At 41.3% G+C, this 105,888-nt stretch overlaps 2 protein-coding genes and 1 long non-coding RNA gene across 16 annotated transcripts; 2 read left to right on the top strand and 1 right to left on the bottom strand.

The window, feature by feature from the left end:
- The first annotated feature begins 6,866 nt into the window (after positions 1–6,866).
- On the top strand, positions 6,867–27,505 carry EBAG9 (estrogen receptor binding site associated antigen 9). 8 transcript variants are annotated; one of them, XM_072852019.1, is made up of 9 exons: positions 6,916–7,053; positions 8,570–8,642; positions 9,998–10,193; positions 14,383–14,480; positions 17,894–17,972; positions 18,179–18,337; positions 20,422–20,529; positions 21,557–21,648; positions 26,949–27,502. In XM_072852019.1, the coding sequence occupies exons 3-9, from the start codon at positions 10,107–10,109 to the stop codon at positions 27,067–27,069; spliced, it is 744 nt and encodes a 247-aa protein (XP_072708120.1). In that variant the 5' UTR covers positions 6,916–7,053; positions 8,570–8,642; positions 9,998–10,106; the 3' UTR covers positions 27,070–27,502. The 8 variants fall into 8 exon arrangements, with proteins under 8 accessions (XP_072708121.1, XP_072708118.1, XP_072708122.1 ...); XM_072852017.1 differs by lacking the exons at positions 8,570–8,642; positions 9,998–10,193 and adding an exon at positions 12,403–12,527 and having other exon boundaries at positions 6,868–7,053; XM_072852022.1 differs by lacking the exons at positions 8,570–8,642; positions 9,998–10,193 and adding an exon at positions 13,282–13,457 and having other exon boundaries at positions 6,915–7,053; positions 26,949–27,501.
- A 5,458-nt stretch (positions 27,506–32,963) lies between these two features.
- On the bottom strand, positions 32,964–73,621 carry SYBU (syntabulin). Of its 7 annotated transcripts, XM_072852015.1 has the most exons (8): positions 73,480–73,621; positions 73,091–73,277; positions 58,672–58,869; positions 48,129–48,248; positions 40,004–40,106; positions 37,377–37,577; positions 36,262–36,411; positions 32,964–35,037 (listed from the first exon to the last, which is right to left on the bottom strand). In XM_072852015.1, exons 1-8 carry the CDS (start codon positions 73,504–73,506, stop codon positions 33,942–33,944), a joined length of 2,082 nt encoding a protein of 693 aa, XP_072708116.1. In that variant the 5' UTR covers positions 73,507–73,621; the 3' UTR covers positions 32,964–33,941. The 7 variants fall into 7 exon arrangements, with proteins under 7 accessions (XP_072708116.1, XP_072708110.1, XP_072708113.1 ...); XM_072852009.1 differs by lacking the exon at positions 48,129–48,248 and having other exon boundaries at positions 32,965–35,037; XM_072852012.1 differs by lacking the exons at positions 58,672–58,869; positions 73,091–73,277; positions 73,480–73,621 and adding exons at positions 48,685–48,784; positions 49,442–49,494 and having other exon boundaries at positions 32,965–35,037.
- Positions 73,622–73,708: 87 nt separating this feature from the next.
- On the top strand, positions 73,709–89,210 carry LOC140646844 (uncharacterized). The gene is made up of 3 exons (XR_012040584.1): positions 73,709–73,975; positions 74,589–74,661; positions 88,980–89,210. It is a non-coding gene; the product is annotated as an uncharacterized lncRNA (long non-coding RNA).
- Positions 89,211–105,888: the final 16,678 nt, after the last annotated feature.

The raw sequence follows: 105,888 nt of genomic DNA, 5'->3' as shown, positions 1-105,888 counted from the left end.
GATAAAATCTACGGCTGGCAGCCTGTGGGTGAATACCGACAAGGGCAGAGCAACCTGAACTCTTCTGTTGGCTGGCTCGCTTCAACCGTCTGGGTACAAAGTCAGCGCAGTGTTGAGTTCTGACATCTAGTGCAGAGGGCAAAAGCAACGCTTAATTCCCTGGAAAGCAATGACACTGGAAATCATAGTGAAAAACTCATCATCTGCTTCCATGGGATCTTTGAATACATACCAACAGAGATGAGCATAACACTGATCTTAGCTTTGTATACTGCATTGGTGAGACTGACACTCATGATGTATGACTCGCAATTTTGAAAGGAAGAAGGAAAAAATGGAGTACTGAAAGAGAAAAAGGAATTATTGAGAGCTAGCACTGCTAGTTAAGCTTTAAAAATCTCCCAGTGTTACTTAATTGAAAAGAAAGCTGACAGAAAATATGGCTGTGATGTGTCAGAACCTCCTCAGGGAGAAAAGAGGAAACAAAGGGCAATTTAGTCTAACAGAGAAAGGCATAAAGAGTAGATGGAAATAGAAGACAGACAAATTCAAATTTAAAAGAAGATGGCATTTGTAAAAGTACAGCTGCTTAATCACTGGAACAAACTATGAAGAAATATGGTGGTTCCTTCATTTTTCAATGCTTTCCTGAGTACAAGATGCCTTTCTGGAAAAGCTGCTTTAGTTCAGAGTTACTCAAACTTTCTGGAAATGCAGTACTCACCTATGAATGTTCCCCAGAGCTGGCAGCAGCAGCTCAGTTTCTTCCAGCTGAGAAAGGAAAACCAGAATTAATACTCTCGTGTTTATACTTCTGCTCCCTTGCAAAAGAAACGGACATCCCCAAAAACATAAGGTCCAGAGGAGTTCACTGATTTGTATAAATGTCCTCTGCTTTTTAACTCCTCTGTTGTGGAAAAGCTGAGTGGCATCTTAAATACTATTTTCTAACACTTTCCAAGGTGAACCTTTTAATGAAGTTTACATAAAGAGAAATGCTGCTTTAGTTGAACACAAGCAGAAGTTGTTAGCCCCAGTACAGGTGTAACTGGGTGGAATGCAATGCCCTCGGAATCTACGATGGAAATGGCAGCAGCAGTTAAGCATTACAAAATGTTTTTTTGTAACTTGGATTGAAAAATGCCCCTATCTAGCTAATCTGTTTGTTAACTTTTTCATGCGCATTTAATTCTAAGATAAGTTTCTGCCGAAATCCTAGATCACTTTGCTAATATTTGAGTAGTTCAGACTACCTTTCAAAATACCTGTTGACATATTGTTTGCAAGGAGGTGTTTCATCAAATAGTCAATGGATGGAAGAGGACTGTTCTTCCTCTGTTGAATAAAGATCAGAAAGAATATTATCTATGCCTGGTTTCGGCCTACTGACTGCTGCAATGATAAAGATGACTTAAAATGCTTCCTCACTATCATAAGGTAAACAGGAAAACTTGATAAAGAATGAAAAAATGTCTTTATTTCACTTCCTCATTTCCCTTCTTTGATTGCTGTCTCCTCTAGACTATGAGGTTACGCAGTTATATTCAAAACCAGCTATTGTTTTTTTCCCCCCATCAAAACTGGGATCTAGATGTCCCAATCCAAATTTTACTGAGACAGTAAAGTTTGTCTGAAGCTGGCATTGATTTTAATCAGATTTTGGGAGCTCAACACTTCCAACAGCCACTTGGGCTTGGCACACAGGTCCTCAGGTAAGAACTTGAGTTTTGAAGTTTTTGAGCTATAACTTAGGTCTTTTTTGCTGAATAGATTTTACAATGGGAAAAGGGAGGATTCATGATTAATTTAAGGTTTTTTTTCTTTTCCCAACTTTAGAATAATTCTTCTTGAAATGAGACGATTAGATCTGGCAAAGGGCATGATAAAAAGAAAAGACACTCACATTTTACCAATAGGTAGAAATTCTTCTAACAAATGCTGAAGTATGAAGAAACAAAGAACAGTTTCACAATTCTCCCCCCCTCAAAAAAAACCAACCCTAGAAAGAAAATCCTTTGCTTTCCTAAATGCTTTCCCCAACAAAACTTCATGACCTTATCTTTCCATACTATGCACTCTCTCTATTCATTTGCATTTCCCTAAATGCAAATCATACACATGCAGACATGCACACACAAGCATATCCATGTAGATAACTATTTTTATAAAGCAACATGCTAGATACTCAAGTATTTAGAGGATTTGAATTCAAATGCTAATACTATGCCTAGGATCCATCTTCTAACAACTTGAACTTAGTGCATATAATTCTTTTTTCCTTAATAAGAAACAAAAGAAAGGCTGTGCATGTAAATCAAGGAAGATTACTTAATGGCTACATACTACAGGATGGAAAGGAAGATTTTCTGTTTAGTAATGAAGTGATAAATTAGTTGTATAAAGAATAGGTCCCGTTATCCTCTCCCTAATTTGCAGTTGAGGAATATGAGGATTATAAGGAATACAAAGCATAAGCTTTCTTCCCACACGAAAAAGCTAGGGAATTAAATTTTTTTCTGTCAATTCTAAAACTATTTTCTAGTTTGGTCTACGCACCTGTTTTAGCTGTTAAAATCAGTAACGACTGAGAGCCAATATGGATCATAATCACCTATAATACATTTCAAGTGGAGTTTAAGCACCAATATCCACACTTGCTGTCTAAAAGCTGCTCAACTGCAACCAAATGGCAGTTACAGAAGTTCTTAAGTATTGTAACTGTAGATACATTTAATGATGCAAAAAGTTAAGTCTATTACAGTCCTGCCTCTGTACATGCTGGAGTTGCCCTGTTGTCTGCAGCTAAAGGTATGCAGAGGCATCCAGCTGGCACCTAAAGGAAACTGGAGCTGGAACAGAATGCTTTAATCCCGCTCAGGTCCGAACCCCAAGCACAACTTGTGCTTATTCAGGGGCTTTACTTCCTGGCAAAGTGCAGGAGCAGGCACTGCTTTCTTTAGGATGTGGCTGAATGAAGAGGAAATAATTGGGATAACTTGTATATAGAGCGCAACAGTTAAATCACACAGTCAAGATCTAAATAGCTGCCAGATTCTTTATTTGGGAAAGAGAAGAGGTGGGTTGGTCACCTCCTTCCTGACCTTCCGAAATGTAAGTAATCCCTCACTTTAAATCTTCTGCCTCCTGGGAGATGGCCTTATTGACAAGCTAGTCTTTTCTGTCACGAGTCACAGGGGGAAGCAGAACTCAGGACTTCTGTTCACTTGTGCTACTGTGAAAAAAGTAATAATTGAGAGAGGAAAAGGAAGCCTGGAAAATAATTGAGAGAGGAAAAGTTAGCTCACTCGCCTGGCAGGGACAGAGAAGACTGGGTTCTGGTACCTACTCCCAGCATTGATGGGTATATTAACCCATCATCAAATACAGAAACACCGTAGGAAGGAGGAGCTGATGCCATCAGCAGAGAGAAGAACCCAGGATCGTCTCTCCAGGAAATTTCTCAGCATCAAGCTGAAGTCACACATTCTTTATCACCTCTAAGTTCTTTACAGCACTGAACAAACCAACCGGCCTGTTTCAACCTGAGGTGGGTATTCCTCTAGGCTGACTGGGGGTTCTGCCCCCCAGAAGGTCCCGTCAGCTGGCCAGGCTCCAGTGTGAAGGTCAGTGCCTTGCAGAAAGATGCTAAAGGAGACAGAACCCCTGGATCATTCTCAGGGGAGCAATGAAAACTGCCCAGTCCAGCAGAAGGACAAACCTCCACGATCTGCTCTGAGCTCAGGGAGACCTAGGCAGTCACTGCTGCTCTTTGGCCTCTCTTGGCCACTGCTTCCAAAAAAATTACTTTGGGTGTGCGCCTTTTCACAGTTTCAAATATGATTTTTTAAATATATTATATGCTTGTTAAAAGTCAGTTTGTTGGCTTTTCCTACAAAGGCCTCTCATCAAGATCACTGGTCTGGATATTTCCTCTATAAGGCATATCAAGCCTTAATGTGCACGAGGGAAGGTATTTAAGGTATGCTGGCAGAGGCAGTGGAGAGTAGAGTTTCAGCCTGGAAGACCTTGAGAGAAAAGAGGCTTTCATGACTACTTGCCTACTTACTTGGGGAAGGGGACAGATTTTCATACAAGCTAGGATACACATTTGCCTAAACTTAGGCAAACTCTTTGGACAATACTTAGATTTTACCAAAAACAGGTGCTCAGGAATAGCACAAAGGAATGGAAAATGTATCTAGCAATGGAACTGTCCCTCCTCATCTAGAGTTTCAAAACAGTTAATGATGAAATTTCAAAGAGGAGAATATGAATTTGTAGCAGCAGTATAGAAATTTACTTCTGAATTTTATACTAAAACCCTGCAATTTTTCTGTGGTTGAAACTATAAAAACTCTACTTTGACCAGAATCAAACACTTGCCAAGGGTAAAATCTTTTCTGCAAATGTAAAACTCGAGTTACTGCACAATTCAACAGGACTGTAACTGAGGAAAGGTACCCTTAGATAAAAAAGCTAGTTATAGCTTTAACAAATGACTGAACAGTGAGAGAGCACACAGTAGAGAGCACACAAGTAAATGAAGCACATATACTGTAGGAAGGAGAATTCATATTGAGACACTGCATCCCCTTTATAGACAGAATGACGTTATTAAATAGAAACATGAATGCATCAGGATGGCATCTACCCAGTGGCTGCGGAACGATCAACCATGAAGTGATGAACAGTGCTTTAGATGTAACAAAGTGACAGTAGCAAACCTGCAAATTGTCAGGTGATGCGATTGATATGTTTAATCCTTAATATTTGTAAAAGAAAAGCATTAATTAAAAAAAAAGTAGTTCCCTAACAAACTTTATTAGTTTACTGTAGCAGTACTACATTTGCTGTGGCAATGAAATATCTAAGATTTAAGAAGATCTCTTTTGGAAAAATAACTGATCCAAAGGAATCCAAGTTAAAAATTAAAGAGCTACGGGTTAATGACATTTTTGAACAGAGAAGTATTTATCCCTGCAAACGTTTCTTTTAGAAATTAAGTCATATTATTCCTAAATTTGAAGTTGCATAATTATGTTTTTATAAAGACAGTTATTCTTCATGAGCGGTCTGCCAGTTTCTGGGATTTTTTCCCATTAATGCAACAGCCACACACAGGTCTGTTGTGCATTTAGGGGGATAGTGTGGGTGAGCCACTCTGGCAGTTTTTATACTAAGAGTGGGTGTTTATATACATATTTTAAAATGTTTCATTCTCACTGTGGCATAATCCCCTATCAAGTATATAGCCTGTAATGCCAAAAACTGAATGTGCTCTCAAAGGAAATGTCACTGAGTATCTTCATAACCTCACCTCTCCCAGCGTGCCATGCTCACAGTTTTGCTTTTATGTGTGAATGCAGCCAAAGATTATTTTCCAGTTTCTGCTTTAGACAGAAAGGACCTGTACTGAAAGGTGTAACTCTTTGCTACACAAATGGTTTTGAAATGGTGCTTAAAATTAAAACCAGCATTGCATATATTGAGTTTCTCTTATTGAATGCAGGTTCTGCAGGCGTCAGGGTGTCAGTCCCCACCTGAGCAACACCATAGGAGTGCTGCCCTTCAGCTTGGCTACAGCTGTGCCCTGACTCGCTATGGACTCTTTTGATCCTGGACCAGTAGACTGACTCCCTGGCTTGTCCTCGGATCTGCCTCATCACCAGAAACCTGCCTGACAGCCTGGACTCTGAGCTGCCCCCAGCCTGCCCTGCTCGGGTCCTGGCTGGCGAGGCCCCTGCCCTGCTGCCAGCCATATGATGCTTGGCTCCTTGTGCTGTTGGGGCTTCGTGATGAAGAGTTGGGGAAATGCAGTTACAGTGTCTGTCATGACATGGGAAGAGGGAAATGAAGGACCCCTATAGGATACTAGTGCTTCCCCACAAAAGCCATCCTCCTAGCATCCATCTCCTCACTGCCTGAACCAACAGCAGAGAAAACAGCAGCTAGCATGTTAGCTCTGCTGTCAGAACAGAAGTCTTTAAGGGACTTCCTTAGAGAGCAGAGAGAACTGGGTGGTATGGTTTGGAATTGAAGGGATTTTGTACCAGTGCCTTCTCAGAAGTTGGCTAGGCCTCCCCGTGAGAAGGGTACAAAGCCTCCCTTTACCTCATCTACCGAGTCTGTCGAATGTAATGCAACTGGAGACATACACAGAGCTCTGGAAAATCTTAGATTACTTGGCATCTTCCTCCCTCCCTTTTCTCCACATCAGCAGTGAATGAATACACTGTACCCGCAGGCCAGCCAGTTAACATGCACAAGCACTTTTTGAAGCATCTGGGTGAACAGAGACGCTGGCAAGACCTGCTGCCAGCTGAGGCTACACCCTGTCAGAAGCTACTTGAGCGAATTTTTTAGTAGCTTCCAAATGTACAGCTCAGCGCCTAGCCAACCACACACGAATACCCTTGCAACCACATATGCAGCATCCCGGTTAACATTACAGCCCAACGCTTTTTTCACAGTTCCCGAGGCGACAAAGACCTGGCTCAAACCCCCCTGGGGCCAGGCGGCCGCCGTGGCGAGGCGCAGGGCTCAGCCGCAGCGAGCGGGGAGCAGCCCGCCGCGCAGGGCAGCCTTCGCCAGCCGCGGTGCGGGCCGCGGAAGGGACGGAGGGCGGGAGAGAGCGAAGGCTGCTGGCGGGGGCGGGCCACGGTGCAGCCCGGCACGCCTGTGCTGGGTGCCGAGCGCTGTCCCCACAGAAAGGCCACGTCGGCCCAGCCCGGCCCGGCCCGGCCCGGCCCAGCCGCCTCGGCAGCCATTGGCTCCGCCGCCGTTAGCCCAACGGCCCAAGGCGGGAGCCGCGAGCACAGGCGCGAGCGCCGGTTGGCGGCGCGAGGGGAAGAGGCGCGGCCGGAAGGGGCGGGCCCGTCTCCTGGGTGACGGGAGGTCGAGATGGCGGCGCGGGAGGCGGCGGCGGAGCGGCGCGCGCCCGGCTTTGAATGAGGGGCGGCGGGCGAGGGCGGAGGCTGCGGGAGTGGCCGCGGGAGTGGCCGCCGCGGCCCCTGGCGCCCCGCGCCCCCCGGGGAGCCCTCCCCTTCGGGGCAGGTGAGCGGGGGGGAGCGCTTCCTTCGCCGCCGGCTGCCCGCTTCCGCCTCGGCGCGGCTGGGCAGGGGGCCCGGCCTCGGCGCCTTCCCGCCGCGGGGCCGGCCCTCGCGTTTCGCCCTCAGTAAAGCCCCTGCCACGTACCCCTCCGTGTGCTCGGGGCGCCCTGGCCCGGGGCGGTGTGGCCGCCGCCGCACCTGCGCCCCGCCGGCCCTCGCCCGCGGCCGCCCCGTGCCCCTGCCCGGCTGGTCCGGGCGCCTTCTGGGGTGGAGAGGGGGGGAAGTCTCACGGGCTGGGAAAAATATGCAGTGACTGACGAGTAGGTAGGCAGCGTTTGGGGTATGGGAGGCTTGGCACCCTGTGGAAAAGGGAGGGGCGGGGGGGGAGCACGTCCTGTCAGAGCTGGGGGGGAGGGGGGGGCGTCAGCTTTTTTTGGTGTTTCTAGGGACTCTGTGGGACTGCACTGCGTGGGGTTACCTAGTCTGAAATTTTTCTTTGTTCTTGCTGACTGACAACTTGCATAAAAATTAACGTGAAAGTTGCTTAGTACACCCTTAAAGACTTAAGAATCTCTTTAACAGGTCACAGAAAACTTAAGTGCTACCATCTGGCTTAGGTGCTGTCTCTAATAACATGCGAACCTGGGCTGTTCTGTAGAATAGTGGGGCCATGAATTTGCAATGTAAGTGCCTCAGTTGCACATCTAATGAAAAATATAGCTTGCTACTTTATAGTCTTTCTGAATACTCTAGAAATATGGACGTGCCCTGTAGAGACTTCTTTAAGCCATCTTGCATAGCATGTCTTGTATCTTGATTGTAAATAGCTGGTGCTTGTCACGACAGCAGATATTGCAAGATGATTTTCTAGTAGTGGCAGTCAGAGTGTGTTAATTTGTTGTCTCTGGCTTTCCCTGTAGATGCAAATAACTTAAGTCCAGGATGACTAATAAGGACCAAAACAGAACTGGGGTCTCTTAAACTCTGGTTCTGTGTCTGAGAACTTCTCCGGTGTTGCGAAGTCAGTTACATGAATTAGTACATTATGTCAAAGACTTCCTGCAAATGTGAACAAAGTTGTAGTGTAGTATCATAGGATTGCATGACTTCAGTCTTCATTCTGTATGCTGGTTTTCAGAAGGCAGTAGCATATATAGATAAGGAATTGTCAAAAAATGACTGTGATTAGTCAGCGGATGTAAACTTTCTATTTTAACTAACGTTGCCTTGAAAAATAGAACTTATTCTAATTCGGAACAGAAAGCTTCAACAGTTCACGTTAACAAGATTGGAACTATATTCAGTTTATTGGAGAGGAAGGGGTGAGATGAGGTAGTATTACTGCAGAAGTTTTATGGCTCTAGGAGTAGCACATTTTTAAAAAAAAGTTGAAACTCCGTATGTTTTATAAGAGTGTTGGGTGTCTAGGAATAACTTAGGAATTGCCAGCATGCACCAATTTTTACTGCCTTTAGTTAGAGAGACAAACATTCCTTCTTGAATTTTGATATCTTCTGCAGCTCCTGATAGTTGTGAAATCTCTTCCTGGATTTGAGCACCTTGGATGACTTGGCTCACTCCCATAAATCATAGGTAGAGTAGTTTTCTCTCCCAGCTACCTCACAACTGCCTAATTAGGGTGCCTGCATTGAAAGTTGGAGCATTAGTATTGAAACTACAGTGCCTATTATGGACATTCCCTGACCACCTACCTATAGTTTGATAGAGGAGATGCCTCCGAATCTTCCCTTTGTATTCCGCTCCTCTCTCTAATGCCATAGTAGCACGGCTTGAAGGTTCAGTCATTCTGACATTTAATCTATCCATTTATCAAACTCAGTGGTAAAGACATTGGCCTGGTAAGATTTTTCCTCCTCCTCCAGTGTTCCCAATATTATGTTTCTATATAAACTGATTAAAAAAACTCAGCCAAACAAAAAACAATCACAGAAATGAACCAGGAAGAGGAGAGTGGAACCTCCTCATTAGGCTACAGAATCATGGTTCCTCTCCGAAATGGAGGAGATGCTGGTTATGCCTTCCAGTACCTGACAGAATGCTGTTCTTGATCATTGTGTTGCCCTTTTTAAAATACAGAATGTCTTTGTACATCTTGTAATGTACATGATTTGGAGGAGGAGTTGCGTGCTTGAAAATAAACAGGTTTTTTAACTCTATCTACTAATTTTCATAAGATTCCATCTCCCTGTAAACCTACTTGGGAATCTTCAGACTGATGTGGCCACTCTACTGCTGTAAAATTTCATACAAAATGAACTTTTAAGAAATCCTATCCTTGCCACTGAAACTGGACTAATATGGTACTTGCTAGGTTTTTATCAGCTATTCTAGTGAAAACATACTGGTTCAGTGGTGCGTTTGTGGAGTTTTGGTGCTGACACTTGTAAGCACTCAAGGCCACGTTAGTCTTTTGTACTAGGAAATGGACTTCTTATTTTGCTTTAGGAGGGTGAGGCTTTTTTTATGGCTACTCATGTAAATATGTAGTTGGCAGGGAACCTTTCAGTTTCAGACAAGTTATTTTTAGTCTTGATTTAGATGCCATCCTTTGGCTATTTAGCTAGCTGTGTTTAATATAAGTTAAAGTCACTGTTTCCAAGATGTCTTCATGTATTCATTCTAGAGTCACAGATGAGCTGATGTGAAAGAAAATGTAATCAATTCACAAAGCACTGGTAATTCAAGGCAGAAATTCCATTCCGAAGATGGTGATATCTAAAGAAAGCAATACAGTACAAATCAGTCTGCATTGTAGAGGAACAAAGGAGAGCAGGATAGGTGCTCTATAATATGAGTGTTTTGACATCACTGATGACATCACATCAAACAAGTCTCTGAAGCAATTTTAGTGCCACAAAGAGACTTTGTTTTAGAATTGGTTCTGTCTCTTGAAATGTTGTTTAAGTGGTGTTTGTATGTACAATTAGGTATGAAAGAGGAAGTGCTTCTCCAGATGACAACGTGCTCATTGTACTGTGATGGCCAGCGAGAGCCTTGCTTATTGCACCATAGTTGACTAACTCAGCTGGACTGTGTATGCCACGGACGATTTGCTGGCTAGTGTCAGTGAAGTCGGAGGTGCCAGGAGTTCCTACGCAGCCATGGCTGCAAGCTGAAAGCAATGTAAAAATGTTTCACTTCAATAAACTTCTGAACTTTGCCTCCCTTCACTATATTTCCTTTATGGATCCATAAAATGTTTTTGAGGATAAGTTGCCTTATTCTTCTGACTTGGCTCTAATGTGGTTAACATCTTGCTGCTGCTGTGCTTTAATCCTTTCTGTGCTCATCTTCCACGTGAGCAACTGCTTCGGCTTTTTACCAATAGAAAGCAGTATGAGCTATGCAAGTCAAACTCCACCTAAATTTGGTGTCTGTTACAAAATCGTTGCATTGACTGCTAGAATTAAATTAATTAGGATTCATGTCCTGATTTATTTTCTTATTTATATCTGTTGTAATGGAACTTAAAAGTTCAGTTGACAGTAAGTCTGATAAATGTAATACATCAGAAGCAATCTCAATAATGGGAGAAGGAAAGCTCTATCCCATTTTACAAATGGGAAGCTGAGGCATGAGGCGTGATATGCACAAGGGTGTATCAGGCTGACAGACAACTCCATCAGATTTTCTGAATTCTAGTCCAGTGTTTCACCTTTGCCTCCATCTGTTAAGAAATGTTCTAGGATTCTTGCTGGAGTACTGCCACTTTGTATTATGTCTCTGCGCCGTATCACAGTCGGCTGCTGATACAATTGTAGTTCGTTTTGGGATTGATTGTCAGGGAAAGGCTTAAGAGAAGAAAATGAAGAAAGAAGGTGGTGGCCCTGCCATTTAGCATTACGCTGTTCAGTATTTGTTCGCATTCATGAGATAAGGAAGATTTATGGCTGTGCTTCTTTCCAGCATTTGAGAAAGATGGACAACAAGAAAAGAATGAACAAAGTTGTTTAATTTAACAAGTTTAGTGTAATGGTATCAGGTGAATTAAGTTTTCAGTGAACTCAGGAAATATTAAGGTTCCATGTACATTTGTATTCATACAACTGTTTCAGAATATAAAATTATTTACCTTTGAGAAAATTAATTAACTTTAAAAAACAAAACAAAACCTAAACCTAAACACAAAAAACCCCCCGCAAACCCAAAAGGCACCAAAGAAAACTCAAAACCTTTAGCATACATTTGACTTTTCTTTTTGGGTCGTGCTGTCCTTAGAGCAACAATGCAGATGCTTCAAGTGCTGTTTCAGAGACTGGGGAGAATGCTTCACTTGTCCTAATATTGAGCCAATAATTGGTTCAAGATTCTATTTTAAACAGGTTTAGGATATTGCTAAAATTAATGCATATATACTGCTTCGTATCTTCATCAGCAGTATAAAAACTAGATACACTGATGAAAGTACTTTTTAAAGGTGGAGGTTTGCTAGTATTACTATGGCTAGCTGATAGCATATTGTTGCCAAAACTCTGGTTGTGCATCTGACAATTTGTAGTGTACAGAGCTTAACTTAACTGGGAAGACTACAGTCAAAGTTCAGAGAAGAGGCAGGCAAAACAGTACTTACTGTCTTGAAGGGCCTAGTGCTGCCACAGGTGAAGTGAAATGCAGTTCTAACACAAATACGTTATGTGATTGTGTGTGTGCCTCTCATCATAACTTTGAAGTTTTTGAATGACATATAGAAAGTGGAGAGGGACAAGTTATCTGGTTGTTACGGGTAATGATGATAGCTATTGAACCCTGCCAAACAGGCATACTGGTGATATTGGAAATGTAGTCACTCATGTATAGGAATGACCTGGGAAAAATGGATTAACTTCTGGTGGCTAATTCTTGTCAGCAGTGGACCTCACAAGCTTGCAAGCCAGAATTCTTGTGGATTCTGGTTTTTTAGTTGTATAACTTTATATTGGGAAGTCAGTACAGTATAGAATTTGATAGATTAAAAAAATTATTAGTTGAGAAACTGGTGTTATGTATATACATATATTTATGTACACATATATATACATATATATTTATGTACACATACATATATGCGTGTATATATGTGACACACTTGAACATTGTTTTGGTTTTAGTTTTGCACTTAGCTAATAAACTTCTCAGTCCTTTGAACTTAGGCACAAATAATATCAAGTCTGCAGAAGTTTTTGAGTAATGGTTGCTTCCTGAAACAACCTTTTCAGTCAATAATTTGTTTTTTAATTTAGGATTTGTCTTGGCTGTCTACTGTGGCAGTTAGGTAGGCTAAACAGTGGGGAAAATGGCTTTACCTTTTCTAACGTTGAGTACTTTTCTACTCCTTCCCTCCTGCCCCCCCAAGCCAATAGAAGAGTGAATTCTGGTAGAGAAGAGTGGAGTGAGCTTCTAAACAAGCTTCCTTTCAGAAAAGACGTACCTTTATTCTCATTTCAGCAGTTCACCTGCTCTTCATACCTCAAATCCCAGGTAGATGGTTTCTAGCTGCCTCTTTTAAAAGTAACAATTTCTTTCACCAATTCAGTGTTAGTTTGCAATAATTTCTACCTTTAGAATAGAGAACTGTCCATCTAGTTGCTATCCACTGTTTTTTCACTAACTTCCACTATTTCTGAATCCTTCAAATTCTTGACTGATGCATTCTCCTGTCACCTAGATATTGTCAAAATTTCTTACTCCAGAAGGTAAGGAAGTGCTTGAGCACAATACAAAATGATAGTCCTGTCTTTAAAACTAAAAGCTAAATGTGTTGGACGGTGTCTGCTGTTCTTGCTTCTTTGTGGGAAGTTTGACTGTTCCCTCTTCCTGTTAGATGAAAAGCTCATTTAATACCCACTCTTGTATAAGGTTCTCTACATTTTTAAGTCTCCCATGAAATGAGATTAAGACAACGCTAGTGTTGAAGTAGAGGTGAAATGTGTCCTGTGAGGCCTCTCTCCTGAGCTACAGCTTGGTAGTGTGGTCTGTAATTTGGCGGTTACTTACTGACTTAAGCCTTCCATTTTACAGTAAAAGGGCCTGTTTGTTTAATAGCCACCCTGTATGATTTTTCAGTAGCAGAAATTCCTTATCTGGACTGTATGTGAAGCAATATTTCCAGTACTATATTACTACAGTGTTTAATACTAGTTACATTATCTACCAAATGAGCACCAATAAAAAATAGATCTAAGCTCCATGAAGCTCACAAATCCCATTATGTACTTTTTAATAAAATCCTCAGGGCAGTATTGGAGCAGCCTACCTAATGATCCACCTTCCTGACTCTTCCTAACTTAAAGCCTGGAATATAAAAAGTGATTTAAATGCCATAGCATATTTGAAATCAAGCTGTCCTTCCATGGAATACTCATGGCCTGAGGAAAATGTCACAGGGCTGCCTTCTCTTCTCACCAGGAGGTATGTTAAACTTATAACAGAAAACATTGTTACAAGTGTAGATGTATATAATGAAAAGATATTTGTGAAGTTTAACCTCTTCTTTACTCCAAAATCTTCACCTGTAGAAGAGAGAAAAGGGATCCTTGAATTACAGCACATAGGTACAGACTAAGTCTATGCTAATTTGAGGGGATCTGTTGGAATAATGTGGTATACTGAGTATAAATTCTCTAGATTATCAAATTGACACTGAAAAATAGCTGCCAACATAAGTGGCTTCAGCCAAAGATCAATTTTTTCTTGGCTGGGTTTGCTAGCATGATCCAGTCTGGCATAGGAATATTGATAGATCTAGGGGTTAACTGGTGCTATAGTGCACACAGGATGAACAGAGTCTTTCTTTGCTGATGATTTTTCAGTGACACTGGTTCTAAAATAAACAGTGTTTGTTCTTATAATACATTTCTATCAAAATGGAAACTAAATTTAAACGGCCAGTTTTGGGTTTTGACTTAATGACTGTATTTGTAATTTGTATATGCAAGACTTGCTCAAGCAAGTGTGAGCTTCTTACTGATGATTATTCTGTTCTCCTTGCATTTCTGCTCTTCAGTGCCATTGTTAGTGTCTAAAACAGATCAGCCGTACAGTCACTGCAATTGATTGCCCGCACTTCCCCTTTAAAAGTATCTTTAACTGTGACTTTACCTATGATCATGTGCTGTTTCTTTAAAGGCCATATACATTAGGTACTTGTATCATTCACATCAGTTAAATGTCCTGATAGTAGGCAGGTAGCATCTTCACTCCAGGTACCTCCTCTCTTTTCTTGCATTAATACAGTTTCACAGAATGCTCCTTGCTTATGAGCAACTAAGGAAATTGGCTTTAAGAACTATGTAAAGATGTATAATCCTCTACATCTAACTTTTTTCTTTTGCAGGAAAGGTTTCTCACCATGGCCATAACACAGTTTCGACTCTTTAAAATCTGTACTTGCCTGGCAGCAGTGCTTTCTTTCATTAAAAAGTTAATATGCAGGTAAACATGTCTTATTTAATTTGGTTACCTTTTCTTTTTTGATTACAAGTTCTTGCACTTCTTTCCTTCTCCCAACACCCACTCACCACTTTTCGCAGTTCTGATTTTACTAATTGCAAAACAGTCAAGACAGATAAAAACTAAGTTTAATTCATTCTTTAATCTGCGTATTCCTTCAGAGTTCAAAAGTCTATGTAGTGCAGTAGTGAGTTTATTTTGTGGTATGATAGCTCTAATGAGGAGTGTTTTCTAAACAGCTATGACAGGGTTTTAAAATTGCCTTTTAAAACTATCTGGTGTCAAACTTGAAGAAAAATTGTTCTCTGCATTTTCTAGAAGTACTTGGCAAGTGATATTTTGCTTTTTAAGAGGTTCAATTAATGGCAGCATCCACCCAGTCATCATTCAGTAGGATTTCATTATAAATGTAAGTGATTCTCATCCTGCTTTGTCAAGAAACAGTTGCCTGAAACTTCAGATTGTTCTGGCTATTGAAGATTCTTTCAGAAGTTTGGAGGACAGTGATTAAAGTTCAAGGGAACTGTTTTGTTGTTTTTTTTTTTTAATGAACATGACTTATTTTTGCTTACTCTTGTAAGTCATACTTAGTGTTCTTTTGAGTTGTAGACCCATGAATGCAACAGTGTAGTACCTAGAAGCATTCAAAAAACCCTCAAGAGTTATGGTTATATGATAGTAGAGTTCAATAGTACAGTAGCAGAGTACCTGAGGTAGACCTCAGCACTGTACTGTCATCTGAACTACAGTTGCTTCTTGCCACTCTTGCAGAATGTTGTTTTACATAAACAAATAGCAATCTAGAGAAATGTATTCTCCTTTTGTGTATGATGACTACTACTTTGCCAGTGAGGTTAAAGCATATGCAGAACGTGGTAGAAAAAAAATAACTGTTTATTTCCTGTTCACCTTTACTTATTCCAAGAATAAGAGGAAGCTCTCAACTGGTTGGTAAATTCACTACAGATCTAGTGAAGCTTTAAAAAGATACGTTTTAATGCTGCATACAACTATATAGATGTCAGCCTTAGTTCTGTGATTTGAATTCCAAATTAAATTAAGAATTCTTGCTGTTCAAGTTCTAAAAGAAGTCAAAACACTGAGTTGATGATAGCGTCTATATTATGTGGACCCTTCATCTCTTGTGTTAAGATAGCTTTTATAAGCAGGTAATTGTTTAGTAGGTGTAATGACAGTATTTTCCTCCGTTTTTCAACTTCTGAATGAACTAAATCCTTGAAATGAACAGCTGAGGAACTCTTGGGAGTAAAAAGTAGGAGAACTTTTCTGTGAATAAAAATTTGTTGAAAGAATGAAAATTTAAAATCTTTCACATAAGCAAGTCAGTGGATCAAATTAGTTCAGTCTGTTAACTACAGATGTTTCTCCTGTTTAATGTCAGCTTGAAAGCATAGCCTGATAAATTTTGTTTTTCCTGTAATGCACCCCTGCATATAAGTACGCCTGATAACCAGCAAATGTGATGTAATTAAATGTGCATTTTAATTCAATGGATATGAGCTAGTACTTATTTAGATTATATAGTTTATATTAGTTTTTAATTTAAGCAAATGTCTGTAGATATCATGCATCTTTCTAGTCAGTGTAAAGCCTATGTATAGTACTAGTCATCTCTTTAGTTAAAACTTTTTTTGATAAACAACAGCCTGCCTGAATTCACTGTTTCCAGGAAATAAAAGGTATAAGTATAAAAAGAGATGAAACTTCATTCTGTTTAAAATCTGTAGTTATCTTCTCCAGGTGAGAAGTCTGGATGCTGCTAATTAGTAAGGAGAAACAAAACCAAGAATTCTTGAGGCATTTGGCATCCAGAGCAGTGATCAGTATGTCTAGTGATGGTTGTGAAGCAACTGTTCCTATAAGCATCTTGTTCCCTATCTAGAAAAAGAAGTGGAGATATGTGGCCTTCTCAGTGCTGCCCTGTATAGCATATTCTTTCCCATGTTGTATGACAGAAGCTGTTTCCTCCCATCTTTGCTCTTGTCAATGTAATCATTTTGGCTAGATGAATGTTTGTTATAAGCCACTTGCTGGAGTTTTCTAGATCATATAAATAGAGAAATATATATAATTGCAGAAGTGATGGCTTAGAATAGCATTAAAGGTATGTATGTTGTACAGGTCTGAAGGAGGATGTTTTCAAGCTTGGGTTTCCTTTAGAGACATCAACTAAATCTAGTCAGGCAGAACTAGAAGTCTCTAATGTGTTTGAGGGAACAGTGTTTTCACCTTCCTTTACCCCTAAATTGTGTTGCTTTTCAGCTTAAAGGAACAGTTTCTAAAGGGGCTAATTATATAAAGCTTGAAAATTTGATGATAGCACCTGATCTTTCCTAAGGAAGAATCTATTGGGCTTAAAGTAGGAAAAATGTATCTAATCACTCACCAGGATGCAGCGGAGGTGGTATTGCAAGCAATTCAATTCAGCTATTCTGAGTTGATGGTAGAACGTTCTATAATAGTAAAACTAATGGATACAAATTCCAAATTGTAGTTTCCCAGTTGTAGTCTCATCAGTAGTAATAAATGAAACTTAACTTTTCCAAGCTGCAGAAGTTCAATTACATGACTATCTTGCTATAGGAGCTTACACTCCTTGGGAAAAACATGAGTGTGAGCCTGAATTTCATTCTTGTGTTGTAAGGTTTTAAAATACAGTGAATGTCAGCTAAGAATATTTTAATTATTATTGTGATCTTTGAATGCTGTCATTAAGTAAATATCTAGGTGGCTTATTTGCAGTGCATTAGTGTTTGTCTTCAATGAAAATTATTTGATGTAGTTGCTGAAATGCTTTCATTGAAACAGTATTCTTTAAGTAGAAGGATGTATTGAACAGAAGCTGTTGACTTGCATAATCTTGTACTAACTCTGTTTAGACTTTGAAGGAAAAAGTGCTTTAGAGGGGATTTCAAATCAGGCAGCTCAGAAAGCTATTTTTTAGACACAGCTTAACATGTAAGACAAGTAGAAAGATTTCTCAGCTTACAGTAGAATTGGTTATCTTTGAACGAATGTAGGTCGATAGTGCTTGCTTCATAAGCACTGCCATCTAAAACTTGTAACTGTATGCAAATAACTGAGTTAACTTGTCAATTTTCATATTTCTTAGAGTTGTTTCTCCTCTATTTCCATTGCAGTTTGAAAAGTAAATTGCACTTTGAAATTCTTATGAGCACTGCTTTAAATTCATGATTAAATTCCTTTGTTTAGCAGACTTTTACTGGCAGTAGTTAATATTAAGGTAGTTTAAGCACTTAATGTTTTAGCCATGACCATTTTGAGTAGTGCTGTTCTCAGACTTCCTTTTTGTTTTTTTTAAACTTAGTGCTCATGTTTTCAGAGCTTGGAGGAATCCTACATTTTTCTTTCAGGTCTGGAAGAGGGCGAAAGTTAAGTGGAGACCAAATAACTTTGCCAACCACAGTGGATTATTCATCTGTTCCTAAACAGGTAATTGCTTAAGTGGTAGGTGACTTAATCACTCTGTTAAATGATTATTTATTATACCAGTCCTACAGCAGGATTTGTATATATCTTAGAAAGATATAATATTATTATATATGCTATATGATATTAAGTATATATCTTAGCAAGATATAAGAAGACAAGTTTTTAGTTGCATATAATATTAACTTGTACCATGTACTTCTGTTCAGCCAGAAGTAGAAGACTGGTCTTCATGGGATGAAGATGCACCTACCAGTGTGAAGATTGAAGGTGGCAATGGTAATATGGCTGCTCAGCAAAATCCTTTGGAACAAATGGAACCTGATTATTTCAAAGATATGACGCCAACTATAAGAAAAACTCAAAAAGTAGGTATTGTGCTTTCAACTATACTTATGGAGGGTTTTCCTTGCTTTGAAATAGGCTATAAGTAAATTGGCAACTTATAGAAGGTGCTTCTGGTAAAATTAAGCTGTCCTATTGAATTGAGAATAGGTGCTTATGTCTAGTCTAACATGTCCAATTAAAAATACTGACTCTTTGAGATCTTACTAGATGTGATGCTATTTAATGTTTACATCTTTAGTCTTAATGTCATTGGAAGCTTATGAAGAATTTCGTAGTCTGAAGGCTCGGGGAAGTATAATGTGAGAACCCTCAAGTCACTTTAATTCTGAAAATGGAACCACTCTGTTACCATACTTGTGCTCATACCTTTCAATTATTTAACAGAGACATTCCATGTTCTGCTTTGCTGAAGTTTGAGGTAGCAGCACTGCTGTTTCAGAAAACGATGGTTACTTGTTTCACCAAGTTATATTGGGGAGGCTGGAATTAGGGAGCTGATGTTTCAAATTAGCTTGCTCTTCAAATATCTATTTTTATTATGGAGACAAGACAGAAGGGCATACCCACAAGAGCATTGAGACTGTAAATAAATGCTGATTAAACTTCTGGTACATTGCAAGTTTTGTTTCTACGTGGAAATCTTCCAGCTGGGTACTTACAGGGCTTTGAGTCAATTGGGAAACCTTTTTCACAACGAAGGCAGTCAAGCACTGGAACAGATTACTAGAGAGGTTGTGCAGGCTCCATCTCTGGAAGTTCTCAAGACCCAAGTGGATAAGCCCTGAGTACCTTCATCAGCCTCAGACTTGGCAGTGCTTTGAGGAGGAGGTTGGATTACAGACCTCCTGAGGCCTCTTCCAACTTGAATCTTCTTGTGGTCCTATGAACTGGAGATGATACTGGGGTCAGTTTTCTGTACATTCAGGATCTGCAGTATTCTGTGGACTAAATTCTAAGGATTTTGATCTCCCAAAATCTGGGGGCAGAGGAGAGCTAGGAGAGAGGTAGATTTCTCCTTTGTATCTAATGACATTTTTCACCTAATAAGTTGAGCTTCAGGTACAGAACAAAACTCGAGAAGAGTCCATGCTGTTTGAATACTGTATACTGGATTTAGTTTAAACATATCTCTAGGGATGACTGCAGGCACCGTAAAGAACATTCCTGCTAACTTGGCCTTGTTACCACCCTTAAATATGAATTTGCATTTGTATTTCCACCAAATCTGGGCTCAATATGAACACCAAGATCTGAGGTGGAATCTACTTGTGTTACCACTCATATCTACAATGTCTGGAAATGGAACTTCAGTGAAATAACAGAGTCTGTCATTGCTAAGTAAGATGGTCTAGTCATGTTTCCTTTCTTGCATTGGTACTAGCATTTGTACAGTCAGTGGAACTGTGAATCTACCTCTTTTGGAAGCAGCAAAGACTTGAAGTAGGCTAAATAAAGTGAGTAAGTTTGTATCTCGAGGTCAAGACAAGTAAGGGATATGTGATCTTAGCAACCATGTTAAGTTTGCTATAAGCCTTTTAGGAGAAGCATTAGTGCATGTCTTTCAGCCAAATCAGTATGGAGCTTTACCAGCTGATGTGGTAGTGAATTACATTTCAACTATTGAAACTTAAATTGTCTGCACAGATACGCTATTGAAGTAGCTAAGAGAGGTCATGTTCCAAAGCAGTATAGCTGTGCAAGCAGTGCTATCCTCAAGAGTGGTATCTTACAGTTACCTATCATGGAAGCGGGATTTCTCCAAGGAATATGTCATGTAATTGGTAGCTTATATGAGTACTGGGAGATGTGGCTATTTGATCTGTAATTCTTTGTGCCCTTTCTCTGTCTTAATACAGCCATAGGGTTTCCATGTGACTTTAGAAAAAGCTAGTGGGGGGAGGAGGGAGTTCATGTGTCTTTTGCATTTAGCTTCTCTCACTTACCAGTTCATTTGGCTGTACAGCTTCCAGAACCTGAGCAGGTTTGAGAGACAGTGCAGTGTTGTGTAGCTGTACCTTCACAGGCACAGAGTTATGTGATCACCAAGGAATCTGTGCAGTGCTTTGACTTATCACTTGTCATTCCTTTTTTTGAATACTTTCAGATAGTTATTAAAAAACGAGAGCCTTTAAATTTTGGGATTCCAGAGGGAAACACAGGATTCTCTAGCAGATTAGCAGCTACACAAGATATTCCTTTTATTCACCAGTCTGTAAGTATGCTCTAAATATTGGTCTTGTATTTGACAGTTAAATGACTGTTCTGTAGGAGAAGGAATAGTCTCCCTAAGGTCTGCATTGTGGGGAGCAAGAGGAATAGTTGTGGAATGATGTAAATTGTTTTAAAATTGAGTATTTGGTTCAAAGCAATGAAGTAGTTAATCCAATTTTAACTAATTTATTCTACTGAGAAACTTAACAGATCAGTGATAAAAAGGTAAGAAGCTTCCAAGCACTTGTGTACTTGCAAATCTTCCAAAGCAATGGGCTATACTTTTTTTTTTTTTGGATTCTACACAGTAAGTTCCTAGCAAAAGAGTAGAAGGTGCTTCCCCCCAACCCCTGAAAGCCTCTGTGTTACCTTTGCTTTATTATCTTGGACCCATTTTTACCTTTCTGCTTCTCCCTTCCTTTCTGTAGGGATTGTATTCTAACAGTCTCCTAATTTCTGCTCTTTAGCCTTTGAAAAAATAGTCTAGTTACCTAACAGCCTGACTATTTAGAGGGACATGCTCTCTCTCTTCCCCTTTGTCTTCTTTAACAGTGCTTCTGCTTTGATTAACATAGTGCACTAGGCAGAAAGCAGTACAGAATGGTCATACCACTTCCTCAGACTGTCCATAATGAAAATAATTCAGGAAAGGACTTCTAGTGAGTAAAAGCAGCACTCAAGTGATATTGGACACACAAACATGTAGATGTACATGTTGGTTTGTCCATGCAACTTCCAGAAGTCTTTTACACTATCTGCTCAATTCATCTCCTCAACTTATCTTCTCCTTCCTAAAAATGCACTCCAGTACTTCCTTCCTTCCTTTGTTACCCACTAATAGAATCCAAAAAACCCTCCAACAATTAACTGGAAAAAGTCAGTATTAGAGCAGGGGAAAATGCATAGACAATAAGCTGAGAAGTACTGTGATATCTCAAATATTTCTTAAAGTCTGACGCATCAAGGTTAAAAATAACTGTTTTATCTAATTTTTCCATGTGCTTAGAGCTTCTCTTCTTTTGTTTCAGCCTGAACTGGGAGACTTGGATACTTGGCAGGAAAATACTAATGCCTGGGAAGAAGAGGAAGATGCTGCTTGGCAGGCAGAAGAAGTTCTTAGGTAACTGAAAATAATGTAACACCATGTAAACTTTTACATGTAAAAGATTCAAATACAGGTTTGTTTGTTTGTAACATCTTTCTGGTAAGTGCTAAGAATTGTTAAACAATTCTTAAGACAAATTATTTTTATGCATCTAATCTCTATGTAAGTGGTACTTGGCAGAATACATTTTGGATGTAATCAATGTAGTAGATGAGATAGCGGGGGAAATCTGAGAATCACTGGGACATTAGAACACGATATTAACACACACACCCCCCCCCCCACACACACACCCCCAAAAAACCCCCAAAACAAACCAACAGTGCCCCCCCCAACTCAGCAATTTATTGTGTACAATTAACATGTTTCAACTTGATTAAGTAAACTACCACTGGATGTCCTTATAAAAAGGATCATAACCATGTTCTGTAAAGTAAAAATAGTTCAGGATAGAAGGTGAAGTGATAAGCCTGTTCTTGGAATCCCCGTGGGACCCATGCTTTTCTAGCTAACTTAACTAAACTAGCTGATAAGGCTCAAATGTAAAATCGGTGTCTTGCACAAAATTAGCGTGAATACTTCATTTGTTCCATTTGTGTTCTTTTCTTTCATCTTAAGAACACATGGAAGGAGTATGAAGGGTAAAGAGATGCAGATTGAGTTTAAGCTAATCACATGCAATGCTTTGAATTGGCAGTGACTTATGTTAACCTGTTTCATTTCAAGGTTTTGTTAAACTTTGATTGCTACATCATCAGATAACCTGCCTCAGATGGCTCCAGCTTCCTAAACTGCTCTCGTTCTGCTCACAAAATCACAGATACGTGGCTTCAGTGGGACAATAGTGATAATATGAAATAAGGACATGATATATTCAAAAATCATTGTAGAACTGTGAATCTTTAAAGGGAAAAAAGGTATTTTTGCAAAAAAAGGATTCTGGTCAACTGTTTATTGTAATATATGGGAAAATTTACTTTTTTCAACCAGTAGAATAAGACAAGAGGGGAGTCACCAGAACACTTCTGATGCATTAATGATAGATAATAAATTCAACCAATTCTAATTTTGTCAGTCTTGCTCTGCAGCAGCTTAACATGTGAGAATAAGGCTGTAATGTAAATATTTTTGTGAACTTAATCAGATACCTCTATGTGTACATTCTGGTCAATATCTTGGGGTTTTTTTAACATCAGTACCGAAACTGTTTCAGGTCCTGTCTTTCACTAATGTGTCACAGAACTACAAGCATTGTGATATGAATGATGTGCCTTTGGGCTGTTTTTGTTCCAAGGATAGTACCTTTTCCCGTAAAAGAATATCAATAGGCTCAGTAAGATCTTTAATCTCTAGAGTGCAATCTACTGAGGCTGAATCTGTGATGCGCCAGACAAAGAAAATGAAAGACGATGAAAAATGCTGCTTTTTTTTGAACTGAGAAGTGAAACAACTGCTTTTGCTAACTGCAGAGGCTGCATTGTACTTTAATTAACCCTTACCACATTCCATTACAGATGTTTTTAGGACTATGGAAAGAAGTACTCAAACTTTCCGAACCAGGGAATTGTCTTACACAAATTAGCTACTACAAATAATCTGGTGTGTGCATATGCCAGCTCATTTCTGGAGTGTAAAATTTGTGTAGTGGATATTCCCAGGATGGTCAAAGATATACTGTCTGCCAGTTGTCGGGTGCATGCTCTAGAATGCTACTAAGAGCGAGCTCTTATGTGGTGGTAGTAGCGGGGTTTTCCCACAAACTCCATTTTTCAAAGTGTCATCTTATTTGATTGAAGCTGTTCTAAAGATTTCAGCCTGGCATGTTTACTATTGAAAGGCTTCAGCTCAAGTGGTTATTTTTCATAGAATTCCTCCCTGCCCCTACTAAAAATTATCAAACTTTACTTCTAAAAGAAGGGATGCATATGTGTCCAAATATTTCCAGTAAATGGAAAGAACATGATTAGAACTGTAACTGTCTGTATTACATGCTGCTTGGCCAGCTATGAATGGCTACCTCGGTACAACTGATCATTGTGTAAGCTGTATCCCAGCTGTGTGAAGTAAAACCTTTGTTTTATTCATGACACATCAAATTACAATGTTTTTCGGTAATTGAGGAAAGTGCTGACTGATTTTTAGCAAGATTGATAGGAAATACCTTCTGCATTTACAGTTTCTCCTGCAGTAGACATCTGTGATGTAATTAACATCTGACATTTAACATAAAACTTAAGTATAGTACTTGACAGGCCTGGTTCTGTTTTCAACAGACTGTAGTAAGGAAGTGATCTGGAGTCTCCTCTTAATGCTAGAAGAGTGCATCTTGGTCTACAAAATGATCTGAAGATTTCAGACTGCTAAATGGGGGGCAAAGTCACCATAACCCTCCAGAGTGTTAACGCTGACTGTACTCCAGCAGTGCTTACTGAGAATAAGTGTGCAGAAAAAGTAAGGCTCTCCCTTCTCTAGCTGTGGCTGGGTACCTGTTGGTGCTCGGTTAGTATTCAGAACTGTCTTAGACTGGAATAATTTTTGTGTAGTAATGGAGTGCTGATCAGTCACGCAAGAATGGGCTGTGGCCTGCTAAATAGCAGAGAAGACTGTATCCTGTAGCCTTCTCTGGTGACTTAATGCATATGCATAACAGTTGAAATAAGCATGTATAGTAAGCCAAATGCTTCCTGGAATCAAAGCATGCTGAAAGGCAGTGCTGAGGAGTAGGCTACTAGTGCCTGAGAAGTTCCTGTAGTCTGTTTGTTTTTGTTTTTTTTTCCTGCTCCCCAGCAGGTTCTGGACTGGGATGCACTGAAACTTTCCAGTCAGTGATGAATCAGCATAGTGGACAATAAACTGGATTTTCAGTTAATTGAAGTTAGTTAGAACTTGGTTTCTTCTGCAAATTGTTGATACCTATTTGCACCTTTAGACTTTCTAATACCAATGAAGTTTTTTTCCCAGTGGGAACAGTTAAGCTAAATGCTGGTGCATTTTTAATTGTGTTGAAGTAAAAGACCAAATGGTATGAAATAATTCTTATTACAGTTATTCAGTGTATATATATATATATACTACATAAAAACATGCTGGAAGAAGAATGTCTGCTATCAGTGCTCTGATTATAATTAAGTGCTCTGCTAACCAATGAGAGAGGTTTAGGTTTTTTTGAACATGTGTTAGGAATGCAAAGCAAGGTTTACATCAGGAATGAATATTTTCCTGGTTTAAACAGCTTACATCATTCCATCCAAACTGCTGAACTCCTTGCTTTGGAACCCAGAAAAAGTGAGTCAGATATGGCTGCAGTTTGTCATAGGCTCTTCCTTTTTATTGAGAAATTAAACCTTTCTGAGCCTGAAAGGTAGTAACTTTATGTTGAAAACATGCAGGAAGTTTGGAATAGAGATCAATGTTTTGAATAATGACCAAGTAAAAGAGCAGTGGAAAGGTAATCACTTGTGGTAAGCTACTTGTTTATATTTTTTGGTGACTTCAGTTCCTCTATCTGAGGTGATGCGAAGGTCTTTTCTCATGAGGGTGTAACTGAAGTCCAATAACTCAGCCAGTAGAGGGCACGGAAACCACTTTTCTGTGCAGAGTTCTGTGTTGTGCGGTTTGTAAGGGGGATAAGAAACATGATCTGCTCTGACTTTCTTCACTTCAGAATTGCAAATGAATAGCAGCATTGCTTAACACCTTGTGGCTTTTTGGATCTCTGTCTCTACGTGCTGGCTGATGTACATATAGCTTCTTCCCTTCTGCATCAGTTCAGAGGTGTGGGGAATATAAGAAAATCTGCTACTGTAAAGTGGCAAATGTTATTACTCTGCATATGCTAGACTGACACCACTGTCAACTATCTGGCTTTCTGGGGGAATGTAGAATAAGGGGTCATCATCTCAAAAAAAAGTTTGGGCTTCCATTAACTTGGGAGGTAGATCCTGATATGAGTGACTAATTTCATTCTTCCGTGACAGACAGCAGAGCAGCTTAATATAGGAAAACTTCTAGCCATTAAAAATCAATCAAGGGAAACCATGAAGATATTTAGTAAGTGCAGTCCCTCTCCTGTCCAATACAAAGATATGTAGTCTTTGTACCTCACATACTTCTAAGTTTTGTGTGCCCAGTTTGTCTACCAGAATCTACCAGAGAAGGTTGCTTCAGGTGATGATAGTTTTTAATTCTGTATGTTTTACACATTTAAGTGGATGTGCACAGGTAATTTAGATACATTGAAAGTTCTCACTGCCTCACTGCCTTGTTAGTTAGAATTCTTTATTCTCTTTTAATGAGCAATTCTTTATTCTTACTGAATCTGTGTTAAATTTCACCTTTTCAAGTTAATGAAGTTTCATTTTTATTTTTAAAGTCCTCTTGCAAGCAACTTAGCAAATTTTTCATATCTAATAAACTCAGTCCAAAGCAGGAGTGACTTCCTTGCACCATTCTATTACTGCTTATGCAATACAGGAGAAAGCTGCAATGGGCCCCTTGGAGTATGGATCCTTGTTGCCCCTGCACCACTCGGTGATGTGTTCTAGCTGAAGTGGGGGAATAAAATGAGTGGATTTTTGTGTTGGTTTTTTCCTTTGCTCTAGTCAGCGATGTATTTGTTGAAATTGGAAACCTATTTCTGTAGACAGATTCTTTGAGCTAGCAGATAGTGATGTCTGGGGTTTTATGGCAGTGATAAGAAATAATGCTAAAAGATACACAACTGAAGACTTTTTTTAATTATTTTATTTCCTTAAAGGCTATTGTTTATATTTGTACTGAACAATAGAGTACAACACGGATCCTGAACACATGAAAGGGAATATGAGAAGTTATCCTCTCATCTCATCATGAGGAAAATGTTTGTAGTACTTGCATGACAAAGAGGATAGCTACTGATGCCTCTGCTGAGGGAAAGGGGGGATACAAGTCAGTGTTCTAGACAAGTTGAACTGTTTTGGTCTGAATTTGAAAAGATGGATAATCTCGCTACTCAAAGCATTAGATTATTTTTTTTCTTCTAAATAGCTCTAGGCCTTATAACTGTCGTACATTCACTGATTCACTCTGAATCTTTGAGAATTGAGTGGCTTTTAGATTGTAAAATATTTCAACAAATATTACTGTGTAAGCCTAGATTAATCTGAAAAAAGGACTTCAGCACAATAAAAGAATAACTGTTCTGAGCCTAACTATAGTAGACTGAAGCTCTGTTTTTATTAGTTACAATAATCTATTTATTGACAGAAACTTAAGGTACAACTATGCTGAAAATTGGATTCCTGTTATTTAGCAATTCACATTTTCTTTAATTACAGACAACAGAAGATAGCAGAAAGGGAAAAAAGAGCAGCAGAACAACAACGAAAGAAAATGGAGAAAGAGGCCCAAAGGCTAATGAAAAAGGAACAAAACAAAATTGGTGTAAAACTGTCCTAACAGAAACCAGGCATCAATGGAAGTGCCAGTGAAAAAGAGAATTTCAGCTCTACAACATACATATTGGTATTGATTTAAGTATTTCTAGGACTTCAACACACTGCTTGGTTTCAATGCATTCTTCAGGTCATATTGGAAGCCAGGATTCTCCCAAAGTATCTTGAACTACTAGTAGGTGGTTCTTAAAGGAGAAAAAAGCCCACAGCAAATCATGCCTTGATGGAATGATGTTTCCTGCAATAGTTCTGTTCCAGCACCCTTCTTTGCAGCAAAAGTGATTGAGCAAGGATGTTGATTGAAAGACACTCTTAATGAACAGCTCAAGCCTAGAGAAAATAATGTAAATATTCAGTGGTGGGAAATCTACTGTATTGTCTGTGCTTACCTGAAACATGTAATTAAACAGTTTTAAAGAACCCTTTGCTTCCTGCCTGATAAAGAATGTCTGCTTTTGCCTTTTTGTAAAAGTATTTACAAATGCTTCACAGTTTTCCATGGGAGATCATATTGACCTGTGCAGAAGAAAGTGACTTGTTACGGGTGACCTGCAACTCTAAATGTTCCCCGGGTAGAGTATGCCATGGTAGAGCACAAGTTACAGCTGAACACTAAAGTGGTTTTCTTGTCATTTGGTCACTTGTAGCTTCCTGCACTACCATGTGCGTTTGCAACTCTGCGGTGGCTACCAGCAGTGGCATCGCTACAGAGCAGTGGTGCACGCTGCTCCTCTCTTATGAAGCCTGATGTTGTGAATGTAGGGGAGTGATTTAATCACTTACTTGTATTGGTAAATTTGTATTTTTAGCAGAAATTCTTTTACTTCCTACAGTTAGGAAAAAAAATCCTCACACCTTATACTCATTGCATAGGCAGTATAATTGGAAAAAAAATTTGTCTTCCTGTTAATAAAGCTAGTGTGAAAATTCTCAGTTCAGTTTACAGCACTTCTCAAATTCCATTTTTGTACACTTACTGTATGTATGTACAGTGGAATTCCTCTGGGAAAAGTGTGCAAGGTAGAGGATGCAGTAGAAGACAACAGTGCTTTAATGAAGAAGAAATGTTAATGTCTGCTGGAAGGAAAGGTGGGTAGAAGGAGGGGAGTCTATGTGGTTCTTATGTCCAGCTCAGAGCTTCAGTGAATACCTTCTCCATCTTCTGTTGTGTGGATGCTATTATCCCTGAATTCATGGGTCGTGTGGATTTCTTATCTTGTGACAGATGAGTGAAGACAGCAAATTCTGTGCCAGAGACTTGTTCCCTGTGCATAGAGGGCACAGTGAAGTTGTAAAAGAATGGGAAGAGGTAGGGGGCTATCTGAATAAATCATATCTGCCTAGAAAAACAGAATTTTTAACTAAGTTGTAAGTAGATTCTGACACAAGTTGTGCTTAAAAGATATGGAATTGAGAAAGCAAGACAGTAAGAATTATCTTTAATGGCCTTAGTCACGGAGAAAAGTTTTAAAAAATGTTTAGTATGCTTGTCATACTGCTTCAAATCTTGCACGAGTCAACTGATTTGACAGCAATTTTCAGATATAAAAAGTCCTTGAGAAATGCTGAATTTTGAAATGCATTTTAGAAGGCAACAATATGCACTTTTGTGCATATTTTCTGCACAAGTGTTCTGGCTGGAGTAGAATGCATGACTACCGTCTGTGCAGACTAAACAGTGGTATGGCAAGCAAATCTGCTCCTAGTACACACCTCTAAAGTACCTAACGGTGGACAGGACTGTGAATAAGCTTTAATAACAATCTGTGTCTGTCCTTTTAACCACACTGATGAAGTGAGGAGGTACAAGTTATAATTATTTCACTATTGCTGACACAGAGCAGGGAAACCTAATATCTATTGCCTACTTAAGGTAAAACCTGTTGGAAGCTACATCTCATCTCTTAAAAAAAAATCAGTTTAGTGCTTACTATTGCTATTTCTGAGACAATGTAAATTAGATGCAAATAAATATTATTTATTAAAAATAACAAAACATGGGCTAGTTAATAAAAAGTTAGAAACAAAGCCCCTGGATACACCATGAAAGCCCAAAGTTTTTTTGAGCCTTCAGCCATTGTAAAAACCATTAGGTGCTGCCACCTTCTTGCATGTCAGCCCTCCTGCATTGCTTTTCCCTCTCCTGCTGTGTACTCACGCTGTTTTGCTGTTCTTCCTCCCATCTACCTGCCTGTACTTGAGCACAGCTGCTCTAGGAATTACTCCTATCTCCTCTACCATGTGCTGACATAATGCCAGTACGGATACGGTGCTCTTGTATGTAGTATCTTGCATGTTAAAAACCTATGCATTGGTATCTGTTTCATCTTTTTCCTCTGCTATATATTCATTCCTCCTTCCTATATCTTGATTTTTATCCTCAACAAATGTGAAAATGTTTTTCCTAAACCTTTTGTTTAGCTGCTGATCTGTCATGTTTGCCATCAGTTTGAGTCCTTGAGGGATCTTGTACACCCACTGGGTTTGCTTCTTTTCTTCCTGCTGCTATAGGCTCCTCCTTTCCCTCTCCATACGTGGCATGTTGGCCATGTCCTTTTTTTTTTTTTTCCCTTTACTGAAAGCTAGCGATTGCCTTCACTGTTATTCTTTACTATGGAGGATTGACCTGCCAGGAGGACTGAAAAATCATTCTTTCCTTGACTGTGCTATAGTTGTTCATGTTTGCAGTGTCCTGTGTTCATTTGAAGGGTTTTGGAGCAAAATGTTCATTTGTTCTTCTCATGTAGGACATATATGAAACAGTGCCTTCATTTTAGTATGTTTCTAGAGGTTGGGATTTAGGAGGGGTGGTTGATTTGGGGGGAAAGGAAGGAGAAATGAGTAAGTAATCAGAAGTTAAAAACAGCCTTGTGAGAGGGTAGACATAAGTAAGGGTGCAGGTGAATCTCTGGTGGAGAGGTGGGCAGCGCCTGTGACTCAATGTTTTCAGCACCTTAGGGGCATGTCGGGTACCTCTAAGCTGAATATTAAAGACAGGCTTTTTTGTATGTGAGTTAGAAAGGAAAATGCTTAGAGGATTATCAACAGGCATTGCTTCAGCCTGGGCAGAAGCTGACTTGGCTCCTATGCTATCTTGTAAGCCTGAATTCAAGCAGACGTCTGCTATTTTACCTGCAGCCTGTGAATTGCATGTCCTCCCCACCTGCACGCTTTGAGACAAGACTTTCCAGTGCAGTGTGGGTATGAACATTTTGTAAACTCAGAAAAAAGGATAGGAGTCTTTATTGAACTGTTGGAGGCTGGTGGTCCTCCCTAGCTACTCCATACAGCACCAGCAGGATCCAGGTGAGACATGGCTAAGACTAAAGCCAAATATTGGAGGGAAAAGAATTAAGATAGGATGTCTGCAGCAACAGCCAGCATATCCTCTGTGGATTGGGGAACAAAGGCCAGTCCCCCGAAGTCTGGGACCAGAGCATTTATTGTGGCACTTTAGGCCTCTGCTTACAAAGGGCACCTTGAGCTGTCTACATCCTTGCAGAATGGACTGTTGTTGTTCAACCCCAGCCAGCAACTAAGCCCCACACAGCTGCTCGCTCACTCCCCCCCAGTGGGATGGGGGAGAGAATCAGAAGGGAAGAAGTGAGAAAACTCGTGGGTTGAGATAAAGACAGTTTAATAGGGAAAGCAAAAGCCGTGCACGCAAGCAAAGCAAAGCAAGGAATGCATTCACTCCTTCCCATGGGCAGGCAGGTGGTCAGCCATCTCCAGGAAAGCAGGGCTCCATCAGGTGTAATGGTTACTTGGGAAGACAAATGCCATCACTCCTAATGTCCCCCCTTCCTTCTTCTTCCCCAGCTTTATATACTGAGCATGACGCCATATGGTATGGGATATCCCTTTGGTCAGTTGGGTCAGCTGTCCCAGCTGTGTCCCCTCCCAGCTTCTTGTGCACCCCCAGCCTACTCGCTGGTGGGGTGGGGTGAGAAGCAGAAGAGGCCTTGACTCTGTGTAAGCGCTGCTCAGCAGCACCTGAAACATCCCTGTGTTATCAACACTGTTTCCATCACAAATCCAAAACACAGCCCCATACTAGCTACTGTGAAGAAAAGTAACTCTATCTCAGCCAGAAACAGCACATGGAGGAAAGGTGGAGGCTTGGAAGCGACCTAAATTTTGGGTAGAGATCAGAGCAAGGAGTTTTATTGGGAATGTGATGGGAACTCTGTCACCTCTTGCTGAGCATAGTTCAATGCCTTATGAGAGCTGAGGGGACAGAAATATTTTTAAGGGCAGGAAACAACTTACGTTATTCTGGTGCTAGCACCTTATGTCTTAAACATCATATTTAAAAACTCTGCTGCTAAATGGAGCCTGCCTGGAACATGGTTTGAAATGAGTTTAGCCTATTGAAATTTTAAACAAGTGTAAGTTTGTGCTGCTTTTTTGCCTGCTTGCTGCAAAAGAAACCCGTGTAGTCACAGGAGAACGTCCCTCCTAGAACTGAAGATCAGTTTTTCTTCTAAAGTATGCTCCCTTTCACCACCACTCAAAGCGAAGATCACTTAAACAATAGTGGGTGTAAAAGAGAAATCCAAAATTGTAATAAAGTTGGTAACATCGGGTATAAAACACTGCTCTCTTGGCCTTGAACAGACATACTTCGAAATAGGAATAAGACATTTTCTGTAATGTGTTCCAGTCCCAAGAGGAGAAATCTAGGAATGATGAAATTCCATGGTTGTGTAAAATTTAGATTAGCACCCCTCCCAAACTATTAATTTTGGCCCTTGTGTCCATGTAATTAGAAGAAAAAGCTTTTGAAAGTGACCTTTGGGCAATATGTATTGCAGTAGTGTCATAAGGCAAGCCAGCTGGCCTGCGGGAACCCAAGAAGACAGGAGAGTATGGAAGAGGAAGTTATCAGCAGAGAAAGCAAGATGCTCTCGTGGCCATCTTTGTGAACTCTTGGGGACTATGTTACATCAAATTGTCTGTTAGATTTTTCTTCCTTAATATAACGCTTAAGGAACCCTCCTGAATCTTTGTTGCAAACACAAATAATTCAGAACCCAGGCATCACAGGGATGTGAAAAGTCTCCGAGTCGCCTCTGTAAGCATTGGTGTGTATCACCCTCGAGTGTGGCAAATGCTCCCTGCATGCTGGCCAATTATTCCTCCCCCCTTGTGAGTTACTTACTAATAACTCTGCTCTTCCCAAAAGCTGCAGAGCAATGCATGGCATTGTCTGGCTTCACTAGACCTCTTCTGCTCTGGGATGCACAGGGAAATACTACGTTTGCTTTGCTGGAGGGGAAAACAGGAGGCCAGTGAGGTTTAAATGGCCAGAGGTGGTGTTGAAAGGTTGGGTGGAGCCAGACAAACCCCACTGTTCCATCTGTTGGGTAGTGTTGCCCTCCTCTGATCTATGCACAGATCTCAAGTTTTGGACACAAAGAATTCGTGGTCTGATGGTCACAGTGGCATCTCAGTGTGCACACCAAGACTGCATGACTCTTGGCTGGGTTAAACAAGGCCGCCTGGACTTCTGTTAAATGCCAGGAAGACTGATACTCTCCTGGCAGTGCAGAAATGAGAAGTTACAAGCTTCTAGAAGATTGCATTGGGTTAAAGATCAGGTTACTTGCATCTCCTAATGCAGTGTGGGTGAGGCAGAGTGGGTGGCGTGCGCGTCCGCAGACCGACTGGAGCCTTCTTCTCTGGCTGAGTGCTTACGCTTGGAGCTGTACTGAGGTCTTCTCAGTCTAACTGTTCTCTGGGTCCTGATGGTTCCTTATGCCCCGATACAGTGCCTCCTCCCACGCAGCCTGTGCCTGACAGCTCAGCTGAGACGGGGTACTTTTTATAGCTCAGCTACAATAAAACACTTGCACATGTTTAACATTTCTAACATGCTTTACTGAACTTGTTTCAGTATATTATATTTAATTTAAAAGATTATAAAGGTAATTTATAATAAAGCAAGTAAATAAACAATAAGTTAAAACACAATACATTTATACGTAGTATTTCAAAGGGTTTGAATGACTATCAGGTTCCAATACATTAAGACTTTAAAACAACATTAACATTCAAAGTGTATCCATGCCTATACTTATCATTGTAACGTGTTTCAAGACTCCCAACAACGTACATTTTTGGTTACAGTCCCCGAATACGCACATGACCAGTGAAATGCTCGAGCAATTGTACGATTGAGAAGAGCACTACATGAGACAGGCACAAGCTATGTGCTGGAAGCTGCCTGGGGAATATGGGTTTTACCTCTAAATTGAATTGACACTTCAGACAACAAATGGAAAGCGCTAGCATGCTTTCTGGAGTACATGTGGGAACAAGTCTCCATGTCACTTACTTAACACTGTAGTTTCACAAATGTTTTAGGTTAGTCCTGCCTAAAGAAATACCCCACCTTTCTCTGGCTATTTGCTCCCATGTGCATCTCACACTACCCTTGAGCCAGTGCAAAGCGCTTGTACATTTGCATAGTGAACCGGCCAGGGAAACGGAGCTTAACACTAACTCAGCAAACAAACACGAAAGAGGGCTAGCTGTAATTCTCCTTGATTTCCCTGGTCATGTTCACTGTGAAGATGCGCTGGCACCAGAAAGACACCAGCACAGGGGAGGGACACAGTGCCTGGGAGTAGGAGGACTATTTCTGTAGCCAGCAGTACTGTTAAAAACACCAGTTAAAAACATCTTGTGGAACTACAGGGTTCAGCTTTTTCATTTTGAAACAAGGAACGTGTTTTTGAACCAATTTATAGTGCAAATCAAATAGTCAAAAGCAAAACAATGGACTCTGCCAGAATATACAGTAACTTTTTATGATCTGTCTCATCTCTTGTTCTCTCTGCCTCAGCCAGTTGGTGCCCAGGGACAGAGTGGACTTTAGGTTTTGATATTGAAGGGTGTACGGCGTAAAGAGTGCAGGGCCACCAGGCAGCAACCACGAAGCAATGCTCCAATATTGTAAATGGGATCTATTCCTCCTCTCTGAGTACTGAAAGCCCACATGATAGTTGGTACAACAGGGGCTGCTACAGCCAGAACATCTCTGAGGAGACTGCTGCTCCAGTATCTCCTCTTCATTACTGTCTGAGAGAAAGTATTGGAATACACAAAGGCTTCATCATCATGAGGTTCTGTAAAATCAAGTTCTTTCATGAAACGGTTTTCATTAACTCCGTGCTCCACCTTCCTACATGGAGATTCCACAGGAGACAAAAGGATGGCAGAGTTTGGATCACTTGGAGTTAAGTCCACCGTGATACCAGAATCACTGAAGCTTCCAAGCGAAAATTCACCCAATTCCTTCAGTGAAGAAGGTGGGCTTAGAGGACAGGCATCTTGAGCTCTGAAGATGTTTTGAATGAGCTGCTCTACATCTAGGCTATATGGCACCACGTCGGTCTGGATGGCCTGTTCCACCATCACGTTGCTGCTTTTCTCCTCCTCCTGGGAAGAAGTTAGATTTTCATCCAGAACATTTTCAAGCATTTCTTTATTCACAGCAGAACTGGAGGGAGCTGGATCACTCAACTCAGAGGTTGTGGTGGAATCAGTCCCGTTAGCTGTGTCCTCATTAAGCAGCAGCCCACTATCTGCCACCTCCTCCAGAGCTTGGTCCTCTGTGATGAGGCTGTCTGGCATAGTGGCACACAAAGCTAATGGCTTCCCCTCTGAGTCACACATGTACTCCAGGCACTGTTCATCCCTCACAGAGCTGTTCTGAGCCATCTCCATGCTTTGCAGCAAAAATTCCAGTTTCTTGTTTTGAATGTTTATGTCTATGAAGTATTTCTGAATTTTTTTGTCTTTCTCAGCCAAGCTGTTTTTCATGGTTTCAATAAGCTGCTTGAGTTGTTTAATTTTGCTTCTTGCTTCCTTTAAGGCCAGCTCTGCCTCCACACGATTACACTCTTCTTCAATCCAGTCTTCCCTCATCCGTCCCAGCTGAGCTTTGAGCTCTTCTATTTCTGTTTCCCTGTAGCAAAATAAAAATGTTGTAACACTTCTGCTAACTGGTCAGTTAAAGAGTCAACGTGAGGCTCCACCGCACTGGGATGGCTATGCTGCAGAGATGCTCCAAGAAGGAAGCAAATTCCTCCATGAACTCTTTGCTGCCGCCTCTGAGAGAGCTGGCAGAGATGTCAGCCAGCTGCCAAGACACACCGGCTGATTGCTAACTGGAGTCACCGACCTCGCCACACAGCCAGCAGCCTTGTGGGCTATGCCGTGATCCTGGAAATTTTGAGGTGCAAGTGGTGACCTCTAGGTTAGGTCCAGCCAGTACAGCGCTTAACATCTCACCTACTGCCTTGCCCTGGAGAAATGAGGAACAGCGGCCTGGACGCATCCCCCGTGCCTGCCAGCAGCTCGTCACGTACAGCCAGAGCCAACGCTGGCCTCAGACAGCAGGACGGCTCGGGGCTGCAGGCACCTGCCTTGCTTTGCCCAGCGTGGAGCCAGAGGCTGCTGCCTTGACTTGCAGGCAAGTGGGGAGAGGGGGCCCCTACATGAGATCCAGCCCTGGCAGACGCAGAGGCCGGGCTATCCCGAGCTGGACCAAGGGCTCCCTGCGACTCTGCCTTGGGGATCCATTCAGATGGCCCTTTGTGCCCGCTTGGGTTGTGTGTGCTGGAGAGCCAGTTCTCCGGGCGGTTTTAGTAAAAAAAAACGACATCTGTTGCTGTGTAATGCACATTGCCACTTCTTTGCTCAGTGTCCATACAAAGGGCTATTGTGAAAAATTCAATATCTAAGTGACAAAAACGCAAGCAGGCACACTGGTTTGTGTAAGAGCTTTCCTTTCATTAGGGGAGAAGGGGGACATTTGTAGTTGTATTTTACTGACCGAGGTAGAACACAAGACTAAGGTAATACATGGTGGCAGGCAGAAACTTTTTTACGTGTAAAAGGTCTCAATGCCAAATCAGACTGGTAAAAAATTATCCTTTAAAAATATTCTATTGGCAAAGTTCAAAAAAGGGAAAAGAGACAGCCATATGCATAACTAAACTGCATGGTACGTATTCACTGAGCATGCTATGAAACCTGGAATACCTGAAAACAACCTAATCAGACTGATCATATTTCAAATTTCTTAATGAACAATTTATGTGGTCAAGAAATGAGTAAAAATGTTCAGGATTCCCACCCCTAAATGCTCCTGAATAAATCTAACTCTGATTTCTGAAGTGAAATATACCTTTCTTTAAGTTTGCTCTCGGATTCCTTCAGCTTTGTTTTCAAATGCCGTACTGTAACTTCTTTCTGCTGCAGAGGAGTCAAATACTGCTCTGGATTTTGTGGCTTAATGCTGTGACTGTCACCACAAGAATTGTATCTCCCTGATCGCCTGAAAAGAAAAAAACAAACCATCACATAACATCACTCCTACAGTTCTTCAGTCCTGGCAAAAAGAAAAACATCCCATTGACTGATCCAAAGCTTGACTCATTTGGGGCTCCTCAGTGTCCGCACAAGTGACTCCCTCTGGCAAATCAAAGTACTTGAGGAAACGGCTGATTTGTGGCTATAGTGCAAAATTTACTATTTATTGTATTTGGTTTCAGTGCCATTACATCAAATGAGACATTTAACTTCAAAATACCTAGCCATCCCCTCACCCGAAATGGGTGGTGTGCCTGAGAGCAGGCAGCCGGGCCACTGGCAAGGGCACCCGCAGACACAGCCAGGTGAGGTAGTGTGTGGACTGAGTTCAGCTCCACATGTGAGTTATGAAGCTGAGCACCCCGAAACCTAGATTCATCCTATCTAGCTTTAGGTGTGTATCTGACATGCTTGGCTGTTGAATTGCCTGACAGAGAGAGGGAAACAGAGGCAATTTCTTCTCTGCAATATGTGCCGCATGCTCTGGCAGGTATCTGTTTTCTTTCCTGTACAGGAAACTGCACAGGGAGGTGCCTAAGGCTGGGCAGGGTGAATTTTCACCCCAGTGTATAATGTTTTCTATACTACTCCACTCAACTCTCTCCAAAGCAAAAGGACCCTTATACGAAAGAACAAGTAAATCCCCATGAGAATTGATGGCATGAAACCATATGAAGGAGCCTGCCTTGGAGTGAAAACCAACTACAAAGGGCTTTGACTAAAAGTAACCTTGAAATTTACAGTGCTGAAACAATCAAGCTTTTACATGGGACGGAGCACCGTTGACTGGCGAGCCACCAACATGAGGAGTCACGCCTATGCTGAGGAGCAAGATGACCTGCTTGGCAACCCAGACAGCTGATCCCACGTTACAGTGCAGAGGAGGTAAGTCAGTGCGCTGAACACCGGGATGCTGAAGTAAAGACTTGCCTCATCACTGGGCTGCTGTCACTTCCTTTGTATGAGCCTGAGTTGCTGCTGCTGGCTGAAGAAGCCCTGTAACTCTGATGGATGTTAGGACTCAGCTGGTTTTTGCACAGTGTTGACAAAGGGTCCTTTTCATAGGAAGCAGGTGGGCTGGCTCCAGACTTGTAGGATAAGGATCCATTATTCCGACCATAAGGGCCACGACTGGAGGGGAACCAAAATGGTTAAAGCATATTGGATTATCCTCGTCACGCAACCCATTATGTGTCTTATTTTACACACAAAGTTGTCCAAACACTAAACCAGATAGATAACTGTGAGTAGCTGGGAAGAAAGAAAGTCCTGAAGTCACCAGCCACTGCACATGCTTTCACTGACTGTGGGGCTCTCAGTCTGAACTACGTGATCTAGGGAAACCTCGGCCATTTTCACATTTCTCTGTGGATAGCACAGTTCCCAGTGACTCCACCAGGCCGTCCACGTTCCCTGAACCTCTGACTCCATTAAGTAATGAGAGGACTGCAGCCTGGACTAGTGCCAAAAGAACCACGTTTCGGCTTTCCCCGACCAGGCCTGTGGAGAGATGCCCAACCCTGGAGGTTTGCTGTCAGACTGCTTTCATGCTCCTCAGCAAGCAGCCCGAGGGATCACAGCGTGCACAGAAAACAGATTTCGTTTGAGCCACTGTTCTTTTCTGCCTTTGGCATACTGGGTGCTTCAGCTGTCATTGTCAGCTATTCATTTGCTTAGATATAGTTTGAACCCCACTGAGAGCAGGCTGAAATGGCATTAAAATAGACAAAGGAAAGCACGGCCTTTTCTTTCTTCCTTCCAGTTTTCCTCATACATATCTACCTTTCTTTTCCCACTCTTTATTAAATAATCTGACTGTCAACTGTGTGTGCTTGAAAGCAATTGGTATCTGCAGTTCCCGACAGCTGCCAAAGGGCTGGGGAGCTCTGAGGACAGCTTCTCGAGGTGCGTTCCTCGCTTGCTCAGCTGGTTTGCCTTCCTGCACTACTATGCTGCTACCTTCATCCTCCCATGGAAGTTGTTCTTCTAAACTGTAATGAAAGGGCAGGTTTCAAAAAATACGGAAAAAGGCAAACCCAGCCAGCAAAAGAGAAGGCTTGAACATAAAAATTTAAATACCACAGAATTATGAAGCAAAATCTCTTCTTAAAATTGTCTGACTTGGTTTCCTCCCTTCTCTGAAAATGGAACAGTTTATAAGGAACAGATGGTTGAGTGGCTGCTGCAAACCTTCATCACACTGCTGCGGTTTGGGTGATTTTATAATTATTTTACAATGAAGTGCAGGACTGTGGTTTGTGACAACATTGAAATGTTTCATAGTGAGTTAAGTCAAACAGTTAAAAAAGAACATATTGCAAAGGAGACATCTCCTTCCACTTTGTACCGTACAGCATCAACTCTGGTGTGAGGCAGAACTTGCACAGACTGTGCATAACACAGCAATGCATCGGAAGGAGCACTATTATAGAGGAATTCTGTCCAATTAAGTAGGTTAGTATGCTCTAATTTAAAGTTATATTTAAATACACAATAATATATGAAATGATACATAATCTTACTGAAAGTAAGGTGATTTTAGGGCTTCATATTATACTTAGTACTGTTTTTTCCCCACAGCCAGTACCTTTACTTGTTAGATTTAATCTAAAGAGTGCTTAAGTAATGTTTATTTTTCTAACAGTCTCACCTTAGAGATAGGAAACTGCTCATTAAGCATCATTCTGCCGATCTCTGTAGACTGGGGCACACTGCAACCTTGGAGACGTCTGTGTGACTTAGCATACGGGTATCCCGCTGCTGCTTCCAGCCTGCCTGCCAGCTCTTCCACAAAGGGCAGGAAACCAGTCCTGTCAATCTGAACTCTTTCCTCCTACTCCAAAAAATGTAACCAGCAGGGATTGCGTGGGCAGAGCACAACGTGCGCTGCTCCATCCAAACACCCCCGTATTCGCAAGCTGTCTGGATTTGCACTTCACACATGGTAGGGAGAAATCTTACAGAAATCTTTCATGAAAGGTTCATTTAGATAGATGACTATGATAATTTTTTTTATTTGCATATAGTTTTAGTTAATACAAAGGTTGGGCAAGGGTGTTTAAGAAAAAAGTGTCAAAGGCAACATTGTCTAATTCTTCGTACAAAAAATAAGGCCATGATCTGGAAAGGTACATGCTGAGCTGACAATTTATTACAGAGAGAAAACAAAGTGATAAGACCAAAAGGTTAAGGTTAACTGGTGAGAAGTACTGCTTTTAACTAACATACACCCAGTTGTTTCCTCCTCCACTCCAGCCGATGCCTTTTCTGCCTTACCTGATTGTATCTCCCATACTTGCTATGAATAAACAACAAAAAAACCCCAGTCAGCTGATCTGGCATACTGACAATTTTTGTGCTCCAAAAACAGCAACTTTTTTTTCTTTCTCATATTACAGTTCTCATCAGTGTAAGTGCTGCCCAAGAGCATAGTGTTACCCAAAATGTTTTAAAACTCACAATACTGGTATTGTATGTATTAGCTGCAAGACCTTACCTAGCAGTCTATCTTTGCACGAGCAACACTTGCAATATTCAGGAAAAATTGCTTTGCTTACTTGCGAGAAAAAGAAGATCTTTTGCTTCCAGCAGCAGACATATGGACTTCAGGCGCTGAAATACTGCCCGTGCTGCTTGAAGAGCTAAAATCAGCTTCACTCCCTGGAAAGGAAAAGGGAAGAGTGAAAACGTGATGGAAATTATAACTCAAAGACTGTTTTCAAAATAACAATGAATCACAAGCATCCTTCCTTTGTCCGTTCTGTGTGAATTTTAGAACTTGCATGAATTTTCAAACAACCCTGAGGACAAGCACTGGATTTGTTCCAGATTTTCAACATTTCTTCAGAACTGGCACTTCAACAAGAGCAGAAAAAAAACCATTTGGACACAAACCCCTCACACTACAGAAGCCATTTTAGGACTCGGTTAGGAACATTTGTTGTGACAACCTGTTTGCTTTCTCACAGCCATCAATACATGAATGAGGCTGCTCACGTGGCTCCTTCAGGAGCACACTGATTAGCAGCACACAATTGTAACTGCAGATTTCTCTTGCTTTAAACCATACAAAAATACTACTTGCTGGGAGGAAAGCTGCTTCTATTGTGGTTTCTGAGAGGATGTACACATATACATATATATGTATAAATGTGTAAAGGCTAACAGGGTATATGCATATATACATGTACACATGTATGCAGGTTTTCATGTGGCACAGAAGCCTAGTAAGACAGTTGTAATAGCCTTAAAATAATCCAATAATCACGTGTGGCCCTCAAGTGCTTCTTGGGTGCTAAGCCATCTATCCGACTACTGACTTTCTTTGGATCACAGCTTTTCTTTCCCAAGCACTGGCATATACAAGGAAAACTGCTCTCATTTTGCTAAGGTCAGTCATAGGTAGATATACTAAGAAAGTCTTATCATCTGGAAAAAAACCCACCCTAAATTTAGGATATTTTTTCAGTCTGTCACTCAAATGGCAAATGTCCCAAGCCATATGCAGGTCTCATGCTGCAGAGCCACAATAACAGATGGTGACTTTATCTGAGGGTATGGAAGTAACTTTCCAACATCCTTTAAGCAGCCGATCAGGGGGAGCATCTCTCACCTGAGAATTTCTGGGTGCCGTCCCACACACAGACACCCCTGGCCAGTGGCTGCAGACTTACCACAAACCCCATTTTTGCTATCTTTTCCACGAGGGGGAGATGCAGCTGCAGCTACCATCATCCCCGCCGCGGCAGATAAACCTTCAAGTACACAATCTCTTTTAAATCCTTCGCAGAGCTGACAGCGATGGGCACATCTTGCGCCCCTGAATACCTGGGACTGGGAAAAGGCCTTGTCAGAGCCTTGTCTTCACAGTCTGAAAGAGGATGAGACATCCAGCAACCATCCTTACCATACGGCAACTCTTAGCAACCGGTCTCAGGATCAGACCTGTTCAGATTTAACCCAATACTTTCCCAACCTCACCAGGTCTGAGACCAGCCCCCATTTCTCTGTGCCTCTGGTTCAGCCCAGCCCAGAATATTCCTCAGCCCAATTTCAAAGTGCTTAAATGCAAAGCTTAGCTCTTCAAAAGGGTATCCCAGGGACCCAGCTTTATCACCTCTAACCAACTCCATACCCAGTACAACACCCCTGACAATCAGCCCCAAGTCACCACAGCTGTAACTAGACAAGAATCGCGTGCAAGTTTGCAAGGGGAGGGAGAGAGAGCAGCAAAGCCACTTTGTTTCACAGAGTATTTATATCATGTCTACAGATGCAGATGTCAGTGACCCTCTCCTTGGGGAAGTAAAACGACCGTGGGACATGATGTCTGAAGCTGCAACAGAGTTTTCCTGATAAACAAAACATTCCCATCTACAAGACTAAAGTACACTCCAAATACTCTCTTGGTACCACACGACTCCCAAATCTACTTTTCCAAACAAGACCCAAACAGGTAAACACGTCGCGCGGATGTCATACCTCCGGTGTTCCGGCCCCCAAAACATTCCTCCCCTTGCAAGATGCCAGCAGCTTTCCAAAGCCAAGTCCTGGCTGTGGCACAGAGAGCAGGAGCCCTAGCCGAGGCTCACCTCTGGTTAAGCAGACCACATCATAGTCAGATCTCGCTATCGAAAGCATTTCAAGGAAGCAAGGCTTAATAATCGCCTCTCCCTGACCCGCCTGGCTTGGAGTGCAGCGCTGGGAAGGGCTGCCGAGCTAGGCACTGCCGGTAAGAGTTAGTAGAGCCTGAAGACCACCTCGAAGGCTGAGCTTTCTGAAAGACTGAACTGCACCTGAGACCAGCAACTGCGTCTGCAAAGAACAAATTAACCTTTCTGGCCCCAATTCTGATAACAGCTACACACAAACTTAACACTGAGCACAGGAGACGACTTACGTTTAAAATTAGGCATGCGGCTATTTATAGGACCTTTGAGAACATTTTATAAAATAAAGGGGTCACTGCTAGTAATGGTTCCAAGTGTGTTAGTGATGTTCAAGCCAGCTTTGCATGTAGCAGAGTTCGACAGCAACGTTACCAGGAGACTTTAAAAATATTTTCTCCTATTTGGTAGACATCTCTAAGCAAAATAACATGGCCTCTATCCATAAAATATCAATTGCAACATATTCACCTGGATATGTGTGACTTCTATCTCACAACTGTCTTAACGAAGAGGTGGAACTCCTTGCCTAGCAGCAGTGTGGGCAGGAGCCGAACATGGCCTCTCATCTCTCCTAACACCACTCCCCAGGCTGACAGCTCCCTAAGGACGCCTGTTGACTATTTTTGTCGCTGTGACAATGTGATTGCAAAAGCTCACACATGTAAGCCCCAGAACAGCCCACTGATTCAGTGTTAACCATGAAAGAGGTTGACATTTCTTAAAAAAACATTCTTTTGTCCTAACTGGCCATAACACTTGTTTAGCTCTGATCTGACACTTTCCTGTTAAGAGGACCGTCTTACCCACCCCTTCCTGCAAAAGATGCTACATGTTGAGCCGCTGGCTTCAGCGGTATCTCATTTAAAATTCATTCATACATATTCTTCCATGCTCCAGCCACTCAGCGTCACAGCACCAACAGCCCGCCGGCAGGCGAGCCGACTCGGGAGTATGCTCTGATGGAAACGCTCATGCCGCGCGTATGGCATCTGACACTGGGAGGCCCATTGCTCCAGCCTCCCCCCGCCTCGCAGCAGCAGGCACAGCCATGCCACAGGAGTGGAGCTGTGCACTGCTCTGTGCCATGTGAAGAACAACACAAGGATGGCCAACAAAGTACTGTAACATTTTCCAGGATTGCTCCTTGCCTGGACCGGGTACCTGAGAAGCAGGAGTGAAATCGTGCAGCGTCTAGCACCATCCCTGCACTTCACCGCTCAATAGGCAACGGCACCGAGCTAAGAGCGCGCTGCAGACAGCATCATGCTTTGTGCTGCCTTTTAGCTTTCCTGATGCCCTCACGGCACTGCGACAGTCACCTAGCTCCAGCTGACACGAGGGGAGGAGAAGGGAGCCTGCAACCCCACAGCTGCATGCTGCGCTGTCGTCGGGTTGCAAGCTCCCTTCTCCCCTCCGGATCCCCTCAATTCAGACTGCTGGCTGTGTGATCTAAACTAATTGTTTATCTTGATTTTTGCTCATCTTGCTTGCTTACTCTTCTTACTTTGGAATAAGGATTGTTATCAAATAATTAAAATTTATCTCATTAAGCAGTTTTCTGATCTCATCTAAATACTATAGTTTTGGTAGTAATCTGAACTACATTAATGCAAATTATAAGCAGTGCAGATCTCAAAATGAATACAGAATGTGACTTATGTATGCTGTGAAACCACAATCAATCAAGCTGTTCTCTAAAAACACAGGCACTACAAACTAATTACTGATACTGGCTGAAAGCCATCATGTATATTCTGCATATCACTATGATCTGGGCTTGTGTTTTTCTTAATTGTTTCTAATTCATGGATTTCTAGAGTAGCCACAAGCGGATGTTGGAACAGACAAAGAGCATTACAAGTTGGGGTTGTTTTCTGCTTTATGTATCTTAAGGAGATTCTTCATACAGAAATCAGCCTGACCTAATTATTTTTTGTGCTTCTATATGCAGTTTGAGCTGTTCTAACAACACCTTAAAATGGCTCCCATAAATTTTCTCTTCTCAGCCTGAAATGACCTTTGTCAGGGGGAACATATGTTCATGGAGCAGAAGCGAACAGTCTGGGGAACTTATCTTCCTGTTCAAACAAAAAGGCTCTTTGGATCAGAGACGGAAGGATGCTGCCTTGCTACACCAACCCCAACAGAAACATTGAGACTGGAGGTTCAAAAAATACAGAGTTGTATAACACGATACTCAACTTGCATTTGACAGTTTTATAAAATGTATGTGTAAATCCACCTACGGACAAGTATCTTTTATAAGCAAGCATGTAGTGCCACCTCAGGAGACTTTTTTGTGTACCTGGCAGTGCTATTTGGTGTGTTTGAAGGGAAGTGGATAGGCTGGTCAGAAGTATTTTTAGGAGCTGGAAAATGTCATCTTTGGCAGGGATGACTTAGCAGTACACAGAAAGGGAGCGAACTCCATCACAGACCAGGAAAACATCCCAGCCCTCCCGTCACGTTGGTGGCAGAAGTTTAACAAAGGGCTTTCAGAGGCCCCTTCAATACATCTCCTAAATCTGGTTCCCATGCGCAAGGAGGAGGGAGGCTGGCTGGGGCACAGCAATTAATGGCGCAGGCACACGTTCACAGCCTATATGCAAATGCATGAAATCACAAGCTAAGCCTGATTCAGCTGAAAGCTTTTGCACAGTCACCCTTAATATAAGACATATGGTTTTCATTATAATGTGCATAAAACATTTTAAATCAGTTTGACATGTTTTCAACAGGCAAGAGAAAAACACTGGAAGGAGAAGCATATCTGGGAGGTAACTAACTAAACAACCCTGCAGTCCCAGGATGAAAAGCAAAATTTGTCATAAGTTAAACAAATATTTACTGTAACACACACGTTGAAATTATTACAAAAAACTAATAGAGTTCAACTGTCATCTATCGAAAAGAACAGTAAAACCCTACCCAGTATATTGATTGGTGTCTAAACTATATTTTTTACAGTAATAAAGCCAAGGTAGGTCTGAGGGCAATGCATTTCAAGTTATGACTGCTGTCATTTGGTGATTTTTTTCCCCAGTAGCACTCTTATCATTAAGAAGCACAAATGACAGATGCAAAGCCTATGCTTTTTCAGCTTATTAATGCTTGCAGGTTTGTGGCCACACTGTATTCTGCCAACTCTAGCAAACAGTCACAGCCTGCCCGGATTTCGAAAGCCAACAGCTTCCTCTTACTTACAGAATTTCAGAAGGGAGGAATAGAGACCTGCAATGAAGTGCCTCAGCGTGGAAGCAGGACAAGGCTCGTAAAACTAATAAAATATGAAACAAACCCTGCAGAGTTTTCATTTCCTTTAAATACATTTTATGTAACGGTACATATAAGATATGCTATTATAAAGTAGGTTTACTATTTTGTTATGTCACATTAAAGGTGATATATTTCAAGCTCCTTGGGGAAGCGATGTCCACCTTGCAGTGGCTGGAAGCTGGATTTATGAAAGGATGCCAGGTCCCCAGCTCCCAGGGGGTATTTTGGAAGTGGCGCTCTCCCTATCTGCCACCTCACTCAGGAAATACCTCCCACGGGTCGCAGTAAGAAAAGCCGCTCAGCTGTGTGAAACTTTTGTTTCTGGGCAGGCTAGAAGTGGGTCGCTGTTAAAAAGCGCTGAACAGCTCAGCGCCTGGCTCCTGTCTAAAGACCAGGGTGGCTGTTTCACACTACACCAAATACATCAGGGTCCACACAAAAGCGGCCCAAGGAAAGCTCTCTTCTGCTGTTTGCTTTACCGGGGAAAGGATCCATCTGGGATTCGCAGGGCCAGATTTAGCTTTGAACTGGGAGGAGGCTGCACAGCATCTCCCCATCACACCACCTGGGACACGCACCGCATCCAGCAGTGAGAACTGGATGAGGAGACAGGGTTGCCGTCCTCTCAGCTTATCATGCCCCTCTCCAGCTCCTCCGTAAATCCACCCAATTTGGGATGCCTGTCTTCATTACCTCCTGCTACATGGGTGAAATCCAAACAGGCCTGAATTTCCCACAGCTCCCACCTCCATCAGTGGGAGACCCTGATGGAGGGTCACCAACCCCTGCACCCAACACACCTGAGAAAACTAAGCTCTACAAGCTCAAGTTTTGGGCAAAGTTGGGCAACCTCTATCTAGTTGCTCTTCTGGCTGCTGGGTTTTATTTTACGATTTTTAATTGTGGTTTCATTATTGGATCAGGGACTGGATGTGCATGTCTCCTTTCTCCTAGGCTCTTCCTGAGCTCAGAATTGTAACTTCAAGTGAGAACCAAAACAGAGTGAAGGCATCTAAAACACAGCTTCACCAGGATTTAGATATCTAAGTACATAAAAGCAAGTAAAATACCGCTGTTTAAACAGGCCAAGTGTTCAAAATGCCACCGCTATCTGCAAAGACCTGCTTAGTTGTTTATACTTGAGCTTCTGCTTCTCAGCCCAGTAACCACCAACTTATCCGATATCTTTACACCACAGTGAAATCAAATAAGTGAGATTTGCATGACTAAAATAAAGACATTCCCTTAGCTTTCCATGCCTACGTATAAATACAGATATGTAAACACAAGGAATATATAGACCTATCCACTCAATACTGCTCAAAAAGCATTCAGAGTAATCACTCCGAGGGAAACAAAAACTTTTAAGTAGTAATTTGGTCACCAAAAAACAACATTCAGAGAACACTGAAACTATTTATGAAGTCAAACATGGCCAGAACGTGAAAAACCAGAATCTTCTACTTTCTGTTTGAAATGATGCTTTAATTTTGAAAACTGACAAATTTCTTTCTTCTTTTAAAAAGGGGGTAAAAACATGAAAAAATCTCCCCAAACATTCTAGACATTTTAGATTGAATATTGTCTTTGTTCAGTCTGAAGCAAAGGTTTTCTTTAATGTTTTGATTTGGCAGCAAACCCCCAAATCAGTTATTTGCATAGCTCCACTTTGAACATAGTAAGATGTCAGACAAAAAAGAAATAGGGGATGTAAAGGAAAATAGAAAAGGAAATAATCTATCAATTCTTGAGTAAACATTGCTCAGAAAACAGTTTAAATCCCAGGATTCTCATTAAAAAGGCATTAATAACCTGGAGGAGTTCCAAAAAAGGTCAACAATAATGATAACAGGATTACAGGGCACTGTTTATGAAGGGAGATTAAGGGAATGCAATTTGTGTATTCTAAGATAAAAACGAATACTGGCAACACTGTTTATCATGGGGAGGAGGAATACAGCTGAAAAGCTGTAAAGAAAACCATGTAACAGCAACACAGGATTCTGGCTGCAATGCGTGTTATTTCATGAAAAATGACTTGAAATAAAAACTGATGGTTGGTGGGAGTTGTGCATAGTAAAATGTAGCTGGAGTAGGTTCAGAATACTTTAACCAGGGAATCAGAAAGCTATTTTAAACATTGGCATAAATAATACAGATTGTAATTTAAAAGCAGAGCACAAAAAAAAAAATATCCTAAGGGAAGATTCATAATGGCCTCTTTTGTATGCACAGTATTTCTTTCTGTGGAGGTGAAGTGGGCTGAAAACGACAGAAAACAGCCAGAAGGAGCAGAAAATTTGCTGCAGTAAATACCCACATTGCAAAGCATGCTCTAGTTTGACCTCACACACATTTTAAAACAAATACTTAAGAGTGTGCAGTGTGTATAGCATTGGTTTCTCTTTTTTGGCTCATATTCCACTCTGGATTAGCAGAGGAGAAAAAAAAACCCTGCTTGAATATACAAAAAGAAATTTTTTTGACTGAAGATCACAGCTATTGCTATCTTCCATATCTGCCTCAACTCTGACCTCTAAACCCCAGGGCCCTTCTTATGCCACGCACTCAGCCATCTTTTCTAGATGCAGGAGCATGTCCCCACAATCCCCAGGAGACCTGCACCTCTATCAAAAGGCATCTAGAGCTAAAAGATGAATTGGCTGGCACAGGTCTCTCCCTGTCCAGCAGCCCGGGCCCTCCCTGCAAAAGTCCCATATCCGCATCCCCTGCTCACTCTGATTTGCAGTTTGAGCCACGGCTCTCTCACGGACCAAGCGCAACGCTGAGCTCGAGGTTGCAGGCATCCTCAGGCAAGAACTTCCCTTTAACGGTGGGTGTCCCATTTTCTGTACATCTGGAGCGGTATCGGGACAATTAACGAGCCAGAGAGAGAGGGAGAAAGGAGTTATGGTGTGCCTGCTGGGAACTCGGCTTCAAACCCCAATAAAACAGTTACTAAATTATACAAAGTGGAACAGCTTCCCTGGGAGCAGACTCCCTGCATCCCCTCCTCCTGCTCAGCAGCCCGGTATTAGGGCACTCTTCTCCTCTGTGCTCAAGTCCACCCTCCAAAAGAGGCGCTAACAGATCTAAATATAAGTTTGTTTTCCCTTTACTGAACTAAGTAACAGGGATCTCCTTTTATTTATTTATTTTTTCTTTGTGATGAAGGAGATAAGTACCTAACTGCAGAAGATTTGCGCCCAAGACCCTGAAGTGCAGGTGGCCTGCGCCACTAGCCCACAGCTGGGCAGGTCATTATCTAGGACAGGTGGGACTCAGGTTTTCACCTTTTACTTGCCAATTCCTCCTTTACAACTTGGTGGCTTCTTTCTTGGATCCTCCATTTTCACTGTGACATCCGGGCGCTTGCTGCAGCCTGGGAGTCCTCTGAACAAAAAATAAATGTCTTGAGAGGCCACAGCCCAACCGCTAATTGCCTACATCTCTACTAAGCAAGATCTAAAATAATCTTTTAGAAGGGAACGGATCATAAAATTTGTGACACTGAATTAAAAGATTGTTTTTCTAGGCCACTTAAATTTAACAGGAACTTGTAGATTTGGGTTCAAAATTACGAAACACTTTAAAGCCGAAACACTCTTTGTAGCTGCTACTTTGCTTATTCTCATTTGAAAGAAATACTTGGCTATTTGAACACGTTTTCCACATCAGTTTAAGCGAATTTGTTTAAATTCGAAGTTTAAACCTAAAATATATATAAATCCAAACTAAAAACATAGAGCTATGCTAGTAATTTCTACCTAACTTTCTAAGCATCTTTTGCTCAAAATATTTATATTCTGATTATATTCCAGTATTATCTCTCAGAAGTTACAGAGCACTTTTTAAACTTCAGTGCAATTTAGTTAGCTTATGTCCTAAAAATACTTCATTCCTGTGAATTCACAGTGCAAAATGAGGTACAGAATCTCCCTGTGCAATGCTAGGCACCTCGGGCAGTGGTCCTCAGAAACAGGACAAACAGAGGGTGCCTAAGCTTATCAAGCATGAACAGAAGAGGAAAAGGCATCTAATTAGACCTACTTGAAGATCCATGTATCGTCTTCAAACACAAACCTCCTTCCACAACTGAATGTCTAAGACTGACTTTCTGTTAAAAAAAAAAAAAAAAAGAGAAATAAAAGAGACAGAGACTGTACTTGGCTTCAATAAGGGCTAATAGCAGAGCAGTCAGAGACCTGATGAGGAACACAGGAGATGGGGGTGGGATTCATCTGACTAAACGTGGATGTCTCTAATGTAGACACCCATGTCGGAGCCAACCTTGGTCCCATTTTTAGTCAATGGAGAGTTAGTCAGTATAAGTAGTGAGTTCAAGGTACTACTTATCTTATCCTAAAGTAAATGTTTATATATTTGGTCAGAAAGACTGCACACTAGATTCACATATATATTTGTTATATCTCCTTTAAAACAAAATAGGACCATAGTGCACTTGTGCAGGCGGAGATTATTACAACTACATTACAGATATGGAACTGAGGTCAGATAAATTACAGGCCATCTCTGCTCTACGGGCCAAGACCCAGTTTGGGTCAAGACCATGAATTCACATCTCCCTCACCTCCAGAACAGCTCCCGTAGCTCCCAGAAGAAGGGAAATGGCAGATTCACCTGTTACAGCTGTTCCACCTCCTCTGAGCAATGGGACCAGTCACTGGACCAGAGGAAGAGAGCCAGTCCTCATCTGCAGCCCACAGTTCCTGAAGGTCGTCTAAGCAGACCTGTAGATTCAAAGTTCACCTCTTCTGGATCACAAATACCGAGGGATTTATGCCAGACTGAGGAGCTCCAACGGCATCTACTGGCTGCGCTGGGTCTGTTGACCCATCTGGGAGGGAAAATTCCACAACTGCCACAGGGACCCAGACACTCCGCGCATGCGGGGGTCTGGGCTATGCAAAGGACGGAGCCCCCCAACAGCCGCTTCCACCCCACCACCCTCCACCAGACCCCTCAGCGCCGGTCGCCTTCCAGACCTCACAGCACGACTGCTACAGCACAGCGAACCTTCGCGGGGTGATGCCCCTCCACGCCCAGCTCTAGGACGCGAGCTTTGAGGACAGCAGGGGCTGGAACCCGGGCATGGCACCCTGCTCCTGCAGGGCCAGGTGCGCGCCCTCACCTCCCTGCCATGCGCGCCCCTCCGCCGGTAGCCATGGCGACCGAGGCTTCCATGACTCCCTGCGCTGACAGGCCAAGTAAGCAAATCTACACGGCTCCATAGCAACAGACGTGAAATTAAAGAGGATCCCATCAGTAAAATATGCAGGAGGGCTCAGTGCGTACAGAATTACTATCCGGAAACACTTTTATTTTAAAAAATCAGCAGTAGTTATTTTGTATGGGCCCAAAATGAAAAGCAAAGAGAAGGAAGAAAAGCAAAAGTAAATGAGAAAAAAGGAATAGGGTTGAAAAGTGCCACAACTGTATTTGTCAGACTCTGTGTTAGAAAAGATCTCGGAAACTTTATTGTCTCAAATAAAATTATGAAGTGCACATAGAAGAAAGGGAGAAGAGTGAGATTAAAACTGTGCAGGAAATAAATGTTGTGTACTGTTGGATTTGAATGTCAGGATGGTTACATTGGCTGCTATCAGGTGTGGGACAGAAGTGAAGCATTCGCACCATACGCTTACATCTGAGAAAGACGACACATGCTCAAGTGCTTCCTCCCTTTTTATTGCCAAGGTGATGTTTTAAAAAGCAGATGGAAAGCCTTCCAGAAGCACATGTAATTGACCACTGTGTATCTGCTCTTTGTCAAGTATCGAGCTGCTCAAAAATCTAACGCTCAAGTTAAAGCCATCCTCATCTGGTTTAAGTCACTCAGGGAACCTGGGCTTTTCACTTGCAAGCTCCTCTGCACCCCTCAGAGAATTTATGTTTTACACTTATCAATAAACACGGCCACATCAAGACATTGCTTATTATTAATTCAAATACTTTTAAGGAGATACAAAAGAAACAAATATATGGACAACTTATGGTCATAGGCAAGATGCACCATCATTTGTTATCAACTTACTTCACTCAATCCATCTTCAGAACGTTTTTTTGTTCTACGACTGATTATTTAAACTACACTGAATCAGGTGTAGCTCATTTCCTAATTTCAGCATTCTTATGCACTTGGCACCAACCACGTATTTAACTATATGAATATTCCCAGGAATGGAAGCACGAATCTTCCCATCTTCACTGCACAAGTAAGGTTACGACTGATTGCAGGATGGGAGCATGGTGTACTCTGATTAAATCCTGCATTTGTAACTGGGTTAAATGTTCTTTGACATACCCTTGCTCTTAATTATCCCTCCCTCAGAAAAGGTGCAGACTTGGAATGTGGGTTACAAAGTACTGCTAAGTAAGTCACAGCAGAAAGAGAGACGCATTACACTGGGTCACCAGTCTTCTCATTGTTCTCAACTTTGCATGATTCTGCTTTTAAAATGAAGCACACCAATTTATTTTAGGGATCAGTCAAGGCAGATTGCTATCTCCAAATACAGGCTTTCTGTTGTCTGGGTTTTTTAAACAACCTTTGCGTTAGAATACATAGTACACCAGCAGCATTTCAAAAAGTATTTCAACATAAGAGGTAGAAGTACCAACTAGTAGCTATAAAGAACAATGAATCTCTTTGCATGCCATAGGATCTATTCAAGTTAGCACATTCTGTAACTTGGTTTTTGTATTCTGTACTGTTGTTCCTGAACAATGGGGACAACAGTTCTATTATTTTTGCCACTGCTTGCAAAAATTTGGTACAGAGAATGAACAAAAGCCATGCAAATATAAGATACAATGTTCTTGGGTAAATACACCAGTAAAACATGTCTTTCTAATATTTTATCAACCTTCCCAAGATAAAACAAAGTCCTGTCATTGCATCCTTCTGCAGTCAGAAAGGTGAAGTTCTTGAGAGTGAAGTATATTTCCAGAATTACCTCTAAGACAATCCTCTCGTAGAATTTACACACCAACTCATCTGTTTTTCAAGTGAAGCACACACATACATATATATCAGTCAGACACTGTTATTCCCACACTGTCATACTGAAGAGAGGGAGTGAGCTGACAAAAGATCTGTAAAATCATACAGCCAGATGTCAGTAATATAACCTAAATCAGAGCTTGTTTTTAAAGTGACCAAAGTGACTGCCTTTAAAATACAGACACATATAGAAGTAGAGTAGCAATATGGATAAACTTATCTGCTAATTTTACACTAATGGATTAACTAGCCACTACTCTTTGCTTGCACAGGGTGCCTCCAATAAAAAGTTCCTGGACATTTAGTATCCTGGGAATCTAAATCTCACACACAGGACAATACAAAAAAAGTCAGCAGGAAGAGCATCACGTTTTAACAGCTAGACATTTTTAACAGCTAGACATAATTTGCAGCTAACACCTGCATTTTCTGTCTAATCTGTTTGGCTTATTTAGCTCTAACTGTAATATTCCCAAATGCCCAGGGTCATTTCCCTTGTCTCCTTTTTGTTAACTATCATCAGCTCCAATGCTGATTAAAAAAGCACCCGCACCTACACCGTACTCACAACCAATTTAAGTCCAATACAGTCCGCTCCACCTGTCTCTCCTAAAACTCCTAATAGTCCTAAAGCTTTCAAAGATTAATGTGTTCAGACTGACACATCCTACCCCAAGGCTCATTCACTCGTGACTTGACAAATTCACCATCAAGAAGTAGAGAAGATCATACTGGCAACACATGCCGACTACAACATTACTTACTATGGCTCAAAGTTAAATTATATTTTTAATTGAACAGTGATTGTTAAAAGTTACTTTTTTTATTCTTTCATTTCTGTGAACTCATTGTAAGTGAAATGGCAGTACACGGACATGAAAGATAGGGCAGGAAAAGCACAAATTGTGCCTTGCAACTACTTAACTACAGATCTGGGTGATGCACTCTTTAAATGAAAAAAAGTTTGGACAACACAGAATCACAGAACTGCTGGAGGTGGAAGGGACCTCTTGAGACCACCTAGTCCAGCTCCTTGCTCAAGCAAGTCTGTCTGAAGCAGGCTGACCAGGACTGTGTCTAGGTGATTTCTGAGTACCCGCATGGATGGAGAGTATACCCACAACTTCTCTAGGCAACCTGTGCCAGCGTCTGACCACTGTCACAGTAAAAAGAAGTGTTTTCTTGTGTTTATATGGAATTTCACGTTCCTTAATTTCTGCTCATTGCCTATTGTCCAACAAACGTAAGTGCTCTATGTGGTGAAAGCCTCTGAGATTTGCCCATTAATTTGAACAGACCGAAGTTTTAATGCCTGAGTTCTCAATGACTGCCCTTCTTGAAATACAATACATTGCAGTTCAACTGCTGTATAATAAAAAATGTTACTATTTTACTCAGATGCAGTAATAGATGCCAAATGTTTTATCAGCAGTGAAAAAGAGTAACTTTTTTGTATAGTCTGCTGCTACTAGGAATGACTAATACTGAACCAAGCTGTGAATGATGGACAGCCAATCTTTACAAGTTTCAGGAGCTGACCCTAACTGCAGCTCACCCAGGTCTCCTTTCATGCAGTGGTGCTTAACGTCTCAATGTTTTATCTTAATTCTTAATATTTTCATGTGAAATTTCAGTAATCCCATGGGCCCTAAGAGACAGCTCCAACAGTAACCTCCACTCATTCAGTAAGCTGCCCCAAGCTTGCCCATGACATCTAAAGCAAGAAAGTAAAGACCAGAACTTTTGCCAGAAATGCTGAACACAGTCAGCTGATCAGGTGCCCTTCTCAAATTATGATGCCCTCCAATTTAAATGGAAGTACAGCTTTTTGTTATTTTAAACAGGCAAGCCTTTTAAAAGTTACTGACACAACTCTTGCCCAAGATTCCTTTCTTTATCCACGTCTTTGTAAGTTTATCAGTACTTTGCAGCTTGCAGATCCAGATTTGCACTAAGCATTCATATGGAAGTCAAAAATACAAGAGGAGAAAGACTGTCAAAGAGAGCAAAACAGATCCCACTATTCTTAACAAGATGTGGACATGAGCTGCAGGAATTCAGGATGGATCTTTGCAGGAGTACACCAAGAATGTGAGTATGTGGAAGTGTTTATGCTCCTGTTTATTCAATTACCGAAACTGTAGGATTCAGCACAGCATCTTGATACAAAACCAGGATTAGTGTTAATTAAGCTTTTTGTGCCTTTTTGAGAGGCCATTTTCTGCAACACATTTTCTATTCTTTTAATGCATAAATGAATCACATCCAAAAGAGGGAACAACAACTAAAATCCTGAAATTAAAAGGCTCGTAACTTCCTCCCAGAGTGGATGTTTTATATCTTCCTTAAGGTACCTGTCCTCTCCATCCTTTCCTGGGAACGCAGTCACTGATTTTAAGCCAAATTCACCTATAACACCACTGTGATTCAGATTTAATGCACAATAAAAAACATTACCAACTATCCCAAATGAATAACTTCTTCATGATCATAAATCTTTCAGAGGTTAAGCAAGATGCAGTGATAATGCATTCCAGGATTAAGTATGGCTCGCTATGCGAACAACATAAATTATGAATGATATCCAAATCTAGTTTGTTAATACTTCAAGAGCTGAAGATGACTTAGATCCACATAACAACGCCTTAGGCTGTTAGAGAAAAAAAAGCTATGTCGTATTTCATATTTTGAAGTATAGAAAAGAAAGATGAAGTGATGTTGCTAGAGTAGGAGAAAAGCATTGGAGCTTGGGAACAGCCTAAAAAAAAGTCCCAGGGTTCATTCTCAGTGCGATCCCACTCTGACATTTCCTGAATTATCTAAATATTTGTGTGAGTGTTACTTCTGAGATTCAGCATGTTCCAAGAAAACAATCCTGGAAACAGATAAATTTTCAGCAAAATGAGAGGCATTTTGAAGGTGCACACTGACTGATGTACTCGCCTACAAAAATGTAGCGCAGGACAGAGTCGGTAAAAGATAGTGGTAGGCTGGATTTTTGTCTCTTATGTCTGGCTCCTGCTACGTAGTCATTATCTCAAGACATTTCAGATAAATAAAAAGTAGAGATTATCTCCATAAATCAGTAAGGGCTTTTGGTAGAGAGAAAGATATTTTGCACAACTCTTTTTGTGCTGTAGTTTGATGCATCCAGCTGTATGCAGAACTAGGTTACGTACGACAAGGACACGTTGCTGTTATTCTCCTCCCAGGTCCCACTTTCCTTCTACTGCTCCCCTGCTACTCCCTGTGTGTTTTGCTACATGACGATGCCTCCTCTTACACAAGGGCTAGATCCTCCCAACTGAGTCACCAGAAATTCATGCACAAGTAGGTCATGGGGAAGGGACTGGATCCACCTGAAGTGAAGAGATAGCAATGGGAGAGAACTACATTAACCCCTGTGGCCAACAGTGAGGAAAATGAACCCCAGCTGTCCCGTGCTGTGCTCTCCATTTCAGGTATGTCCCTCATCTGTGTCAGCTCTCACACTGACTACGATGTGGTTTTTGACAGCTTTACACTAAAAAAGTGTGAGATATTTAGCAGGAGCAACTCAGAAGTACTCTGTAAATCAGACCCAGTTCCTGCTCTGAGAGTTTTGATGGATCCCAGGAGTGATATGCTTGAACTCTAGAGACAAGTTTTCCAACCTTAGAGATCAATCAATGCAGAAGTACCCATGACTACAGAAAATCGCCCACCTACAAGAATAAAGTCACATTAAGAGGAAGTTGCAAAGATGACAAATGAGAGCTTCAAATGAATGGACGAGGATGTCAGTACATCTGTCTGCCCAAAGAATAGCATAAAGGCAGCTCCACAAGCAGTGGACTAATGCTTTTGACTGCTCTGGGTTGACTTTTTTCCCACCTGAAGCATATTAAAATTCTACTCAGATTGCCTTTGTTTTCCCCTCTCAGCCTTTCAACTGACTTTCTTGCAACCTTACTGATTCTTGTGCTCTTTTTCAAATTTTGCTGAAATTGCTCAGGAAATTCAAAAGAATTTAGCAGTGACGGAGATAAGAAAGGAGACACAAGCAAACATAGGTCAAATGATTACTTAAGCCTAATATTTTAAAGAAACTTAGTTTAAAAATTATACTTTTAAAATACCTTAACTAAGTCTGTCCAAAGATTTGAAATAATACCATCAACCAAAATGAAGATTACTTCTGACTAGTACTACAAAAGGCTAATAGCTTGATATTATAGGTCAATTTAAGTGTAATAATCAAAAACAATGACCAAAATGAAGATTACTTCTGACTAGTACTACAAAAGGCTAATAGCTTGATATTATAGGTCAATTTAAGTGTAATAATCAAAAACAATGAAGTAATTTATTAAAAAAAGTGCATAACTCTTTTCCCATGTGTATAGGACTCTTCAGCAGAAAAAAAACCTTTCAAAATTCTTTATCCACATTTTGCTAAGTGTCGTGGTTTAGCCCCAGCCAGCAACTAAGCCCCACATAGCCACTCGCTCACTCCCCTCCAGTGGTATGGGGGAGAGAATCAGAAGGGTAAAAGTGAGAAAACTCATGGGTTGAGATAAAGACAGTTTAATAGGGAAAGCAAAAGCAGCACGCACAAGCAAAGCAAAGCAAGGAATTAATTCACTGCTTCCCATGGGCAGGCAGGTGTTCAGCCATCTCCAGGAAAGCAGGGCTCCATCAGGTGTAATGGTTACTTGGCAAGACAAACGCCATCACTCTGAATGTCCCCCCCTTCCTTCTTCTTCACCCAGCTTTATATGCTGAGCATGACATCATATGTTATGGGATATCGCTTTGGTCAGTCGGGGTCAGCTGTCCCTGCTGTGTCCCCTCCCAGCTTCTTGTGCACCCCCAGCCTACTCGCTGGTGGGGTGGGGTGAGAAGCAGAAAAGGCCTTGACTCTGTGTAAGCACTGCTCAGCAGTAAAACATCCCTGTGTTATCAACACTGTTTCCATCACAAATCCAAAACATAGCCCCATACTAGCTACTGTGAAGAAAATTAACTCTATCCCAGCCAAAACCAGCACACTAAGCTACATCCATATTCACAAAGAAAATGGTTGTGATAGCCACGGCTGCAGATTTGACTGCCATATACCATATTCACTGCCTTCTACATGCCTTGGATTCCTTGATTTTAATGGAACAGAAAACAAACCTTGAAAAAATATTATTTCCCATTATGCAGAGCAATGGGAGACTTGGAACCCTGTAAAGGGTATGGTAACATCGGTAACAAGTAACATGGGTGCTATGAAATCAGCTGAAGATCTTTGCAAGGATAGTGGTAAGTCAGATTTAATCAGCTTTCCAACGACCAAGCTGGTGAAGAGTTTTTGCAACAAACTCTCTATGTTTCTGGATTAAACATGGTGCTGGTAAATCTGAGCTGTCTCCTCGTGAAAGTATCTAAATTGCTTCCAGAGGTAAAACGACTCTGGAAACAGTATAGCCAGGAGGTACTTGAGCTCATAAACCATGCCAGTTCTGCAGCTGCTCTGTACAGGGTCAAAACACCCTCTCTGTCTCCACAATTAATTAAATAACAGCACAGATATCCTGACCACTTGTAATCAAGAGCTGCCTGTACATGAATCACAAAAATATTTTATATATACTCATTAAAATTAGAGCAGCCAAGGACACACCAGGATATTTAGTCTTGGATGTGCGACAAGCAGGTGCTGATTTAGTCGATGGTCTGAGGAGGCCCATTAGCCCGAGGTAATGGGAGACATGCTCTTGGTTCAGCCAGCGCAGTATGGATCTACATTTGCCTAACTCCCACACGTAGGCTGCCCGTTATCTTGCCTTGGTTTGACATGTTGTATCCCCAGAGCTATCACAGCCTGGCAGCATAAACTTTAGGCAGGATCCAACAATAAATCTAACATCAGAAGACTGTAATTCTTTGCTTCAATAGTAAGACTCATTTATCTTTGGCCAGTGAAATATGTCTGCAATTACCATGAAGTGGCATAAAATCAATTTCAGTTGTTATTTGACATCACCATCCAATCTCATAAAAGAAAGTGAAGATGTCAATTAATGATATTTCCATGAAAAAGCTAATACCGATAGCGTTTTCAAATCTTGCAGGTGGCTCCACAGAAAGAACCCAACTTTTTTTTTTATTTGCTGTCAGCATTAGTTGTATCACAGGCAGCACAACACAATGTATTTAGACACCTGTAGATGTACTAGTCAATTAGAGAGTGTAATTAAAGAAGTGAAAGGAACTATACTATACTCACCAGGCTTTACAAGGCTTGTCTTTGTCTCCTTCTTATATCGAGCCAGCTGTGGGTTCCCTTCGCTCATTGTCCCTGGATTGAATTTCTTCCTGGAGAAGTCTCCATCGCTACCAGTGCAAAAACTGATTGGGCTGTTTCCAGCATCAGAAGGAGTCTTAACTGGAGATACTGACTGGCTACTAGGACAGCCAGTGTCATCTGAAGAGAAAAAGGAAAACATCAAAATTTCTAACTAATAAGTACATGAACATTAGCAGAATAAAAAAAAACCCAAATGTGTTTGGACTACAACTGTTTACAGTCAGTTACCTGATATGCACAACCGTGGCTCTGAAATCTGGTGAGAAGCTATTAGTGTCTCCCATTTTGTGAAGAAGTCTTGAATACCTTATGGGAGACTAAAATGACAAGTGCTTGTTTCACTAAGTCTGACAAAATACAAAATCAGGGGCTACATAATGAAAACACAGATCTAAGATAAATTATTTTGACTTAGCTAGGTTAGGGAATATTATGGCATGAAGAAATGCACATAAGACAAAAGAATGGCTTGCATAGCACACACCGGATAAAAAGCAAGCATGGGACACGTGCTCTCCTTCAAGATATGTTCCTATCTGAACAACAAGAGAACAACCTACAGCCCATATGCACAAAGTCAGGATTTCCATTTAACTGGAATTAATAAAGGTTTCTCAAAATTGTTTTTCCTTTTAAAGCAACCATGATCACAGAGCTCTTCCATTCTTGACAAGTGGCTGTGAGGCACCTGGCTCTGAAGAGGATGTGTTATACACAGACTGCTTTTGTGTAAAGCCGAATTCCTCTGAGGGCACACCAGCGCTTCATGGCATCAGCATCCACCTCGGGAATAGACCCGCGTTCCTGACCTCCAGGAACACAAACACTCCAGCTCTTAACAATTAAATGCAAAGTAAGGAGTCTGAGTTTAGGTGAAATCCACATATCAAACATCCCCTTCATCTAATCACATCTCCTGTAATCTTGAGTAATCACAGCTCCCCTGAAAGTCATGGTGGTTTTAGAGATATACAACAAAACCAAACAGGCTACTCTGACACTGGGAAGCCTTGAATATTTACTCTCCTGGAGAAATGTAATTGTTTGTTCTTTCCCAGGACGAAATGAAAGCTGCCATCTTAATTATGCAATTGCACTCTGCTCCCGGTGCATTAGCTTTACCTAACATGAAACTCCAAGAAGTACCTGCAACCAAGCCAAGTAATTTGCATGACCATATTGCACTTACCACTTCCACCCTGTTCATAATTTAGGTCAAGCCTGATCTTGCATTGAGTTTTGCATGGGCAGACTGTTTAAAAAGTCAGTATATGACTATGCATTTATGAGGCAAAAGGGGCACCCTGTAATGATCTAACCCCCTCCCTGCCCACCTCCCCTCCACAGAAAAGAGCAGCTTTTGCTGTTAACTACTGCTCCCTCAGTACAGTAAAACAACCTCATCCGTTCATGTGAACCAGTTTTCCTTCGTGCCTGGCCAGTTACCCTACCCTCACCTATTTGTTTCAATGTTCTGCTTCTCATTTCTCCATGTCCTGCCTCCACTGCTGAGCAAGGTACCTATAGGTGCTGACTGTCCAAAGCGTGCTATATGCATTAGCATGGAACAGCAGCCAGCAGCCTGAGGTGTTGCTGCCCAGGCCTCTGCAAACTGCCAGACGTGATGCCAAGCCAGAATCACCTCCCGAGGCACAAAGGGCAGTAACAGTGCAAAGCACCTAATCCAGTTTAATCATATTTCATTCCTTCAAATCAGCTCAATTAAGACTACAAGCATCTCCTTTTGCCATCTGCTGCTGCCTTCTGCAACTCAGAATTAGTTCCTAGAAGAATACCATGAAGGAGAAGACCGCTAATAAGGTTTTCAGCCCACATTCACCTTGACTAAAACAGGATTGTTGCCGACATGATTTTAGTTTACTTTTTATCCTTTCCATTCCCACCAACATCACAATATAACTCAACACAGAGAAGAGAGAAGGCGGCAATTTCCTCCCAGATCAGCGCCCATTTCCTTCTCCCAAAGGTTCAGAGTCTCTTCTGCAGGCTGAATGAAGGCTACCTACAGGGCAGTGGATCAGCACAGCTGAGTGAGCTTCTGAATTGCATTTAAGCAGCTCCTTTAGTTATGCCCAAAGCATCTTCTCTTTAGAAGCACACAAACATTTATAATCAAATGTATTCAGAAAAAAGTGCAGGTTCATGCAGTTTATTTTCTCTTATGACCTTTCCACTTACTTAGATGTTTCTCTATGTGCCATTATTTTCAAAACTTTGTGTTTAAAAAAAAAAAAAGACAAGAAACTGTTTATTTCCTTCATCTGTCCACCAATAAAATCACTGCAATAGCTGGACAGTTCTGCAGACCCCACAGATGTGTTTTGTATGGGAGACTTTATGTATAAATAACTCCCAAAGCTATCATAGAATCATAGAAGTTGGAAGGGACCCATAAGGATCATCGAGTCCAACTCCCTGCTCCTTGCAGGACTACCTGAAACTAAACCATATGGCTAAGAGCATCATCCAGACTCTCCTTGAACTCTGACAAGCTTGGTGCTGTGACCACTTCCCTGGGGAGCCTGTTCCAGTGAGCGACCACCCTCTCAGTGAAGAAATCTATAGGGATGCTACCTGGAAGAACCTCAGAAGCTGATAAAACCTTTAAACAATTAAAGAACTAAACTACAGTGTTAAGAATTAGGCCATTAAACAAACAAGTATGTAAAACTATCTGCGATAAGAAAATAGAGTAGCTAAAGAAAGCATACAAAAATAGCATATAAAAATAAACATTTTAATTACCAGTCCCCTCACCATTGCCTCTGGTATCACACTGGTGACACTGTATGATCAGATTATGTCATATCTACATATCCTCATTTTACCCTTAAGGACTTCAGCTTTTGTTGCAACGGGGCATTTATTAAAGGAACACATGAGCCTGGCACAAAGAACAATAGCTCTTCTCTGCTCATACCTCTGGTGCCTACACCAATAACCAGGTGAGCATTCCCACTCCAGCTGAAGTACATGAATGATTTTATTGTACTCCCTCTCCTCTGATCGTTTGTTATTTTTTATATAATGTATAACTTCTACTCCTTTTACCTAGTATTAGCCAGAAATGGGAACAAAATCATAAAGTTTCCAAATCTAGGGCAAGCTGCAGAGAAACATTTTTCTGTGTCAGCTTTTTGTGGTGCCTTTTGAATAATCAAAATGTTTACTACCGCAGAAAGGAACAGCTGCATACGAAACGCCAGTGCTCACCACCAAAGGCAAGCAAAGCTCTGCTGTACACTGTGGGAATACAGCTCCCACCCGGCATGCAACTCACCGTTCTGGCACAGGGAAAAGTCCTGGTGAACACCGAGGCGCTATCCAACTGCTCAGTGCAAGCCAAATTGCCTGCACTTATCTTCGTTCTTCCCTGCTACCGAAGCCTTAACAGGCTATTTAATTGTATTTAATATTGTAGGTGAACTCCCTGCAGAAGACAGCAGACTTCCCCGTGGTCCCTGACCGCACATCACGCTGGTGCCCCCTCCGTCCTGCAGACAGCCCCATCGCCCGCCCTGCGCACTGCCGCAGCGAACACCTCTGCTCTCGTCTGCAGGAGGAAGGATGCAACCACAGCAGTGTGCGTTCAGCATTTCCCACAGACCTGAAAACTCCTCCAAAACCCCGCTGACAACTCAGACAGAAGGAGGTGAAGACCTCCACCAGCCCAGAAATGGGCCAAGATAAGGAATATATCTCCAAAATTGCCAAGGGGATAACAGGAGCAGACGAGCCCATGATGGGATTCACTTTCTGCTGAGGACATGATGTGAATGTAGTTTTCAGCAAGGTCAGCTAAGGATTCAGTCTTATAACTTGGCAAGAGTTTTGCCCCAGTAAGGATTTCAAGTCCAGACTTCTCAGGAATACAGATAGACCTGATTTACCTTTTCAGGCACGTGAGCATCAGGACGATAGAAGGGAGAAAGCTGGCAAATACTGCTGTGGAAGTCCATACTTCTGGTCTTGCCTCTATTATTTACTTGCACAAGAGGGAAAAACACATAAATTTGTAACACACGACTTTCATTGCTTTCTTAGCAATATTCATGGTGTCTTTTTTCACAGTGGCCTCCTAAGAGCATTCTGGGAGTAGCCTTTCCCTTTGAACATCAGCTGGATTTCATCACTGAAACTCTGTGTCCAACCCCTCTCCCAGATCAGACACGCTTGCCAAGTTTCGAAGCCAAGCACGGGATAGTGTCTCCTCAAACAAACAACCAGGGAAGTTGCTCAGAGCACTCTGACATTTGCATGCACTGACTAGCTTTCAAATAGTGAAGTCAAAGTATAAACAACAGTGTTAAAGATAATAATACTCTAACAACTGACAATAATATTGTTCTCATAGACTTTAAGGCCATACGTTGTGATGTGATAATTTCCTCTGATTTTCTGGGCGCAGAGGCTTTAGAAATTTCACTGGAATATGCTTTAGAGCCTTCTTTAGAAAAATACTGCCTTTTCCTGAAGACTTCAAGAAATACTGAATTTACAACCTCCTTATATAATGCATCCAAATAATTAATGATGCTCTCGCTGAGGAACCACTGACTTATTTTTACCCTCACTCCTAGCTGCCAGATCTAGTTATGCACTTTTATGGGTCTGACCTGTCCATCCCCTATCTGACCCCTTGTCTATGGTCCTACTTTCATCTTCTCTTAAGGTCCCTTGACCAACGTTCAGGCTGTACATAATCTGCATTTCGACTAGGAAATGTGGATTCCAGAATTAAACATGGGCCTCTAATGAACTTTTAAAAGTTCAGTGTACCAAGGCAAAAACAGTTTCCTGACTTTTACCTGATAGTTCCCTTTCTGTTCATCCTGGGATCTGTTAGCCTGTGTAGCCATAGCTCTGCCAGGATGGTGCACTGAGAGCTGGCTATTGACAGTGAGCCACCAAGGGTATTTCAGAATTTTTCAGGATAATCTTCCAATCTGCTTGTCTGCTCCACATTTTTTGTCCCCCTCTGTGTTGCTTTAGTCTTCTTTTTGTGGCTGGTCTTGTAGCACAGGGGTGTGTTATGCATTAATGAAAGCTGCTGACAGACACTGAAGGGAATATATCACCTAGCTTCCACCTGCTAAGGCTCCTTCTGTTTTAAATGGAGAGAAAGAGGCTCCTCTGGAGGATGAGTCAGAACAACAGCCCAACTGAGGCTTCTCCAGTCATCCCACTGCTCTGAGTCACTGCCTGGAGGATCTCATCTCTTTCCATTGACCAGCACAACCACCGTTCTGACTTGGGCAGCTGAACGAGCGAGGGGTAAGGGCTCACTGCCCAGTCAGAAAACACGGCTAACAGGAGATTTACAATATCGTTCTGGAACGACTGGATGACACAAAGGACCACAGTAAAAGCAGCGGGATGAAACATAATAGTATAAAATAAGTAGTACACATAGAAAGACAGACGTGGAGCATATTCACATGCACACCATCAGGCTCTCAATGGACAGGAGTCTGACTCCTACCTCACCACGACATCGCATGGCCCGCTGGAGGCACCCTCACCTGCCCAGCAACGATTTAGGGAGCACAGCTTAAGGTAAGAAGTGTGAATATTCTCCTCAGCTCCTATTCATACTAAAGCATTTCATTTTTACTGCAGCCATTCCAGTAGGTGATTTTATGTACTCTAGAAGATTAGTCATTTGCTACAAACAATTTGCCACCTGCAAACCTGCAAAATCACACAGACTGTTGAAAAAAATATTTAGTAACTTCACTAAAAGTAGAGTCCTAAAAATGCTACTCGTTTTGGTCCTTCTGATTAATTCTAAACTCATTTTACAGCTATTTTTAAGATCTGTTGGAGTTGGTATTTAATAAAATTAATCAGAATATCATGTGCTTGTGAAGCAAGTGTCGTACCAGAAGTCAAGCACACTGAAGCAAAGCACAAGAGCAACCAAAACTATAGCCCTGTCAGGAAAAGAGAGGAGGCCTACTTATACAAAATCCTGCTAAGCAAATTGATTCCACATTTAATCTCTATGTCTCTGCAGACAGAACTTGAATTAACTATGCTCCATTTTGCCTGTGAACGAAGGAAGGCTAGCAGCTCCACCACTCCCTGAGGTCACCCAGAGAGGCTGTGCAAACTCTTGTCCTTGAAGGTTTTCTAGACTCGGATAGAAAAAGCCATGGCTGATGAGATGTAGCGCTGGAAACAGTCCTGCTTTAAAAAGGAGGTTGGATGAAATGATTTCCAGAGGTGCTGTACAACCTACATACTTAGGATCATACTTTTCCTCTACATTTTTCAGATGCTCCACAGCTAGCAACCGCGCTGTTTTTCCCAGTCCATCTTTCAAGCTGGAACTATTGATTTTACTGTTCTAGTCATAAAATCTAACCCAGTAGTGAAGTAAGTAAAATCAAAACTAAATATCTTCAACCCCCTTTGCTTGTTGCTGAGGTTCCTATCATTAATATACAGGCAACTTTTATACCCGTTCCTCACCGGCCCCCCTGACCTTGCTTCCATCACATCCAGAGGTCACTACTGAAAATTTATGGTCACTACTGAAAATTTAGTATGGAAGCTGCTCACTGAATTCAGCAAGAGGTCCTCTCTGCTCACTCACAGCATGGCATGAAAGGTGACAGGCTCAGATTATGTAGAACAGGGGAGAGGAAGGTGAAAGAAGATGGACTGACCCACTCCTACAGCTTGGGCATCTTTTACTATGCAGTATTTCCCATAAACATGTCCTTAAAGGTCTCAGCTCTTGACATCTGACTGTACAACAGCTAAATGTTGTGGTTTAACCTGGCAGGCAGCTAAAACACCACACGGCCTTTCGCTCGCTCCCCCGCCCCCAGTGGGATGGGGGAGAGAATTGGGAAAGAAAAAAAGTAAGATTTGTGGGTTGAGATAAAGACAGTTTAATAGGACAGAAAAGGAAGGGAAAATAATAATAATAATTATAAAAGAATGTACAAAACAAGTGATGCACAATGCAATTGCTCACCAACCGCCAACCGATGCCCAGCCAGTCCCCGAGCAGTGATTGCTGCCCCCCAGCCAACTCCCCCCAGTTTATATACTGAGCATGATGTCATATGGTATGGAATAGCCCTTTGGCCAGCTGGGTCAGCTGTCCTGGCTGTGCCCCCTCCCAGCTTCTTGAGCATCTCCAGCCTTCTCAGTCGGTAGAGCATGAGAAGCTGAAAAGTCCTTGACTTAGTGTAAGCACTACTTAGCAACAACTAAAACATCAGTGTGTTATCAACATTATTCTCATACTAAATCCAAAACACAGCACTATACCAGCTACTAGGAAGAAAATTAACTCTATCCCAGCCGAAACCAGGACACTAAGTTACACTGAAGCAGCAAATTTTAATTGACTTCAGCAGCAAATCTACTAATCTTCCTTCTATTTGAACATTTCACTAACAAGCAGGACTGATGTGAGTTCTGGGAAACCATGTGAAAAAAGGACTATATAATAGTGGTTTGCTGGCTTTATCATTACCTTTATAGCACCACTAATGGTATTAGTACTACAGAACAAAAGCATCAAGGCTTACTAGTAAAAACATCAATAAAAATAGTTCTGTTACCAGGAGAGCACTGTGGTCAGGAATAGCACAGCTCCTAGAGTTTTGATATCACATCACAGGTAACATCTGGACAAGGGGTTTCAGATGATGAAGGACTGAAAAGCTATTTGAAAACTTTAAAGAAAAGTTTTAACTAAAGGCCAGGAGAGGAAAGAGCCTGAAAAACAGACAAAGAAGAATCTTGGCTGTTTGGCAGGAATTTTTAAGCGCTTTAGTAGACCTCACTAACCTTTCCTGAGACCAATAGCTGGAAGTAGAGCCACTGCTGCTACCTCTGGCGGGAGAGCCTCGACTACATCAAGTGTAAGAAATAATACCCATTTCGTATCATCACTATGTAAAATATATGTATATATAGATGGGGTTTTGTGTGTGTGCTTTTATGTGTTTAATTCTATTATGCAGCATAGGAAGAAATTAAATATTCTATCCAATTTTGGAGGTACCATTTTTTAAAATAAAAACCTTAAACAGACCACATAGAAATTTGTACCTGTTCCTCAAATGGTACAACATGTTATACTTCTTCATTCTGATATAGCTCTGCCTCTATGGCTGACAGCGTATGTCTGTGACCTTCACAGCTTCAACATCACCTCCTAAGGTTGTCCTGTTTACCTTCTAATGATGCATGGAAACCACATATATTCTGTCCATTGTTACTTCATGCATATTTTTCATTTTTTTTAATTGCCACCAAACCCAGAATGGCACTTAGCATCACCATAGAACCCACACACTGTATTTGATACATACATGCCAAAACACCGTTCCAAAATTTCAAGGATTTATATTAATCCTATAAATGTAGGGTAAAAACATGTCACGTAGAATTTCTTTTAGAATATCAAGATTCTCTTTTAATACAAAAGAAATCAAAGACTTTTGATTAAAGGCTCATTTCTGCTACAAGTTGTGATGTTCTTCAATATGCACGGCAACATTAAACTCAATAGAAAATTGCATGTAAACCACTTTAAAACAAAATTATTAGATTACGCATTGGTGGTGAAGAAAATACATGACATAGCTTAGAACTCAGTCCATAGTACAGAGCAAGCTGTGACAAACAGGGTAGTAGAAAGGGTGAGGTACTGACTGTTCTCAGGACACCATCCAAAATGTGCCAGAGACAACGGCAACTCTTCTACTGACCTCAGGAGGCTCTGGGTCAGGCTTTAAAGGTTCACAGTGCTGACAGATACATAAAAAGGTGACAACAAACATTCAAAAGGTCAAATATTTTGGCTTCCAGATGTTGTTGTGTGGCACAGAAACAAAAAGATCGTTACTTAGTAAGAGGGAATAAATAGTGAAGTTGAAAGGGAAGCAGGGAAAGGCCAAAAACTGAGGAACGGGCAGGCTTTGCTCTTTAGTACCTAAGCCCTTCTCTCATTTCCATGTTTGGAACAGATCTCTGCACCGCAGAAACAAAACTGGTGGTTCACAATATGAAGCAATAATAAATTATTGCACGTAAGCCAGCCCAGCAGGAAATTCTCCAGGGAAGCAGCAGTGAGAAAAGGAAGCATGTCACCAGTGTCGCCCTTATGCAAAGGCCATACGTGCATTTTTGAAAGCAGACTTTGTTTCAATGTTTTTGTAAAATAATATTACAGTGATTACTGAACTGCCTTACAGTGTGCTGCAAAGAAATGTGCTGGAGAAGACCTCCACTTCAGAAGTTTGAAAAAATGGCAAAAAGACTGTGGAAAAGCATAGCATAAAGGACTGCAGGAAAGAGAAGCTAACTTTCAGTATCACATACTTGAGGACTTTTAAGCGTATCTCATTCAGTAACTCAGAATAAAAAAAAAAACAAACAAACCAGCAAGGAACTATTTAAACAAAATATTACTTCTTATAACAAGAAACAAGAAGAATGGGAGAGATCACTGTTCCCATAATAATACATATATATATACATACATATATATATATACACACACACAAATAATAGGGGTAATTATTTTCAGTAATTCATAATAACTCTCTAGCCTCAATCTGTTGACTTATTAAAATAGTGCAAATTTGTTTTCCTCTACCTTTTCCTATTCAGAAATATATATTTAAGTACACACATTTTAATAGTGTAGCTTCCAAGGCTAGCTGATTTACAATACAACCTACTTCAATGCTTAGCAAATAAATTTTTTACTGGAGTGTGAGAAGGTACAGCATTTCGTCCAGTAACATCCATACAAATTCCCTTCTCCTCTGGTCTGTGGCTAGCAACATGGGTAGCGCATTCACATTGACTTAAATAAGCCTGCCTAAAGCCTACATGCTGGTTATTTTGACATATGCACTGCAAACTCAGCCCCAGCATCCATCACCAGCTGGGCCAACTGGCAAATAATCTTCGAGTTCAAGGGGACTGTGCACAGGAGCAAGTAAGCAGGGAACGGTAACACTGAGATCCCTGTTGCAGCACCTACACCCCAGAGCTTACAGTGCAGCCGCAGTACCGGAACTTATTTATTGTGCCACGCATGTCAAGAACAAGATTTTAAAAAAATCTTTACACCAGAAAAGAACAAGTTATGAAATAAGCACTGAACCCAGACCTTGAGATTTGAAAAAAAAAAGCAAAAAAGAAGCTTCAACTCCTGTTTCTGAAAACTTTGTTGGAGTGAGTCACAATCATTCATATACAGAGATGCCACTGTTTTTCAATGGCCCGTAGTACTATGCAGTCTAGTTAAAAAGGCGATTTGCAGGTAAGCCCAAGAAAAGAGGAACCATTTGCTATGGGAATAAAACAGGTTCTCTGGCTCATAAAGTCTTTTGCTGAACTGATTATTAAATGCACAAGTGCTTCCTGCAAAGCTGCATCTCAGTTAACAAAGCGCTGCTGCATGACCTGCAGAAATTCAGGCGGCTGGCTTCTGAAGAAAGGCTGAAGGAAAGTTTGGGCATCATTATAAATGTACCATGTAATAAGTCTTTTTCATAAGGAGAAATCTAAAAGCTGAGCTATTCAGAGGCAGAAAATAGAAAAAAAAGTATATCCCAAACCAACTTCCTTTTAAAATGAAAAGCTAAACAGACTGAGTTTAGCACATCCAGGCTGTCTTCGATCCAATACACAACTGGCTTGGTATCAAAAGGACATGTACACAAAACCCAAGGATAACACCCCGCCCTAAGGATCTTATTTCTTACAAGGCAAACACTGCAACTGGAACTACCAAAGGTAGCCTCACTCCATCTCGCAGCAGTCGCTCAGCCACGGACCCGTGGGCAGATGATTCATTTGCAATGTTTAAGATCGCGCCCTCTGCCCAGCTGACAAGGTAAGCGTGCGTGGCCTCTTCAAAACCAAGTGCAACTTATGAGGAAAACACACATGAGACGGGCAAATGCTCGGTAGCAGCCGAGCCAGACGAAGCTGCTGGGAGAATGTTTTTTCATCGTTTGACATCATCCAAGTTCTGTGGCTGACATCCAAGCCCAAGGAAGGCAGTGGCTGAAGGAAGAGAAGTGATCCCGTATCAAATGACAAGCAGGACCCCAGATGAGCTAAGATTTTAAGCAAGGATTGCGCAGAATGAATACTGATACAAAGACTCAGCTTGGCCACAAAACATCCTGAAAGCATCCATGTTCACTTGGCAGAAACACAGAATATTAAAAATACATTTCGTCAGGAGTATCACAGATAAAACAGTCTCACCGTGTTTCATACGGATTTACAAAGCAAAACTGACATAAAGTTAATTGCAAATAATTGACCAACATGATCACGTGAGTCTCTGATACAGTCACACAAGACAAAGAGGGAGAGGATCACACAAATTTAAAACTTATCTCAGACAGAACTAACAACTTCTTCAAAAGAAACCAAGCATTAAAACAAAGTGTCTCTTGTCTGTTGCCAAGTGGTATTTTTTGCTGTTGCCACCATACTTGCAGCACCGCCACGGTTCCCAAAGGTTCCCCCCATCTAAACCAACATTAATGATACCTAGAAGACCCTGCTGCTCTCATTTAGAGAGAAAGAACTCCAAGCCTTCATTTATGTTTTGGGACCAATGTTAGCACCCAGGGAAAATGGACAACCTCAGAAGCTCTAGGGAATCAAGCAGGAAATACATATTTAAATGGACAAGGAAAAAAAATCATTTCTACTGGGGGGAAAAGAAGTCTACTGATCACAACCACTTGGTGTCAATAATAAAGGAAGAAGGGTAGAGAGCGACTTGTCAAGAGAGGGGTAAAGAGGAAAGGAATTATTCCAGAGGCCAAGTCACACTATCTGCTGCTCATTAAGAACCTTTTGGAGGTTAATGCTCCAAAGTAGTTACAAAAAAGACATTTATCCAAATGCTCATGAGCTTTTTCATACTGCCATCACACTATTTTCATCATAACATTCATCTGCTCACCTATTCCAAATTTATTACTTGCTAATTTTAAATAAACTGTCTGCGCATGTCACTTCTCAATGAAGACGGTAAGTACCTAGCAAAGCACCAGGAGAGGCAGGTTAGAGGCTGCGGCCCCTCCACTCACCTCTCCACGCAGCTCTTCTCCATCCCCTCCCCAGAAACAGGAACCAGCAGCCACCTGCTGCTGCTGGGGAATTCCAATCTAAATTAGACATACTGTGATAAAGAAGGACTGTAAGTGGAAGACAGGGAAGAGACGTCAGTGAATAAGGAAATCAAGTCAGTGGCTGTTGTCATACCTGCATCACAGTGAAAAATCCATCGAACCTGTCAACACCAAAACCACATACTGGGATGGAGGACAGTGCCTTGGCTGATCCTTGGCTGCGTGAGGTTTGACGACTCGCAGCAGTCAAACTGGGCAGCGCATACCTGTACGGGTGCTGCAGGCAGCTTGAGGAGCACAAGGCTCTCAGCATGGGGAAAAAAAATCAAACTAAATCAACGCAGCATTCACGGAAAAATAAAATATGAATAAAGGAAATAAAAATATGACCAGTTGTGCTTAAAAGGCAGGTTAAGAGATGCATCGCATTCTTGAATACCTCTGTGAAAGGCGCCTTAAAACTGTCAAGCCATGAGATCAGACACACCCAGAGTAAATACAAAGCTCTGCTGGGACTCAAGACAGCCTATACAGTGCAGTGGGACAGCAAGGGTATTACTTTGGCAGCTCTGCGTTGAGTAGATCTGAAGAACGTGATAGAAAACCAAAAGACATCATAAAAAAGGATGTCAGTAACCAGGATGAAAGGCTTGTCAATACACAGGGGAAAAAAATCAGGACAAAAAGCAGCCATTTGGGAGAGATCATAAAAATAATGTATTTCTAGAAAGCTTCAAAAGGTTTCACTTCCTCATAACAGGCAAACTCAAGCAGGTAAGGTGGAGGGATCCAAAAGGCATGGGAAAAAGACTTCAGCATTCTTACAATACTATGTTGTTTGTTTAATGCTCTGCATTGTTCATTAAACAATAACCAAATAGATCATTTCACTGAGCCTGAATTTCAAAATCTATCCAAGCTAAGAAGGAAATGGTAGATTCAAACACGGATATTGTGTTCCTCATCTAGGAAAATTGACTGTTCTTGTACACAGTGTTCAATACACTGCTTTTCATTAAAGGAATTTAAAAAAAAATAACAATCTGAACCACTGTAGTGAAGACAAAGATAAATATGAGCATTTCTGGCTGTTCTCAGGAAAACCTTTGGTAATTGAAATACTTTATGAATAAACAAAAAGGAAGTTCAGGAACTTGCTCTGATATTAACTATTACAAAAATACTTGTTATAATTCAGATTTTTAGTTAGACAGAGAATGTTATGCTCTCCAAAATACTATTAAAACCAAATTTTTAGTCACCAAATGATCTTTAAAATTACTGCATGCATATAGAGCCCAAGATGTTCATGATGTGACCCTTAATGCTGTTATCCACATGCATAATGTCATACACGGTGAAGAGTTTCACTGAATTAAAAGATTACTTACCACCAGTAGGTACTGAGTCATTCACTGCTAGTTGAGGCACTTAAATTGTGCTACACTCTACACAGGACAATTATTTAACATAAAAAAATCTGGTTTCAAGTTGTCCCTGACGTAAAGGGATATACTCATTTTGAAGAGCAAATGACACTTTTGTGGTCTACAGTTGCAGAGTAGTAATTTGCTTCGGGTGTATCACCCAGCCATTGCCCTCTCTACGGAGAAGACATCATGCCCAACTCACACCTGGCGACACGCTTGTCAGGCGAAGCCTGAATTCCCAAATAAACAAAACTCAATTCCATATGACAGCAAAAACCTCACCTATGCATTTTGTTCCGATTCACGCACGGAGATCATCGTCCAAAACCAAAAGGAACTGCAGTCTTTGACCCACATCTGATACCCTTGACGGCAACTCCCCTGTTTTCCAGACTCTTTGGCTTACGGGCTTTTCAGAATGCCTCAAACCCACGCTGCAGTTTTTAGGGCAAATCTTTCTCTTTAAAGCAACTATTCTGCCGCAGTAAAACCGCCAACTTTTTAGCAGCGGATAGCAGAACTCGAAATGGAAACATCTGGTGTCGCTTATGGACACGTATTAAACGAACAGATACTGGATTCCCCCGGAAAAACCAACGGTTGCCGTTCTTCAGCTGCAAGGCGGGATGCTCGTCAGGGCTCGCTACGAGCCCGACACAGGGCGCTGCGCCCGGGCTGACAGCGCAGCCTCGGGGCCGGCGCGGCGGGGTGACCCGGCCGCGGGCTGGGCGGGGGGGCCGGCGGCGGTACCTGAGCAGAAGCTGTTGCTGCTGACGGTCCTGCCGGAGCCCCCGGAGGAACTGGGCGGGTTGAATTCCCGGCTCTCCTCTTCCGAGAAGGGCGACTCGGAGGCGGGGGATACCTTCTGCTGCGGCCGCAGGACCAGGCGGGGGATGCGGCTGCGGGACACCTCCTTCTCCAGCTGCGTCTTCTGCTCCTGCTCGGGAAGGGACACCCCGCCGTCAGGGACCCCTCGGATGCGCCCTCCTCCTTCCACCATCCCGGCAGGGGCAGGCGAACCCCGGCCCCCCCGCGCTCCCCGCAGGGCCGGGGGGCCGGGCTTCGCCTGCCCCTGCTTCGCCCCGCGGCCGCCCGGCCCCGCACCCTGCCTGCCGCCCCTTCCCCGCCCCGCTCCTCACCTTGCTGCTCTCCCGCAGAGGCCCCATGGCTCCTCAGTCACCGCGCCGCCGGGGACCGGCACCTGGCATGGGCGAGAGGGACGCGCTCAGCCGGGGCTGCTGCCGCTGCTGCCGCTGCGGCGCTGGGGGTGGCGGCTCCCGGCCCGGCCCCGCCGCCGCCGCTCCCCGCCCCGACACGTGGTGCCGCCGACGGCCGCGCCCGGGGCCGCCGCTGCCGCCCGCCCCGCGGGCGCCCGGCAGGTGCGGGGCCGGGGCCGGGGCCGGGGCCGCGTCCCCCGCCCGGCTCCGCGTCCCCGGGCGGCGGCCGCATCGCCGCGGCACCTCTGCGGCGGGCTGCCCCGGGGAGGCAGCTCCCCGCCCGCCTCCCGCCCGCGCTGCCTGCGCCCGGTCGCAAAGGGCTGCGCGGAGCGTAACCATGTTAAAAAATCCGGGCAGGCTGAGCGCAGGCTGCGTGTGCGGTTTTACGGATTTCACGCCGAGGCACCAAACCAGACACGTAAGAGAGGGCAGATGTTAGCAGTACAAATGTGATGGATGTATAGCTACATAAATAGCAAAATGCGTCAGATGTGCTCTGCTCCTTATTATTGAACGACAGCTTTTTATGGAACGTGTAGAGATGTAAAAACTTACCAGATTCTCGGACAATACATTGCATAGTATGTTTAATTATTGCATTGTCTCTCTTACCTTTCATTGCGATAATTATTGTTGACCCTCCTATTGATTAATGCACATGTGTTCACCTTCTTCATCTGCTCCCCAGAGCAGGTCTACTTAAAAGACACGCATTTATTAGCAGGACCGCGGTCTGGGCTGTGTGCATATCCACGCAATGGGTGAAAAGGACTTCTTTTCCACAAAAAGGGTGATGAAATTCTCAGTATAAAACTCATTTGAGGTTCCACATAAATGCCTGCTTATAGGACTTAATGAGCTTGCAGAAACTGTACTTTCAGCAATAGTATTTTTGGGCAAAGATGTCCTTTGCATGTATGCTTCCTACAAAGGGCCCCAATTCCTGTTGGGAACTTCTGTTTGCTATTAGAGCGTAAATATTAAATACTGTCTCAAAAATAATTAAGAGCAAATGTGTCTTTTATGTGCAGCGCAGAGAACATACCATCAGTAATAGGAAAGGTGATGCATTCATCTAGTCCTTGAAGAGGAAAGAGGACACTGGTGAGTACCGACACACTGATTGTTGCATATACAAAGAGTTATAATTACTAATTTATTAACCTGGCATCAGGATTAGATCCATTACTTATGTAGAGCTCCAAGCTATGCTCTGCCAAAAAGATGATACCATCCTCCCCTGGCAGTGTCAAGACATCTATAATTCAGAGAAGTGAGATAGTTATAGCTGAAAAAAAATGCTTAAAATTCCTGTATTAAAAATTCTGTGTGCTTAGAAGATATCTTATAATATCTTCTGGAATATACCTTCCTGAGGCACAAAAGAGCAGGAAGAATCCTGGACCTTTCCCTGCTGCTCCAAGACTGCTTCCATGGAAAATGGAAAATTGTAAATCACATATTTTAATTACACAATTTTGCTCTTCCCTTCAGTAGTGCCCAGGGCACCTGAGACGGTGGGCTTCTCCTGCGAGCCACATGTGGCACGTGTGCGGTGGAAATTTCCCATGTACATTTACAAAGCTGTTGTACCGGTAGAAAGAGTAAGAAGCAGCTGTGCAGCAGCACTGCCATTGCCATAGTAACTCAGCTCGAGAGTTGATGATGATTCAATTGTCGGAGCCTGCTTTATCTTTTTCCATTTCAAGCTCAAATTTTTGCCTTGCTAAGAAACAAGATATGAAAAGTGAAGTCTTCAGGCTGCCTCAGGATTCATAATGGGATGTGATTCCCTTTGATCTCCTCTCCTCTTTGCATAGAGATTTATGGCCTCATCATAAAACATAAAACAATCATTAACTTTCAAGCAAACATTTTTTTCTGTTACAGTCCATGTATATCTAATAAATATTGAGGAATTAAGTCACTTTTCAGCTTATTAAAATATTTTTACTGTGCACTAGTTAATCATCAGTACTGGGAGGAACACATACTTGACGTGATCATATGATATCACTCTTATTCTCCTCTTGATGTCTTTTACAAACCAGCAGTATTGCTGTATTACCTATAAAACTAATTTTCATAGCCAGTATGTAACTCGGACCTAACCTGTATTTGCTGTGGAAAGTAAAAATGTTATACATTCATAAGGGCCTCAGAAAACCTACAGAACACAGTATCTTCTTAGGCTTTTTCTTGCTCTCTGCCTACTGAAAAATAACAGCTCTCCAGGAAGCCGCAGAGGGCTGCAGATTCAGCAGAAGCGCCTGGACTCCAGGAGCTGCCAGGGAAAGCTGGGCACTGCGCCAGGCCTTGGGTTAGACCTTATGCTTTCCTGAAAGGGGAATGAAGTATGTGAAGCAGTTGTTATTCCAGGTTTGCTACTAAGATGTTCACTCAGATGGAGTGCTCTTCCAGAAAAAGCTGCAAGGGAGAGAGGATGGGGTGAACTATAGCGGATCATAGAGTACGTTTTGCTGTTGCCTCTGCTCCTGTTCTGCTGCTGCCCCTGCACCTTCTCAGTGGGAGGGGGAGTGGGGTTCTAATTCAGCAGCGTTTTGTTAGCCAGCAGCTGGCTGTGGCCTTTAGCACAGACACAAGGAACTCAGTGCCTTGCTGCTTCCACATCTGAACTGCTAAGAGAAGAGCTTCACCTGATGTTTTTGCAAAGCTTTCTGTGAAATTTGTTTTTGTAAGTTTATTTGTTCCATCTGATGGTACATTGTTTCTAGACATCTGCAAATGCTGTTTTCCAGTTTGCTTTCTTGCAGTGTAGTATTTTTGCTCATGAGCTGTCAGAGTAACAGCAGTAGAGCAGTCCAGTAAAGGTCTCAGCATCCTAATTAAGAACCCAAATCCCTCTGTTCAGAATCGGGCACTTCAGAAGAACAAGCAAAAAAAATACCGTACCCCCGAGATAATTGAGCTCAGCAGTACATACAAGGGTACCTTTGCACCCTTCGGCACAAGAGGTTTATTCATGCTGCCAGCAGAGACCAAGCCTCAGCTGAGACATTCTCTGTGGTACAGCCTTGTATACTGCCTTTCTGATCCCATGAATTTTCCTTCTTTTCTGTGCAGTACTTCAGCTTCAGCAAGAAGGCTTCCACTCCTAACTCACTTTACTTTTGACCAGTCCCTCACAGTGTGGAAGAAAGCAGGACTTCTAGGAAGTCAGAGGCTGTAGTCCCCCCAGGTGGCAAAAGGAGTGGAACCTGTACTTTTTGTTTTCTTTTTTTTTGATGTAATAATTAAAAGGCCAAACAATGGTTCCTGCCTTATGTGAATTCTCACTAAACAGTCACCTTGTGCACCTTTCCTATTTTTATGCTGTCATCATTTGGGAGTGCTGCGTGTACTTGCAAAATTTGACTTTGTGGGGAAGTGGTGTGCTTCTGCACTCCGTTTATCGCCTGGAGGATGCTGGTCCAAAACCAGGCTGGCTCATTGCTCAGACCAGGACAGTTTCAAGTTTTTATAACACTGAAAGCACTTGTGGACATTTGGGATGAAAACCAAAGAGGCATTTTGTGACCTTATGTTCATTAGGGTTAGGAGGCTTTCTTGCAAAGTTATTTTGAATTGGAGAGTTTTGGTGCCTAAATCTGTCTAAATTCAATTTCAGGAGGCTTAATTTTTCTTTTCTTTTTGGCACTGGGCTTTCACAGGTCAGCGAAGTGCAGACAATACCTTATACTGCTTCAGGACCATAGGCCAGGATTTGTTTTTGAATCACATCTCCCTCTGAGGTCAAAGGAAATGCTGAATGGGGCAGAGGGCAGAGCTGGGCCCCGTAATCCCGATACTACATGATTTCATTAACGCAGGCACATAGCTGATAATGCTTCTGTCCGTGACCTAGAGAGCATCTGTACTTTGCCAGCTGAGGCCTATGATGCTTTGACATTTTTGTCCCACCCAAAACATGAGAATGACGTTGAAATTAGGTTTTCAGTGTTTGGAAATGAGTAAATGTTGGGAAGATTGTGAAAGCACATGAAGCTGGGGAAAATGAAGGAAACACTGCAAATTGTCAATATTAAAAATAATTGACTTGGAGATCTTCTTTAAACATCTACTTTGTAACCAAGTGATTAATATGTAGGTGAGCACGCACAGTGAAAAGCATTGCGAAGTATACAAGATTGTTCATTTGAAATCATGTGTTTCAGTATATTAGTAGGGATAGGACAGATAGAAATGGTGGGGAAATTAGAACTTGGAGAATTAGAAGATTACAAATAAATCTAAATTTAAAATGTCAAACTCAAAATGCTTTTGCATAAAGACTATAGATGAAAAATCAATATAAACCACAATCAGATAAGTGCAAAAATAGAGAAAAAAGAAGAAATAAATATTAATTGAATATCGTATATATGGATTTAATACTTATGAATGCTACTTGTATGTTTCTCATTTTTGATGGATGGTTGAAAATGGACATTTTTTCTGCTTTAGAAACCAGGTGTGCAATAGAATTAAAATCCAAGTGCAAAGTCCTGCACCTGGATCAGGGCATCCCCGGTATCAATGCAGACTGGGGGATGAAGGGATTGAGAGCAGCCCTGCAGAGAAGGACTTGGGGGTCCTGGTGGATGAAAAATTGGACATGAGCCAGCAATGTGTGCTTGCAGCCCAGAAAGCCAACCGTATCCTGGGCTGCATCAAAAGAAGCATGGCCAGCAGGTCGAGGGAGGTGATTCTGCCCCTCTGCTCTGGTGAAACCCCACCTGGAGTACTGCGTCCAGCTCTGGAGCCCTCAGCAGAGGGAAGACATGGAGCTGTTGGAGCGGGTCCAGAGGAGGGCCACGAAAATGATCAGAGGGATGGAACATGAGGAAAGGCTGAGAGAGTTGGTGTTGTTCAGCCTGGAGAAGAGAAGGCTCTGGGGAGATCTTGTTGTGGCCTTTCAATATATAAAGGGGGCTTATAAGAAAGGCCTTTTTACCAAGGCCTGTAGTGACAGCACAAGGGGCAACAGTTTTAAACTGAAAGAGGGTAGATTTAGATTGGACACAAGGAAGATTTTTTTATTATGAAAGTGGTGAGGCATTGGACCAGGTTGCCCAGAGAAGTTGTGCATGCTCCATCATTGGAAGTGTTCAAGGCCTGGTTGGATGGGGCTTTGAGCAGCCTGATCTAGTGAAAGATGTCCCAGCCCATGTCAGGGGGGTTGGACTAGATACTCTCTAAATCATTCTATGATTCTACGATCTCCATTCTGACCGGCCTTTGTTCAAATGAGTTCCAATTCCCCAAGCAGAACAACACCTGCTAGTTTGCTTATCAAATATGTTGATCCTGTTTTTCTATTCAATGAGTTGTATAACATATCAGCAGATTTCACTCAAACATTTCACAAATGCTAAAAAGAACACCAGCTGGAGCTAACCATTTTCATAGCAATAGTTTACGTTAGAGGTCTTCAGAGAATTACCTGAAAAATTCTCTCATCATCTTTGAGAAATACTGGAAAATGAGGGAAAGATGAGAAGACTATGAATATCATTATAATATATAGAAACGAACAAAAGGGAAGCATTGTTTCATGTCTTTCTTGGGCAAAATAAGAGAATAATTAATTTGGGACTCTGGCAATACAAATCAGAGGTGAAAAATATAACTAACAGCTATCAGGATGTCTTTACAGGAAGCATATTGTAAAAAAGACTCGTTAGATAGAGCTAATAGTAAAATTTAAAAAAAATACATCAAAATTCAAAGAGAAACATCTGGGACAAATAATAAAGCTCTGCCAACAGTATGGGAAACTGTTTTGGAAAGCAATTATGAGAAAAATACTTTGGACGCATAGTAGTGAATGTCTCAATGTCAGTTCTTAGGCCACGGCTGTGGTTAAGAGAACTAATGCCGAAGAAGTGGAATATTTAGCTGAAATAGGGGAGTGATCTTGCCTGTGTACACAGTGTAAGACGTCTGCTGGAACAGTGTGTTCAGTTCTAGTGGGGAAGAGTTCAAGGGAGATGTTATTTTCTGCAAGACATTTATTTAATCTGACTTCTGATAAGAATTGTGTGATCTGTTTGTGCTAGACAGATCTCTGTAGTACTCCTCAGTGAAATGGAAGCCAGAAAGCAACCTAAAGCACTGCACACCCTCCAGATGTTTGTGTAGCAGCCTATATACATAGAACGGACTTGGGTTGACTTGTCTGACTTCAGGCATCTGAAGTTACTGCGTGAAATTATGAGATACATAGAGGCAGAGTCATGGCAAGCAGGCACATGCATGCCTGCGCCCACACTGGAGATGGAGGTGCGAGGAAGGACCCGTGGCCAGTGACTGCCTGGATTTAAGCTTCCCTCCCCAGGGGTCCCAGAGCTCTGCCAAAACTTGTGGCTCAGCTCTGCATCCAAACAGTTTGGGAAATATGGGAGATTTGGTTTAAAGTGCAGTTTGGATCTGCTTTTAAAATACAGTGTAAACACATTAAAAAATCTACCTAGAAACAATTACTAAACTGCCTTACCATAACAGGCACTCCCATCAAAGGCTATTATTTTGTAAATGTGCAGTCTAAGTACAACAGAAATATCCTGGGTGTTTTAGACGACAACTGTGCCTGAGCTCTAGTAGAACGAAGTCTGGTATTTATATTGGTCCAATTTATCTAATTCATAAAATGGTTGTGTATAGCAGGACATGTATTCTGATAATCTTGGAGCAGATTATTGCTTGATCCAGTGTCAAAGTTTAGGAGTAGCCTTGTTATGACTCCTGAAATTCAACCATCTGAGCTGAATAACTGTAGCTTACTGTACCATATGGCTTTTTTAATATACTGTAAACTCTACACAGATTTGCAGTAGAGCTTGGGATGCGGCTGTGGTGAGGTCCTGAAAAAGATGATGGTGTGCAGCTATTTCTTCTAGATGAGCCCTGGTGTAATCAATAACCCCCATTGTTTTAGGGTTTGGTATGATATTGCTGAAACTTGAATACTCAAGGAAGACAGATTGTTCTGAGATGGACATGTACATAACTCTACAGAGCTCTGCAGAGGGATCTGGACAGGCTGGATCGATGGGCTGGGGCCAATTGTATGAGGTCCAACAAGGCTAAGTGCTGAGTCCTGCACTTGGGCCACAGCAACCCCATGCAACGCTACAGGCTTGGGGAAGAGTGGCTGGAAAGCTGCCCGGCAGAGAAGGACCTGGGGGTGTTGGTTGACAGCCGCCTGAATATGAGCCAGCAGTGTGCCCAGGTGGCCAAGAAAGCCAACAGCATCCTGGCTTGTATCAGAAATAGCGTGGCCAGCAGGAGTAGGGAAGTGATTGTCCCCCTGTACTCAGCACTGGTGAGGCCGCACCTCGAATACTGTGTTCAGTTTTGGGCCCCTCACTACAAGAAAGACATTGAGGTGCTGGAGCATGTCCAGAGAAGGGCAATGAAGCTGGTGAAGGGTCTAGAGCACAAGTCCTATGAGGAGCGGCTGAGGGAACTGGCATTTTTTAGCCTGGAGAAAAGGAGGCTGAGGGGAGACCTTATTGCTCTCTACAACTACCTGAAGGGAGGTTGTAGAGAGGTGGGGGTCGGTCTCTTCTCCCAGGTAACAAGTGATAGGACAAGAGGAAATGGCCTCAAGTTGCGCCAGGGGAGGTTTAGACTGGATATTAGGAAATTTTACTTCACTGAAAGGGTTGTCAAGCCTTGGAACAGGCTTCCCAGGGAAGTGGTTGAGTCACCATCCCTGGAGGTATTTAAAAGACGTTTGGATGAGGTGCTTATGGACATGGTGTAGTGGTGGTCTTGGTAGTGTTAGGTTTATGGTTGGACTCGATGATCTTAAAGGCCTTTTCCAACCTGTACAATTGTGTGATTCTGTGATAATGACTCCTACCTAGTTTTGAAAGCTTTTTTGCTTTGGAGCAAGTGTTGTCCACTTTTATCTTGGCTCAGTGGATATCAGCTGACTATCATTTAAACAGGAGGATACAGGTATGGTGGATCCGACAGAGACGTTTTTCATATTAAGTCATAATGAGTGAGAAAGTAAGTAGCAGTGGTATTCAACAATGGTATTTCTGAATGCTGCATCTCCTGGGGTTATAAAGAAAATAATTGAAGTATCTTGCCTTATTTTCCTCAGTACTTTATGTATGTTTACATAGTATATAGCACTTGCAGCACAGAGTGGATAGAAAAAGCATTTGATTGGGAATCTGGACTGAAGTGGCACTTGGAGAGGCATAGTTGACGTTTTTAGTTCTATCTGGAGAGAAGTGTCTCTTGATGAATACAGACAGCACTTGTGAAAGGCGTTTTATGACCCCAAAATGCACGTCTGAGAAGTGTCTGCTCATTTATCTTGCACACCTAGTTAGGTCTCTCTGTTCTGAGGAGTAAAAGATTTATTTCTGATCTACTTTTATTCTATTCTTACCCTGTGGGTAGAGAGGAGTCTGATTTCAAATGCTCTTCAGCGTGGGAAAGACAAGGATGCAGTGATACCTGTATATCAGAAAGTTTCCCAGGAATTGAAGCACACTCTTGCAGAGGTCTTTAGGTGAGCTTGAAATTGGTTGATGACATTTAATAGGGTAAAGAGGATAAGCTCTCACTGACCTGGAATCTAATGCAGTTCTTATGACCTCTCCCCTTTGAATCAAATTATTGCCTTGCCATTTACCACATGCTTCTGGCAAAACGTAGTCATTGGAACTAGGACAAATTTCATCAATTTATGGGAACACTTGCACAGGAGTGAAAGGCAAAATGAGAGACCGTCATGGTGAAGAAGGAGATGAGGTCTAGAACATCCCCACGGGCCCTGTGGTATGAGCCTGAAAGCGCTGCATGTGCTCTAGCCAAGTGAGACATGATGTAGGAGGTGATGATCAGTGCTGACTCCCTGGGGAGCAGACACAAGGTAATGGGGAAAGCATATCTAGGGTGCAGATGTGATCCACGCACTGCTGGCCAAAATAATATGATTTCCCATGCTCGCTATATGAAGCACAAATCCATCTGAACTGACACTGAAATAAGAAAAACAGCATAAATGGTATACAATTGCCAACGTCGGTAGCTGTTCAACTTAAGGGAAGAGCAGAAGCTGTATTAGCAGAGCATTATAATTTGAGCTCAGGATAACTGAATTGAATTTTAACCATATTTCACAAGTAACAGTAATGAGGAATGGTTAAAACAGAGGCTTTTTGCCTCGTGTCCTTTTAAATGGCAAAAATATGAACAATACTTCCCCCCCCAAAGTAGACTTTAAAAAATAAGAATCTTACAAAGTCTTTTATCCTAATTATCTTATTAAGTACTGTATTAGTCCTTCTGGGGTTGCCTTAGTAATAAAATTTGGGATATGCATGGGTTTGTTCAGTACTGAGGTCCTGTGTTGAACAAATATAAATTTATATATGGGTATTCATGTATAAATTAGTTCATGAAAACATGAATAGCACCAAAGAGGAACCAGAAAAATGTTTTTTATTTATTCAATGGATTATATAGTGTTTATATTTTGGTCTTATCCTTCTGAGCCTGGTCTTGCTTCTATCAGCTTCACGGTATCAATATATATAAGCCAAGGATCATATCATAGGTACTCTCATCCTCCTGCCCTTTTCCCTTTCCGCTTTTATTGATGTTCTTGGCTAGACACTTCTCCATCAGTGCCCACATAGGCACTCTCCGGCAAGGTTTAGAGCCTGAACTATGAACAGGGACAAGGCCTTTTGGTCTATTTTTTCAGTATGTATTGCAATGTGGTCTTGAACAGGACCTTGAAATGCTACTCCATATAAACAATAAATGATAATATTAATAGGAGTAAATGATAAAGCTTAATGCCTTCAACATTAGAAAGATTGTCGGGATGCCAGTTGGGCTATAAATTCTTCAAGAAATTAAACAGATTGTGTAGTCCTTGACAGCTTTTAAATCACTGGCATGAGGATTTTGGAGATGTGTGTTTGTAGTTCGTGTGTGTGGTTTCTGACGGGTACATTTCTGCTTGGTAACATCCCCCATGTGAATGAGCTATGTTGTTACCATCCTCTCACTGCCTTTCAATAAGATAATTGTGCTATCTGGGGCAATTAAAAGGCAAATGCCACTTTTTTATCTAGGCATCTACTTTCAGAGAATGGTAGTATCGTGTTTTCCACAACTGTCAGTAAATAATAGTGACACTGCTTTGATACAAAGGCCTGTGAAGTTTCTGAGAACACTGAATATGCAAAGGGCAGAAATAGAGCGCTCCACTTCCAGGAAAAGATGTGTGTTTGTAGGGCTGCTGGAGAACCTTCATGTTGTTTAGAAACGTCAAGAAGAGAAAATGAGATTTTAAATCTTCATTTTGCACCTGATTTGATAATTTTACTTACACTGTAAGTTTGTAATTTTATTTAATTTTTCTCTAAAAGCAGACAAGATAAACAAGAAAATATTTTCTACTGATCCTTAATTGTCGACCATGTCAAATATGCTGTTGATTTATGGTCTGGTTATTTAGCTGAAAGAAACGGGTCCAGTTTGAGCCATGAGTTTACATTATGGGTAACAGTGAAAGTCTACGTCAGCCTCCCTTACCTTTTTGTTCAGACTCAGCTGTGTTTCGCAGACGTTGCCCTTCTCTCTGGACCAGGCCCTTCGGCTGCAGCCTGGCAGGATGGCAGAACTCCTGCTGAGATATGTGTTGGCTCACGCCGTGTTGTTCCAAACTTGCAGGAGGCACCCAGCCAGCAATCCCCAGCTGCACACGTCTGACACCCAGTCCCTTGACTCAGTTTAACCGCTAATCGCACCAAATGCCTCCTAGAATTTGAGTGTGGGGAGAGCAGGGATGCAGCAGGGCAGAGTCCCCTTGCATTTCCCCCTAGCCACCCCATATTAAAATAGGCAGTGGGAACTGGGAACTGGCCCCCTTTTGCTTTCACTAGCAAAAAAGAAAGCCGCCTTGTAAGACTGTAACACACTAGCAGGACAGGGATCTGTGTAAGTGTAGGGGACCGGGAGGAAGCCTGTCAGAACAGATTCCATATCCCGTTCCCGGCAGGAGGTGCCCTGGGTACAGTGCTGCCTGGCACAGCTGGATTTCAGCATCCCCTGCTGCAGCACAAAGCAGGTGCTGGGCAAGCTTCAGTTCAGGAAAGACTGTAGGATCGGGCCCAAATATTTCTGACATAAGATTCAATCCCATAGTCTTGTATATCCGTAATTAGCAGCATAGCTGAAAGGTTACATCCTGCCCTGCAGTTGCTACCTGAATTAAAGGCTAAGCTTTGAAAATCGTCTACTGAGGAATTCTTCTAGATACTAAGAGTAACTTAAATGAACACAATTATTGTGCACCCACTGGTGATATGAATTTCAGAAGATACAAAATCCTCATTAGTAAAAACATGTTATTAAAAATTACTTATTTTGCATATTTGTTTTCCTGATTTCCTTGTACTTTGCTATATTAATCTAGACCTCCCATGATGAGTGGGCCTTCTAAGTGATTTGGGGGGTAACCAGTGCAGATTCAACCTCTTCGTTTCAAAATTGTTCATTTTTCCTTTGTAAAAGTGTACTGAATTAATTTAAGTATAGTAAATGGTAGATTCCCTTTATTATTCCATATATCTTAATTTTTTGTCATTTTTCTGGATATATTTAATATAGATATTTTATAAGTCAGTATGAGGAACTATCATTACTCTTTACTGTGGGCTTGAACTGAGTTGATGATAGCAGTCAAGAAGCACCCACTCAACCCATCTGAAGCATTGGTCTTGAATCTTCATGGAATTCAAATTTAACCCACATCAACACGTGATCACACAAATGCATGAGCCTGATGCAAGAAGGATTGCCATTCAGTTCACCAGCAGTTATGCACTGGCAAATCTGCAGGATCTGGCCTCAATCCAGTATTAAAATTATATAAATACTCAAATAACACCCAGTGTTATTTTTTATGGTATGAGTAGGGTTAAAAGAAACATACTTTTAGCCTAGACTCAAGAGAGAACTTGTGACAAAATGAAATATAGCCTTCTGAAACCTACTGTAAGCAAATACCACAAGCTGTGCCAAACAATTATATTAGTTGCACTGTAAAAGCAACACCAAATAGAAAGAAAGGACTTGCATATTCCTATCACCATTGTTTTTAAATGGTACATCCATGAAGATCTGGCTAAAAAGTCATTAAACCACCATCTGTTTATACAAATATCCAATACAGACAGAGGTTTTAGGGACTTGTTTTTTTATAAGGAAAAATGGATCTGAATATCAGATCTGCTTCCTAATACTATTTAGGAATATTTAGAAACCCTGTCATTATTTCAGAATTTAATTTTCATTACAGTTTAAATAGTGGTTGGCTCCTCTGATCCTATATGCATACAGACTCTTTTTCTACTTTTCATTTAGAAAAGCTATGGTGTAATGCATCTGCTATTTGCAACAAAGCAGCAAAAATGGCATTAATGTTTAGTTCATGCCTAGTACATTATAACATTTGTAACTCTATAAATGAATTTCTGTGGACACCGCTGAAGTGGTGAGGTTGTACATCCTTAAAACATCAGGTGAGGGGTACATGTGTCAAAACCAGCAACTTCTGATGTACTCTTGCCCACAGATACTAAGTTTTGTGTGCTCATCTAAGAAAAATAGGCTGTCAACTGGGCTGGGATCACATACTCGTGGCTCAGGGCCCTTGATGCAGTTTCTCATCAGATACTCCAGTGCTTTTTCAAACACTCTGTGTCTGTAACCTGACCTCAACCACCAGAGAAACTCCCTCTGGACCGCAGCAGATGAAACTGGACATGACTGGAGAATACAGAGCTTGATAACGAGGGGAGACTTTATCTTTAGAGTTTGTCAGAACACACTGCCAACAGTTTTGATTTCAGAGCCGAGTTTAACTTCTTCCTTCCTTAAAGGAACACTTGGTTTTTGCCAACTGGGAATCTTCACAAATACACAGTTTCAGCAATGCTTCAACAGGAATACAGATATCTCAAGGGTTGTATATTTTTCAAAAGTCTGTGTGTTGGTTTATTTGTAGCCCCAAATATCATATATTGGAATGCATTGTACCTCACTAAACTTGTTTTCACAGTCTATCAACAGTCAAAAATAACCACATGTCACTAACCCCACACAGTCTAATCCCACTAAAAGTTCCTGAATTTTTTGCATCACCTAGCAAATCATTCAGTACATTTTCAGGGTTCCCTTATTCATCTTCTCCCAAGTACTGTAGAATTTCCTACTGTTGTGGCATAGACTAAATCAGGAGTATATATCTGAAGTACATAAGGTGAAGTTCCAGCTGTGAAAGTGAATCAAGTGTTGACATTGTTAGTAAAAACTGCAGTGCAGACTTCAAGCTTGTAGTCCTGCCTTATCAATAACATTTTATTATTTTCTCACTGGTCCTATTTTCAAGCTGTAAGAGAGAGAACCAAAAAGAGCTTTCTTGGTTTTTTTTTTGTTTGTTTTTTTTTTCTTCATTTGCTTTCTAAAGTTAGTCTAAACTACAGTTCCTTCCATGACCTCAGCTAACTTTTAAAATCACACTAGCTTTTAAGGGTGCTTTGGCATGCACCATAAAATGATCTAAGCATTTTAATGACTTCACTGAAATGTACATTTTTAACAGTGCTTTTATCTGCCAGCTCCCTGTGACTTACAAGGCAGTGTATTGAAATTGTTGATGACATACAGTTCTTGAAGAGGGCAGAGATTTCTTTTTTGCTTTCCAGGTTAAAGCTGGTGCCATCTCCCATAAATTGTACAGGTTTATAATTAAAGGGCACAACAAATTATAAGAAGTCATTGAGAAGCAAGTTTCATGCTGCAGCATTTTTCAGATTTAGGAGTATTAAAATATGAGCGAACAGTAAGAACCAAAAATACAGAAAGTGTTGCATGAAAATGACCATTACTAGTTCTATAGCTTGACTGACGATACTAGTAACTCTTCATTTCTTATTCTGGTTTTATGTGCTTGTCCAAATTCATGCCATGACAGGCTTCTCATTTGGTTTTGTGAGGTATCTGCATTTTTTCTATGATGTGAACAATATCATGCAGTTTGGTAAAATTCCATCTTCTGTCTACTTCAATATGTAAGAAACATTAGTTCAGAAATCTGTTTTTTTTTAATCTAAGATAAGAACATTTAGGGATTTTAGAAGCAAATAGTTTTTTGGTGCTTTGTAGGGTGGAAACATCGACTGACAAGGTCCACTTTCAATGACAGGCAACTAATAGGATCAGCAGAGGTGGTGTTTCTACTTCTCCAATTAGAATCTCATGTTCTGTAGACATAGAAAAAGTAATTACATCTCACTGGATTCGTATTGCAATGTGTCACAAATGCTGTTCATACGCTCTGGCTTTTTCACAGTTCATCGATGATGTGATGCCTTTTCTAACTTTTCTTAATGATCACTTATTTCTGCTTTTATTGAAGCCCTTGTAAGCTTTCTCCAGCTCCTTGTCAGAAGCCACTATTCAGTTCCCAATAGGACTAGAAAAAGATATGAACAATATGAAATCATACTTGGAATTTTTCCCATTCAGAAAATGCTTTTAGATTAAAGAGTCTGACCTCATTTGATATTTAAAATAATGGTGACTTTTACTAAATCTGAATTCATTTTGTTCTATGGAAAGAAGAAATTAAATGGAACCTTATTCTGTAATCAGGAAGTTTGCATGCGAGTTGCTTTAATGTTTCTAATAACAGGACTTTTTTATCATCCTCCTGCAGGTTCTGGATCTTGGCAAATATCATTGTCTTTGTAATAATTATAAATGCATTTGAAATGTTCCAGGTGGTACAGATGGCATCTTAACCTGTTGCTTCTAATAGGGATGTTGGAGAAGCGTGAGAGAAGCTGTAATTCTGCAGGCAGTGGTGTGCATGTGCATTCCCCGGGGCTGTGTAAAGGCACAGGCATGCGCTTATCTGGAGACGCTCAGACTTTCTGTCACGGCACATAACAAATCAGATTCCTTCCTAACCTCAGTGTGTGCGTTTTGGTTTTCTCCTTTGTCGAATATATCAAACAATGAATATTGTTCTCTGTAAGTGGTAATTGAAATTATTCTAGTAGTAAGAGTTTCCACTATACGTATGTTGTTTCTGGTGGATACATGTCTAACTTGCTCTTAGAAGTCTCCAGTAATGGTTTCCATAATCTCCCCAACTAAATTATTCCTCCACTCTTAATTATCTTTACTAGGTGTTTGGTGTGAACTTTCTGTGGTGAACTGTTAAACTCATTACTTCTCATCCTGTCCACCATAGCCATGAAGAACAGAGTGCCCTTTTCGTCTTTACAGCAACTTTTTATGCACTTGAATATTGTCTTCTGCTTATCTCTTATGTATACCTAACACTTGTATTTTGTGCAAACTTCTGTTTGAAGGTCTTGCTTTGTAGTCCCCATCACATCTATAGCAGCTCTATGTGGCATCCAGACCCGGACACGCTATTGCAGTTGAGTCCCTGTGAGCTGAAGAAGAACTTCACACTTAGTGTCTATAGAAACCAGTATGTGGTTTTTTTTCTGTTTGTATGACAGTGGAGTTAGCTTGTGTTTCACAGCAGTCCTGATCCTTTACTGCAGAACTGCTACCTAACAAGTTTTTCCTCATCCTGTATAGCTCATTATTCCTTCATTGATTTTTATTTATCTTTTTTAGAAAAACATCCTGTTATACTAAGATGATATAATTTGTTAGGATGATTTTGAATTCTAAGCATTCTCCAAAGCACTGACAGTTCCATTCAGCCTGGAGTTGTCTGCTCATTAATAATATACTCCTTATTGCATCATGCAGGCTATTAATGGAACCGCTTGCAAGACCCAGGGCAGATCCCTGAAGACCCTACTGAAATATTGCTGCCATTTTTATGGCGAACCATTGATAACTGTCCTCCTGATACAATTTTCTAACTGGTTTCACACCTAGTCAATGATATTTTCATCGCTATCATGTGTCCCTAGTTTGCTTTGAGAATGCACTGTCAGTACAGTGTCAGAAGAAGTACTAAAATCAAAATACATGACTTCAGCTGTTTCTCTCTTACCCACAAGGCCTGTCATCCTGTCACAAAGGAATTTATATTGGCTTGACATAATTTATTCTTAACTAATCCATATTGGCTATTAGTCATCTCCTGTTCCTCCGGATGCTTACAGATAGTTTGTACAAAAATTATCATTTTGGTTAGGATTGGAGGGGAATTAAGATGAGGCCAGCGCTGTGGCTGGCTCCCAGCTGAACGTTGGTGGGTGTTAGCAGAATAAAATCTACCTCTCTAAGCTCTTCAGCCCAGTTGCCTTTCAGGATGCAGCAGGGATTGTTGCTACCCAGGAGTTTAGTAGCAGGACTGTGTCTGTGCCCGTCAGCCTTTGTGCCAGGGACTGGTTCCTGGCATGTTCAATTGACTCCTTGGGGTGCAGCTTCAGTCTTCTTAACCTCTTGCATCCCTTTTCAAAGCTGAGATCTTTCACAGTTGTCACCAGTGGTAACCACTTGATTGGCAAGTGAGCTTTTTAGTGAAATGAAAGTTGGCGGCATCATTTGTTCATACCCACTGAGTGGTAGACTAACAGTTTGGGTTTTTCTCCTATTATTGAAGTACTCCAAATGTCCCTTGCTAGTTGCATCACTTTTTTTTTCACTTGTATGAGTAATAAGTTTGTCTTGCAATTAAAATCTGTTATCTGATAGTCCTTTTAGAGCAAATTTCCATTGAAGTATTGGCTGAAGTGTTTATTTTCACTAAAACATGTGACAGCTTAATATGTATATTCATGTTGCTCCATTTTAAAACATAATGTCTGATATATTTTTTTCAGGAAGTGGACATCTCAAAGTTGAGAACAAATACCATAAACCTACATATATGTGTATGTATGTATATAATAAATGTATTTTTCTAGGAATAAAGTGTGTATGTGTGCTTTTTAAATAATAAATTCATCAAAATCAATGTAATGAAGCTATTTAATTATATACTTGATTTTACCCCTTAAAAGAAAGAAATTTGGTTTTGGCATTAGGTAGTAAAAGTATAGCAATATTTGAAAGGACAAAGTAATTCATAACTATGGTCTCCCTGCATAGTATTATAAATTATGTCTGCTAACATTACCCTTGCTAAACAGAATTTTCTGTGGAATTAATAGAAATCCTTCCTCCATACCAAAACTAGAGCATATAATGTCTTTAGAAGGAATCTTCTGGCAGGTACTTATCCTATATGAGAAGTGCAGTAAATAATGCTAAAGTTGAGCACATTTTTTGAATGTAAGGGAAAAAAATAAGCTAAAATACCATACTGAAAGAAGACCTTCCAAATTAAACAGGCATAAAAGTGACGGCATACTGTCAAACTTTACTTGGAAATTTTAGAGGTAAATAAATTTTTTCCCTTTGGTTTTCAAATTTGTATTTATTATAATACAAACATGTAAGCTAACAAGAACCTAAGAAAGGCCATAGGAGCTCAGGCGAAAGGGCTGCGTGACAGCGTCCCGCCTGCCACTGGCCAGCACTGCATGCATGAGAAAGAATAGAAGGCAGGGCTACGCATGCAGTGATATGTTTGCAAAATATTTTCTCAGCCTGTGGCAATTTGTAGGTCAAGGGCTTTCCGCAGCAGAGGTGAAGTCATTTTATTTTATATGTCTAGCTGGATTTTGATCCATGAACTTGCCCAGTTGTTTTCTGCAGCCATCTCTACACTCTCAAAATCCACCACCTTCTGCAGAACAGCATTGCACAGCTTAATTAGCTGTGGGGTCACATCACTTCTTTTCATTGAATTTTTTCCATGACATTATGGCCTAACCACTCAGCATCATAACGCAATAGCACTCAGGCAACTCACATCATGCCCTGAATAACTTTGCATCATCAGCAACATTTTGTCCCCTCTCTGGTCACTGCTTTTTCCTCTGACCGGCTGCTCATTCCTCAACTGCACGAGTTGGTCTAGGATGGAAGAGGCTACTCTCCTATCCTTAACCCCTTCCTTCCCTTACCTACTGCTTCCCCGTACCTCAAGCATAGAAAAGGTGGGACATGCGTTGGCACAGCCCCTGCATGTTGCTGGCACGTTCCCTGGCTGCTCCGTGGAAGTGGGCTGCAGCTCCGCCAGCCAGGGCAGCCTGGGAGAAGGACGTCTGCATTTAACTGTCCTATAGACTCTGGCATGATGGGTGGAAAAGGCACCCTAGGAAGGTTGTAGCTGCTGTTCCATTCCCAGAGCTGAATAACGAAAGGGCGGCCTTGCTGTCTCTTGTTCTGTCCTCAGATAGTTGAACTGATGGATTATACACGTTGCCTCCACTTAAAAGTTTGCTCTGACACCTTGACACAGACCAGGTGAGCTGAGTTCCTCCATTTGAAAACTGACATACATTTAAAAAAATTAAGGCTAATTTTGAAAGCAATAAAAAAATTAAATCAGGTGAACGTAGGAAAAAAGTTTTCCAAATGTGATAGAGTAAATTAATTGTGCCAGAAAAAAATAATTATGCAGTTCATTTTAATAGTATGGCAAAGAACTCCCTTATTTGCTTTGATGGGTCACACAAAGGTCCTTCTGCTATTAAGACTAGAGAACTCAGGTGACTGTACATGTGGAAGCTCCTGGAAATAATGAAAGCATGGGAGAAGGGAGCTCATAAACACTGAGTTATTCACACTATGTTTGCTGTCATAAATACTTATTAGCCTGGGTGTTTTGTCTGCCTGAACACAATGCCATCTTTCCTGTTTTTATTCTTTAATTATTCTTACTGATGTTCATCACTTTCTGAAGTTGGGAACATAGCAATTATAAAAGTAGCAACACCATACTAGTGTACTAGCATTTTTTTTTCATGCATCTAAAAATATCAGAAACATTCTAATTTAAAGGGTGAGATGGTGCACTACTTTATTTAAATACTTCCCATTCAAGAAGACTTCTGTTTCCTAATTACAGGCTGCTGGCTAAGAAAGTTAATAAATTTGTTCTTTGGAACTTGGATGGCTAAAAGATTTGATTGAGACAGAGCCTTCCGCCCCTAAGTTGCAGATTAAAATCAGAGCTCAGGTTAAGTTAAATATTTTAATAATTTCATTAACTAATAATTAAAAATAATTTTACAGCTGTTTGACAGTCTCTGTCTTGAAATAAGCGGGGATGTCACAGTCTGGTTGTCAGCAGATCACAATTGTCCAAACTATCAAATTTGGTAGATGCAACAGAGAAAATGAAGAAAATTACCCAAGAAAATCACTTTTATAGAACAAGCTTTGGTGCAGTAGCAGGGCAGCCTGGCCCACACTGTGAGCTTGGTACAACCATGACAGTGAATCAAGGAGCAGCTGCAGCTTTCCTGCTACTGTGCCCCCAAGCACAGACCTTGTGGGCCACCTCTGGCCCCTTTTAAATCTGCTGTCAGTGTGACCCGGGGTAGGGATCTGTCAGAGCTGAGGTGTCCCTAGTACAGAGACACTAGTCTGAGCTTGCTATCATCGTCTGTTGGGACCCTCCTGCAAGCCAAAAGCATAGCGTAGCGCCAGTCTGCAACCTCACACAAGTTTTAAAAGCCAAACAGTAAGAAAAATAAATAAATGTAATTGTTCTGTTCTTCAAAGCTGTTCACAGTCTCATGTTGTCTATCTTGACTTTTGTAAGACCTTTGACACAGTCCCACACAACATTCTTGTTGCTAAATTGGAGAGATGTGGGTTTGATGGATGGAATATTTGATGGATAAGGAATTTGCTGGATGGCTGCATCCAGAGTTGCAGTCAGTGGTTCAATGTCCAAATGGAGATCAGTGACAAGTGCTGTCCAGGGCCCACATTGGGACTGGTACTGTTCAATATCTTCATTAATGACATAGACAGTGGGATCGAGTGCACCCTCAGCAAGTTTGTGGGTGACACCAAGCTGAGTGGTGCAGTTGATACTCTTGAGGGAAGGGATGCCATCCAGAGAGACCTTGACAGGCTTGAGAAGTGGGCCCATGAAGTCCAAGAAGGCCAAGTGCAAGGTCCTGCACCTGGGTCAGGGCAATCCCCTCTATCGATACAGACTGGGGAATAAATGGATTGAGGGCAGCCCTGTGGAAAAGGACTTGGGGGTACTGGTGGATGAAAAATTGGACATGAGCCAGCAAAGTGCACTTGCAGCCCAGAAAGCCAACCGTATCCTGGGCTGCATCAAAAGAAGCATGGCCAGCAGGTCGAGGGAGGTGATTCTGCCCCTCTGCTCTGCTCTGGTGAGACCCCACCTGGAGTACTGCATCCAGCTCTGGAGCCCTCAGCACAGGAAAGACATGGAGCTGTTGGAGCAGGTCCAGAGGAGGGCCACAAAAATGATCGGGGGATGGAACACCTCTCCTCTGAAGAAAGGCTGAGAGAGTTGGTGTTGTTCAGCCTGGAGAAGAGAAGGCTCCAGGGAGACCTCATTGCAGCCTTTCAGTACTTAAAGGGGGCTTATACGAAAGAGAGAGATAGACTTTTTACCAAGGTCTGTAGTGACAGGACAAGGGGTAACAGTTTTAAACTGAAAGAGGGTAGGTTTATATTGGACATAAGGAAGAAATTTTTCATGATGAGGGTGGTGACACCCTGGACCAGGTTGCCCAGAGAAGTTGTGGATGCCCCATCACTGGAAGTGTTCTAATGTCAGGTTTGACAGGGCTTTAAGCAGCCTGATCTAGTGAAAGATGTCCCTGCCCATGGCAGGAGGGTTGGACTAGATGAACTTTAAAGGTCCCTTCCAACCCAAACTGTTCTATCATTCTGCGGTTCTATGATTTTCTACAGAACCTTTAAACAGGTACGTGGGTGAGGCAGATATGTAAATTCATGTTTAAGATTAGAGGATCTTAAATCTTTTCCAAATAACAGATGAATCCATCTCAACAAAATACCCAGAAGAGATCTGTGTGTATTATTTGCCTGCACTTGTAATATGCCATTTGAAAGGGATAGAGTGGGCAGTAAGAAGTCTAAATTAGCAAGGGAATGAAGTAAAGAGATGGGATAACAGAAAAACAGAGTAACTTTAATAGACTCTGGTTTGCATTTTGAGGAACAAAAGTACTCGGGGGCTGTATGACAGGCTGTGTTCTCCAGCACCCTCTCCTGGCTGGCTCAGAGTGGCATTACAGCCTTTAAAAGTGTCAGCTCTTTTGGGGGAGGTGAAGGTGACAGACTGCACCTACATTTTGAATGGAAAGTCAGAGTGGGAATGAAATGGATGAGAGAAACAAAATTATTTTCCTCTTTCCCAGCAACCCTGAGCCACCCTACAGGATCGGAGAGTTTTGGCCATGAATAATAAATTTGTCATAAAGTATTATTCATGGCCAGTTGATAAGGCTGTGTGGGAAATGAAATCATACAATTGCATTTTCACATGCTCAGAAACAGACGCAGAATAGCCACCTGGGGTATGTTGTGAAGCCACAGTGCTGGCGCTGCAGAGGAGAAAGCAATCCGGTGGGTACAGACACGTCCACCTCCCTGTGCCTTCCCCAGCAGTGGAGCCGTAGCTTCCAGGCACTAACCACAATGTTTCCCAGGGGACGCAGCAGGGAGCTTTTAGCTGTAATTCTGGAAGGAGGGGAGCAGTAAAACAAAACCCGTGTACTGCCAAAGTCGGTCTCATGCCTAACATGAATAATTTCTACAAAGTATGCACAACGGAGAGAGAAAGAACACTTTCTAATCAGGTAACCACTGACTTCAGCTGCACATATACCCCTAAAACACAGTAATTGTATTAGTCTTTCATTTCATTTGGTGCATATAATTGCTAAGGTGTCATGAAATGAAAGGCAAGGCTTTTAAGATCAGGCTGTTTTAAGAAAATTCTGTATTGTAAAAATGTATCAGAGAAATGAAAGTTAAATGTTTTTCGTGACTTGAAGGTATTTCGTAAGGATGTTTATACATAAAGATGCATATAAGATTAAATGAATCTTATATAAAATATACATATTATATATGTAAATAAATACAGATATAAAAGATTATATCTAAAAGAAATAAAATATATGTTTAAGTGAATATGATGAAGTGAGTAATTTTCAAGGCTTTTGACAGCCATTTTCTCATAACAGCAAGAATAAGCCTGATGTAAGGTATTAGTTTATCAGAAATTTGGTATCTTTGATCAGAGGGTATTTAACATGCTTAGAATATTGGTCTGAAGAATATCACATAAAAAATGAAAGCATTTTGGTTACTGAAATGACACCTCAGTGATTTCAGCCAGGTATTGCAGGTCACACCTTTCCCAGCTGACTCCATATGATGATGCTTATATTTGTCCCATGGGACAGTGACTTTAATTAGGCTACGGGGGTTGGAATGGCTGCACCAGGAAGAACCACACTCCAATGCCGTAGAGATATTTCTGCGGAAGTACCCTTGACGCTTGGAAAAGGAAAATGCCCAGAGACAGTCTAGCCCTGCTCAACTTCAGGAAGAGGGTAATGGCAACCAGGGTAATGAGCTCCATGTCACCGTCCAAGTGGAGAGGTCCCTCAGTGATCTTTGCAGCGGGTGGGGGGTTCCTGTGGTTGTACCTCTAGCTTTTCCTCTAGCTTCTCATAGCTCCTAGCTACTGAAGTCTCCAAATTGTCTAACACAGCAAATTAATTTAGTTGACTCTTTTGCAAAACAGAACTCTTTCAGTTTTTACACGGCTCCTGATATATAGAATTTACTTTGGACAAAGTGTTTAGGTGCTATGGGAGAAGAGGGGCAGATCAGATGACCTAAAAATGATGTTTCTGAGAGATATTTTAAATGAGCAGTGTGTAAATCGTAATTGCAGTTTTATCATTTTATTTGGCAGTATTGTATGCATTTTGTCTTGAAACAGATGTAGTAACTTTGGTCGCAATTGCTGAACAGGAAATGCTGAAACTGAAGTAAAAATATCTGTGTCCCTATATTCTTCAGTGGTTTGTGTAACTTGTCAGATCTTAATATCAATAGAAAGTCCTATAAGCACATATATTATTACTCATACATATATGTAAATCTCCTTCTATTTGCATATACAAATACAAAGATAATTCAAGCTGGTGTAAGAAAATGAACTTTTCTCAGAATCATTAAATCAGTCCTCCACTCAGAGGAATTATAGTCACACACCAACGTCTCCAAAAACATTAATTTGACATCAAATCAAATCCCTTTTGCTGTATGAACAATGGGAAATAAGAGATTTTTCCTAATGAACATCTACAACTACCTGAAAGGAGGTTGTAGCGAGGTGGGTGTCGGTCTCTTCTCCCAAGTAACAAGCAATAGGACACGAGGAAATGGCCTCAAGTTGCACCAGGGGAGATTTAGATTGGATATCAGGAAAAATGTCTTCAGTGAAAGGGTTGTCAAGCCTTGGAACAGGCTGCCCAGGGAGGGGTTGAGTCACCATCCCTGAAGGTATTTAAAAGACATGTAGATGTGGCACTTAGGGAACACGGTTTAGTGTTGGACTTGGCAATGTTAGGTTAATGGTTGGACTTGATGATCTTAAAGGTCTTTTCCAACCTGTACGATTCTATGATTCTGTTATTTCAACTGTTAGAGAAGCTGTTACTATGTGAATAGGAATAAAAATTTTTTGTAACTCATTTATAAATTTTCATTAGTTTGCGAGCTATTTTTAGGTTTTTAGAGAAATCACATTTTTTTGTAATTGTGCAGGGGATGAAAAAGTCCCTTAAAGATTCACTTACTCAGGCATTAGGGAGAAAAATGCTCTGAAAAAGAGCTGCCCAACACACCTGCCTTCGTGGGCTTCATCACAGATCCTGACCTATCTGAGCTGATGATTCTTGGTGGGCAAAAGCACTGTTCATTCTTTTACTAGACTCCGAAATTTCCTATGAATTCTGTTAGAAATTTTTTCTGATCAAAATAAATGTAATAATTAAATCTACATGAAGAAAAAAATATGGTTAGTGGCAATTAACTTGATAATCTAGAGTGCTGCAAAAATTCCTGCAGTAGTTAACATTCCTTTTCCAAAGCCTTCAGTATTGAGATAGTGTGATTACTTTCATCCTGTCCAACACTTAAATGAAAATTGTAGTAACATAATTGAATTAATACAAGGCATTAAATATCAGGTTCTATTTTAAGGTGGGGTTTTTTTTTTAGTAATAATCAGATCTGTTACACCTTGCTTCTAAATCCCACGTCTGCATTCCAACCAATTGCACTAATGCCTTTCAGAAATACTGCAGAAATGTAGGTCAGGAAAAAATGCAGTGCTACCCTCCATTTTACAGAATTTAATAGTATTATAGCACTTTCCAGGCTATCAGTTTTGAAATAAATTCACTGAAGTAGCACTATTTGAGTGACCCAGTCACCATAGCACCACTGTAGCTCACGTGACTTGAATTAACTATTATTATTTAAGCTCAAAGTCAATCTCATGAATAATATTGTAAATTCTATTCTTATTGAGATTTAATGATAAATGATCTTCCAAATCTTAGTATTCTACAGAATTGTAGTAAAAACTCACTTGATTTTAATGTCTTATCCACATGCTAAATATTTCTATCTTTATAGATAATTTTAAAGGATTTAAAATTTACTGTTCAGCTGCTCTCCTTCTAGGCAAAGAAGAAGGCAACACGAGCCATACAACCTTTGAAATGCATACAGAGGAATTTACTGCTTTCTGAGGAAAGCACAGCATGCGGTTTTTGATGTATACATACTACGAATGGTGGTCTGCTAACAAATTCATGGGTTAGATGTGGACATCATTTGCAATTGCTAATCACGTAGTATTTATAAAAAAATCCAAGGGAGATCCTGATCCAAAATGTTTGAGAATATTTAGTTTAGGAAGAGGGAATCTGATAAAAGAAGTAGTATTTCACATCCATGTGTCTGAATGAATGCTTCTTCAGTTTCTAGTATGAGACACTGGCTGGCCTTTTGAGTTGAGCATATGAATGGGGGAAGGGACAGTGGAAGTATGGAAAATGACACATGGATATAAAAATATGATGTCTCCTGCTTCTTCATCTACACCTCACATTTAAATTCTCTCGCACAACTGTATTCCTTACACCTTTATGGAGAGCACCTTAGGTAATTGATTACCTGTTTGGGAGAGTTTGGCCAAAAATCTAGTTACTCAGACTCTTAACTACCTGCTTTGCTTCGCAGATTTTCTGAAATTTTCAGTAAGAAAGCATCCATGGATCCTTCACTTCTCTTGACTGGCATATGCACAACCATCTGAGATTTCATAGTGTGCAGCTAATCAATGTCTAGGACTGTTTTGCAACCCATGGTCTAGATCACTGGCTCTGAGGACAGACTTACTGAAACATGTCCTCCCTCTGTCCCCTCACATATAGCTGATGGCTCAGATGATTGAATACATTAGTGTGGTGGTTTTGTCTGGGATAGAGTTAATTTTCTTCACAGCAGCTAGTATGGGGCTATGTTTTGGATTTGTGATGGAAACAGCGTTGATAACACAGGGATGTTTTAGTTACTGCTGAGCAGTGCTTACACAGAGTCAAGGCCTTTTCTGCTCCTCACCCCACCCCACCAGCGAGTAGGCTGGGGGTGCACAAGAAGCTGGGAGGGGACACAGCTGGGACAGCTGACCCCAACTGACCAAAGGGATATCCCATACCATATGACGTCATGCTCAGCAATAAAACTAGGGGGAAGGTGGGCTGGAGGGCTGCTGCTCGGGGACTGGCTGCGCATCGATCGATTGGTGGTGAGCAATCGTTTTCAGTTGCATCAGTTGTCTTTCTTGGTTTTATTTATCTCTTTTTGTTATTTTCCTTTTCATTACAGATTGTTATTATCATTATCATTATTGTTGTTATTATTATTATTATATTTTATTTCAATTATTAAACTATTCTTATCTGAACCCACGAGTTTTCTCACTTTTACCCTTCCAGTTCTCTTCCCCCCATCACGCTGCAGGGGGGAGTGAGTGAGCGGCTGTGTGGTGCTTAGTTGCCAGCTGGGGTTAAACCACAACAATTAGCTAGGATGTGGTAGTATCTCCTTTATCTCAGCTGAGGGGTTCTTCGACAGCGAAGGAAAGAACAACACTTGAGGGCTCTGATAATTCTCAGGTGGAGCTCTCCCAAGGCCATTTGCCATAACCATTCAATCAGTTGCAAAATATTTTATTAGAGCCAGAAAACATATGCCTGCCTGAACAAACAGAGATGGATTTCCAAAATTATTTTCCAAACTGTTTATATTCTTGAAGAAGATTGAAAACTAAGGGTCAAATCCTTTCCATGAGCACAGAACTGAAAAATTTGTCACATCATTATCTAACAACCTTTCACTGAGGCACTTAAGGTCTGCTGATGGGTAGTTAGTGCAGTTTGAGCCAATTTTCCTCTTTTATGCTAATGTTTATTGATGCAATTTTGCTGCATTCATTGAGAATACGCAAAATCTTCATAGATGCAAATGAAAGGAAAATAATTTATTTTGCCATTTTCTGAATCCATGGCATACACAAATGACACAACATGGTATTTATTAATTGCTCAGCTTTATATGTATTCAGCACATCTTAGAGAAAACCAATTATAATTAATTCTTTCATAAAAGCGATATCTTTAGTATGATAATTCCATGAGAAATAGCTAGCTCTGAAGCGAATAACCAACGTTTATAATCTCAAAGCTCATTATCATCAGGTGAATTATCTCTTTAAACACCTTTGGTCCAAGAGGATATATTATGTTGCCAGTGATCTTCCTTGGCATTATGCATAGCAATTGAATTAAGTTCATAGTAAATTTCTCCTCTGTTCCCTTACACAGTGTATGTGACAAATACAATTCATTTATTTTTGCAATATAAAAACTTTAATAAAGTCATTGAAAATACGTCTCACAGTATGAGACACTTGACAGTTGTTTTGCATCACTTATCATTGGTTATTATTACAGGTTAATATCTTTGCTTGTGGACAGATCAGAAACTAGTGAATTTCTGAAAAACTCCATTAACCTCAAACCCAATGCTATATTTACTTGTGAAAGCACAAAAGACTGACTCCAATGAAGTCACCATGGTTCTGTTCTAGGTACATTTTCTAAGGCTGTGCCAGGTGCAATGGAAAGTTATAATTTCACAGCCTGACATCTTGTTCTTTCCCATAGTCAGCACAGGCTGAGAAACAGGGAATAGCATCTTCTTACTGTCAAAACTGGGGGTACTGCTGATGGCTGTACAAAATTACTGTCACGTTCTTTCTTCACAGGTCATGAAGCAAATTATCCATACACTAAAATTGGTCCTTAAAGGGTCCTAATAAAAGAAAGGACTCAAGCACAAAGTTTCTATAATGTAGCAAGTTATGTTGCATTAATTGAGCTATAGTGATGAACTACATGCTTATTTTTATGATAGATGCAAAGTCACTTGAGTTAATTTGGCCATTTGTCAATGCAGGCTAAAATGACTTGAATTACATCACCCTTGTGCCAGACTAGGAAAGTTCAGCCTCTAATTCAGCTGATAAATTTGATTACTTGTTTCAGTCTGTAGATGGCAGCTGCCTTTTTGCATGGAGTATTTTGTTTGTATTTTCCTTGAATAAATTAAGATACTTTAGAAACTCTGTATTAAATTTGACCTTTCTGAAGAGTGATGATAATTTATGCTTATACAGAGATACTTTATTTACTTCATGTCTGTAGAGATTTAAAATGTAATCATGAACTTGAGCGTATAAAAATGGTACAAAACACTAAGCTTTATAAAATTTGCTAAAACTTGACCAGTGCTTCAGTGTATCCCAGATTAGACAGCTGATCATGAGTCTTCCCATGCAGAAGATGGTTCTAAGGTGGACCAACACATCAGCAAGCTACCATACATCAGTGGCTTTGCAGCAACTGGCTTTGGAATTGTTTGCTTCTCTCAAATGAATGGGGAATTTCCTTTCTATCTATAAAAGGTAAGCTATCTTAAATTACTTCACACTTTTTAGGGGATAAGAGGGCACATGAACAATTACTGTGGAAAAAATGATGTGTGGTAACTTATTCTGTGCACTCAAACTCCAAGTGTGAAATTGATGGAAGAGCTGAGCAGTATCACAGCCTTCCCTGAGGAGTACTGACCAGGAAAGAGGAAACTACTGTGAATTATTAGGGGAACTTAAAGCAAATAAGCATGGCAGATCAGATGGAGCACCTTTTCCTTCTTAATCCCTAATTATTGATAAAACAATTTTTTCTTAACTGATTCTGAGAATCACAAGTTTCATCAAATAAGGATGCAATAAACTAATTTCATATAATCTCAATGTAGGTAAGACAATCTACCTTTTCTTAGAGAACCTTTTCTTAGGTGTTTTGAACAGTGAAGATACTATGTGTGGGTTTGCAACAAAACTGAAAACAATAAAGAATTGACAGAATATTTGAGACATAGATTTCACAGATGCTAGATACATTAAGGAATCCATTCTTTATAGCATACAGACCCCAAAAATTGTTCGTACAGAAACTCCATATGAACTCTTTATATGAGCCAGATAATTCCAGTAAATGTCAAATGAGACTGTATGTATCTATATAAGAGTAAAAGCTAACATTCGAGGTCATGTACTTCCTTTATTTATGCTGACTTCAGCAGGGCTAACTGTGGAGTAAAGCAGAATTTGTGTGTGGCTCAGTAAAGCACATGGCCGTGGGCATCCTTGGCATGGGAGACTTAAAATATAAATGAGAATTTCAGCTTTCATTTTCCTATGAAGATAGCACAGAAAAGGAAACCCAGCTATTTCTGAGTGCAAGCTTATGACAGTGAAAACTAGGGCACCTGTCTGTAATGGTGTTGCCTACACTTTATTCAAAATCATAGGCTCTTCCCATAAAAATTCACTGCTCTTCCTTTCCTCCCTGTAGCATATTTACCACTTAACATCAAGGAAGAAAGTAACAGCAATGAACTTCAGTGTATACCCACAACAGATCAAGTCAGAAACAACTGTATATACCACATGCTGCTCTTCTAAGCTGCATGCTAAGCACGATGAAGACCTCAGAATCAAAAGCAAAATGATTTGCCACTGCTTGTGAGCCCACATCTCCAAAGAGCACGCTGCCTTGCCAGTTAGGCAATGTTATGAGTTAAGCACACTCAATGTACCCATTTACACATTTTGACCTCTTAAGGTACTCTAACTTCAACACTTTCATGTTACATATTGAGATTTTATAAAAGAAAAGGATGAAAATATTTTATATCAAATCAAATAATTATATAGACTAGACTAGACTAGACTAGACTATTTCAGTTGGAAGGGACCTACAATGATCATCTAGTCCAACTGCCTGACCACTTCAGGGCTGACCAAAAGTTAAAGCATGTTGGTAAGGGCATTGTCCAAATGCCTCTTGAACATTGACAAGCATGACCACCTCTCTAGGAAGCCTGTTCCAGTGTTTGACTACCCTCTCAGTAAAGAAATGTTGCCTTTATACACTTCAAAACTCAGCAAACTTTAGAAAGATATATTTTTATATGTCAGACCTTCCCAATAAAGTTATATCTTCCTGCAAAATTATAAGGCTAAATAATAATCCTTAAAAAATATATAAGGGAACTGCAATCAGATTAATAACTACTGTGTGTCTGTCAGACACAGTCTAGTTATGCTGGATTGTACAGCAAATCTGGGCTGTTTTTCACTCATATAGAAATGCTGCTTACACTGATAAAGACAATTAAATTCAGTTAGTAGGAAATGCTCTCTAAAAGGCCAAAAGGTATCCAAAATAATATTTTAAGGATTATTGTAACAGTCAAAGATTAAGATTTCTGTGTTACTGTCTGAGATGAAACATGCTGATTTCTTGATTGCTGTATTATTTTGAAGCTATGAACATGAAGGATTTCCAAAATTATTTCCCTTCCACAAACATTATTTTCTTAATCTTTTTAGTACTGATTCCTGGAACAAATGCTGTTGATTTGATTCAGGAAAGCAAGCAGAGCTTGGGCCAGCAATGTCAGTACAATAGGAACGATAAATCTCCTTCACATTTTAAACAAGAAAAGACTTGCCTTTTGAGAAGAAGAGATGAGATAGCACAGCAACAGCTGTGTTCTTCTTAGAGAACCCTGTCTTGGACACTGGTAAAAGATATCTTCCTTTTTGATCTGGGTCCAAAGAATGAAGCTTTTTAAATGCACTTAGCATGCAGTTGTTGTGCCCCTTGCAAAACAGAAAAGAGACATGCACTAAGTCCTTAGTTGCAGAACTGCACCTAAGAACTGTGTTCTAGGCAGAATGCTAATGGAAAACCTGCTACTTCACACTGCTCCTGTTACTTTGTTGAGCAATGATTTGATCTGACAAAGAGCTTCTAGCCAAATATCCTGTTAATAAAATAAGACCTGCTGCGCTGCAGCCTTTCAGAGTGAATGTGGACAAAAAACCAGCAACAGTTAAGGGCATGAATGAATGAAGCTGAAGGATATAAAAGCCTTGGCCATGGTACTGTTTGTTGCCCTTCCAAGAAATTCTCCCACAAAGCATATTCAAGCAATGAAAATAAAATTTGAATGTTGAGTAGTTCCACCCCTTTCTTAACATGCTCATATCAATTACAGTGAGCCTGTCTCAAAGACAGTGTGAATCAGACATGTCAGTACTGTTCTGGAGTACTATAAGCCTTCTGTGAAGGACATATATTGTTTAAAATGAAAAAGAGATCTAAACAGGAGTAAGGAGATGAACTGAAGCCAAGGAAAATACAGTGTAAAATTAAGAACACTTTCTTTCTATGAAGTCCATGATAAGATTTAATTCTATGTGGCATAAATCAGTGGAATCTGTTTTGGACAGTGCCATCTGTCCCATGGCAAGTATCACAGCTGGGACTGTGAAAAAATCCATCTCTTTAATTAATCTACTCACATGCTTTGAGTACTGTAAATTGAAAGAAAGTTGGTTACCTGAACATTCAAATCCATGAATTTTTACCTTTTTTCACTCTTTAGTAAATACTCACAAACGCCTAGTAAGGAAAAAAAAAGAGTGAAAAGTAACAGCTAATCAAATCATAGGATAGCATGGACCTAAAGGACGCCCAGGGATTTCCCAGGCCTACGAGCTAGGTAGCCCTTCTTTGGTATCTCTTTGGGAATTCCATCCTGTTTTCTTTGTCTCAGGAGTGCTTTTCTGCACTGCTTATGAGTGTGACTGCCTTATTACCTTTGTTTATGTGCTTCTCATTCATGTCCTTCTTCCCTGGCCACTTGCCAGCCAGAGAACAGCTTCCTATGCCCCATTTATCTTCCTAATAAGCCTCCTTCTCAAAACTCCTAGGCTCCCTGTACGAAGGACTCACTATCCTCCTGTGCAAGTAGCTGCTGTCTTAAGTCCTTCCTTCACTCAGATGTCTGATCTTGTCTTTCTCTGATGTCTTTGAACTACTTTATTAATTCCGGAGGAAGGAGAATATCACCCAAAATCCAGGTTTCTTCTTAAGTTCAGCCTAGGTGTTCTCCTGTTTTCAAGAAAAAATGTGGAACCTCTTGAAGTGCACTGTTAAAACCAGGTAACTGGTAACTAACACTTGGTAACAAGAACTTAAATAAATTCAAATAACTTAAATATAATTATTTGTTTTAAACCTACAGCAGATTCTGAAACAATCACTGTGAAAAATCACAGCAGAAAGGTGACTGTGCTCCTGTTGGAGAAAGCTGGTTTATTCTAGGGACATCGGTATCAAAATGTGTCTGTTTTGTAAAGGGATTAGCACTGTTCTAATCTGCTTACATATTCATAGAATCATAGAATCGTAGAATGGTTTGGTTTGGAAGGGACCTTTAAAGATCATCTAGTTCCCTGTCCGTCCCCCCCCTTGCCATGGGAGGTGATGTCATATAAAGATGTTTGTATAAGAATTAATGTTCTCCCAGAGTAATTAGGATTATTTTTTTGGTCGGCGCAGGTGGGACTGTCTCGCGTTGTTTCCGTCTGCCGGCACTCCCGGGTTTAGCGCAATTTCGAGCTTTTACTGTGCCACAAGCGCTTCCCCCCTGCCGGGGGGCCTGCGGGGCAGCGCGGCCGTGGCCGTGGCCGTGGCGGTGGCCGTGGCGGTGGCCGTGGCGGTGGCGCTCCCGCTCCAGCACCGCGGACAGCGCCGCCGGCGCCTGCGCCCTCCCCGCTGCCCGCACCCCTCCCGCCGGCGAGGCGGGCCCGGGGCCGCCGGCTCAGCCCGGCGTCGGGCAGGGGAGCACCGGGGCCGCCGGCTCAGCCCG

Source organism: Ciconia boyciana, chromosome 2, assembly GCF_034638445.1.
Source record: "Ciconia boyciana chromosome 2, ASM3463844v1, whole genome shotgun sequence".
NCBI lineage: Eukaryota > Metazoa > Chordata > Aves > Ciconiiformes > Ciconiidae > Ciconia > Ciconia boyciana.
This window is presented reverse-complemented; position numbering and strand designations above follow the sequence as displayed.

Excerpts from the sequence above, each read along its gene's own strand:
- SYBU (XM_072852015.1), bottom strand. The coding sequence starts at position 73,506 with ATGGGGCCTCTGCGGGAGAGCAGCAAG. Across the intron at positions 48,249-58,671 it reads GACAAGCCTTGTAAAGCCTG|ATGTACAGAAAATGGGACAC; the intron begins GTGAGTATAGTA and ends ATACCGCTCCAG. Across the intron at positions 37,578-40,003 it reads AGATCTTCTTTTTCTCGCAA|TCGTGGCCCTTATGGTCGGA; the intron begins GTAAGCAAAGCA and ends GTTCCCCTCCAG.
- EBAG9 (XM_072852017.1), top strand. The coding sequence starts at position 6,948 with ATGAGGGGCGGCGGGCGAGGGCGGAGGCTGCGGGAGTGGCCGCGGGAG. Across the intron at positions 17,973-18,178 it reads ATTCATCTGTTCCTAAACAG|CCAGAAGTAGAAGACTGGTC; the intron begins GTAATTGCTTAA and ends ACTTCTGTTCAG. Across the intron at positions 20,530-21,556 it reads TTCCTTTTATTCACCAGTCT|CCTGAACTGGGAGACTTGGA; the intron begins GTAAGTATGCTC and ends CTTTTGTTTCAG.